Below are 144,179 nucleotides of genomic sequence, written 5' to 3'. Positions count from 1 at the left end.
ATGCTGATTGCAGTACATCAGAGTCATTTATAACCTTAGTTCATAAAGTTGGAGTTCTAGTAAATGAGTTCCTTTTCAAAGGTTAAATATTTATGTCCTTATTTTCTGTCTGAAACAGTCTATCGTTACGAACATGCACTAACTAATGAACTATCACAGCCATCTTCAAGAAGATAAATAGAAGTTTTGAGTTGGTGTAGTGGCTCCCAAAGCTGCTCCTTGCTTAAACTGCTTCCTACTGCTCCTGTGTGGATTTTCAAAACAGATCAATGTCATGGCAAAGACTTTAAACCGTTAGATTTATATAGTCAGGCTTAGCCTCAACTGAGTGTGCAAAACACTAGTAGTAATAACAATGCTATCCTTTATCTGCTCTCCTTCTACTGAGCTCAAAGAGCCAATACAGTTTACCCCAAAGGACAGTGATACAATTAATCCTTTGAGCCTTTTCAGTTCATGGCCCAGGGATGGGTGTGTTGTGCTCCCAGAAAAGGTAGGTGGGAGATCCTGTGTTGTCATTCTTTTATCCACCAATTACCATCAGTTTCAGTCCAGCAGCCTTTGCTTCATTGCTTTCTGAGCTTGCTGTTCTCCTGTTTACCCAACATGGTTGGAACACAGCTCTCTGAGGTTACTGAGAGTGCTTTCTGTTTAAAATACATAACAAGCTAAGTTGCACATTCATTATCTTGAAATGTGTAAAAAAACTAGAGGCCTTTGTGCCAGAGGAGTAAATACCCTGTTAGATAGTGTCCTGTGAGCAGATACAGGGGAAAAATTGAATGGACTTGTCTAATGCTGAGTATGTTGATTTCTGATTCAAAAATGTATAAGGTAATACTTACAAACCTCGACATAAAAAATGTAATAAAGTAGAAAAGCATTAGTATTCAAAAGGCATTCAAGGCATTCTGCAGTTACATGTCACAGACATATTTATGCTCTGGTTTACTTATTCTTTTTTTTTTTTTTGTCTTGTGAATATTTTTAAGCAGTAAGTAGTGGATACTAGCATGGTTAAGATCTCTGTCATATTTATGTCTGAAAGCCAAGTCTTAGTATTAATTACATGTCAAACTTCAAGGGTCTGTCTCTGAAAACAGAAAGTTGAAATCCCCAGCAAAACCAGACTCCCCTAAACCAATCCAGCTGCTTTCCAAGATCACTGATGCTTTCTTCAGGTTAGTCTCCAAGAACAGGGGTTTTTCAGTATCTACAACTTGTATCTACTTTTCCAGCCATTCTGTGATCTCTACATCCTAAATTAAAGGTGGAAAAACATGGTGAAACTTTTGAAGTCATTAAGATTTTTCACTAGTATCCCTTCTTGTATCCCCATAGCTACCCCTGATGTAAATCTATGCAGAGTAAAGACTTTCAGTTAAGACGACACATTTATATATATATAGATAGATATATAGATATATATATATTCTGCTTGGGTAGACGTAAGTCCTGGTATGGATGTAAAAATAGTTTTCTGAGGCATAGATATGAACCAGCCCTTGCAGTCAGAAAGCCCTGATTTGGAGAGAATTTGGTTCTGGAGGTGTTGGACTGTGTTGACGTGTGCTGGTGATGTGTCCAGTTGTCTGCTTCGATGGCAGTTGTGACTACCTTGGGCATTAGTGGAAGTGAGAACCCAAGTGACCTCCTTCCCAGTATTTCTTTCAAGCTGCCTTTCTCTCCCCCAAAGGCCCTATAGCTCTTCACTTGACCACTTCAAGCAGATCGCATTCAGTCTTTTAGGAATAGTTTAGTGTACGGAGATGTGAAGTAAGTGTAACTTCTTTTTGCACCATTTTTCCTGAGGCTCCTTATTACAAGAGTGAGGTGTGCAGTAAAAGATAAATACTGCAACTTTGATTTGTCATTAGAAAAGTGCAGAAGAGATCAGAGATGTTGCCAAAATGTAATTTCCCCATAGGAGCAGGAAATTTGTTAAATTATGTACCCAGGCGATGCCAGAAGGATGGTATGTCCCAGACTCCAGAGAAGGGAGAAAAATCCAATAATACTCATTGTCAATCCTGAAACAATATTCATCCCTAAGCCTGCTGCTGGAGTCTCTGGGTAACAACTTTGCAGTCATACAAGCTTTGAATCCCCTTCCTCCCCCCTGCAGAATTATAGATTGGTGAGCCAGGAGAGATGATTACAATTACCCACCTAGCATGAGGTGGTAATTTCATCAAATTGTGAAATTCACTGTACCCAGGCCGTAATGTCTATATAGGAAGACATCCAATCTCAATGTCAGTTGCATGGGACAGAAATAATTCCTGGGTTTTTGTGTGGGCAGGGGATAAGACTAGCATCAGTCATCCAGCTGGTGTGGGACTGACCCACAGTCTTTGCAACTCCTTCAGAAAAATATAATCAATATTGAAATATATATATGTATTTTTAGGGACTGTTTTACTACTTTTTTTTGAACTTGAGTCTGAAAATTATGGATGAATAATCATCTCCCAATTGCCCTTCCCAATCATGATACAGCCAAAGAAGTTAATAAGCCACCTCTACAGCCCCCCTCCCTTCTCTGTACAGACATTTTTTACCACATGGGTGAACACAAAGAAATAATCAGATAAGAGATTTTTCTTCTAAATTAGGCCTCTTGTTTGTAAACTGAAAGAGTGCTAATGCAGTTCAAACTCAGCTGTGTACCACATACGCACACTCAGCCCAGGAGTATTATAAAGAGTGGGAGAATAGGAGGTTTTGTTCTATTCTTCGGTCTCTTTCTATATGAGAGGGCCATTCATTCAATCCCTATGCTTCTCTCTCTCTCTCTATTTCTCTCCATAATGCCAGCATTAGCTGCAAGCTGCTAGCTGTAAAAGTGCTTTGATGTTGACCTCTCACTGCCATTGACAGACCCTCATTGGTGGGTGAGTAGCAGAGCAATAAGGGCATGTGTGGGAGAAAAGAGGATGAAAGCCTGGACAGCTAGGAAGGGATAATATGAACAGATTCCTGCCTGTTCACTTAGTTTCTTTTTTTTTTTTTTTTAAACTGGGTCTTCTGATTACAGAGGTTACGAACCAGTAAAACTTCAGAAATGACCACTGAAAGCCTGCTGTACATGAAGAATCGGATAATTGTTCCAGCTCTTGCCTTGTAAAATTAAATCAAGCCATGAACTAGGCAAGAACGCATAGGGGAGTTGAAAACATTTTCCTGTTTAAGGCAATGAAATAGTGGGGGTTTGTCTGGTACATACAGTAATACTACAAGGGCAAGTAGCGTGTAAAATGGCATGTAGGGGTGACAAGAGAGTTGCCTACTAATGATGTTGATTATTGTTTCTTATCTTATGCCAAATCCTAAAGCGTAAGTCTTGGATCCTTTAAAAGGATCCAAACAGAAAGGTGCACTAAGAGGTTGAAAGAACTTAGAGAGGTTTCTGCCCCAGGGAGCACGTGTATGTATACACATGCATGTATGCACATAAAAAGCTCCCTATTGCTCCCCACAGTGTTCTTGCATATACTATAAGTGCTTCTGTATTCAGATCGCAGTGGGGCCCCTGGCCCAAAAGCAGCTTTGCACCCTCCAAAGAGAGCTGAGAGATGGAGGGTAGATGAGGACCATGGGCCAGCTGTTTTGTGAAAGCATAGCCAACTAAGCTGGGAAACTGGGAAGCGTTATTGCTGCCTGTGCCCTATTGAGGCAGGATGTCTCCAGCCACTTCACCTCTGCACTCTCCCTTCACCTCTGTGAAAGCTCTCCTTGTCATACTAATAATTAAACCCTAAGGCTCTAACTTGAAATGGCCAAAAGGCTCTGTAAGGCCAATGGAGGGAACAGGAGGGAGGGAAAGTTCACACAAATTTGTATTAGAAACCTTGGTTTTAGTTGCAGTCTGAAGGGCCAACTATTGCAATAAAGCTGCATGCCTGATGGCTCCCATGGCCTGTGCTCTGTAGAGTAGCATCTGATCTTCTGCTTGTGTGGGACATGAAAGAATCTGTTCCACCTCCCTTCAGACCCTGCAATTACTTCCCTGTGGGCAGCATTAGGCCGTCAGAGTTGCTTAAACCATCCTAGGTGAGCTGTAGATCATGGGTTCAAACCTAGCCTATTGCCACTTGCTGTCATGTGGTGTGTAACAAAATGGAACAAAATGGCTGGAACAAAAGGAATCAGTTGTTGGAAAAACAAGGGAATGGGTGAAACAGGTGCCTGTGTTACAAACTGCCTCGCAATAGCATTCATTAGCGAGCATGTCAGCAAGCTCAGCATTCAGATAATACTCGTTACAAGCACTTGAATAAGAAAGAAGCCATCATTGGACTGGATTTCTTCTTTAAAAATTATAAGGAATTCAGCACACACTTTTGGTGCAGAGACTCTTCACACATTAATCCACTAGAAAGAAAGAAATCTTTCACTGAATGATTAAAAACATTCACATTTTGGAGGGGACAAACTTCTCCAGCACTTTTTGCCTTGCCGTCTGCATTTGCTATCAGGGAACTAATTCTCCAGTCAATTTCACAGATGGTTTCCTGTCATTACTATACAATTGTATTTATTTGATAATAATTTTTATAGGACTTTTTCTAGAGGGATTTGGAATTACATGTTCAGCTTGTAGCAGTTTTTGAAAGGTGTGTGAAAACTGCACTCAGTCAAAACTTCCTTGCCGAAACTTTTAAAATAGAAAATGCATTTTCAGTTGAAGCAAGAAATCTTGCTAGAAGTGTCTTGGTTAAAGTTTTTCAATGCATTTTTCTCTGTGCAAAGGGAAGTGTATATAACCCTCTCTGTTCTGTCACTTTACCTTTTGCTCTTTTCAACTGATTTGAAATAAAGACTATTTTCCCCTTTCCAACAAGAAATGAAACAGGACTTCACTAGTTTTTAGAAAAGGTACCGGTTTTTAACTTGAAAGCAGACTGTGGCATATATTTTAAATTTCATATCTCCTTTTACTTTTTTGAAGATAGCCATGATGAACTTAAAGACTGGGTCAGACACTGCAGAAAACTGGGAGTTTTTTGTGCAAGTTGAAATTCCACCCAAAGGAGAGTATATCTATCCTGTTTCCATTCTTCTTCCAGGAAAGATTCCTTCTGACATCAAGTTCTTGATGAATGTTTTCCTTGAAAATGTTTATTAAAACAGTCCAGTCTCTGCCAGTGCACTGTGATGCTCCTAAACTACCTGAGATTACAAGCCCTTGCTAGTTGGTGGGACTCCACTGAGCACAGCATCATTGGAGCAAGCAGGGGTTTCTTGTATGGTCATTAAGGAAGACAGGTCTTCATGGGGCATAAGCTCCATTCCACAACTCCAGAGAGGAGGTTCGCATCTGGATTATCTCCTTGAGGGCTACATTACAGAAGCCTGGGGAGTTGTGAGCAGAAGGTCCCTTCTCCAGCATTTTCAATTAACAAAGCCTTGGGGGATCTGGATAGGCAGTTGGAGTCTCCATTCGAAAGGATTAAACACATATCTCTGCCAGAGGTACGGCAGCTGTTTTGGTAGGTACTTTGTATTCTGCCTGTCTGTGGGCTGCTGGAATCCTTACTGTTCCCTGATGTATCATTTCACTCCATTGAAAATCACAAGCAAGAACTCAGGAGGCAGTAAAATTACAGGGGTCACGGAGTACCCCCAGTATGCTTGAAATCAGGTCACCAACCTCACTCAGCTGGCCCTCTTGCTGATACCTCCCCTTTTCTCTTCTCTCCCCTGTTTTCTTTGTGCCTCAATTATTTTTAAGAAGAGCCAACTCTCCAGGGTCTATAAAAACAAGAGGATGTGGGCAACGGACAGTGCTGGAGTAATGGAGAATATGTGTCTGCTGCTCTTTGGTCTGCTATGGCCATCTATTTGGGACAGCTGGTAGCACCCTGCACTCTCTCATGCTTTACAGTCTTCCAGCACTGCACAGAATGGAGCCCTGCCTGAGAGCAGGTCCTGCTTCAAAAGGAAACTCAATAAATATGTAATTGTCAGCGGGTGTGACTGTTACTGGCTCCCAAATGGTTTGGTGGAGCATGTCCACATTGGTACTTTGCAATTTTATAGTATCAGCCAAGCATGAAAAATTGAGTGAGTGAGGGAGTGAAGAGGAAAGGGATATGGATGCAAAAGGCAGAAAGTTTTGAAGTCCCAGTTTTCTTGTAGTGTTCACAGATGAGCCATGAGTGGTGGAATGAACTGGATCAGTCTTTCAAATTCAGGTTTTCTCCCAAGACCAGCACAGTCAAGAATCAATGAAATTTATAGGAACTCAGAATATTGCAGAGCTATTTCCTTGATAACAGTGTTTGCTCCTTGAATTTTCTCCTACTCTCTATAAGAAAGTAAGGACTCCAAAGTGAAGGTGACTGGGTGAATACCCAAAGCATCCATTGAAGATTTCCAACATACCGGTTACTTCATTGAATTCTTGTTCAGTAAATGCCCCCTTTAGATGGTCTTTCTGATACCCAATCTCTTGTTTGGGCTTATGCAGCTTTAATTTTTGCTGATTTTTATTTTTAATAACAATTCCTTGGAAAATGCTAAGCTGGAATTGTTAGGTTTTGAGAAATTGAAGTACTGGTACAGGTACTAGACACCTACTGTACCAAGTGTTTCTGCTCTGGGGGCTGCCTCTTCCTCTTTAAGAAGTCACTCTCCATTCTTCACTGAGACAAACTTCATGGCTTTGCAAAGGTCCAATTTCACCAGGGGGTTTTGGTGTGGTTTGATTATGTCAAAGCAAGAAAACAGTGATGGCTTTTTTCCCTGAAAACCTCCAAAAAAAAATTTGGAGGTGTGAGCCTTTCTGTTCCTCCTCGCTCCAAACATCCTTGTTCCTGCTAGTTCTTTTCAGGAGCTCAGAGATCACTGCTTTGCTCATAAACCAGAAACAGTCTTCCTGCCTTGCAGTGGAGGGAAGAGCTGTTCTAAATCAGTAAGGCACTGAATGCATTTCAGTTGCCTGCTCGGTAGGATAGGGGCAAGGAACTGAGGAAACCACCTACAGATGAGGCAGTTGTGTGAGTCATGAGAAGACAGAAATGTTCAGTGCTTCTCAGGAGGTTTTTCCCAGTTGTAGAGAGGGAGGTGAGCTCGTAAGTAAAACTCCCAGAAAATATGAAGCTTTGTTCGTGCATGGACAGCCATGAGGAGGCCAAGACCCAGTGTCTCCTTCTGAGGGGTACTCGTCTTACTCGGGGAGCAGGAAAGCTTCCTTGCAATGGATGTTATTGTGCAGAGCTCCTCAGGGCAGGTTTGTTCCCTTGACTTTTAATATTCCAGTATTTCTCTGTTTGTGCCAGAAAATATGACTTGGGTTTCATTTTATAAAAATAATAAAGCCAGAAAAGGTTAAACTCGGATTTGGCCTCTTTGCTTTCTAAAAGACAGCAACAGACATTTTCAAAGGACCAATTCCAAAGCTTTATTATACTACTACAAGGCCCGTAGGAGGGAAGAGCGTTACGCCCAACTCGTAGTGCAGACAGAGAAAGATGGATTTTTAAATTATCTACCTTTGCTTTGCAACGTGAACATTTCAGGGCAATTATCCTGAGATAATGCCTACAAATTGCTGAAGACTTTGGGTTTATAATTGCTCGTGTTCATTTAAGGTTCCCAGCAGACTAGCCCAGGAAAATCACTGCCAGTCAAGCCAAGGTTGATGGTATACGGTAACTGAGTTTTTCTTAGAAGACAGACAGACAAGCAAATCAGTTTTCTTTAAGAGCAATAATTCTAACTAATTGTTTGGTTTCATTGTGTTTCCATAGCAGGAGCTCTAGTGCTTGGCAGGGCAGAACAGTGACACTTCCCATCCAAGGCACATCCGTGTAAATGGGCAAATTGAATTCCACCGCGTGAGGTTATTCTCGTACAGCGGTAAGTAGTCAGCAGCACTCTACAGCATAGCCCTGCATTTCCTTATTTACACACCAGTAGCCATTCCAGCTACCTTAGAAAGTGAATCAAGAATTTACAGGGAGATAATGTTATCGTGTCAATGCAGAAAGAAATAATTGTAGCTGCCTGCCATGTTTGTCATTAAAGAACACTTGTTAATGTAATATTTAGCTGAGGTTTCAAATCGGCAAGAACGTTCATAATAAGGATCACCATTTAAAAGCAGAAATGTGTTCATATATTCAGATAATTCGACTACATTTATATATACCTCTTACCTATTTGTATATTCATATACCTATTTGTATATACATATATATTGTGTATGTAGCCTTACTCCCCACTAATTTTGTTGTGAAGCTCTGGTAGCATTCCTATCACAGACATCCACCACTGGCCCCAGGCATCCATTAGACAACAGAAGATTCATTTCATCATTATGATTTGCTAAGCACAAACAGCATTGGCCGGTTTAGGTGTCTAAACTCCAGCAGTGTAAAATCTCCCCTTCTGTCCCTCCAACTGTTGCTGTTAGAGCAGTTGAATAACTGAATTTTCTCATCCAGTAACTAAGATTAAAGCAAAAAATTATAAATTAGGACTTAGCTGACACTTCTGACATGGGGGGGGGGGGGGGGGGATATTTCATACAAGAATCAACCCTCCCCCTCCAAAGTGCATTGGGTTATCAGAAGTATTTTGCTTGACCTGTATCAAAAACACTTGGGTTTTTTCATGTTATTTTTTTAATGTGCTTCAACAATATTTGGACTGAAAATATTGTGTAGAGAGAAATAGCAAAGTATATGGTTAAAAATGTTGAAAGTGTGTCTAGACTTTTCTGAGTATTCTTGCCTTTTTGGGGGGGCTTCATTAGAATTTACAGATAACAATGGTCAGTTTGAAGTGAGGTTTTTCAGTGAAGAAACTGATTTCCTGAAAAATTCCATCTAGGATTAGGAAGCAGGTAACATGCCCTGCCCCAGTACTGAAAGTATTATTAGTACCCTGCTCATGGACTAAGTGGTAATTGCTAAATTATTCCATTTTTAGTGGCTTATTATTGTTCATTGGGGAAAGTGTTTTATACCTTTACAAAGTTGAGGGCATAATATGCCGTAGTTGGATACAATATGGGAAGCCATCAGGTCAATACTTATCCTTCCAGCTGGGAAAAATCTCTGCTGCTTCTGAGTTGCTCCTTCCCAGCTCTTCATTTCCTGCAGACTGTTGCAAAACTGGTTTTCTGGGTGAGCATTCAGGTGATGCCGCCTTGTTTGTCTCCTCTTGTGATGTCTCCTGGTGGGTTTGGTTTTGTTTAGTTTTCTCTTGTTTTTTATCTGGCCTTTTGCAAATTCTGCTTTTTTTGTTTGGTTTTTTTTTTTTTTTGATGTCTTGTTTTACATTAAATGGGCAGAGCTGGAAAAAACCCTCATGTCAGGAAGACAGAAGTTTTATGTCACCAAATGTTCGTTTTGGTATATAAAGCACAAAGATTTGAGCCCCAGACGCTGCCTGGTTGTTCTACAATTTTATTCATATTTCCTTTCTCATGGAAATAAGTCTGTAAAAACCAGAACTGTTTCCATTGGGCTATAAGAGTACCAATAGCTGATTTATATCATAGACAACCAAATCTTGGACTTCTAGTAGATCGATGTCAAGACATATTTCCAGTGAAAACCAAAAAGCGCATGTTAACCGCTGGCAAGTAAGCTCTTAGAATGAAGAAAAATCAATTCTTTTAGCTGTAGTTCTCAGCTGAAAAAGTAGTATCTTTTCCTAAAACAGATTCAGGATATGACATGCATGTGAACTAAATTTTTCATTATCTTTTTGAGATACTTACTTCACTATCTCTTATCTCCAGAAGATTCTTCTTACGTTGTAAAGGCTCCTGTTTACTGGTGTCATCCTTTTGGATGGCAAAGTCACATCTTGTCCCATCTTCCTGGGTCTTAAAGGAACAATACAAAAGGCTACTTGTAAATCTAACAACACATTTCTGGAATATCAAATCCACTTTGCTGTCCATGGCTATCATGTCATGCTATGTTGTAGCATTCATAATCTGAACACATTCTAAATCTGCATGCACTTTAGTATTTTGGGGTTTTTTTTCCCTCCACTACACTGGAAGGGCATTTCAGGAATGTTTACTCCAATGGTTAGAAACATCTTATAATCCCCACGTTACGTGAACTCAAAGCCAGTTTGTAGCCATTTCTTCCTGGGTTACCCCTACGTGTATATATCATTATACAGCTAGTGTGGACATCCCCTGTTTCTGAATTGTGTCTGTGTCCCTTTAAGCCATCATTTCAGTAGACTGAACAAGCAGACTCTTTTAGTTCCCTCTTAGAAATTCTCCAGTTCCTTGATCATTGTAATAGTCCTCTTTGCACCCTCTGCTCCAATTTGCATGCATCTGTCTTGACCATGGGTAACTAGAATTTACGCTGTATTTCAGATAATGTCTCACCAGTGCTTTGTGTAGTAGCATTAATATTTTCCTCTCTTTATTAGCACTATTACAGGTGATGAATCCAAGGATTGCATCTGCCTTTTCAGTTGCATTATATTATGGCACATATTTATCCTGTAATCAACTAGCAAACCCAGGTCTTTCTCCTCCTTTGTCATTCCCAACAGCTTCTAGCAGAAATTCTCATTATTAGTCCTTTAGTGCATGACCTTGCATTTTGTACTGTTCAATTTCATCCCATTTCTATTACTTCTGTCCTCAAGGTCATCCAATTCTTCCTGTATGATATTGCGGTTTTTCGTTTGTGTTGATGGTGCCTCCCAACTTTGTACAATCTGCAAATTTCATCTGAACGCTCTTACTTTTTGTGCCAAGTTTATTAATGAACCGTTAAATGAGATCACTCCAAAGACTGATCTTTGAGGAACTCCCCTAATATCTTCCCTCCAGCCCCATATTTCCCCCTGAAGCATATTACATCTTCGCTTCTCCTGTCACCAACCCAGACCTTAGAGTTCTGACTAATTCTCTATTTCCCCCAGAGAACTAAGTAGTTCCCAAGTGGCATCTGCTGAAATACTTTAATGAAGACTGGAGACATTTTAAGAATCTTAATTTAAAAAATAACTTTTATCAAAGCCCCTCTCAGGATAGCCTGGCACAGTGTAGCTTCAGGAAGCCCATATGGTAAATGTCTGCCCTTTCCTCCTTTTGATTCTTTCTTCAAATTTGTTCTAAAATCTGGTAAGCTATTAAAGACTGACTGACAGGTCTTCTCTAAATCCCCTTTATCTACTCTAAGAAGAAGAAAATGATACTATAAGGTACAAGAAGTAGGTGCAAAGGGGGGTAGGTACTGCTATTCCCTCCCCTTGTTTCAGTGCACCACTTTGCTGGCTCTATTAGCTACTGACAGTTGCTACTGGGCCTGCAATTTCATGTGTTCATTGTCAGCTAGAGATCATCCTGTCTCCTGGCCAAAATGCACTGACTCTTTAATTTTGTTTCCTGTTTAGATGTAGGTATATTTCTAAATGACAATGCCTTTGTGATTTCCTAATGTTTGATATTGCCACTCTTAAGAGAAAATAAAAGCAAGGTGTTCATTTAGGCTTGTGAAATTTTCTGCCCTCTCAACCCATCCTTTCCCTCGTACCAAGTTTCATTCCTTCTTCCTTTTTTCTTTCCATTCACTGAAATCATGTGATTAATTTTCTTTCGGAAGTCCAACACTGTTTTTCTGAAGTTCCCATTTCTCTCGTGTTTCACAGCATCCTTATGAACTATGAATCCCTGCTTGAATTCCATAGTTTTGTGGCGCAGTCAAATCTGGCTCCTCATGGCCTGTCAAGTGCAGAAGAAAACGCATCAGCTGTGTGCACACACAGGATGCATTAGGAAACACGAGAGATCAGAGCTCCACAAGGCTCACCATGACATTTACCAAATCTTGATGAACATGTTCTCAAGGTTCTCTGACTCTTCTTTTTCCTCATTTTCTGGCTTATAGCTGCTTGGATAATTTTTAAGAGCTTTCTCATCATGTCTGTATCTTTCTATGGAGGAAGGTCATGCCATGGGAGTCAAAACAGTGCCTTTCACCTAGAGAGTTTTCAAGCTGTGTCATACTTCCCTCTCTATTTTACCTGGAGTATTCCCAGTACGTGTGGAAGTAGTATGTGGAGTTCAGCAAGTCATGGTTTAGATGAAGCACCATAGCAAGCAGCATTCATAGCACTTGAGTTCGATAAGCAGAAACTGAGCACCTTGCTGGCCTGGCTGGATAGTTCAGCAGGGTAGGTTGTATTAAAGTTTTATTTCACCTCTAGGAGGATGCATTTGGCTGATGGCAGCCGGCTGTGGGGACCTGTGGTGTTGTGCACCAAACATCCGAGGTGCACCTTGGAAATGAGTTTTTCATCATTCTCATCTCAACCTCCAGAATTACCGTGTCAGCAGAGAAGAGCCCAATGTTGGCTTTTTATGAGCTGGACTCTCCTGCTCAATATAGCGTGTGCTGTTTCATAATTATTCTCTCTTTCTTATGCTGTCTCTTTCCTGCTCTTGTTCAACCTCTCCTGTGTTTTACTTTTCTGATGGCTTGATCTCTTGTACTGCGTCTCCTCAGCCCCAGCATGTTGGGTTTGATGTTCCTTTGCTATGTGGAATTATATATTTGTGATAGGCATCTCCAAACCATGTAAAGAAGGAATATGTTTGATAGTCAGAATGAGGAAAACATCATCATGATTTAGAATCAAGATTTCCTTTATGTTGGCAAGTTTTAAAGCCTTCCACTCAAACTCTTCCCTTTCTGTGGCCCATGTTGCTGCTTTCAATTTCAGAAATGCTTAGCTATCTCCTTTGCTTATGCCACTGCTGCTGGTGTTTGGTGAGCACAGTGTAGAGCAGAGTGACACCACCAGGTGTGGTGACGTGGCAGCCCTGGAACACGTTACTGTGGTTGTTTTCAAACTCCCTATCAGGGTACGTCTGGAAAGGAAGTCTTGGCCAGCAAAGCTCACACACAAAGGTAGTCTGGCTGAAATCACTGGTGCAGTTGTGGGGATGGGGTTTGGAGAGCTCTCTTCCAAAGAGGTTCCAGGTCCCATTTCAAGGTAAAAATCAAATCTGCTTTGCTTTAATAGAGTTGTATTATGCTGCAATGAATTCTGGGCTTCTCCTGTTTAAATTACTAGGACAGCAGAAGGGATAGATGGGGAAAATTAATGAAAAGAAGATAGGGAAATGCCTAAGATACCAGTGAGTGGAGAAAAGAAGGGCTCTGCCATCAAAACCTTCCCCAGTGAAAAGACCCAGCAGGATACAGTGACTAAATGTATTCGCCACAGCACTGATAGTTAAAGAAAAGTTACTTTCATTCACCAGAAGTGGAAAAAGATATCTGAAAAGGCCCTTATCCTTTTTATTCCCTTAGTTCTTGTCAACAAAGTGAAGTTCTGAATGGTGAGGGGGGAAATCATGTCCCTGCATTTCCAGCCTGTGCAGCCTGCCTGCCGTGTTGCTGTACATGGTGGGGAAATGATCACTCCCCCAAAGAGTGATAACAACCCGAGCAATAAAATGGTGACATTGTCAGTGGAAAGCTGTATTTTGATATTGTGTCTCTTGCATTTCATTTCCTGTGTGAAGCCCATGGAGATTTTCTTTCCTTCTGTACGTGAGTGATTCAAAGGCTGAAATATTCATCAAGCTACTTGAAGAAAATGGGAAGGGAGAATTGCCATCAGAAGACTGTGCTTCCTTTCCTTGTGCAGAGTCCAGAGTGACTTCTGGGGCTGAGTCTGTCCCTTCCCATGGCAGCCAGTTAGTATCATCTTGCTATCACTAAAATACTAGGGCAGGTGTCTCTAGCGTGCTCCAACTTATAAACTCTGGAAAGATCTTTATAGTCACATAGCTAAATGGTTATTTGAAGTGATGTAGCAAAATGTCTCCAGGAAAGAATTGTTTAGAGAACTGGAATGGTCCAGCAGCATCCCACCCTCCATACACTGCGAGCAGACCCCTGTAGGTGGTGTTCCAGAGGCTCTTGGATCACAAGCAACTGAGTCTTGGTCCTTGGTCGTGCCTTGGTTTCTGTTTCTTGCATTACCATGGAATATATCCACAGTACTCTGTGTGGATACTCACAAGCTAGAGAGTTTTGCTGTAGTCCCTCAGGTGTTTTATCACCAGATTGCTAGGGTGATTTGTGTTTTAAGCACTCTGTTCCCCGAAACATCTCTTTTCGTATGCTTTGCATTGTAATACCACGTGTGACACGCTGCATTGCACTTATCTGTGTCTTAGACTAGAGAGCTTCTTCTCATCTTCTTTCATGGATGGGAGCAGAGTGGTTTAAATCAAAGCATTTGACTTTGAACCTCTCTTGAGCTGGCCTTCAGGCAAGTTCTTTCTGATCAAAGACAGAAGCATACCAGGGTCCAGGTACTAAGGCTGAATAATTGGCTCAGACTAAAATAAGAACTGTCCCAAGCCTCCACAGAAAAAGTTTTTATGAAGTTTAAAAAAAAGTACAGGTAACTTTTTGGCCCTTGATATACTTTTGCGTTTTCTGAGGGAATTCCACTGTGGAGACTGCTAATGCAGTATCTGACCACGTTCACGTGACAAATACCAGTCAAATTTGTCAGTCGAAGCTTACCAGATTACTTGAGACACAGCTAGAATTAGGGGTCCTGAAGCAGAGTGGCTTTTTGCATGGCAAAAGGTGGGTTACTGTCAGCATAGCGCAATATAATTGATGTGATTATGGAAGATCCTGATTTCTCCTGCAATGTAGGATTTCCCATTTCTCTAGAGAAATGCCTATAGCGTCTGTTTCCACAGCACACAGAGCTGTGGCTTTTCTGGAGGTATCACAGATCCTTCAGACCGGGGGGAGAAAAACAACCCAACAACCAAGCAATCACCAGCGATTTACCAGACGGCCCAGGATGCCTGTAGCATCCCAAGCAGCCTGAGCCTGGCTGCCTCAGTTTGGGATAAATACTGAAACTGCACCTCCGTGAACTCTTCTGCCTTTGCCCATCGGTACTGTGTATATAAAAAGTCTATGCCTGGGGATCAGCTAACGGGATTATTCACAGACACAAAATGAAGCTGGCCCAATCCTGACATCCTTCGCAGCATCCCTGACAGGGGCAAACGCAGGATCGGGCTCCAGGTCCTCATAATTTTGGCAGCTTTTTAGGAATGTGGAGGGGATCTGGAAGAAGCATAGTAGTGGGAACAGGCTCACATATTTTTTGTTGTTGTTTTTTCATTTTTAATAGAGCAGCTTCCAGTCCTAAAGGAAGCCCTGGTGAAGTGGCGAGGCTTTTGTCTCTTGCTATAATGCCACTGGGCTTCGGATTGACCTGTGTGATACAGTGACACTGTGTGGTTTGAATTTTTACATACAGCTGCATAAAGCAATTCTCATGTAAATTTTGGAGGTAAATAAGCCTGCTGTTGGTCTGCTGCATGGACACATATGCTCAAACCATTAGGCTCAAAAGGAGATTAGAATTAACCCACCCGTCTCTCACTGGCTTGCTCTTTCCCTCCCCACCACGCAGCTCTTACAAGAGACTAAACCACCTCACTGTTCTAACGAATGGCAGCAGAGTTAAGGCTGACAGAAGAAAACTGTTGTGTCCCCTCCCTCCCCCTTTCCACACCCACAGAGCCTCTGCTAGAGGCGGTGTGAATTTATACTAGGCCATGAGCTGATCCCCATGGCATAGGCAGGTAGGTTGTAGTTGATGCTCTTCCCTTACTCCTGCAACCTTTAAATTGTGCAAGACTCAGCTGAATCCCTTCAGTTCCCACTGGGGCAGCAAGAAGGTTCAGAGCCTGCCATATCAGGCCTTGTGTGTGTTTTCCTTCACACTGGATAGCTCCATTACTTCCTATGGAGTGGGAAAAGATTTCAGAGCCAAAGAAGCTGGAAAGTCCTTTCTGGGCACCTGATGCTGGGGTCTACCCAGGCCCTTCTGCAGGGCTTGAATGGGCAGGGTCTCACCCAACAGCTGACCGCAGGCAAGGGCCACTGGCTACCATGGTATGACTCGACATCCAAATGGCTTCGCTTTCTAACCGAGGAAGGTTTTTATCATGTGTTCTTTAAAGGCACAAGAGAGACCAAGTGTGTGTGCACACACGTGCGCAAAGACGCAGAGGGGGCGAGTGTACTGAGGGGACCCTGGCCTGGGGTTGTTTGTTTATGCGAACTTTAAATAATTCATTTTTGTCCCTATTGAGCTCATCACAGCGTGACAAAAATAAACGTGTCGTCTTGGCCTATTGTTTGGAGCTGAGGATTGTCAAGCGAGAGGAAAATATTACAGTGACTGAGGGAGATACACGCAAGAGTGTGACCTTTAACTGCAGTACCTATAACCAGTCTCATCAAATTAAAGCACTGTATATTTTCCTTAATAATCTCTGATTAGGCTCGGGGTATGAGCGGACACGAACGCCCGCCATTGCTATGCAGCGGGAGGCCTGCTAAGCACCAGCCAAGCGCTTGGGAATAAGTGAGCAAAATGCTTTAATTTGATAGGGTTAGAATCCTGCAGGCTCCGGGGTGAGAAGTCACCAACAGCTCCGCTCGCACTGAATATGCAGAAATAAAAAAGTAAATTGCTTACATCTGCTGCAGGCAGGAGGGAAAATGATCTGATTGGACAGGCCGAGGGCTCTCCATCTCTTTTGGGTTAGAAAGAGGGGTTTGGAGCATCAAAAGCTCGTAATTGGAGTAATTCTGAATTAATGGACATATACACACACACGCACAAGCGCGCGCACCATTTTGGAGCAGCTGGTCACAGGATGCACATGCTCAGGAATGTTTGGGGATTGCAAAAAGCACTGGTAAAAATGTCCCTTATTCCTGATATTATTGACATTTGGATTTCGTGACCTGTAAGAAGTGCACTATGTACAAAAATCCTTGCCCATCTGCCAGATAAAATTGCCTGCCTCAGCCTACATCTGTTTATTCACAATACAATTATTCTGTCCCTCTCTCTATCTCTGTTGTATATCTGTTCTTTCATGTTTGAGGGTCTTCGCTGTATGCAGAATCCCAGGCTTTAGCCTTGCCATCTGATACTGTATTTAATCTATGTGTTTGATCAATAAGAATCAAAGACAAGGCTCAAGGTCTTTTTGGCACAAGGCATTCAGCTTTGTGCCGGGTGTCAGAGGTTGTCTACAGTGTCACCTTGATGGTGTCACACTAATTTGTAACCCACTTTGCTTGCCTCTGTGATCACGCTCTGCACTGGGGTGTTCTTCCCATCTCTGTCTCTCTTTTTTTTTTTTAATGGTTGTTTTTATTAGTTTGGGAGGAAGGAGGTGGAGGAGCTTAGAGGTGGGAGGCTGAAGACATTAGCTTAGAGATTTAAAGAGCGCCCTTCCTGACCCTCTTCCCCATCTCTCTGTCTTCTCTGCGAGTCGCTTACGCCACAGGATCAGGGTGTTACCTCTACCTGACAGGCACCATATCCCAAGGGGGAAGACGTTACTAAATCCACAATGACCAAGGGAAGAAATCCTGCAGGGCAAACTTTCAACAGTGATTTCTCAGCTTGCTGCTGACAGGAGGCAGGCACATCAAACCCAGGACTGAAAGGCCAGAGTCCAGGTTTCAGTCCACTTCTGGGTAAATCCACAGAGTAGGTGCATCTCTACATTTCAGTGCTATTTTTCTTGGAGCCAGGGTTCTTTGGATCTCGCACTGATGCACAAACTTGAACAATTTGTTCTTTTATGGCTGCCTAAGGCTGTACTGCATCATTTCAATGGCCTTTTGTCTTGTGACAAGTATTGCAATGCCTATAATGTACTAAACATTCTAAAAATCCATGTAATTAATGCCCCAACGTATCTAATATAGAACTATTATCTTGAGGACAGATAAATGTGGCTTATTATCTTTTTTTTTCTTTGCCTACACCTCTTCGTTTTCTGTGCTGTTATTTAACACAGAAAATAGCACAGTAAATGTATTATTTAACTCATTTAGAATTGTGTGTGTGTGAAGGCACTGCACAAAATGAGGCTGTGTTTAGACCCCGATCCTTAGATGTAGACTGCAGGCTCCAGCACAGGTTTCCTGAGGTGCCTTGGGAAGTCAGCCAAAAATGTTCATAAATAGGTGACAGACATTAAGCATCCATTTTTGAATCTTGTGTTCAGAGGCACCAACCACCCACAATGGCTGCAAGAATCAATGGAGACTGGCAAGCTTCAGAACCACCCTCCTCCAGCCGGTGCACTCAATTTTTCTGCTTGTAAAAATTCATGTTGCAGTATTAATGAACTACTGGAAATATTAAGACTTCAGAACAGCAGAAGGTCCACTTGCCCTGGGATCGTATCCCTAATAACAGCTAGGGTGGGTGCTTAAGGACAAAGTGGGAAGAACAAACAATAATAGGTAAAAATCCAGTTGTATTTTAAAAACCCACAGGCTCTGGGAAGAGGGGGGGGTAAGTGCGTAGGTTTACCGTTACGATGAAGCTGTATTTTGAAGTTGTCCAGAAGGGACACCCCGAATGGATCCCACACGATCTTTGGACAATGCTGCTTTTTATGTCCGAGCTGGCTGTCAGCCGCTGGAGGTAGAAAATGGGGTTGATTTTACAGGTTTTACTCTGGAAGCTTCTTTGGGAAGCTGTTTCCTGGGTAAGGTGCTGCGGCTCTTGAATCGCTCTGCTCCAGTCTCTGTCGTAGAGAAGCCTCTTTTGTCTGCTCGGCCATGCCTGCCACAGTCTATTGGAAGGTATTTGTCAACAATTATATGTCTGTTAAGGACAAGTCAATCAGGCCATGTGCAAATAGCCAGACCTCCGGGGTCTGCCTATTGATAGGGACCTGTCAATAGCCAATCCAGTCTTTTTTCAACCAAACAAGAAATTAAGCACTCACCAAAATCATCGCGAGTCTAAGTCCCTGCGGCCCATTTTTATTCTCAGAGTATTGGTGTCTCTTCTCTTTTTTATTTTTTCTGGGCTAATATTTATTTTGAATAAACAAAAGAGACTAGAAGGTGCTTGTTAAAGCACTGGTTTAACTGTAAGAAGAATGGCTCCTCAGTGTAATTAAGAATATTACCAAATGGTTGTGTTTGTAGGTGGCTGTAGTTAATCCCGGTTGTAGTGAAGCAATGAAGGAATTAATAACAGAAACTTTAAATTTGCCCAACTCTAATTAATATCTACAGTATAGAAATAGCTGCTCTTCCACCAACACAAATTGCAGACGTATTTACCTTTATTAGACTGAGGAAGGTAGTAATATTATGCAATATTTTCATGCATATTCAATTTGTAAACTCAACAGTTGATTTTGTAATTTATATTGCAAATTACTTTGCTATTTCACACACGTGAGCAGGAGAGAGAGCGGGAGAGACAAGACAGTGTGCTGGAAGCATGCTTTAAACAAAAGCCTCTAGCAAAAGCCATGACATGAAAAAGATGCTCCATAGGGCCATCTCCTTTGAACTGGCAGAACTCGGGTATCACAGAATACATTGGTGTTACACAACAAACGGCAGCATTAAATAACTTTGCACAGAGACCTGAAATGACCACAAATATTGAAAGCAAATGTAATATTTAAAGCAGGAATGATACCTGATCTGTCCTTTTTAGGTACATCACAGCTGGCTTTGTTAGTAATTACCAAAACAAATATTCTACCCATCAGGCTTTTATTTCTCTTCTCTTCTCCCTTTCAATCAGGATAAATACTGAGAGCTGAGCATTTTTTCCCTAATATTCACGCACCAAATTCATAACCAGTAAACTGATTCCTATTAAAATTCAGCTTTTACCCAATAACATCGTTGAAATGCCTGTTCTTTGAACTAAGAGGATGCATTTCTGCCCTGAAAAATTAGCAGAATGCAAAGATCTGTTCTTTGCAGAATACTCCATAGCCACTGGAGGATTGTTAGGTACAGTGATAGTTCTGATTTGGCTAAAAACTTTTTTACGTTTTGAATTAAACCTTAACCAAGGGAGAGCTTTTAACTTGACTTTTATTGCTGGCTTTTATCTTGGTCTTATTTTAGTTAATTTTTTTTCCTTTAAAAAAAAAATGAGAATTAACTTTTCAGTTTCCCATTTTAAAAGCACAAAATACTTTTTTTGAAGTCCCCCTGATTGAGGTTCCTTTTTTAATTCCCCCCCTTCCTCCAGACACGGACCCTTTAGAAAACAGCTTTGGTTGCTCTTTAATGTGATTTTAGCAGGGGCAGCACGTGGACGAAAGCTTTTCAGCAGATGCTTTGGGGAAATGACCATTAAAGGCAGGCGATTTATTTCACTGTAAATAGGAGCCGGTTTTGCTAAGGAGCCCTAAAAAAATCCAAACCTGTCAGTGCATGGGTTTAACACGCATGCTTCCAGCTCCTGTGAGCATCAGTCAGTTCTCACATGTAAAAGCAGCTCTCCAGAGATCATTTATGTAATAATCTCACTTCATAGGAGATGAATCTGTAACATAAAAAAGCCCCATTTAAAACAATCTTTCAGATATATATGGGCATAGAAGTGTGACACCTCTCAAATAAGTACCAAGCAAAAGGTATTTTTCTAAAAGCTTTTAATTTGACTTTATTTTCACCTCCCTGAACTCAAAGGGACAATGATAACTGGAGCAGTTCCTAAATTCATAAATTTTAAAACCACAAGAGACCGTATAATCTGACATAGCACATAACAGGGACCAAAACTCCCACCCACCATCTCTACCCAGCCCCTACTGAAAGTGTATAGGTTTAGAAATTATACTTTAAAAAATATGCCTGTTCCATCAGCATTGATGTTTATCTGGTTGATGAACTTTAAAATATCCAGGGAATGTTGGGGGGGAGTGGTGGGGGGTGTGTGTGTTCCTTTCAGTCTTTATTCAGGAGAAAAAGGGCAAATTTTATAGTCGGAGGGATTAAAATGCTGTTTAAGGTCTGTCTTTAAATTCCTTAAAGTTTAGGGAATTTAGCAAGAGGGATGATGGCTCTTCTGCTCTGCATTTGTATTTGCACAGTACAACAGCCTGCAAAGAGCATGACTCTCTAAACAGTGTGAAATGGGCTGTAATACCTCACCGTGAAGGGGTGAGCTGAGGACAGAATATTTGCCTTTGAATTTCGGGGGTCTTGTTTTTTGTTGTTGGTCAGCGTTAATGGAGTTACTGGCTTTGAATTATCCTTCCCACTATACCTTCTAGAATCGTTTTGAGTTTGTTTTTTTTTTTCCTTTATTAACAAGTTACCTCCTTAATCAATATTCATGAAGAAAAAATAATGCAAAGGAAAGCTCCCTACCTCGCGAGGCTAGGACTTTATACATGGCTGTGCTGAGGGATACGGGGGTAGCACTGACCCCTCTGTGCTGCTCCGACACAGCTGAACACTTGCAAAATTCAACATTACCTGAGAAAGGAGTCTAAATGTTTGATGAGGAATAGCACATAATGGCTCAACCCTTATGTGTGTGTTTTCTGCCGCTTCTTCCTGAAAAAGGATACGATTTTAACAGGAAGAAGTTACTTGGGGATGGTTTTGTAAAAGGAAATGGCATAGAAAAATAAATTGCGTTGTATGCAAAATATACATAGTAAAGGCACTCCTGCTTTTATGTTTGATAGTTTAATGGTGTTCTTTCTGTGAAGCTGCTGTTTGTATTAGGTGGTTTTTATTTGAAACACCTGCTTAAAACAGAACAGGGCACAAATCAACAAACAAAGAACAACGCTGCTCCAAAGCGCAGAATTTCATCCCCTCCTCGGGGCTGGCGAGGCGGTTAAGAGGGAAAGGGCTGTGCGTGATTCCCTCCTCGCTGCGTGGAGACACAGGCTCCGGCTGGAGAGGTTGCAAAAGGGTAACAAGTTCTTGCTGTGATTTTAAACTCTGTCCGGGCAGTGCCTGTCTCTCTTGGGATGAGTTAGAGATTCTTCTTCATGAAGAGAATTGCTCTCCTCCACCCTGAACTTGCAGCGTGCTCGGGTCCCTGTCTCGCATGACACGGCTTCAGCACGGCGGGGACACGCGCTGCATAGATTACCAGCCATGAAGTTTTCTCTTACTCTAAACCCGAGTTCTGCGAGCACAGGTTTGCTACAGATACAAAATCTTAACATATGTGTGGGAAAGTGGATGTAAAGTCACCACTTAAAATGAAAAAATGCAACCCCAGCATTTTGCAGCAGCTGACATCCTGTTACCATAGTTATAGCTTTCTGAACGGGAAAGGGATAGTGCTGTCGTGTGCCCTGACTGAAAACATGTACAGACAGAAACAGAGACTGCAGTATATTTGCATACTGTGCAGTGGCAGTGCACAGGGAGCGAGCTCCGTGTGCTGCAACAGCAGCTCGGCCACTGCTAAGGAATTTTTCTCCTTTTACAAATTGTTGGGACTCAGGGGTGTGCTAAAAATATTCCTTTGAAGCTGGTCTAGTCCTTCGTGAGCGTTCCAATTTATCCTCCCTTTAATGGTGTGAAACCCGGTTTTCTTAGGGCTGGGTACATGATCTCTTCTGTCCAGTGCTCAAAGGAAGAAGGAAAAAGCCTCTGATGGAGATACGTAAGAAGGGAGGAAAGAAGCAGCTTCTGATGCAGTTATTTTGTGATCAAAATTGCTTGAAATGAACTTTGATCCAGCAGCTATTCTGAAGAAATATAGCTAGCAAGTAAACAAACCCAATGGGGAAAACATCCTTAAAGCTGTTACTCCCTCCTCAGTTTCCTTTGGCATCGGCCACGGCCTGATTCAGAAACAACTTCCCAGACTTTGGGCCAAGCCCCTCGCTTGGACCTTCCTCCAGGAGGGACCGACTTGGTCCATGCGTGGCCAGTGCAGCACAGAGCACACGGAGCTCACAAGTGATCAGTAATAACAGCTGTCCACTAAACACATCAATGCTCTGAGTACCTCGCGTAAGTGGATAACTTGATTTGTAAATAAACTACATTGCAGGAATATTTCATAAACATCCTGTGCTAAGTTGGTGCCTGGGGTAATATAGATTTTCATCCATATTCATCTCTGTGCAGGAATTCCCCGGAGTTACTGGGGGGCTGCAGCGAGCTGCTGCTTTCATGGTAATTTTTTCTTAAATGGTGACACAAACCCCGTGAACAAAAACAAAACCAACCCCGGGCCCGGAGTAACCGCATCCCTGGGTGAGGCGGCGGCCGCTGCCCGGGGCCGGGAGCGGGGACCCGCCGCCGGCTGCTGCAGCCGGGTCCGGCCCCGGGCGGCCCCTCCGCGGCGGGGCGCGGCAGCTCCGCGCAGGGGCGCCGCGGTGCCTCCGCGGTGCGACAGCGCCATCTACCGGCCGCGCCGCGCGGTGCTGAATGGCGGCGGCGCCGAGCACAAAGCGGGGCCGGGGCTGGGGACCGGGGGCTGCGCTCGGGGGGGGGGCCTGGGGAGCGCGCCGACCATCGCCGGTCGCTAGTTAGGTCCAGGCGCCGGGCCCCATCGCCTCCCCGAGCCCACGCTCAGCGGCCCGGGAGCTCCCGCCTCGTGTCGGGGTGGTGGGGTTGTCGTGTCGGGCAGCTCGTTTGTTTTCCCGCTGAAGCAGTGTGTTTTGTTAGCGCCTGGTTTCTTATCACTTATTTATGTACCTGATCTCAATATCTTAACCCGAGGACCCGATGGTTTAAAAATCTCCGTTTGTTTATCCTACAAAGCATGAGGCTCTGGCTCAGGAACCAAGAGAATCTGTAACTCTGCTGTGTGGGTGCTGCAGGGGCACTGCCCAAGGAACACCAGCTCTGACCAGAGGAGATAGAGCTCAAGTACCCCCATGATCTGCTTAGCTTCCACGCGTGAAGTGTAGATCTGAACAAAGGGGTTTGTATTGATTTTATAGCGATGGTGACTTGGAAACATCTTTCACATCAACTGATTTGCTACTGGACCAATCCACCAGTGTAACTCGTCTGATCTCAGTTCCGCAGTGGACTGGGGTGATGAAGCAGCTACAAATTTAAGCCATTTTTCACGTGTTTTTTCTTTTTGGCTAGCAGTGCATTGGGTGTTGGGTTTACTTCAGAGCATCCAGTTGTCCAGGATCAAGAGTTTGGCAGCAATCACTGTGGCATGAGTAGGTGTCCTGTTGTTCCCAGCTGTGCACTCTGGCAACAGCTGGATATCCCCAGGCTATGCCTTAAATGTGGAGGTGTTCTTAAATCAAATTCATTGCAGAGTACCATCACTGAAACCACTGAGAGCCCCCAGCCTGGTGAGCTCATCCACCTTTATGCTCTTGCTTCGTAGCTGCAGTGGGCCAGACCTGAAGTAGCTCTGTCTGGAAACTAGTGGCTAAAGCAGCTGTTGAGGGCCTTGCTTCTGATTTAATATGACGCCAAGGCTGGGAAACAATATTATTCCAGTGTTTTCCTACAGCAGTGAAACCGTGGTTGGCTGTGATTGGTATTTAAAATACCACTCCTGAAAGTGTGGTGTGTCTTATTCAAAGCTGTAGTCTTGCAAGGAGTGATGTTAAGGTATTTTCTCTTGAGTATAATTGATCTGTATCTCTGTTTTTTGGATGTAACACAAACTGCACTGGGTTGCTGGAGCTTTGAATGTTGTGATTTTGCACTTTAGGAGTTCCCACTGGGGAGGAAGTGTTCCGGCTGTTTGGTTATCATTTTGTTCCCGTGCCTTGCTGTACTTCTGCCTTTCTTTCTGTATACATTTTTCCTGTGCGTTCACTGTCTATCGTTAATCTAAAGAGACATTTAAAATAGATTCATTTTTTAAAGGGAATATTTAGTACTAAGTGTTTATAAAACACGAGCAAAGCATCTTCTGGGAATAGAAAATATGACCAATGGACATGTTTTGCTTTTTTAGTGGAAAAGTACCTTTTAATATATTACGGTTTTGGATGGATAGGACAACAGCATGGGCTTTGGGTGAAAGGACTGCAGTCCCTGGGGTATTTAACCAAAGGGGTAAGGAACTGGGGCTTGCAGATTTCCACCAGTTCTGCAATTCCCTGTCTGAAAGCGTGTAATGAAATCTCTGCCCTGTTTCCAATGGCAGATTGGCAGTTCTGGGGCTGGCAGTGCAGCTGCCTTGTGGGCATTGGAGACTGGCAGGAAATGCTTGGAGGAAAATGCAGCTCCCTGTAAGCTTATTGGTCTTCCTTGCATCGAGACCTGCAGACCTTGGACTGTGGCTGTCTCTTCCTCTGGGAGCAGGAATCATCTGGAATTATTCCTGTTGGAGTAACTTGAGCTGACCAGAGGTGAGGCTTTCCTAAGCCCCAGAGTTTCTCCAGAGAGAAGATAAAAGACATCCGTTGCTTGAAAGTGGCCAGTGACTCTCAGAAGGCTTTGGCTGGACTTCACATCTGCCTGATTGTGAACCTGCCTCACCCCACATAGGTTGAATTTTTTTGCTTAACCCTTTGGTTTTGTCTCTATCCTAAAGGTGAGATAAATGTAAAACCTCCTCTCATAGTGACCCCTTCAGTCTTGGCTGAAGGACTCAACTTTGCCCACAGCTCTGCACTCTTCAGTCCTCAGGTGGGATGCACAGAGCCCTGCTGGCTTGAGTCTGCAGGAGAAAGCAAATTGCTGACTGAGGATTGGAGTCCTTCCAGTTCCATCAGAGTTTCCTCTGGCTAAGGACGTAGGCATTTGGCTACAAATGAATTCAGTTTAGTTTTCACCCTGAGAATGCTGCAGACTCCCCAGAAAGATAGATTTATATATTTTTTTCCTCGCTAACACAATCACAAAATAATACAAACTTCTCCCCACAAAGTGTTGATTGTTCTGTAATGAAATCGTAAGTAATTTTGTAGTTGCTTTGGGGAAAAAGCAGAAACTGTTCTTAGCACCTGCTGTATGATATCACAAAGCTACTGCTCATAATGATTCTAATATGTGAAGGCAGTTGCATAATATCATCATATTACAGTTTGTATAAGGGAAAAAAAAAATCAGGGACAGGAGATTGCCAGTAGAAACTCTTCATGAGTGCTATTTTTTTCCTCATTGCTGTTCCTCTGTCTCAAAATATCTTTGCCTTTTCCTTGTCAGAGACTGTAGGTTTCATTGGTGGAAATAACAGCCAGCAAATAATGAAGAGGGAAAAGGAAAAAAAAATCACCATGTTTAAAAAAAAAAGCATTTTTCTATAGAAGCTAATGTTCTATAAAGAGATGCAAAAGGAAGAGAAAAAGATACTAGATAGCACAGCTGCATTGAATTGCAAGACAGCTGGAATTTTTCAATGTAACCAGATTTTAGATGAGTTTTCTTTTCATTTCTCTATAATAAGATCTTTGTAAACCACAGTCCTAAACAAAATCTTCTTGGTGATGATGAAAATAGGGAAGAGCAGTGCTGCTTGTGCTGTGTGTGTGACAGTCAAAATATGAGGCCGGATCCTTAGCAGCTCTAAACCTGTGTCAGCAGAGCTGTGCAATTTCCATTGCCTGCAAAAGCTGCCTTCTTGCAGGCATGGAGGTATAAGGATTGTGGCATGTGAAGAGATATTGTCTAGTGGTCAGGATGCCCCGAGTGCCCTCAGCTGAATGGAGAAGAATGAAAGACATTTCAGGCAGAGCCTCTAGTAAGACTTAAAGCTGAATCAGAATTTGCCCTGGAAAATCCTGGGCAGCACATACCACAGCAGCTGCTCCAGCCTTGGAAGGAATCCAAGATGCCTCTGCCTCACGTCCAGACTCTCAGTCTGACCTCTCAGAGTGATAAATAGTGAGTTCACATTTCACCCTGATCCTTCCTGAACCTGCCCCCTTGCAGAGGGCTTGGCGTAGGAGGGGTCAGGGCCCTCGTGGGCATGCAAAGGTGTGATAAAAGGAGAGAAGTTCTTGTGCACTCTCTCCCTCGCTCCCTTCCTCATTACATTCACACGGGTCAGCGTAGTCTGACTCTTGAGCAGACAGAAGAGCAAGAGGCATTTCCAAGCTATAGTTCCTGTTCTGCCACCTGCCTGCCATGTGGCCTTAGCAAGTTACCTAATCTCTATGTTGGTTTACCAATCTGTAAAACACAGCATAAACACAGCCTTACAGAAGAAAAGTGCAAGTCGTGTTCCTGTTAAATACCTCATTGAGAAGCCAGTGTATTTGAATATTTTGGATACCTTAATACACAGAACTAGCCAAAAATAAAAGCTCATGAATATCCATTTGAGGAAGCTTTTTAATGCACCGTAGCAGGATAGAGAGAACTACTGGCTGTCTTCAGTTGGAAAAAAGGTGCCTTGACATTGTGTGCTATATCCTAACAACGTCTTCCTGTGAGCTAGGAATCAGTGCTGTATTCATTTTTCTGATGTGGTTACTTTAAGTTCTTAAACTGGATCAGAACCAATGCTTTTTCTTGTGGCAGCAGGGGGGTGATTTAGTTAATGCTGGGATCGGGTGCCAAATCATGAATTCCAACTTATTGCTATCAGTGGTCATCCATCACTAAGCTTGGGGGAGTAAGGCAGAAATATAAGCACACTGACAATTTGCCAGAATGATTTAGGACCTGGCATTTAAGAGTTCCTGTTGTAGTTGTTCTTTTGACATGTCTCCTAATTTGCTCCCGTCTCGAAGACACTCACTACTTTAAGACTTAAACAATCTTCATCTGGGAATGGAACTCGGCAGCAGGAACAGGGGGGGCCTTATCCAAGGGTAAGGTTGTACAAGGGCAGACAAGCCTCCTTACTTCTGCGTCATCAGCAAACATAAATGTGCCTGTGGTAATGCTCCGTGCACTGCTCTATTGGCTTTGCCCCTCACATGGGAAGAGAAGCCAAAAAGCAATATGCATTATTGATCAGAACGTGCAGGTGAATGAAGATGGACAAGGGTAGGTCACAACTTTATTAACTCCATGTAGCCAGCACTTGCAGAGATCCAGGGCTCAGTTATCCTGTCTGGATATGCTGGATCACAAAGAATAGCAATCCACAGATCCATTCACTCTTCCGAATCCTCCACCATGGGCTGTGGACGTGGTACCAGGAGACTGTGCATACAAAGACATCAAGACCTCCTTGCTGTCACAGGCACAGAGGCCAGCAGCAGTATCCAAGGCTGCCTGTGTTGTGGGAGCCAGTCTCTCCTTCACCAGCTGTAAAGCAAGAGCCATGACTGAGCTGAAGTGCTGGGACAAGAGATGTACAGTTGTCTCTCATGAACACAGTGATAGATTAGCTGCCAGCTCTCGCATACCCTTCCCACACACACAGAAAAGCAGAAGAACCTGCTGGTAACTCACACTGTCCCATTACCATTTTTGGCTGCTGTCTCTACTCATGTCCTAAACATCCTTTCCGTACGCTGCTGTGACAGTCATTCACCATAGTAACAAGAAAGTCAAGAAACACAAAAGCTGCAGAAAAAGCTGAACACAACCAAGATGGAGCAAGTACTATTTAAGCAGAGTGCACTGTACTATAGTGAAGTCATGTCTCTTCTCTCAACATACAGCTAGATTGGCTGAATAACTGAGCCTGTGAATCCTCTCGCTGTTAGTTAATTGCCTCTGAATAGATTGCAGCTTTCTGAGATTCATTTGCCCTTCACAATGAATCACTGAAATATTTTCATGGTCACAAATGTTCACAGCAAAACTGTTCAGAGGAGTATTTGAGAAATCCAAGCAGTATTTTTTCCTGTCATTCTGACTAGATCCACTGATCACGTGTTTCAGAAGGTTTTCTTTTCTGTTGCAATGTATTTCCCTCTCTCAGCACAGAAATGACAGTAGTCTGTGCTGTTCTTAATGCTTTTATATTAAGACTGGTATCATTAGCAACATCCTTGAAGAGTTGCGAAGAAAACCAAACATGGATACATGTTTGGAGTTATTATTATATTTGGAGTACCTATTGGAGTACAATAGTACTTAAAATAGGTAAGTTTCCAACTTGAACTAAGATTTCAACATATTTACATGTAATGGATGTGTACACATCTGTGTGCACGACCAGACCTGATGTACACAGACACCAGCTTTTCTGGTTTCCAGAGTTGTTCACCATTTCTCCTGCTTTGTATTTTTTCCTTTCATGATTAGGTGCACAAGACAATGGGACTCAAGTTTTTGAGTGAGAATAGATAGGAGATGGTATCTGCTTTACCATGTATACCCTCCTGCATTTGCTTAGAATTGTGTAGAGCTGTTTATTCAAGTGTTCCCACCATTAACAGAGTTAACACTGTTCAATGCAGTAGATGTAGAAAGCAATAAGAAAGGAATGGGAATGCTTTCATGGAAACTGTTATGCTATATCTGCTCAGCTCTTCTCAGCACTCAGGGTTTGAAATTTTCTGCATAATTTTAAGTAAGATTTGACACAGCATTGTTGCTGCCAAATAAACATGGAGCAGGGCATCCCACCATGCAAAGATATCAAACGAAGGACTAGATGCAGAGCCTATGTTTGCTCTTTGCAAATAACACATGTACAACTGTATAGAATATAATGCCCTATTTGGATGTGCGGTAAAGGGGAACGTATAGAGAAGGACCACAGCATGGCCATGCCTGCTGTGGCCCAGCACCCTGTCTCCAAAGAGTGTTGATAATGACTTAGTGAAAAATAGTGACCTCTGCATTGAGGAAGCATTTTCTTCCTAAGCCAGCCAGCAGTAACCTTGTCCTAGAAAACATGAGGACGTGCTACTGTTGTAAAGATCCACTCTTCCTTTTTGATGCATTTTTAAGAGAGGGAAATGCTACTCAAATGCCCTTGAAAATCTTCAAGAACCACTCTGGGAACATTTTCTTCCTTGGGTTTGATTTTTCTGTAGTTCATTCTTTCTTTCATTCTGTATCTATCTATATAATTCTGTCTGTCGGTCCAAAAGGCTCAATATGACAGGAAAAACAGACCAAGTTTCTTTTCTCTTTTAATTTAAGCCATGTTTTCCTAGGGAAGTACCACAAACAAGAAAGCTGTATTCCAAGCTCATTTGAAAGGGTAATAATACTAATAGGGAATTTGTTTGTATTTATTTTTAAAGCTACCCGCTGAATATCACATTTTGTCAGAGCCAAGTGAAACATTGCAAGTGTCAAGTTCATGTCTGTACCCACTCATGATGTCTGAGCAGGCTTCAAGGTCTCAGTCTGCCAAAGGCTGACACATACACTTGACTGTGTGCATTCGAGTCTCTCATTGACTTTAATGCAGACATCCTGGCGGGATCAAGGCCAGTGTTTGTGCAGATAGATTAGCTGTCTCTTGTGCATCTCTGTTAGGCACAGCCCATCCAGCTTCTGTTGTTTAATTGGCTACTAGGGAAACAGAGGAAAACTATTCATAAAGAATATGGTAGAAAATGGGAGAAGGAGGTGAGGGAAGAGCAAAATAAGAGGACACATTCTTGAGGTGGAGACTGAATCCATTTGCCTTATAGTCAGTGACAGGATGGTTCCACAGACACTCTCTTCTCTGAACAAAGTTGATTTGCTTCTGACCATATGCCATCAAATTCTTACTCAGTATCACTTCTTTTCCTTTACTTGTCTTCTGGCTTCTGATTGTCACATGTTATGTCCCATAAAAATACACAGAAACAAACAAGCAAAAAAACAAATCCCAAAGCAAAAGCTATTTCCATGCAACAGGTTTATCCCAGGATGTGTCAGTGACAGCTCCAGAGTAGAAGTTTACAGCCAGTTTGAGGTGCTATCAGCATGCCAGGACTCAAAAGGGACCAAATGAGCCACGGTGTGAGGGAGAAGATGTCAGCCTAGACACGGCACACAATATGACTGGGATAAAGAAACAATGCAAAAACCAGCAGTGGCTAACAGATGAGGTATTAGACCTAGCGGGGAGAAGACAAGGGTTTAAATCAAAAAGACATCCTGATGAGACTGGATGTAAGCTGAGCACACAAGCTGCCGCCGAGGGATATGAGAGGTGGTTAGCCGAAACACGGCAGGAATTCATCCATAGTGAGCAGCGCGGGAGTTGGCGCAACAGGACAGGAGAGGTGGATGCAAAGGGACTTTTCAGCACTGTCAAGGAAATTGGCCAAACACTCCCTCCTGGAGGCAGTGTCATCGGGGCAGCATATGGGAAGAGTGAACGAAAAGGAAGGAAGCTAATGGAAAACTGAGCAAGAATATTTTAAGAATCTAGAAGATAGTCCCAGAGCAAGGCAATCACCACGTACACATACTCAAAAGCTCTAGGTATTAGAGGTGGGGGTTTTAACTGTTCTTTTTTCCACAAGCTTTTTAACACAGATCTTCCTGTAGCAAAGAAGAGATGAAGCAAGGAATGAGCTTAGCTTTGTGCTTCTGTGCCTGGTGACAGCCACAGCCCAGGGCACCACTTCAGCCTTGGCCTGGGGTCAGTTCATATTCATTCATAGAAACGTTTTTATTGTCTTTTATGGCAGTAGGCAGATTAAGTTCTAGTTGGGCTTTGACCCTTCTAATTTTCTCCCTGCATAACCTCATGGCACCCTTGTAGTCCTCCTGGGCTGCCTGCCCCTTCTTCCAAAGGTCATAAAATCTCCTTTTCCCGAGTTCCAGGCAAAGTTCTTTGTTCAGTCAGGCCAGTCTCCTTCTTTGCCAGCTCATGTTTGGCACATGGGAACGCCTGCTCCTGTGCCATTCAGATTTCCTCTTGAAGAATGTCCAGTCTTTCAAGAACAAGCAAATTGCTTATTAACCAAAGTTACTTCCTAAATCCAGGGCTTAGGAACTGTCCTCCTGACTCATTGGGATGCTTTTGGAAGCTTTTGCTACGTTACAGAAGGAGCCTGTGGACAATCTGGGATTTCAAGCCTAATCTTTGGAGCTGGCATAGGCCATAAGCTCATCTCCCACATACATATTTTTGTAATGTCTTCTGATGGTGTAATGTGAAAGGATTTTTATGTTTAAAATATTTTAAATATTTATCCTATTAACATGATGCAAAATAGTCAATAATTTACATATATTTACATCTAATGTTCATTTATAGGCAGGCAAATATAAATTTATCAGTATGTGTGCATATGGCTGTAACATATGATTAATACACTGTCAGCATAATCTAACGGCTCAGAACCATCAGTTGTGCAAATAGTCCTTTCTAGCCATGTTTCCTACTGCTGTTTAACCTTTCTCCTTCCCTTCCTCCCCCTCTTTCACAGTCTGTCTAACCCACACTCGCTTCAGTAGCCTGCCTTAAAATAGCAGGCAAGGTCTGTGCAATGGCAACTATTTTTGTACATATTTCACAATGCCTCAGATATTGGGGGATCTCTTCTCTGGGGCTTTTGGATATGAGAGAAGTTAATAAAAATGTTCCTTTCTCCCAGAGATCTTCACATGCAGCTAATAAAGGGGAGTTCTCCAGAGTAACGCTCTTGATTCACTGTGCAGCCTTAGCTATTAAATACCTTAACGTACCATTTTCTGGCACACCAAGAGTCCTTTTTGATCTAGGACTCTCTCACATCTTCCTCGTGGCCTCTAGAATGACCATGAGCACTTGGCCTCGTCACACAGCATCTGCAGTGGCCCGAGCATATTGCACTGTCACACACTGATCAAGTGGTCAGGCCACATGGGAGCCTGGGCAGAGAGGAACAGCAGCTATCCCAAATAACTTCCCAGATCTCTTAGGAAAGGAGCTGAGCTGTCAAAGTCCAGCCCCAACTCTCCGCTGTAGGAGTTCTTTTTTCAATAATCTTTCCCAAGAACAGAGGATTAGGTTGGTTTGTACAGAGGTGTCTAGCATATACAGGAGTAATGTCTGTATCACTGCAGTGCTCACATTTCATGATACAATATATTTTGCATGCTTTATGGGTGAATCCTGATATTTTTATGTGATTTAAGTGATTCCTCATCCTCGAAATAGTCCTGTTGACTTCATGGGACTCTCCGGACTTCCTGTGAAACTGAAGTTTATGGTCTCACTCATATTTCTCCTTTATGGCCCAAAGGACAGGCTGACCTTCCAGGATGTTCTGTACTCTTGTGAGCAAAGCAGTTGCTTTTTCTCCATTTTTCTATCATGATACTTCCTTCTCTCCCAGCAGCTCACTGAAGTAGACATGGCAACATGTATGGTGTGCACTAAACACTTCCAGACCGCCGTGGTCAGGGACAGACACCTGTCTGATTTCACACGTTCTGCTTCCTGAGACCCCTGCTTGGATTAACACCCCGGGAAATTGCTATATTTATGGAAGCTTCATTTCCCTCCCTTTATGGAGCCCTATTGCTGTGTTTTGTCCAGTGCATGAGAACTGAAATACTACTGTCGTGGGTGCCTGCCAGCCGCTGTGTCCATGTAACAAACCCACCACCAGTGAATGCCCAGACCATGCTTCAGTTCGTTCCTGTTCATGAACTACTTGCATCTCGCCATGCTGAAAGCCAGGTACCTGTTTAGGTCTCCTCCCTCTGTCTGAGGAATTAAAATATTAACCTGAGAATTTGTAGTTAGCTTTCTAAGGGATTCCAGCTTTCCATCGTCTCATTTCACTTCCTATCTCCATTTCTGTTTTCCAATCTCAGGATGACTTTGTCTTTCCAATCCATAGATAGTTTTGTTTCAGCAACACATCAAATAATTAGATTTCTTTCCTCCAAAAAAAACCTGGTCTGTCATTGAGGGGAAAAAAAAAAAGAAAAATGAAGTTTTAAGGTTTTGTTAGAAAAGTATTTGATGAAAATAAGTTTTCTTGAAACACACTTGAAAAATCAGTTTTCCATCCAAAATGTTTTCAGCAGAGTTTCTCTCCCAGCCCTTTATTCCGTGTGCAGTCCTGCTACAGTTCCTGAGGTGCAACATCTGCTGACTTCAGTTAAAGTTGCACGCCAGTAATTGAAAGCAGAATTCAGTCTGTTCTTTGTAAGGTGTGTTGAATGGACGCAATCTTGCATTGACTGAAGTGTTAGTCTTAGCAGTGAAGTGATCCTCTAATTTAATCCTCCACTCTATTCACGTCTCAGATACCAAATGTTTAATAAACTGCAGCTTAATGGTAAGGGTGAGTTACCCATCAGCGTGTTTCTCAGCCAAAATTGTTGAGTAAACTACTCTTAATAGTAGGTTTATGTTACCATTTACATTACTGGGTAAAAACTAAATTGGAGTTTTTATGTATGATGTGTTACTTACATAATGGGCTATGGAAATAGGTTTATTTTCTCAGCTTCCTCAGTTTTCATGCTGGATATTGCTTGATTTTACGTATTAGTGGTAAATTATAAATGCTGTTTTTCTTTTCCTTATATACTTCATGTATCCTTGCAAACCGACTTTGCATCCAGTGTGTAGTTTCCAGTGATATGAAAAAGAATCTCCCCAAACCTGCAGTTCTGTGTAGGCTCTGGTACAGCTTAAGTCCCAGACACTTGACATTTCATCATTCCTGGACTCAACTTGCCTTTCATATGTCCCGTACCCCACGTATCAAGCTCTACTCCTACGTTTTTATGTTATTTCCTCCCCACCAGAGAGGGTTAAGTATATATTTAACATATGATGAGTTTTTAAAACATGAATATATGCATATACTGTTTAATTACACATTTACATTTAAATTACATTTATATTTGTGTGCTAATGACTTTATCTTTTCTTGTGGTTCTTTTAGTCTTAGTTTTGTTCTCGTTTCTGTAATTTGCTGCTCAGTAGTTTCAGCTCCTACTCTGATTTTTTTGCTACTAAGAAACTTCATATTTAAAATGTTTGTCTATATTTAAAAGTTAAGGTTTATGAATGGTTAAATTCAGGTTTATTTCCTCCTAGAAACGTGTAACTCAGAAACAAAACTGATAAGTTGCCTGCACTGTCTTTGCAACCAGCACCCGATACACTGAATGTGTGCGGGTCAGAAAACCCCACTGAAAGACTTTTTGCAGAATAATTCATTACCTTTTGGATACAGTGGAAAAATCCATTTCTGTATCCATTTTTACGAAGTTAAATACTTTTGGTTCCTGGTTTCAGAAACTTTGGCATGAACAGAGAAGTTCTCAAAGACCTGTGAATCTATTGAATGGTTTAAATAACTTCTCTTTAAGTGAAACTATTTGATTTTGAAGTGACAAAGATCTTATGCCCGTTAGAAACGTTTAACTGAAAGCAGAGCTGTGGTCTCACTACCTGCCAAAAATATTTATGTAAAATCTTTAAGCATACAAGTAGACCCAAATTAGCGGTGTTATTCAGGGGAATTGAGTTTTATAAGCATCTGAAACATGAAGCCTTTGTGTTTTGTAGTTCAGTTTTTGCCAACAGCGGTTTTGTACTAGTCCAATGAGAGACCTCACCGTTAATGGCATTTTAAAAGAAGCAAACAAAATATTTATTATCTAATTCATTATAAATTTTAATCGCCAGCTGTAACAGCACAGACTTGCACAGGTGCTTTTAAAAGCCTTGACCTGTTTTAAATCAGTGATGAAAAATATTCATATCATTCTAATGACTTTTGTTTAAGCATTTCCTTCTAGATAACAGGTTGTTTCTAGGAGCAGCTGATTTCCAAAATCTCTGTAATACAGTTCCACTGGACCCCAGTGTGTTCCCCCAGCAATTATTTGGTCTTTTGAAATTGTGCATCAATAGGCAAACACACACATCTAATATGCAGAATTCATGTTGTGCTGTTAAATACCATAGAAAAATAATGTAGGTGGTACCAGAGTATGGAACAATTCACTGAACCATTTAAAGCTGGTTAAATTGTGTTGATCAATCATTCTAACTAACAGAGGAGGACGAAAACTGAATATTGAGCGGAGTGAGGATGGGGCATAATCTTTTTCTGCAAGAAAAGCTTTCCTGGCTTAACATGAAAATATAATGTGTGAACAGAGTCTTAAAATCAATATACCATGAATTAGCAGTCAGCAGAGAACAGCCAGATGACAAGGGGAGTATGATTCATTTCTTAGAATGACTAAGATCTCAGGCAGCTTGTTGAGCGGAATATTTGGAGACTGTGAATAGAGTTAAAAGAAATTCCTTTAATTTCATCTGGAAGTGTGTTTATGACAGATGTAAAGCACTTGAATTCTGCTGAGGATTTCCTCTTGTGCTGCTGTCTTCCTGACTCTGCTCTTTACAGCTGTTCTTTAAACCAGACAAGCCAGTCCTCTTACACCTTAACACATGACAATGAAGTTTCTAGTTCTAGATGAGTAATTAGATAACCCAACATGATGATGTAATGATTATGAAGAGGAAAAGATGCCCAAATAATCAGATCCTCTTTCAGGCATTTAAAAGAAAATGCCTTTTGATGTGTTCAAAAGACACTCGGCTGCCTTATTCTACCTCTTTCTTTCATTTCAGCATAAAAAATTACAGTTTGGTCATCAGAAGAACAACATCCATAGGTGTTCTAGATGCAAATGAATGTGGATTGCCTTAATATGGGAAGTGACAGCCCCTGGCATTTCTCTGAATATTAATGCTGAATCAAATGGAGAAATCATTATGGCTGATGGTTTTTGTTATTAAGTTTCAAATGTCAGAAGCCTGAGTTTAAGTTTTCATGACAGCAACAAATGGTTTTGTTGGGGTTTTTTTTTTAATTCTTAATTTTCAATTTAAATTCAAATTTCAACTTCTTTTCATTCTTATTTTTGAGGCTTTCGGACTGTCCAGGAACTTTTATTTTTGGTAGGTTGGGAGAAATCTTAAACCAACTTTGAATTGGGAGCAAAATCCCCTTGTCTGCAATAGCGGCTAGCACCTTTTCTTTCTGTGCAGTCAGCACACTGTCTCTCATATGGTCATATAGCACAACCTTTTCAGAGGACTCATGGCCAGGTTTTTCAGTGCTCCCACGCCAGATTTTCGGAGCTGCATCCTGCAATTCCCACTGTGTGTTTGCAGGCAGACATTCAACAAAGCCCTCAAGCTGTTGAGTTCTTTTGAAAACCTGGCCATGTATTTCTGTGTCAGATTTGGAGATAAAAGCTGGGCTCTAGTGCTCTGTGGTTGAGCTCTTGTGCCATTCCTGACCTTAAGGAACATGTCTGCAAGTTCTGGTGGTGCACATGTCAGGACTGCAAGCTGTCAGAAGGGTTTGAAGGTCTGGTCTGACATGGAAGTGGGTGTTGGAGGACACTAAAAGACTTTGGCATACGACTGGCCCCAGTCAGTGAAAGGTGTGCTCTTGTGTGCCATGAATTTACGGCCACACAGCCAGGCCAGATGTAGGTGCCAACCTGCTCTGTTAAACTTTAGATCTTAAGTGCCTCTCTTAATTTTCTAAGGCATGCCTTTTCCTTCTCTAGCAAAGTGCCACCCATTAGCAACCTCCTGGTTCTGCAAGTGCAGGGGAGTCCCAGCTATCGTACACCTCTCTGAGCCCTGCGATGAAAAGAAGGTCTGAGAGTCAGATTTAAAGAGAGGGATGAACTTGAGCTCAGAGGGAAACACTTCTGGTGGAACAGATTAGAATTAGCATCTCCTTGTGCAGAGTCTTGAGAGACAACCATGGTTGCCAGCAGAAGGGAGTTCAAGGTGAAGCAATCTATTGAGAACAGGGAGGGAAATTCTGTATGTCCATCAGAGATTAGTAGCTCAGTAACCTCAGCAGGAAGCCTCATAGGTACAACCACAACAGCAGAAATGTCTCCGGCACACACACTTGTGCTTTAGTCTGCCATTCCTCAGCCTTCCCATGCAGAGCCTCCAGCCCTACCGACAGGACCTGAGCTGCTGGTGTGAGACCCAGCCAGGGGAGGTGCCTATGGCTGCTGCAGAGCCACAGACCCTCCCACATCAGCACTTCTTCAACCCCACTGGTTTTGCTGTGAGTGGTAGCAGATCCCAAACTGTAAATCCTTCAAGGCAGGGCCCCTGGGTGGCTGCACACATGCAAAGTGTCAGCTCTGCTTTCGGGATAACGTATTCAGAAGCACATAAGTGACTTAGAAGCCCAAGTCCCCGGCAATTTCGACTTCTGTGCAGTCTCTAAATTGCTTTGACTTCCAGAAAGACTGGAGCTATTCAGATGTTTATTCACTTCTAAAAACATTCCCTCTGGTATTTAACAAATAACAGTATATTCCCTTTTCAGGGGACTACAGTGAGCTAACAGCCCAGTTCTCTGGAGTAACGCAGAGGAGAACTGAGGGCCTGTCCTCTGCTCACTTAATTTATTTTGGTGGAAAATGTGCAGGGTTTTTTCAGGACTCCTGAAGTTCCTTGTTCAGGTGCCTGTTCCCCATTTTAATTCTGTTTTCTCCTCCCCTTTCTACCACCTGACTTTTAATTTGGTTGGGGGGAAGGAAGGGGAATGGCTGTTTCTTTCCCATTTATTGTGGCAGAGAACAAGGGATGGAGACCAGCTTTCTTGGACTCTTATATTCAAAATACCTATAAATAATTAGTTGCAGGGACCTAGCTTCCCCCTCCTTTTAAGGCCTAATTTAAGTTCTTTATCAAAATGATTTAAAATGCCTTTCTCAGTAGGAAACTATATTTCAGAGCTTTTATTTATTAGACTTCTCAAAAAGTGTGTTTTTAATGCACATCCTGACTTGCTGCCAAAACTGTCCACTGTAACATCAGGACTGGGGCAATCCTTTGTATAGGGAGTTATATTTATTAGATTTTTACATATTGATATAGAGCAATTAATTTAAATAAATCATAGACAGAACTGGCACATAAATCTCCCAGTCTTCACTACTCATTGTACTATATTACTACCAACAATTCAGCCAACAAACGACAACCTTCCCTCAAATACAGAAAATCTTTTCTCTTTTTCTAGTCCTCTTAAAGTGTCAATAATTTTCCTGGGCTGCATAGTTTGGTGGTGGTTGTTGTGGGTTTGGGCTGTGGGTTTTGTTGTATTACATAGGAACAGAAGAGCTTTCAGCATTTTGAAGTAGAGCAAACAGCCTCAAACTCTGCAAAATATATGAGGATCATAAAGTACTAAAGCAAAGGCAGATTTCCTGGTAGATGGTTGAATACCTGAACATTTGAGCATTATGAGCCCATTATAGCACTGAGAGGAGATTACTTCCTTCTGGTTTAAAAAGTACAACATTTCTTGTGCTGGATGGTGAGTTTGAGGAGGTCAGTTTGCTTCAGCAGTTTCTGGACTCCCAGACTGTGTGTGTGTGCATGTGTGCATGTAGATCGGGCCCATCCGTTCTGGGATACCCTCTATCCCCTTCCCAAATTGCTTCCTGCTTTCTGAGCAGAAGTAGCATATGGGGCAGTCTGGGCCTAATTACTTTAAGCAAATACAAAACCATAAACCAGGTTGTGCACGGCTATGATTCAGTGTAACCCTCTGGCAATTTACACCAGCGAAAGCTCTGCCTGGCTCTATTTTGAATACTTCTCATTACAAATCCCAGGGATGTGACAGCCTTCTCTAAAAACTAAAGTTCAGTCTTTCCTAGTGATGGTTTTAAGAGCTGTGGCTTTCCAAAGGGATTTTGTAGTTCTGGGGACCATCACTCCAGAGGCTCTGGTGTTTCTGACGAAAGGGCTCTGACATCCAGGCAGTACTCTTGAAAGTTCAGAGTTTGGAAAGTGGGAGCTCTGTAAGAAATCATTACAATAAAAGGTAGAACAGATTCTAGCAAGTGTTCAATCACTCAGCATGGTGCCACTTAGAGGCAGAGGACCTTAAAACAACCAGCAAGATGTCTGCAGAAGAAACCTCTGCTGCCAGCTCTCGGCACTCTGTATCCTGTCATTTGGTGCCTTTCATCTTGGGTAAGTTCTGCACATGGGCTGCAGTACTGGCTGGGTCAGCGATCAGAGCCTGGGCACTGCTGCTGAGGCTCAGTTCAGATGTCACATGGGAAAGGGTTTGCTCGTGCAGTGCACTGAATAAAGCCAGGTCTCAGGAAACACCGGGTGCTAATAGCGTGCATTGAACCCCACTGCATAACCAACCACTCCTCACGTGGCTTTGGCTGCAAGGTAGGAGCAGTGGCTGATGCAGACGGGCTCATTCAGCTTTTCTGGCCCCCTTCAAGGGATCAGGTTTTGGAACTGAGGATCTGTGGGCATGATTTCCACCCGCATTGCTCAGGGACACACTGGTCACAACCATGGGGGCACGGGGGTCCCACCTCGTGCAGGACAGCAACCATGGAAGGTGAGTGGGCCAGTCAGGAGAGCAGGGATGGAATGACCAGCAGGATGTCTCTTTATAGTGTCCCCTGTTGTCTGTGAATCTCAGAATGCCCCCAAGCTGAACATTTTATTCCTGTAGTTAAACTATTTGAATTGGCAGTGCCAACAGCCCTGTGTTTAGAGGATCAGCTCAGAGGTCTCACAGGGCAACATCTCCTACCCAGATACTTTCTCTCATGTATGAAATGGGTTGATCATTTCTTTGATCTATGTCAGGGCCACAACCATCCTTTTATTCAGGGGAAGAAAATAGAAGATATCAAATTATATGCTAAGATAATTTTCCTGATTGAGAACCAATATTTTATATGAGGATGCTTAATTTAGAAAGGGGAAACTGAGGCACAAAGGAGAAATGACCTGTAGGAGGCCATCAGTGACACGGCTGTCAGCATTCAGCTCTGCCTGGTGTCCAGCTCTTGCCATCTCCAAGACCTGTCATTGGGAGAATGTTCAGGGAAAAAAAAACCAAACCAGGAGACCCTCCTCTTGTAACAAACCCTTTGTACAAACTGTACCTATGGGAGAAAGGGATACTCCAGCCCTGCTCACTACCAGTGTGTCTCATGTCGCATCAGCAGTTCATGGGTTTATGGGTAAATCTGTCTGTGAAGGGGTGACAGGATTAATTTGAAAACTCAGCTCTAAGTGCACTTGAACAAGGAGAATTTAACTCTGTTACTCTTTGTGTTCAGTAGTTTTATTCATAACGGGAATAAACACATGCAGCTAAAGAGCAGTATGTACCACAGGTAATTTTAATGAATGACTGACATTTCTGCAATTAAACATTCAAATATATTGTTTACATTCTACCTTAAAATTAATTCATAAAATGGCAGAATCCTTTTAAAATCCACATAAACTTCCCTCAGGAGAACAAATTTGTTTGGGTGCTCAACAAAAATTCTGGGTTTTTTTTTCCCTTGAAGTAGATGTGAATGGCATAAAATATTTCTGTGTACTTTCAAGAATAATTGAAGCATATGTACCCAAAGTGTAATACTTTTCAAAATGGTTTCAGACTAAATTATCCATTATATGAGACTAACACATAAAAGCCTTCCTCTACATCAAGTGATAGATCAAAGGGAGGAACGATGGCTTGTCCACATGCATAAACCCCACCTCTCAAATTCTGAGAACAAGGATATGCAGTCTGCATTTTAACTACATCTCCATGACATGAAACGCTATTCCTGCGTCTCCTACTGCGGGAGAGTCAGGTAGTCCTGGCTACAAAGATTCCCTTTTACATTTCTCCCTTCTTTTTCTTGTTCCATCACACAGATGACATTTCAGTCACTAGTCCCGGGTGAGTCTCATTTGAAAACTAAACTTGGCTCAGTTCCTCCCGGGGCGGTGGCGGAGCCTGTCGGGGAGCAGCGCGATCCGCGGTCCTTTCATGGTACATCTGTGAACCCAAACCCCCGCCCTGCAGCCTGGGGAGGGGATGTGCACCACGAGCGCTGCCGTCTGCCTGTCCCATGGGTACCCATCTTGTAGTGGCTGGAGCACAGGGCTGTGCGTCAGAACATCTCCTCTCTACTGTCTGGTTTGTTGAACTCAGATGAATTTAAAACTTTCTGTGCTTCATTTTCCTATTTGCAAAACTAATCTGGTAATATTTCCACCCTTGTAGGGATTCTTAAATGACTTTGTCTACCTAAACCCCTTTCCTTTGGGTGGATGCTGTGAGGGGGACGAATGCTGAGCATTATTACTGGTAAACACTAATGGATCACTCTATGATACGGACCCAAGAGTCTCAGCTTTTGGAGTGTTTTGTTGTGAGTCTTTCTCACTACCTCTCTCTTTGTAATGTTATAAACTTAGCTATAAACTTCCTGCTTTAGTGGCATAATTAAAGATGTCTGTGCTTGAAATCTGACTGCAGTAGGAGATTGAAGATGTATAGTTTCATTTAAGTGCATGTCTAGATCTAGTCTCCCAGCCAGTGGACTGGATGTTAGCCCAATTATTCCCATTAGCGTCTGGTTTCCGAGCATTGATGGACTACCATGATCTGAGAATAAATTCCTTAAAACAACCTCCCCTGGCTGAAATGTAAACGTACCTTTTATTATTGTCATGGCTGCTAAAAACGTGAAGTGCACTGGGGAAGTGCTGAGCTGAGGCACCAGAAGAAGAGGCTGTGATCATGGAGAGGCTGAAACTTCTCCTCTGATCATTCCTGACAGCTCCGAGTGGTTCTTCCACAATTGGAACCACTTGTGCTGCTTATTAATATAATGAAACTTATCCTCCAGCAAAAACAGAACCAAAGGTTGACACAAGAGTGGAGCGAGAGGCTGAAACCTGATCTGGTTAGGGATCTCTTAAAGATGATGGAAGACTAATAAAATCCAGTCTGTTTCCTACCTCCATTACAACTCCCACTCCCAGTCTGTCTTCATGAGCTGAAGTGGAATAATGGCTCCTTCCACAGCCAAGGCAACCCCCTGTTCTGCTTGAGAACGGCACCTAATGGCCTTTGGCACCAGGACCTCTTTTGGTACCTTCCCTCATCTGTGAAATTCTTCATTTTGGTTCCAGCAGGTGCTGGATGTGGCCTCTAAAATGCCTCTTATTTCTTCAGGGATGGAGTTTTGTTTGGTGGGGGTTTTTTAATTGTTTGGGGGGTTAAAAGCAGTTCAGAAAAGCTCAGTGTTTGGTAAATCATCATGGAGATAAACATTAGTTAAGAGCAGAAAAACATCCATTTTTCCATTGGCAGTAGGTTACAGAAATAGTCAAAACTCTGCCTTTAATAGCACTGCTCAACACCATGAGATGTGGAGTGAAAAGAATACCCTCACAGTTAAAAAAATAACCCCAAATGTGAGGGCTTGAGACTTTTCAAGAAGTAGGTAGGAAAGCAGCTGAGCAGAAGTGGGAGGGTGAGCAGGGCAAAATGTCAGAGTTGATTTAACTCATTACATTTAAGTGGAAAATAAGGGATGAAAGTTTAGTTTAAGAAAAATTAAGGAAATACCCAAGAATGAGTTTACAAAGTGCAATATTTTCTCTCAAAGCCATGGGGTTAGCAGGTTGGTATCCAGCATCTGTGACTGATTAGGGGCATTTGAGATGGCAGGTGGCTTTAGGAAATGGAAACCTTACAGGGCTTTGCAAACACTTTGTGTAGTTAGGCAAAGTTGTTATTTGATTTATTCTCACTGGTTTTCATTCTATAGCCTGGTTTAAAATCTATCAACTTGTCTTAATCCATGTTAATATTTTCATACAGACACAGTGTTGTGAAAATTCTCCAAACACATTCTTCAGAGTTGCCCTGGAGAATAATAGAGTTACTGGGTTTACACTTCCAAGGGCCGTGTTAAGGTGATGAACATAAATCATGGCATTTAAAAATGCCAGCCAAATCTTTTAGACAGTAATGAGATCAAGAACCAGATCTGATCATATTTGCTCCTGACGGTTTTAAAAAGACCTATAATTCTATGTACTTCCACGATGTGTGGTCATGCTGAAATTGCTTGTCTATGTTAAGAAGCCAAACCCCAAAAGAACCACTCGCCAGGGCTTAAAGGGTGCAGCCGGGTTGATCCACACCACTGCACATGGCAGCGTCACACAGCTGAGAATGAGCAGGGAAAGGCAAACTTGCATCTGTTCTTGGCTCTGGTCAGGAGGCCACAAGCTCCTCTGAGGCTGTGCAAGACGCAGGGCCACAGAAGAGCTTACAGTTCTCCTCTTTTCATTTGGATGGGAACCAAAACTTATCTCTGGGAAGAAATATTTGGAAGAGAGACTCAAGACGGGAACGTAAACCCCATGGGAAATGGCTGGAGCTGCTTCACAAATCAAGCCCATACACAACTGGCTTCTTAAAACATGGTAACAGTAGGTAAAATAGAGTTTGCAGCTGCGAGTAGTACAACTGTAAGATGATTCAGGGCAGGTGGAGTTAAAAATCTCAATTAGCCTTCCCAAATAGCATTCCTGAGGAATAACTCAAGGAGCAAATATTGCAGAAGCCCCAGGTTTGTTATTACTAGAGAAGAAAAATCAGCTTTTGGCCAAACCTTTCCATTATCTGACACTGTAAAACCAGTCCTGCAGTGCTGTCTTGAGATGTTCTAACCTCGGCACTTGTCCAGGTCCATTTCCAATTCGGGATTGTGTGTGTGTCTGTGTGTGTTCTGCTGCAGATTTATTTTAAATCACCCTTCCTGAAGCTGTGCAGCATTCTGATTTATAGGATTTTGCTAAGCTTCACGTAGCCTTTTCTTTTCTTTACTAAGTGTATGTTTTACTTCTTTGTATTTTTTTCCCAAAGAAATAGATTTTATTGGACAGGGGTTCACATAGCTGCATAATGTTTGTCTTATGGATTTTGTATTAAACCATTTTAACACTTTTGTAGACCTGAGGAACTTGGCAAATACTGTGAGTGAAACGCCCTGAGCTTCATCTTGCATGCTTTGAACTGAGCATGCTGAACTTTGCCTAGTTACCGAGCTGACACGTGAGCAATCCATTTGCAATTCAGAGAGAGTGAGAGAGAGGGGGCCTGATCCTGCTTTTACCAAAGCCAAAGGAAATCCTGCTGCTAACTGCAGCAAGACCAGCAGCAAAACCATAATGACTATTTAAGACGATATTTCACAAGTACAGTAATGTGACAATCATGATGAAGTGGTGGTTTTTCCAGAGGCAGTGTCTGAATTAATAGGGTCTTTCCAACCAGCTCTCCTTGAAATGGGTTGCAAGAGGTAAAATAAATAAATAAATAGTCTCTAGGGTACTTTCCCCTTGTCAGGATTTTTATTCACTTAATAAATAGCTGTTATATTTTGAAGTTTGGGTTTGTTTTTTCATTGTTGTCATCTTCTCCTTCTTTATTGTAGCATGAGTAATTTAATTTTTCTGCATAGCATGTTGCAGTTTGATAGACAGGTCTCTGAGGGAAGCCTTATGTGTCAGCATCAGTGAAAATGACTTCTGAGGTTGGCTCACACCCCCACGCGAGTGTGGAATCCAAATCACCCCAGAGTGAGGCATCCACTGCCCCACGCCTCGCTGCTGGGTAATGTATTCATTTGCCTCTGGCAAAAGAAGAGTGAGATCCTCCATCGCATACTGATGCCATGTGGAAGAAGCCATAATTGGGACCGGTCACATGTTAAAGTAACTGCAAGCTGCTTTTTGCCGTCTGTGTAGATGAAGTTCATGTCTCTTGATCTGCACATACAGACATCATGTACTGTGAGTACACGCACGGTTTGGAAACCCAGCGATTCCAACATAGGAGCAACCGAAAAACAGGAAATGCAGACAGGCTGGAGCTGCCAGGTCTGTCTCTTTTGCAGAATCTGATCCTAGTGGCAGGAGGTTTTATTTGGCTCCATCACTACTTTGGTTTATCAGTAATTATTAATGACCAGTGCAATTGCATTCCCCGCTTCAATTAAGGACAGAGATTTCAAATCTAGCAAGAAAGCATTCACAAATCACCTGCCCTGCCTGTTTTCTTTTCACAGGCAGAAGCAGCCAGGGAAAGAGGGAGTTTTTGCTTCAGGTGCATATAAAGCTTTACAGCTTGACTTCCAAGAGGATTTTTTGCGACTGAGCTTCCCAAGTTTCATGCCTTGTTCCCTCCTCCCAGCAATACAACTTAAGTAATTTGGCTGCTGAGTATTTCAGATCCTCATATGAAGCCCACTGAGTGGACAGGAAGATTTCTAGGGATTCATCTGCTTCCAGTTAGCCCCTAAGAGCACTCCTGCCCTCTTCCCTTTTATAATAGCTGGAAAAGTTACTAGGTCTGATGGGTCTAGTCGGGGGCTCTGGATGGTCTGCCACTGATTTCTGTGGACTTGAATCATGGCTCTTTGCCTCGGTTTCCCTGTCTATAAACAAGACCTTTAATAAGGGCATGGTCTCTCCGGGGTATGGAAGGGATGCTGAGCACCTGAGATGAATGCTGCTACCTGATAATACTGTGACTGGGGGCAATGACAGTAGAGCCAAATCTGCAGATATTAAATAAGGCTGTAATTTCTGATTTCACTGTTGTCCCACTTCCAGGTAGGGAAATGGAGCTGGTTTTGGAACAAAGCCACCACATTCAGTCTTCTTAACCTTCAGTCTGGATAGCTGCAAAGAAGAACAGAAGAATTTTATGCTTAACATTTTAACTTGGCTTGATGTGCTTCACAGTAGCAGGTAAATAAACTACCTTATTTGGAGCACTTTATTCCTGACATATAACCCATTTCTCATTTAGCAGATGTAATTTTGCAGGCTGTGTGCATTGTTTACATGACAAGATGTGAGGAGAAACACAGGTCTGTCTTTACCACAGCAAGCCACCAACAGCAGAGACCCTTTTTTAAGAGGGTCCATCGTTGCTGCTCTTCTAGAGTAGGAGACAATTCCAGCATGGGGTTAGCCATGTATGACATTAGGCATAGCTTCACTAGCAAACTTTGTAACTCTTAATTGCTGCTGTATTTCCTGGCAACTCTCAACTAGTAATGTCAGTAGATATCAAACCTTAAGTACGTAAGACTCAATTATTATCTTGCAGAACACATAGGCTGCTCAAATCCAGTCCAGACTGTGAGCTCACAATCTGCTGTTTACTTAAAGTATATAGAAAGCACTTGACCTCTTCTCAGTGGCATCCATGTGGAAACACTCGACAATAGAGGCCTTCCTTGGTTTTCTTAGGAATCATGTTTCAACATTTCTATCTCCTCTAATTAAGGTCAATGGTCATACACTCCCACTTCTCTCCTCACCCCACTCTCCCAAAATTGCAGGCACTTATCTGGCTCCAGTTACCCTGTATGAAACATACTGGGCCCAATTTGTGCATATGTAATTCCTGGGGGGAGTGAACAGAGTCACGGAGATTTGGGGCTTTGCTGAACCAAACACTCTGTCTGTGCTTTTCTGTTCACGTGCTCCTCTACCACGATGAGCAGCAGAGTCTAATAGTGAGAAGAAAACAGGAGGCGGGGGGTGGGATTGCTGCAAATGTAATTCCACTACGAGAATATTTCCTAACCCACAGCACATGTTCCCACCCAGTGGGGAAGGTGTGAGCGAGTTCTGAAGGAGGACGGTGCAGAGCGAATCTCATCTCCCTTTGCAACACTGTAAGTGCTAATTGCAGGCGGGAGGGAAGGGTGTAACTGGTAGACGTCTAGGAGAAAGCCTGGGGAATACAGCACAAGGACTCATTTTGTCATTGAAACCCAGGAGGGCTTCACATCCCAGAATCCCTGGAAAGATGCACTTGGACTCTGCTGTGCTCTGACTCAAGCCCCAGCTGCATCTTGGTGAAAACCCTTGTCTCATTCGTGGGCCACTTCTGAGGAATGCTAATGCATTGTGGCGGGATGGTAGAGGCCAGCTTCTAGCCCACCATCAAGGCTGAAAGAACAAATCCCACTGGATAAGGGGCCTGTGGGGACTGCCCCGGTAGCTTTTCGGAGCGCTGTACCTCCTGCTTAGAAATTTTCTCTACTAAAAAGACTGTTTCTTCTTATCATTATTATTGAGTATGTAGTAACTATAAATGGTTAACAATGAAAGGGAGAGGTTTGCAAAATAAAACTCTGTGTTGATAGAAGTCACCTTACATATGTAAAACCAAAATTGGGCCAGGCAGCTGCAGACCTCAGTATGTATTTAGGCTTGTAGCTGATGCCTTGCACTCTTCCCCTTTAGACTGACTTGTTCTCATTTCTCACACATTACAGAATATCATTTCCAGAAAGGAGCCAATGCTGTCCTTTTGTTGTTGTTGTTAAAAAACCAGAATAAAACTAGCAGAGTTGTGCCCTATGGGAGATTGTCTTGACCCTTGCAAAGGCAGGTCTGCAAGCAGATCCTCCATGCCTCTATCAGCACACGCTTCCAGCCTAACCCCTTTACGCATGCTGTACTCAGCCATGGGTACAGGAACAGGGCACCTGTTTTCTGTAGAGAATAGCAGCCCCAAAACATGATTTCCCCATCCCTTGTGCTGGTCTGTAAATAGGCAGAAATACCTGTTTGCTTCCAGTGGTGGAGCGGGGCAGCCTGTGCTGTTGTGGAACCAGTGCAGTGCTGTGGGTTCCTCACCCCAGTGGCACAGGGATGGCGTCAGTAGTTTCCTGGTGACAGAGAGATGTGTTGGAGCAATGTGACAACCTGGAGAGAGGGGTTTGCTATGTGAAAGTAGAGACTTACTAGCTCCCAAAATGTTCTCTTGTTGCCGACAGCGCAGCTAGCGCCGCCACTGTGAATCACGGAGTCATGGAAAGGTTAGGGTTGGGAAGGCAGGTGATGGGCCAGCGTGGCCCTGCAGAAGGTTTTGTGTTGGGCCCTGTTGGAGAATAGTGTAATAAAAATCATGGATGTTCAGCCTGAAAGAGCTCAGTCACTCGTGCCACAAGGAGGATTATGGTTAATTAAATACTGAACCCCTTTATGTATTTGTACCAGGCTCTGAACTGCACTCTCTTTCCTTATAACCACGAGACATTCCCACATCTTCAGAGATTTTACATATAAGGTTAGTTCAGAGTTTTGTTTCCCCTGGAACTGACATTAAGCTACTTTGGAGCTGGAAACCAGCAACTCTTGAAAATCACTCTGCCAGCAGAGCAGGTCAGGAGGAGAAAAACTATAGTATCCCAGAAGTGAGCTACAGGGTGACTTTTTAGTAGCAGACAAACTGTATTACTACTTAGTACCTGGTTTGTTACGCAGGAGGGCTGGGTTACACGTCTTCTATGTAGTTCTGTAACTGACCCTTGCACTTCAGTTACTTCATTTCTGCAGCACTTTCTTGACTCCTTTTAGGAAAACCTTCATATTCCTGCCAAAATACAGTCACTGGGGACTGCTTAGACATCTTCATATCCCCCTTGGATTTAAACTCCATCTTTTTTGCAAGTATGCTGTGAGTTTTCTTCATTGCTGGGATATGTGTTATCTTGTTCAGTTGCATTTAATTTTGCATCAATTTGCATATTCTCGTCCTGGGCTGAATCCGTTGAGATTTTCCCATGACACATTTTGCCTCTGCAGTTCCCAGAACACATGTCCCTTCTGCTGTGGCAAGAGCTACTCTGCGGATTCATCTTTCTCTTTGGGAAAGCGAGGCTCAGGTTCTCGCCGTTAGGATTTTCTGTGCCTTCACAAACTCGTATCGATGTCAGTTCAGACACGATCTTTTTCAGTTCAGTAGGGACGAAACTCGAAGTCCTTTCTCACTTGAGTCTGTTGGCTTGAGCGAAAGGCTGTGGTTTGTGCTGTGCCATTGGTTTGCTGTTGGGTGTTTTGTGCTTTCTTTAAGCCTGTTTCTACATTCACATGGCTGAATTTTAGATACCATCCAAAGACTGGTTGTGTGCATACAGCACCGGACCCCTTTTCAGAGAACACCTTTGGGTGAGTCACTTGACCTCTCTGCGCCTCAGTTCCCACCTATAACAGGAGGAAATAATAATAATGCCAGCCTAACATCCTTCAGGTACTGCGAGGATCAGTGCACGAGCAGAGGTGATGTTCTTGGGTACTACAGTAATGGGGGTCACAGGAGCTAGACAGAAAAATAAACCAGAAACTAGTTCAGACTTTCTCAGTTGCCAAGGATTAGTGCTCATTTTCAAATCTCTACCTCTTGACAAACTGGGAGAGTTACTAACATGTAGTTTAAAAACACCCACCAAACCCAGCCTCCCAGCTGAAAGGAGGGTGTTTGTTAGCAGGTCTAACAGCACAGCACAGGGAACCTTATCTCTGTCATGGTGAAAAATCAAAGGCACGTTTCCAGCTGTGCCTGTGAGCACTATTTGGTCATTGAACAAAGCAACTGGCACCTCGTATCCAACCTACCGAATGATCACAGCCTGGTTCAGGTGCACAAACAAGTGCAGAAATGAGCTCCATGCACAAAACTCGTTGTTATTCAATCACGCCTTTAATTGTAAATGTTTTAAGCAAGGAATTGCCCTGTTTTATGAAAGTGTGCTCAGCATTACTCCGCTGCAGACATCTGTCATTCAGCAGGCGCCACCCAATAAAAGTGCTTAAAATGTTCTGTTCCTCAATTAAAATATAAACCAGAACTGTTTAAGGGCTTTTACGAGGTGATTTCTATTTACCTGACAGATTTCCACACTGGAGGAGCGTGAAGCGGGATTTCAGGTTCTGAGCAGAAGCGACGGCTCCACAACAGAGTAAAGCTTCAATTGGTTTAATTCATTCTTTTTTTTTTTTTTTTTTTTTTTTAACTTCAGGAATAGTAAATATCCATAAGAAGAAAGAAATTCACACGTCAGAGCAAAGCTCAGAACTAGAGAAGATTGATGCTGATCATGGACACTGTACTCCCCAGAAGGAGTCAGGCTGCTTCAGCCCTGGGCTTCTGTGCTGAAGGAGCCTGTGTCACACCTGCCAGCCTCTTCTTCCACATTTCATCTGGCAAAACCCAGGTAAAAGTGCTTTGCTCTTGTCTGAAACAGCCTCTTATGAAGAGGAATGAGACTATAGCTAGACAAGATCTCCCATTTTCCCCTGATGAAATACTGCATGAACGTTCTCATGGTCATTCCATTGCACATGGAGATCCCATCTCCTGTCCTGCCTTACTATGGCTCTGAACAAAGACCTTTCTTTTTTCCTCCTGCTACTCAAGCAGGAGTGGTCCTTACACTGAACAGAAGCACTTTCACAAAAAGGAAAACCAAACCTCTACTTCTCCTTGTTCCAGAGCCTCAGAAACTCACCTTCACTGGCATGAGAGATGCCATCTGTCAGCAGCAGTCTGGCTGCTCCAAGCACATCTACTCAGGGTGGTAGAAACAAGAGTGACCTCACTAGAGGTGTCACCTTTCGCAGCAGCAGTGCTGCTGCAGCAGTAATGATAAAAGGACTTCCCTGTTCCTCACCTGCAACTTAACTGTGTGTTGTCCCTCTCTGGTACATCTCCTTGCTGAAGTACATTTGGGAAGTGGCTGCCAGCTCATGTTGGCGGCTGGCAAGCAGGAGAACACTGGCCTTTCTTCAGCCTGAAAGCTGCAGAAAGGTTTTGCTTTGTGTTATGCTTTGTACAGTGGGCTGATCCATGGACTCCTGTGCTCCGTCCTCTGGCAGGCCATCACTTCATGGTCCACAGTCAGCCTCAGGATGGAGGAGGATGGCAGTGTCAGGACAAGAGGACTGTTGCAAGACAAAGCCTTCAATGCTGAACCTTAAACCCAAGCCTTCTGCTCTTGCCAGGTAACAATTTTTGGACTGATTCACTCTGTCTTACTTTGCATTAAGCCATTGTGTTACCCTTCATCACACCAGGGTCGCAGCTGGTCTCCAGCAGTGCAGGCAAGCGAAGGACAGAGCCTGTGGTCCTCCCTGTACCCTCCTTTTGGGTACCTGTAGCTCCACAGAGCTGCCTCATCACGTAATGATGCTCACAGCAACACGAACTGGGATCCTGCAGGTACGGGGTAGAGGCTTTCTCCCTTGAACAACACTGCTCAGAAAATGCTAGGAAATTCTGTATTAGTCCTTAACTTGGTCTGTTGTGTGGGTTTTTTTCCTCTCCAGCAGCAGCATGAATTAAGGATGAAGCATTAGCCCCAGCTGCAATACCCCCCCCCCCGTCAGTTCTTCATGTTATTTATATGTACCCTTTTGTAAGCATATCGATTACACAAGTGAGTTCTCAAGTGCTTGGGCACTCAATACAGCCACACAATGGAGGAAAGAGTCCAGGTTAACATGGAATTACACATGTGCTGAACATACCAGGGGACAGGAATATATAGTGACATGTACAATTCAAAGCCACGTCTTAAGAACTTTGTTTTGTTGCAAGGCAAGCACTTCAAGCTTTTAAAAATAAACCCTGCATTTTAATTTCCAAGGTGTAGCAACCGAAGTTTCTCTCAGTTATTCTTAGCCATGGCAGAATTGCCATCTTCAGGCCACTTCTGAACACACCAGATTATTCCACGCTAATCCAAAATCCAGTGCAGGCTCCTCCCTCCCCTCTGTTCGTTTTACCCTTTGCATTATGAATGCTGTGGGTAAGGGCTGCCTGTTTCACAGGGGGCTTGGTATCACAGCAAGCTGGTTGTTGATCTCTGGATGCCTGCAGGCCAGCAATCTGTGCTACAAGTTACCCCTCTTAAAAAAAACTCACAAAAAAGACAAGTGGATAAAACTGATGGAAGCATCTGTAACAGGCTAATTGGGCCCTTGTGGGCAACATAGCAGATACAAAATTAAAACAAACAAAACATCTCATTGTACAACTGTACTTTCAGGACTGTTATCACAGAGGAATCCGCCTGGATTTTTATTTTAGGTTTGTTTTGGTTAAAAGGACCTAATTATGGCCTGAGCTGGAGTATCACAAGTCTGTTTTCATCTATAAAGAAAGGATATTTTGCCTCTGAACCTGAGAAATTGTTAGAAGTTGGTAATTAGTATGACTTGTTAATAGAGTTTGGCTGTGATTAAGCTGTGATTGAGTGTGAGTTTGGTTCTTGTCAATGCGAATGCCTGTAAGGTTGAGAGATGTTTAATGAGACACCTGTTGTCAGCAGCACCCGCTGGTGCTGCGCCTGACTGGAATCTGTACCGCCGAGCGGGACCGAGTGTAGGGCAGGGTCAGACCCACTGGGTATGTGCACCCAGCTGCAGAGGGCTGCCCCTTGGTGGTCAGAGCCTGGCACCCTTCAGCACGGCCACAGCCTGTGCTCAGATGCACCAGGGCTGGGCCGTGGTGTGGTGTTTGGTGTGATACAGCAATTACATCTGACCTGGGGAGCGCAACAGGCAAACAGTGCTGACATCTTAATTTAGTCACTGCGATGTTGGCCTCTGCCACCATGTGCTGGTAGGTCTTTGGGAGGAGGCAAGAGAGGGGTTGCACCAGGCAGGTTTAAACACACACACACCCTCAAAATGTCCACCCTTGGGTAGCTGGCAATACCGGGGCTCTTTAAATGTGACACTGATGGAGAAAGGTTCTGCACAGCCCACCCCTTGTTTGTCCTTTCCTTTGGGTGTTATCCTCAAGGGAAAACGTCCCACTGAGTGACGTTAGTATCTCCTGGGCTTTGGAGAGAATATTTCATTCACAGACTGTATTTTCTGTCAAAGAACAGCATTATTTTCCACGTGACTCCATGTAACACCTCCCCTCTCCAAAATCCAGGCCTGATGATAGATAGATGTGTGTATCTGGACTGCATACATAAAATATTTCCCTAAAAACATTTGTAAGTGGCTGCTACTTAAAACATACCTGGGTTTTACATGCAAAAACCCAAAGCTGGAAGCAATCAAGCTGGCCACTGTCACGGTCTTTTAATAGATGAGAAATGCCTTAGCTGGGAACAAGAGCTGAAGCATTTCGGCTCATGTAACGTCCTTCGGGAAGGAGCCATTGGCTTTGTGATGAATCTGAGCAACCACTGGATGGCATTGCTCTACACGAATGTACCTGTGAGTGCAGGCGGTGGAGCCAGAGCAGGCTGCTGTGCCAGGGAGATCAATTCCCACCCGGGAGGCTCAGGCCACCGCGACCTTACCCATCCTTTAAATAATACTCAGACCTCTCTTAGCTGTCTGGCTGCCAGATCCAGGCACAGTTTGGTCAGAGCAAACAAAGCCGACATCCTAAAGCACACTTACTGAGTCATTTTGTGTTAGACCAACTATTCAGCCAGTTTTTGATGCTTTTCCTTCTCAGGAGATGGGAGCAAGAATTGTTTGTGGTTTATGACCGTATCAGACTATAGCAGGGCAAGTGCAGCCAGTGAGCCATGAGTTGACCGAAGCCCTAATGCTGCAGACATGCTGGCCAGGCAGCTCAGCTCCCCAGGGCTCACATGGAGGGAGGCAGCTCACACTGTCTGGCTGAGCAGTGTGTGGTGTGAAAAGCAAAACTAAAGGAAAAAGAAAAAAAATGGGGTGTCCAACATGTTCTGCTTTGATGTGCGCTTGGGGATGCTGAGACCAGGTTATTATCCCAAGTGCGGTGCCTCTCCATGTGACAGCAGCCTCTCAGCACGTGTTAATACAACTCTGCCTCCTGCTACATCACTCATTGATAAGGAATCGGCTGGTGGCCAAATAACCTGATGTTCATATTGTCCCCAGCGGGTCTGTGTCTCTTTCATTAACAACTCTGTGTTGGCCTGGTTCTTTTAACAACTGCATCTGGCCAAGCCTGTCTGAAAATGTCATTGGCCTAGTTCATACCCAAAAGACATCTGCTGATGGCTGTGGAGATGCAGCAGGATTTGGAACTGCAGCCCCACAGAAAGTGTATTTGAAAGAGAATACAGTATTTGTGAGGGTCAAGTTTGAATTCAATTGACAGTCATAGGCAGCACATGTATCTTCAAACTAGAATACAACTTATCATCAAGTGAGTACTTGCACATTGGTCGTTAGGTGAAGCCATTCTGGGCACATACTGCCTGTTAGTATTGCCCTGGTTTGACGAGTTTAATACATTTAATAGTCATAGTCAATCAGAAAACTCCAGTTACACTGGCAGTAAAATTAGATCAGTTCAAGTCCTGCAAAAGCCCCTACACTCCCAGTTCTCAGTTCTGTACTCGTGCCCCTATGTCACACTTTTTAAGTACTGGAGAGGTAGGATGAGTAAATCTCTATAAAACAAACTTGATGTATATAATTATTTCTTTTATGAACCCATTTGTCTCCTTTTTCTGCACCTACCTCCTAATCCAAAACTCAAGAGAACTATATCCATCTTGACCTCCTGTCTACTGGTAGATGCTTTCTACTGTCAGAAATGCTTTGGCTCGGTGGGCAACTGAGGTTCTATCAGGGGTGGGCTGTTCAGGTCCCACTTCTGGTGGCCACCACTCTGCTACAGTGACTCCAAGAGGAGGCCAGCATAACTCGTGTTGATTAACTGCTTGATGTTTACTATTAGGAACTGCTGCTCGAGGTTTCTTGCATCACCCATAGGGAGACCTCTATGACATGACACCAGCCTTAAGTGGGCTCAGGAAAAGGCAATTTGTTGCCAACTTCAGCACCTCAGGGCTGCGTTTGAACACAGGTGGGATAAATGTGAGTATCTGCATTTATTTAACAATCAAGGAGCATAAAGGCTAAAATGAAGGGTCTTCCTGTTCCTCTTCTATGCAGAATAGGCTGTCTCTGGAAAAGATTCCCCTTGGACCCAGCATTCATGATGGATGGCAGGAATCCTGACTGGGTGCCCACTGGCTGTTTTAAGGCAGATCTGTACAGGCAATCCAATCTTTCTAGAGTCAGGGCAACTCTCCAGGCCTCCCAAAAGTCAAGGGGACCTTGGGCACTGCAGGGCAGTCCAGAACACTGGCAGGCAACGGGAATTGTGAAAAATGCAATTCCAGACTAATTCCAACCCGTGACAAAACTCTCAGGAAAAATGAGCTGTACCTGCTGGAGCGGCTCGTTGTGTTCGGTGGCACAGTGTAACGGGGGATCTGTCACTGTCAGCGCTGCTCCTGTCTCACTGGAAGCCACGGTGCCTTTCACAACCACTCCATAAAAACTCAGGGCAGCTGTCCCACCCGCTGGAGCAGCTTCTATTCTGGGCTCTGGTGTCTGTAGGTATTGTGCTTATTGATTACCTGTGGCTTATTGTCCCCTGACATTGTTAGGGAATATTCTCCTGCTTATAATCACTAAAATTGATACAGACTATTTGAGACCTGGCTGCAGCAGCCTGGCTGCCTCTCCCGGTCAGAGAACAGTGGGATTGGTATGAAATGAAAAGGAAGCTAAAAAAGGAATGTTTAGAGAAGTCACCCAAGTCAGAAAAGACTGGGGGCCTCCCTGACTCTAGCTGTCAATAAGGTGTTAGATAGGGGAAGATTAACACCCTTTAGCAATGACACAGCTGTTCCATTGAAGGTGATAACATGCAATCAGAGGAGGGAAGAGTCTAGCACAGAATAATGAACAGAACAAGCAAATATTAGCAAAAGGGAAGGTTTTAGCCCAAGAAGCTCAAAAAGCTTCTTCAAGCTGATTATTTGAGTGGATATAAATACGTATAAAAACCCACAGAGCCTCGCTTTAGGTCTGCAAAACAAGCTCAAATATTTACCCCTCTTTTTAAAGTCAGACCGGCTCCTAGGAAGAAGAAAAACAGTGATAATGTAGAGAATAAAATCTCTTATCTGCTTTGGCAGTGAGCCTGCAGATAAACACAAAACTCCTACCCCCAAGATGGCACGTAGCACTGGATCTGCTCCTCTGAAAGCACAGTAAGTTGTGATAAGAGAAAGTTTGGGAAGACAATAGATCTAATAGTGGAAAGAACCTCGTATTTTGTCCACTTGTCTTCTGTGCAAAGGAATCAGAACAATTAATTTCTCTGTCTACTGCTAATGGCTAAAGGTAGAAAATAGTGGGTTTATACCTTCAGCTTTTCTGCTCACCTGTCTGAGCTTGTCCACTGCATCAGGAACCCCCAGGTCAGTAAAACAGCAGTGATTTCTGCTGAGGGCTGTAAGACATCAGGGTGCTTAATACAGAGTTAAATATGGGGATGAGATGATGCCGGAAGGGTGCAGTTTCAGTCAGCCAGTTGCCACCTTCACAGAGGCCAGGCTGCCACCATTGTTACCTCTCTGTTCACTCTGTACAAACAGCATTTCTGCAGCCATGTGGCCTGTTCCATGATTAGATTTTGGCTGGATGTGAGCATGATGGAGGGGTCCAACTGAGAGATGGAGGAGAAAATGGGATTACCCCTTTAAAATGGGGTGTAGACTTAAGTAAATCATGAATTGTACTGTGAAGAAAACACAGTCTTCATAGGCAGTACATGGGGGTCTCACCTAACACTCACGTCTGCCTGTGTGCAGAGAGAATCCAAACCCCACGGTGCTCAGAGAGAAGGAACATTTCAGTCGATCTCTACCAAACCCTTCAGAGCCCTGGACTCCTGCTGGGCAGGAACTGAGAACTGCCTGTCTATCCCCTACAGGAGGTAGGGACCCACCAGTCCTTTGCCACCTCACTGCCTGCTCCCCATCTCATCAATTACACACAACCCATCAGGAAAAGAGATTACTCTGAGCCCCCGCAGCCCCAAAGACAGCAGGTCCTGTTCCCCCTGGCCAGGGATGGGCTGCAGTCACGCGTCTCCGCTCCAACCTGCCCCATGGGAGCATCCCTGCACCCTCCATGTCCCTTTTCACTCTACACTGCTTCCCAGGCATCCCGCAGGAGCCGCTTCTAGGAACAGAGTGAGACAGGCCATGCCACCAGCTCACAGAGAGGCGACAACAGCTACATCTGTTCCCTCTCCTCGGCGCTCAGGAGCTGTGACATTGCTATCCGTACAGCCTGAAACAGAACAGGCAGGAGCTCCAGGGAAGAGGAGGGGGTCTGGATGGAAACAATAACAACCACCGGGACATCACCAGCACCAGCAGGAGCAAAAATGTTGCTTTACCACTTTGGAGTGCAGCTGAGCATATGGACAGTCTGGGACTGTTGTCAGCAGCCCAGAATGGGGTAGCTCTGTTCTGGCAAACTCGATTTTTTGTCTTTATGACCAAGGAATAGTTGCATGTTGGAAGCTCTGTAGTTGCTAGGGGAAAAGCCATTAATATGTTGGTGACTGAGAAGTCAGCCAAAGCAAGTGCTGAGATGAAATTACTTTTTCCCACTTCTGCTTCACCCTGAGTGTGTCATCCAGAGTGTTTTCTCTGCTCAGGGTACCTCATGCACACTGTGCTCTGCTAATTTCTTTGTCCTTTTTTGATTTCATTTTTCACCTTTCCCAACCGCGACTCCAAAGAATAACATTAATCTGACAGCCCAGAAACACTTCTTATGTGATAAACCTCTGCTTACTGGCAAAGTAAGAAAGACTGCAGACTATTTTTCTCCTGTAAAAAAAACTTGTCCTAATAGCCTGAAAAGTAAGAATAGCAAATAATAAAATAATAGTGAGATTGTGCTGCTGAATCAAAGCATGAAAATGGCAATACAGCCACAGCAGAGACATCCTATGGAATAATTTATAATTTGGGGATGGGGCCCAAGGGTGCTACCTGGTTTCCAGCACACAAGAGGCTTCTCCCTGCCCAACTCTTGGGGTAAGTCAGCATAATCTCATTCCAGAATAGCAATGTTATTGTCCCTCACTGTAGTTCTACTACCTTGGGCAAGCAGTGGCTGCCCGGGTGAGGCTCTCCCCCCATTTACACGTGCAGCCTGTTTCTCTGTAGCCATCAGCGCAGCCCTCAAATCTTGCCCACACAGATGACAAGTCCAGTACTGGAGAGGTTTACTCCGAACCAAAGTATTCTTATTCTAAAATAAATACATCTGTATATCTGCTGATTTGAGAAGAGAGTTCACAAAACAGTGGACAGAATACAAAGTTAGCATCTCCTAAGCACCCCTCCCTCCAGCTTAGTCCCATAAGTAACAGTGCTGTTATACACAGAAGATGAGATTGGGTTTTGGGGTTTTGTTTTTCAAAAGCCCCCAGTTTCAAAGCAACTGTTCCCAATTCCTGCAAGAAAGTCCCTGAACAGAAATTCCCCTGCGACACAGGAGTATGGCTCCAAACCATTCTTGAATGAAGTCAGTTCTGCTTTGCCTGGTTGTTTGCTCTAACCCACACGACTTACAGCTATTTCCAAAACTGGGAAACAATACAAACCACATTTTGTATGACCAGGCAATATCCTGCACACACAAGTATTCATTAAAGAACAGTCTTGGCACTGCGAGTGCCAGGTTCTGACTCCATTGTGATACAGGCACATTTTTATGCTCCAGAGGAGGTTTTTTCATCATGAGGCACTGAACAAAAGTCAGGAGCAGTTCCTCTGATCAAAAGAAATCTGTGCCAGAGTCTGTAGCTTGTTCACCCCAGCCCTTCGTAACAGCCACTGTTCATTGAGCGGCCGCTCTGCTCTGCAGTTGCCTCTTGAGAAAGGCAGAGAATTCTGCACTGTGAGAGATTAATAACAAATGTGCTGTTTGTATTGGTGGAGAAGGAATTTAACTATTCCTGGGACACAGAAATAGTTGTACAGCAGTTAGCAGTGCTGGGATCTGTCAGTACTTTGCTCATTCCATCAGGATGGGTTAACCTGGCCCTGTTCTGGTGCTGATCAATGTTGTAGCTAGAAATGGTATTAATTTTAATAATGCTTTGCTTTTATTTAACAGATCAATTAAAATAAAAAAATAACCAATACGTCATGAGCAGTTTGAAAGCCTTCTCAAGCTCTTCTCTACAGATCTTGTAGAGACTGTTCACTTACTTAAACACAGGGTGAGGGTAGGATTTCAGCTGCAGCGCTGCATCACCTGTATCTGCTCCCTGACAGTCCTGACATCTCCAAACACACCAAGTGACTTCAGCCTGCTCCCTGTGCAGACACTGTGCAATAAATAAATAGCCATTTTATTATAGTTAAAGTATTAGTCTATTCTGAAAGCTACAAGTGTAGGAGGTGAGTTCTGTGAAGACAGGAACAGCATTTGCTGAATGTACTCTGGATAACTTCAGTCAAACCACGAGTGAGTGTGCTTTGGGTTGAGAGATTGACAGAAAAATGCATCTCTCTTTTCCATGGGACTTGGCTATTTTCCCCCACTGGCTTCCACACTAATTTGGAGCAAGACCACAAACATTTTGACCTTTTCATTAAAGAAAGCAGGCGTGTGTCTCCAAGGCAGTGGGAACCATGAAATACAAAGTTGTGGCTTTTTAGAGAACTGAAGAGCAGCAACTGAAGAGCTGCTGGTAACCTCAGAGCCCCAGAAAAGCCAGGAATCCTGGAGCGCCATCCTTACAACTTGCTGACTTCCAGTGTCTTGGATGTGTGAAGGAAAAAGCCCTGCTGTGGCAGCCCCTGATGAGCATGTAAGTCTCGTGTTCTAAGCTCCTGGCTGACCATCTACAGCTGCTGAACAGAAGCCATAAGTCTTGTAAAACCAAACACTCACTTGAATCTTTCCACTACAGGAAAAAAAAGGCAGCTTGGGATCCAATGTTGCCAAAGCTTCCCAATTCCTGGCTTCTCCCTGGCTTGGCAGATGTATTGCAAAGGAAGGAGGAGCCAATAAGGCCGGTGGCTCCCAGCACCTCCCCAAGCAGCTGTGATAAAGTTGACTAATTGGATTCTGTTGTAACTTACATGTTAGAACTTGAGTTGTAACTCAGCATCTGACCCATCAATTTTCTTTGATGGAAAACTGCTCCTTGAGGGAATTGATCTGCTCCTGTCACTAGTGTCATGATAACCACATGTAACAAATAACCACACATAACAAGTAACCATCAGCTTTATATCATGTTTGGGCATAAAACTCCATGTCCTTCATTAGAGAAGAAATAAATGATTATCCACATTTCACACATGGTGAAACTGAGGCATGAAGAGGAGAGGGTCCCTAAGCAGTGGTGGTCACAAACTCACTGCTCCAGCTGGCTCTGGCTGCCAGCTCTCCTGACTTCTGCTCTTTCAGCACAGGCTGTTTCCATGTCACCACTGCACACAGGCAGCCAGTGGCAAAAGACCATGGACTTGTCTTTCCCACCTCTTGAATATTCAGTAGCAATGCTCTACTATGGCTTCAAATGTTCTGAACTTTTAATTGAAATGAAGGAATTCTCCTCAAGGTGAGGGCAGAGTCAGACCCTTTGTCTGGAAAAAAACCTGGAATCGTTTAAAGAAAATAGCCCTCTTCTTTGATTCAAATGGAATAACTGAAATGCTGTTAATAGCTGTTAGTTTGGTGATGAGAAGCCCTATTTATGAGTCTAAAGAATTAAAGAGAAAGCCATTTAAATTCCTCAAGACCCCCTCCAAAACCTCCTCCTCAACCCCACTGCTGCCCAGCTGACTTTAAACTGCCAACAATGACAAAAAGGGGATGTTGCATCTCTTACAAACAGCCTTTTGTTTGCTGCTCTGACACCTGCGAAAAGCAAAATTGTTATTTTCTTGCTGCTTGTTGCTAGTTTGATGCCCGCTCTGGGGCCCTACATCAGAGACACTGTTCAAAACAGGTTGCAGGGGTCCGTTTCCGTGCTGTCTGCCGATGGTGCTGCCTGAAGGAAAACCATGGAAACGGAGTTTGACAGGCTCGCGGGGACCCACGGCTGCCAGAGCTGCTGCCTTTGAGCGCCTGATGAAGACATCACAGAGCAAACACAACATTAAAACACTGCCGGCTGCTTTGCATCACTTAGAATGCAAATCTCTTTGTTCTGCTCGGCCCTCGCATTTGGTAGCCAAGGAATCTGTGCCGTCATCTAACATGGATTTGACGACCTTTTTTCCTCCCTGTACCACCTTGCTCTCTTCTCTCCCCCCCCCCCCCCCCCCCCCCCAAACCACCATTCCTTGCAGGAGGGAATCTTGCGTGGGGCTGAACATGTGAAATGGCTTTTTGCTGTTTCTGGGATTTCTCCTCCGCACAAATTCAATGCCCATATTGCAGAGTGGAGCAGGCTGCATTGCTTTGTTGCTCCCTGTGTGTTATTTGACTTGGATTCATTTACATGGCAACTCACAGGGGTAAATTTTATGTCATCTTTATGTCCCAGATTAAAAGGCAGAAGTAATCCTTTATTTGAGCAGCATGTCCCTTCCAACCTTCCGGCCATACAGGTGAAAACAGAGGGGAAAAAACCCAGACCCTCCCACCCCCATAATTCCAGTTTCATCATTTTCTATGCTAAATTTGAACTGTGTAGTTATTAATTCCACCCTCCCCTTGTAAGCAGCCTGTAGTTTAGTGTTAGTTTCTGATTGCCTTGGTTAGGGTCACAGCTTCGAAGTGACCCATGCCCTGCTGCTCAGATGTGCCGCTGCGGTAGCTCCTGACAAGAAGAGGGCAGCTGGGAAGGGTTTTGTGCTGGTTGGAGAAACCCTGATCCTAAAAGTACAGCTAGAGACCTTACTGAAGTAGCTTCTTGGGAAGCTTTGGGAAGCTTGTGCTCAAGGGCCCCAGAAGGTAGCCTGTGACCGGTCCTTGCCCAGACTGGAGGACTTGGCAGGAGGTGAGCCATCTTCATGGAAAAATGAAGCTGCTGCCTCCTGCCCAGATCTCTTCCTTATGAAGCTGGTGGCCATTGGGAATAATCCACAGAAAGGCCACAGTTTCGCCACCTTCATTTTCTGTGGGAATCAGTTCTACAACTAGGAACACGGGACAGACCCAAGGTTAAAGACATTGCTAAGTCATGGCTAAGTCCTTTTCCTTTCCTTGCCCCTGCCACAGTGGATGCTGGTCTGTGTCATCTGCGACTCCAGCAAAATTAGGCATTTTCATACAAAACCGGAGAAGAACAGTCTGCCTGGACAAGGTTTTCCAGTGAGCAGCTCTTTTCTGCTTCCAGTACTGGCCCCAAGCTATTCTGGGACTCTTTTCCAGCTACAGCCTGGGTAAAGACATGCTTTACAGCATGGGTTAACTGTCTCTACAGGAACTATTACTGGAAAATACAACTATAAATCTCCATGCAAGTGTTGAGGCCATGTCACACAGTATTTTGGCAGTCACCAAGGAGATCCAGATGCTCTCACTTCTCTCTGCTCCCTAAGCTCTTTTGGGTTATGCAAGTCTTTCTTTCTCCTTTTACACTCTTTGCCATCCTTTTTCTTTCTTCAGGCTGGCTCCTGGAAAGACCTTCCATTTTCTTACGGACTCACTGGCTCTGCTTTCCCGACTCAAATCCCTCTGCAAGACCTTGCAGAAATGACATTTTGTAAAAATCCCCATTTTGAGGCCACATTTTTTCCCTGCCCATTGATGTCCCCTCCGCTTGAATTGCAGGGTTTAGTTTTGACTGTGAGGCAAAGATGGCAGTTTCCCAACTAACCCCAAGTCAGGTCAGAAAAGAAGAATGAAAACCAAAAAGGGGACCCGGAATGTCAAAGCAGAAGACAATCAAATTTCCGTGTCAAAAAGAGGGCAAAACTAAAGATGTGGGACATGCCTGAAAAAATCTTGTAGACAGTACTTTTCCTCTTCCTTTCTCTCACAGTGGGACAAATTCCACTTTTATTTCAGTTCATCTGTAAAACATGAGGAGCCAGCTGAGCATCGCATTGGTTCAGAATGAGGGCAGCTGACAAGGGAAAGGTAAAAGGAACTTGTAACTGCTGCAGTTCTCTCTAAGAAATTATTTCAATGCGACAAAAAAATCAAACTAACTTCCAAAGGATGGAGGGAGGCACTAAGACATCATCTAACATTCCCTGACATAGCAGACTTCAAGGTATAAGTAATGCATTAGTCATTTAAATATAGGCCACCAACTCCTGTTGTCTCATGTCTTCTAGAGGTACTTGATCCCGTTGTCCTCTGGTGCTTGGTTACAAGGACTGCAAACAAGGAGAAGGCAGCTCTGAGAGTCTGGGGGCAGAGTTAATGGTCAGAACTTGGGTGCAGCTGGAAAAGCAGGACATGAAAGAGCAGCTTGGATAGAAAAAGGCTCAGAGCTACTGCTTTAGTTCACACGTAAGATGATGGGGGTGTTTTGGGGGGTGAATTCTAGCTCCCATGCTCCTTTATAAGTGTTGCAGACCACTGTGTGTTACTTCCATTCAGGGACCATGATACCCAAAGAGTAAAGCTGGCACTTCATACACAAGGTACTTTTGAAATGTTCCTTCATTCTCAGAGGCTTAGGAAATTAATCTTCAAGGCAAACTGTAAAAGACTAGATCATGAGCAGCATGTGGAGCTTCCCATGGAGCACCCTGCTCCTCTCTGGCTGCACTTCTTCCTTCAACCCTAGCTCTGTTTCTCCATCTCCTTAACACAGAGAGGTACAATGGCACAAGGCATTTCCCAGGGAACTGTCCCCACTAATTGTGACAATAGTGCTGAAGTGGAGCCTGAATCCCGTCAGCGGGAAAGCCCCCTCACATCCAGACAGCAGCACTGATCAGAGAGTTTGGGACTCCCAGGATGTTAGAATGTGCTATTAGACAGAGAGGGATATTCAGAAACAGTCTAATTAGTTGCATTTTCTTTTCTAACCTCAGTCAAAAACCAGTCAGATTGTGCTTTAGATTTTGACATCCTATTAAACGCAGAACACAGGCCAATAGCTTTCATTTTCCCCTGTGATGCTACAGACTCTTGTTTTTATAGTTTGACAGAGAGACATAATTAGGCCTCAAAAAGGACAAGTCTAGACTATTAGTTCCCCATAGAGGCTCCCTGGAAAGTCAGAACCCACAATTATTCTCCACTTTCCCACTGAGGCAAATTTGTGGATATCTGCTCTCCTGCCTCTGATAGCCTGTTCATAACCTTTAAGCCTTTGACTTTACTTAAAGGGCACAACAACAGACAGGTGTTGGGCTTTCCAAAGGGACCAGAGCAAGGTAAGGACAATATATGGCATCACTAATGCTATAGGTGTGAGTGCTTTTCAGTGCTGCACCCAGAGCAGCAAAGAAATTTATTGCCATATTTCTGCCCCCTTCACTGCTGCCCAACAGAGCTGGGCTTTAGCACAGTAGCTGTCACCAGAGCAAGGCATTTACTGACACTTGTTTCCTGGGGTCCTTGCCCATTCTCCTCCTCTGCTTCTGAGTTACCTGCAGCTTCACTTTTTGTTCCTCAACAACCAGGAAGCAGATTCAGTCTCTGGCTACTACAGATCTCTCCCGCCTTAGTCTTTCTTTGCCAAGTTGTACATACCATTCCCTCTCGCTCTTAGCTTCCAAGTGCTTGGATGGTTCCTGTACCTCTCCTGTTGAGCTGCAACCTTGGGCACACCTGATTAAAATGAGTTCTCAGCCTCAATATGAGCATGGAGCACTGGGCCTTTATTTTTGCAATAGCACCATATTTCAGATGCATCTTCAGTTCATAATCCCCAGTAATCCTCAGATCCTGGTGTGCCTAGCCAGCAGTCCCTAATTCTGTGTAAACCACTTTACAGCTGTCTTTATTATATCCCATGTTACTGTTTTCAAGCCATTTTCCCAATCTGTCCGCATTGTATTGAGTTTTAATCCTATCTTCCAAAGTGTTCCTCAATACATTGCCTGGGAATTCGACTCAAAAGGAGCATCAGCTCCTGCTCCCCCTTGCCACCTGCTTCCCATCACTAACCTGGGTGCACAGTCTGTTCCTGTGCCAGGGATGTGCAGTGCAGGATGTGCTGATGGTGCCTTTTTTTCCCTTGCAGTGTTTTCCTTGCCTGTGTGAGATGTCGAACCTACTCAAGACTATTTTGCTGCATGGAAAACCCTGGACACTTGATACCACAGAAATGAGGAAAAATTCTGGGCAGAGCTTCTTTGCTTCTCAACAAGTGCAACAAAATGTTTCCCATTTCTAATAAACAAGGGTTATTCTTCACTTTGGGTTACCACATCCCTACTAGGCTGCCAACAAAACCAAAACACTCCATCACCCAGCAGTGTGCAGTTGCTAAATATCCCCATCACTGACACTGGCACCTTTTCCAGGCCAAAAGGGCATCAGCCGTGGAGAGCTGTGCAGATGCTGACTGCAGCACAGCGCCCTGTAAGCACTCAATTAGCCCGGCCGCTTGTGCTCAACCTCTCAAGCACTCGGTGGAAGTAAAATGCTTACACGATCCCTCTGCCTACAAGGCCTTGAAATCTTTAGGGGGCCTGGCTTTGCTGCCTGGTTTTCCATTGACAGGCTGATAGAGACATCACAAATCTCTCCAAAGGCCAGTCACTAGGCTTCTTTCAACATCAAAGGTGTCAATGTTCACTCTGCCTCGGAGCCTGGGGCAGTATAAATCACACATGAATATGTGAACTGAGTGTTTGAGGTTAAACTCGCTCTGTATATACAAATATTTCTCCTTGAGTAACTGGTATTATTGTACTGTTTCCTCATCAATGTCAAATATTTTCTATAAATCATAATATTCCAATGGAAAACAAAGCTTTTTATAGGTGAAAAGGGGGAAAAAAACGATGAACCAGGGTGTTGTGGGAAAAGAATAACTGATTTTAAATATACATTGCCATTTTCTTGGAAGAAAAAGCAGTGAACTGAGGAGTTTTTTGTTGCGCTCTGTCAACATCCATCATTAGGTTAATGTTCTCTTGGACTGAATTGAGTCTCCAGCCACAGGGATGTGAATCACATCTTTGGTGTGTCTCTTCCCAAAAGCTCACAGCTGCCCCCCCCACCGCTCCTCCCTGCCCAGCTCCGGCAGCGGTCCGTGGTGCGACAGATGCCATTTCCTGGCCCAGGTCATGGGCTGGAGCAGGCAGCGCCTGGGTGGTGGCTGTGGGGAGAGCCCGATTCACCCTGCCTGGCACAGCTGTGGCACCTCTGGGGGGGGTCTCCACCACCTCCAAACAGGAGACGGGACAGCTGGGGCTGTCAGTAAATTACACTGCACAAAGACAGCTCTCGTGCCTGCCCGGCCTTCTGCAGGCTGGGCCCTGGCAGGAGCTCCCGTGTCAGTGCTACATCAGCACATTTGCACAACGCCTGCACCACTGCCAACTGGCCCTGCCTGCTCCGAGCAGCAGCTGAAAGCACCTGATGCTGCTGCGGAGAGAATTTGGTCCAGCATCTTGCAGGGTATTCAACAGATATCCTGCGGGAGAGAGCGCCAAGACCTCAGGGGTTTTGCTGTTCCCGGGAAAGAAATGGCTATTAAATTCAGGCTGTTGGCCACTCAATAGGCTTGCTCAGCTCCAAGCCTCCCTGCACTCACAGCAGCCAGTTCCATCCCCCTGGTTCAGCAGGGCAGGGAGCGCAGCAGACGGCAGCGTGGCAGCCTCTGCATCCTCCAAGAGCACACAGCTCGTCCGCCCCACCACGGCTGCTGTTGTGCACACCAGAGAGGGATTTTTGCCTTGGGCAGCCACCCAGCCAGCCTCCAAGGCTTTGCACCGAGCAGGAGCAGGAGCTGGGAAACTACCTGGTCTTAAATGGTGTGGGTTTAATGAGATTTTTCTTTATGACCTCTGCAGTAAATTGCCTGTGCTCAGCATTGTGCTGGAGTAAGTAACAGCCGGCAGAAATTGTCGCGAGGCGGTAATTGCGGAGTAGCTGTCGAAGATCTCTGTGCTATCAGGCAGGGATTTTCATTTCATACATTAGTCACAATTTGCATATAATCATAGTCATAGTTGCATATAATCAGTACATCCCTTTGAATGTGAAGAAGGAAAAAGGGGAGAGAGCTGCCCAGCACTGGGGAAATGCGTGTAGTTGCTGTGCGTTGTGTGGATCTCCCCATCACCATTCCAGCCACCCGGGGCTGCACAGCTACCCAAGTCACACACCCCTAACACAAACTCGGGGATTAAGGCAGGAAAAACATGCTTGCCTGACCATTTCTGGAAGGTTTTAGTGAGCATCCGGTGGATTATACACCAGGTTTTCCATTATTACCATTGCCCAAGCTGCAGCGACAACAGATTCCTGACCATCCTAACACAAAGGATTTTTTTGTCCTCCAGAAAACTGTTCATTACAAATATGGGCTCCCCAAAGGGATGGGGGGCAGTGTCTCTGCTTTGCTCAGTGATGCCTAAACACGTGCACCTACAGCATTACAGACACCTCAGTAACAGACATTTTTGATTCACACTGCACTGGCCCCCTTCCTTCTCACTCCCAAATGTCCCTCAGGACCATGCTGGCATTCTGATTGCTGTCAAACGCACCAAGAAGTTTCCTTACCTTCAGATGTCTGAGCTTTTGGATGCTGTATAATGAGTTGGCTTTGGTTCCTGATTCCACTCCTCATTGTTGCAGCCGTCACAGCGTGAGTGAGGATGTGAGCCTGTGCTGTGTGATCTTCACCCTGGCAGGAGAGACAAACACATCAGGGACAGCCACACAACCTGAAAGGTCAGTCACTTCTGTTGGTGTTGCTCTGGCAGGCTGGGGACAGGCTGGTGTCATTGGACAGAAAGGAGCTTGAAAAGTCAGAACTGATGGTCAGAAAAATGCAGAAAAATACTTGGTCCAGGAGATATTCATCACCTTAATCTTTCAGAGCCTGCAACCACAGCCAGAGAAGGACTACGCTCTGGCACACATGTTCTTAATCCTTCCGTGGCACAACAGTGGTAGAGTCAACATTTCAGGCTGTAACTACTGTGGGAATAGTACCTGACCAACACTTTTCTGGTCTGTGCTCTTAGATGTTCCTAGTGAGCCCATCACTCTGGTACCTCCACACCTTAGTCCCATCTCCAGCTTTTCACATAGCAAAAGAGAATGGCTTTCCCTGAGATTTTAAACAAACAGCCTTAAAAGGACCATAATCGGATTTTTCACTCATTCACATCCACTGTTGTGAAATCATGATGTGAAAATCTTTATGTTTCAAATAGTGTTTGACTCCTCCTGGGTTTTTAGACAGGCAGGGAATGATTACCTTGCACCAGTTGTACCTTGTCCATTGACTTGCTGGGCCCACCTCATGTCTAGCTTAAAATCTGCATAATGAAAAGAAAGCCATTTCTTTGCAATCCCTTCTCCTGTTCAAAGCTTCTCATGTGCCAGGTTGTTGGTTTTTAATCACACAAAATGGTATATATTAATGAGCTCTGAAGTTACATAAAGATAGATCTAAAGCATAAAACCACTAATATGCCCTGTAGCATTCAGTGCTTTGAACACGGAAGGCATCTGTGTGAGAGTGTGATTGCACGCAGCTATGGAAACCAGTGCCAAAAAATGAGGAAATGCTGAACAAGTGGTGCAAGATTGGAAAAACCCTGGGAACAAAGATATTCAATTTGCATTAAAGGCCTGGTTTGCCAGCAGCCCGAAGTGTGCGACTTTCTGCTTTCGAATGATTATTTTCTGGATCTGCTGGCAACGTGTAGATGATTGTCTTTATCCTGAAAGAAAACTTCTCTCTCCCTTCAGCCCCCAACAGCAATAAAGGGTGAGCCGGTTCCCAGGTCAGTTGTGGCTATTCCAAACAGGAAAACTTTTGCAACCATGGAAAAGTGCAAGGCCTTTCCTCATCTCTGCCTTCATCCTGAGCAATTCCCTTCTCATTTCCAGATGGTGCCAATTAAAAGGAAGAACCCCTGCCCTAATGGTTGTTAACAAAACAAGCACTATCTGAGACTTTAATGAGTAAAACCAGAGTCACATAATACGCCCAAGAGAAGCCCAAATGAAAAGAACAACTGCAATTGGCAAACACTTGGGTTGCTGCGTCTTCAGATTGTTAAATGCCAGGGTTGGAGATGTGATTTGTGATATGAGGGTTGCCTTCTACTGCCGAGTTCAGTGGGATGCTTTTGAGGCTTAAAGATAAGCGCTTGGAGAAACCATTGCAATCAGTGGCTGGGGCAGTAAAGCAGGGTAGGATGTAATTTATATGAGAAGGTATGTTTCTAATATAGTATTAATTTTATTAATCAGTAGTTGGTAACTAGGATAGCATCCATTCTTTGAAAATACATCAGGTAGTGCTGGTTGGAAGAGCTCACCATCGAGACGTAACTAAAACCACCAGCTAGTTAGAAATGCACTTGGGTTACAAACCAGATTCACATGGTTTATGTCATGGAGAGGCAATGAACTATTTTCACAGATTACCTGAGGATGTAATGGATGAATCTGTCACTTGCAAACCTCACCTCAAGGGCGAGCACCTGCCTAAAGAACATTCTCGACTGCAGCTGTGTGCAGCTTCTGACAGTTCTGAGATTTCTGAAAGCACTGCTATGGGTGTTTCAGCTCTTGGGTAGCAAACCTTAAACTTGCCCTGTTTGTGTAAGCTACTCTTTCCAGACTGGGCACAAGTTAAGTCATGAACTTACATGTGAACTTACAGCTGGGATTTGTGGACCATGGTTTGAAAAACCACCGTTTTCTTGAACCCCAAATTCTGAAGTTGATGGAAGACATGCCAAAAAAATCCCCCCATGCTGTGAGGGGGTCCTTCTGACCATGCAGTCTATAAATCCCAAAAGATGTGTTGGAAGTGCACTTGAGAGGAGTTAAACCATGCAAATGTTGAATCATCTTTTAATAATTTTTTTTTTTGGGGGGGGGGAAATACTGTGGTATTTTTATATTTGAAAATGCTTCCGTTTTTTGGTATGATCATATTTGAAGCCTGAGCACACACCAGCTGGTAGGATTCTACATCAAAACCCATACCATACCCATCATAGCATAAGCCTGTTGAGAAACAAAGGAAGAGATACAAGTATTTCAGACTATTCTTCTATGCTAATTTACAGTATTTGCTCCTTCCATGAAACACCAGCATGGAGCAGAGCAGCTTTAACATGTTCAAGTCACATGAGATACTCCAGTCTTGCTATGAAACCTTACAGTGGGCTGGCCAAGAGGTGGCACTAAAGAAACACTGTGCTGTAATAATTAAGAGAGGGGTGGGCTTCCCCCCACACCCCCATCTTCAGCTCTGATCTGCACAAATGCTGCTGCTCTGAGTACATGACAATAAACAAACCCCAGTTCAAGTTTCTCGGCACACTCTGTACTGTTTGGGCATATGCTGCAACACGCTTGGTCTTCAGGAAAGAACTGGCGGTTCCCCTGCACGAGGAGCTGTAACCCTGACGTGCAAACCTCTGAGGTTGCCTCCCAGCGCTCAGAAACACTCTCGTATCTCTGTTTCTCTGGTACTGCTGATTAAGAAGCCTGTCAACGTCTAGGTACAATGCTCACTTGGGAATGGGATCACTGGGCACTTCTGGCCAGTGCAAATGAGAAACGGTCACAACGATCACTTATACCATGAGCTGATAAATTCCCTCGTTTTAATTTTGCATCAAGATTTAAGAGGACCGAAGCAGTTTGTAATTCAGCATCCAGTGTAACAGTGTCCCTCCCAGCCCAGTAGAAGATCGATGCATGCAGTCAGGAGTGCAAAGCTTCCACAAGCAGCTACCTCATCTGCCTGCTTCATGTAGTACATGTATAGGTACAACTTCACAGTGGGACAGGGACAGAGAGGGGGGGTTGCCCTGTCACAGCAATGGAAACAACACAGTGGATCATAAGAGGATCATAATGAAAGACATTGGAGATAAGAGAAGTGATATGCACGGACCAAAGGTCCATCTAGCCCAGTGACTTCAGATGTCCCAACAGCAAGTACAGGGAGAGAGCAGGTATCATAGGATATGAGTATTTTATGGCACACTCTTCCAGAGGGTTCCTGAACAGGGATGCAAGCAGATCATTAAGTGTAACACCCACCAATTTCCAGCTGAAGTCTCCTCCTTAAACCTCCTCTTCTCCCCACCCTGAAACCACCAAGCTTACAACGTGGCTTGGGAAGCAAAGCAGACGTGCTCCCAGACTGCCTTTCAGAGAACAAGCCTCTACCGTGGCCTGAGAAGACCCAGGGTAAACTGAGAACTCCCTCTGAGGGACATGTAGCTCCTCGTACAGTCCTCATTGCCAAGGAGTCTTCTGTGAAGTTCATAAAGGTTACACCAGTTCTGACAGCGAGGTGACTCCCCCAAGCTCAGAGTCAACTTCTGCTTCCCACACTCCAGGAACTGGGTATTTCTCAGGCTCCCCTAGAGTGTATGCAGCCTTCCAGGTTCTTTGCTGCTGTTGTATTTGCTTTATTATTTATCACCGAGGTGAGACAAGGAACATGAGAGAGATTTAGCAGATCACAAAGGAGAAAACAGAAAGGAGAAGCCGTTCATGGCTGGCTGAACACAAGGATGGGATTTCCTACAGAAAGTCTAGGAAGGTAGACGGGAAAGATCCTTTGGTTTGGAGGAAACCCTGGTGTTTTGTCCAGACACAAGGAGTCAGTTTAGAAAGCAGATTAATACCATACACAAGGATTTCTGAGCCAGCAAAAGAGCTGTGCTTCATGCTGCTATCAGAAAAATTAGAGGCAGCAAAAGGTTACATCATCCAGGTCTTAATCCAGAGATACATGTACTAAAAACCTGTGGCACATGGTTAAATGCTTTGCTGGGTCAGAGACCTAACATGCTCCCTGTCACTGGGACTGTTCTCTATCATGGACGTTGTCTGGGCTAATTAGAGTCTGCTCCTGGCCACTGCAAGAGCAGAACCCAGAGCGTGAATCCTCTGGCACTTCTAAGTGCTGTCAGTGCTTTGCAGATAACACAAATAATAATCATAACAACCTTTGTGTTTGAGGTCTGTGCTCGGGGTGGCTTCAGGGGTGATCAGATGTGGCAGGGAGATTTCCAAGCCAACCAGGACAGCTCCAGCCAGGGCGAAAGATGCCCCAGATACAAATCTGGATGCAGAGTTATTTTTGTGCACTTTTTTACCTCCCCTCCGCCTCCAATTTCTAAGTGTTCTTGTGGATCATCCCTCTCCTGTTCTTGCACTTTAGATGCTAAACTGTGTCTTTGCTGGGTCTGATTTTAGGCTTGCAAAGTACATTTGCTATTTTATGACTGATTTGCATGCACAGTTAACTTGCATGCACCTACACGGTGGCTGATGGCCATTAAGGTGCTCTCCTGCTCCTGGATTCACCTACTCATTGCAGCTGACTTGCCAACTGACAAGGAAGGGACCATCTTGCACTGCTCCATGTGCGGTGCTCGATCCCACTTCCCTCAGGAGCATGCAGAAGCACCACTGCCACACCAATGACATTAATAACGCCACAGTGCTCACTGCACATGCAAATCTGACACATCGTTGGGCATATATTTTGTACATGAAATTCCACAATTGATTTCCCAACAATGCGCTCCACTTTGTTTTCTGAGATCCAGGTTGATTTTTGAAGCCAGTTGAAACATCTATTCCATCACAAAGAAGCTTCAGTTACCTAAGTTGCTACAGTCATGTATCAGTAACATCTGGTTATTAACAATTAAAGTTTATTTGCTTGTCTGCCTTCCCTTTAGTGGTTTTAAGCTCTTTCAAGCCTGCCAGGACGGTGGCTTGCTGGCAGGCGATGGCTCTGAACACTAGATGGCACTTTGCAGCAAGAAAGGTTAAGAGCTTATGCAACTAAATGAAGACCTCATTTACTGCCCTCATTCAGAGGGCAAGACTTCTTGCTCACCGTGTCCTCGCCACCTCGCTGGTGCTAATTTAGTGTTTAGTCCACAGAGAAAATTCTGATCGGCTCCCAGACAAATTCTCGTCTTTACCAAGTGATAAATCTCTGCTGATGTGATTATTTCATGATGAGCTCTAGCTTATATTAATATCAAACTACTTTGTGTTTTGCCTCAAGTTGGAGCATATACATGGAGCACCTGTATGATAACGACTAAGCCAACTACTCCATAAGCTGTAACTCTTCCTCCTGATTAAAAGATAAAAACGGACCCTGCAGTGACTTTGTTGCCATTTACCAAACTGCAGCACCAGAAAACAAGGGTGCTGCTTCGAGTTTATAGATTCCTCCCGCCCCTCATACCAGGCTGTGTCTGGCACTTATTGGATCAGTTCAAAGGGCCAGATGTTGTCCTCGGTTCGTGCCTGGAATTCCCTGGCCCAAGGGGAGCTGAGTGATGCTGTGTTAACCACAGCCACACCACGACGGAGCAAAGAAAACAAGGTCCAGCCCAGCAGAATGGACTCCTCCTGAAACGGTAACAGGGAGACATGCAGGGCTCCCATAGGAAAGGCTGAGGACAAGGAGCTGCCCTTTTCCCTCCTGACACCTGAAGCTTGCAAGAGGGCCAGCATTCACGCGAACGTGGCTCCTTTTATTTATCCCTGAGGGTACACTGGAATAGTAACCCACAGCCAGCCTCAGCCTGCCTTGCAGAGCAGGTACGTGAACATGGTCTGGAGCATCCTCCTCCTCCTCTCCTGGAAGCTGAGGTTTCACCCCACCCTCTTCCAAGGCTGGCCTCCAGGCAGCACCCAGCCCTGCAAGTGCCCTGCAAGCAGGGCAGGAAAGCAGGCTGAGGCCACAGTAAACAACTTGCTGCTATCTATTTAGGTCCAAGGGTAAATGGCCATCGATTACATGGTAAACATGATGTGTAGAAGGCTTAAGGCTGCCCTCAACACACATGAGGAGCTGCAAGCGAGCACCCTCCCAGCATGTGGGCCCCTGTGCAGAGAGTTCGGTCCCCACAGCATGTCCCAGGGTGCCACACTGATGCCAGGGCATCACTTACAGGGCAGTAAAGGCAGAGCTGGCAAGCGCCGGCTCTACACCCAGAAGAGCAGAAAGGTTGTGTCCTGCTGTGCAGTGTACAAACAGCCATGCCACGGCCTTTCCTGAGCCAATGTCCTTCTTCACCTCTTCCTCCAGCCATCTCCCAGATAACATCCAGGGTAAATCTTCCACTAGTGCTACTTCACCTCTTCTGGAAACCTTTTCATTCCTTTTATAGCTGTTATTCCTTTTGATAAAGCACCCACCTTGGCTGTCAACTGTTGCTACTCCCTCAGAGCAGCAGCGCTCCTGCCCAGCCTGATCTTTCCCAAGGTCTTTCTTTTCTACTTTCAACACAGATAATGCACTTCCCACCTTTCAAAGTTTTAGCTTTTTCTTTTAAATTAAAGATTTCTGCATTTTTAAAGTCATTACCTGGATTATATATTTGTCCTCTCATCCTTTCCTATCTCCTTTCCTAGGGCAGTGTTTCATTGCCTGGAAGTATTTCTTCTCCCTTCTTCCGTCAGATCCCACTACCAGGTTCTCTTCTTTTCCCCAGCCACCGGTCAGAAAAGCAACTTGCTTTCCCCCAGGTTCTCTGCTATGCGCTTTCCAAATTAGCCAAGCTGTTAGAAGAGCACATCTGCACAGGTTCCCCTTATTCCAGAAAGAGCTGGATGATTCTCAAAACCAATTACATTTTCTGATCTACCACAAATATTGTCCTCCTCTAATTCAGTAGTTTTAGTTCACATTGCTCTCTCTTTGTTCTGCTTTAATATAGTTTCCCAGCTCCTCGGACAAATTCCAGGCAAATTTGAGAGGACTTTTGTCTAAGGACTGAATAGACATCTTAAATTGTACCCCAGCCCCACAGCCATGGCTGAACAGCACCAGTAACTACTGGGACGCTGCTGCTGGCCTCCACTGTTGGTGTTGGCTTCATCCGAGATGGCTGAGACAGAGCAGGCTGATAACAGAAAGGCGCTGGCCTGGAGCCTGGATGGGGCCACACGTCATCGGCACCAGTCCAACATGGGACCAGCCTGGCTAACCAGCTGGGAGCGGGATGCAGGAGATGGAGGCTGGCTTGGCAAAGGGCTCATTGCTGACACCTAATGCTCACCACCTTCCATAAAACACCCAAAAAGGGCCTCGTCCCACACAGTCTCTGCTTAAAGAACCCTTCCAAAGCAACCAACAGATCGTAGCATATTCTTCCACGCTTCTTCCTCACAGACTATAGCTTTATTAACCTAATAAAGACACTTCAATCTCCTTTCAGTTCAGGAGAATTCTCCCCATTGTTTCCACAGAAATCTCTTGGGATATGCTGCCAAGAGCATGTTTGCTGTCGCATTCCAAGTTGCTTGAAATAACAAAGAATTATCCTTACAATTAAGATCAGGCTGTACAATTTAGATATGTGCCTTAAAAGAGTTATTATTCTCTGCCAGAGATGTATTGTTCTTCCCCATTTAATTTTATTTACTTTTTTAGTGGATGCAACAGTTATGCTGTCATTTATCGGAGAAGAAGGAAACAGCAGCTGCAGAGCTGCATATATAAACTAAACACGATGTGGATGAAGCTATCAGAAGCTCAGATTTCAAGGAGGAGAAGGGGGAAGATTGCTTTTAATAAGATCTCATGTCAGTAAAGTTGTGAGATGGAACGGCAGGGTCTTACCCTATTAAAAATCAGAGTGGGAACAAATTCTTTTCTTTAATGGAAGCGCAGCGTTAGCCGCATGCCCACAGACAGAGGCCTTAATTTAAAAAGTAAAAAGCAATTTGGTCATTGATGTTCAGACGTCGGGTGCTCCGCAGAGCATGCCGAACACACTCAGTTCTTTTTAACCCTTTGGCTGTGAGACCCATACTCTCAGCACAGGAGAGGCAAAGCCAGGCTGTATTTATCCTGTTGAACAGGACTCTTTTCCTCTGTCTGATCCCGGGAAGGCAGGTGGGAGGCCAGCGTCTCGCTCCCAGCTCTGACGCTGCTTTGTTGTGTTCGCTCGGGTGAAGCGTTTCACTCGCCATCAGTACAAACACAGATGCTGATGCTATCAACGGCTGCTACTTGTTTGTTTATTCATCTGTACGAAGCCGGTGAGTAGGAACCCCCCCAAATACAAGAGCACCAGAGCAGAGGGCTGTGCGAGAGCCAGCTGCAGCGGTGTTCTCCAACAGGACGCCACTGCCATGACACAAATGTGCCCCATCCCTCACATGCGCCTGGCAGGATGCCTGGAGTGCTCTGAGGATGTACAGGCAGTGAAAGGTCTGTCCTATGCAGACTGGGGCTTGGTGGCCTGATCCCCACAGCCTGGTGTAAGGGGGGACAGTGGCTGTGGGGTGTCTGCACCTCCCACCTGCATGCACCTCACACCGTGCATCACGACCGAGGGGCACAGGGAGCCAGGGCAGCCAAGCACAAAATCAGGTTGGATGAACAACCTTATCGCAGGTGGTTTATAATAAAGCCAAAACCATTTTGTAATGGAGCTAGATTCACCCACAGGTGATAACAGTAATAACACACATGCTCCTGCGGTATATCACCGTCTGCTCAAGCAGCACCTCACTCAGGATGGAGCTGCACAAGCCCGGGATGGCTCCGAAACAACCAGGCACCATGAACACACACAGAGGCAGTTCTATTGCAGGCATTATTTCAGTAACAGCATAATTGTGCAAAATATGTATTTTCTATAATTGTATAATCATCATGTAATTATATAGAGTAGAAAATATAAACATATATTAACCAGGTGAGTGCATTTATTATTCAAACATAAACTTCACTGGTAACTGCAGTAGCACCAGTCTGTACGTGTGTGTGTAACTAATAGAGGATTAGAAAGAAATCTGTTGCATTTGGATAAATACCTGACACAGCTCAAGCCACCTTTGCACTAGGACTGAGAGATGACAGTGACAACACTATAAAGGCAGCAGAAGACTTCAGAATTACATCTGCATTAGAGGTCTGCCACCAGTTTGAGGGATCTCATTCACTCTGCTGAAAAACGCACAGCAGAAACGAAAGGAAATAGTTGGAGCTTCTGCTGCAGAGCTGCAGCTGCACCATGAGCCCTCCTCGTGCAAGGAGCCCAGTGACCACAACATCTGACACTAGAGACTATGAAATCACCATCTAGACCTTTGTAGACCCAACAACCTGACCTGATAAAAAGTAGTATAGAAATTCTGAAGGAAAAATGTTGGATCTTTGACCTTTCACTCCTGCTCCTCCTCACGTCAGCTGTAGTTGGCTACTGGAGGCAAAATTAGGCCTTTAAGGGTTTATGTCTCATCTAGAAGAGCCATATTCCAGCAAAACAAACCCATTAGCCCAAGCATCTTCCAAAAGAAATACTTTATCATATGGAACAGCTCAGGGATTCAGCCTTCAACGAGGACTGGGCTTTGTCACAGATGGGATCTTGGGAACTGCACTAAATCACAGATGGTATATTTCTTCCTATCATCCACAAAATGGGCTATTTCCACTGCTTGCTGGGTTTTCTTCCCTTCTCTGGTTTTTATATTTTGCACATGGCAATTGCAAACATGGATACAATTTTTTAAAAGGGCCCTTGAAAACATTTTCTTTTAATGATGCATGTAATCTTTCTCTCTTCAGGAAATCTAACACCAAAATGTCATTCTTTCCAGAAATTAAAGCATACTTAATTTTAATAGGATTGCATTTATGGTTTATATGCTTTGCTTATTTATTTCCTCTGTCATTTCTGTTTCCTTGGATAAGCTCGACATTCCCTTGTTATCTCTTGAAATATTGCATCAGCCATGAGCTACTGCCTAGACTGAGACATGGCAGCTTCTGCTGCTGCCCACTCATGGGCCATGGGCAACTGGTGGATCACACATTCACCCTCCTTACAGTCTGTGTAATCCTAATTCTGAATCACAACCAGCTGAAGATAGCAGCAAAGCCCAAATTCACACCATCGACTCCAGTCCTTGACTGGGGAGATGCATTTAGGCACCTATAAAATCCCAGTGCAGTCAAAGGAAGAGTATGGAAGGAGGGAAGGGGGAGAAGGAGAGAAAGGAGCATCCTCTGGCGCATCACATTCTTTAGAGCAGCTTCTCTGTCTGTTGCCTATGTAGGGAGCCTAAGGCAGGCAGGTACTTCACTGAAGTTAGGGAAGGGAAAAGAATTTGGACATCCTCCAAACAACTCAGTCTTAAAAGAACAGATGGAAACAGAGAGATATGGGGGTCCACAGTCAGTCAATGAGATTGTGATAGGAGTTTGCATAATACGCGCCCGGCTCTGCACATCAGTGCATCTCCTCTTTCTAGCTGCTAAGTGACAGCAAAAAAAAAAAGCCAAAATTACATCTAATACTTTCCTGAAATTGCTTCATTGCTTTTCCATGTAAACTGCTGCTATAGCTGGCACAGAGTTTTATTTGTTTGCTGGTAGGAGAGGAGGACAGCCTATACAATCTGAATAGAAGAAAAGGCAGCTACAAGCAAATCTCTCTGTTCAGCCACGATCCAAAAAGATTCAGAGCTCCACATGTTGCTATCAGTATAGTAACAATTGGGCTTCTACCAGCATCACACTGTGATCCAACCTCTGGGGATCCTCTTCTATATCCATTTAGCTTTTCCACCTCATTTGCTATCACAAGATGCTCAAACGCTGTTGTCATTTTGCTTCTGTTTTGTATTTACTGATGTTATCAAATATTACACTTCACTGGAGGGTAATGTAGATAGCATTCCATGCCCTATTCAGTGCAGAACTGCTCAAACACTCATGTCAGCCCCAGAGCTGAACAGCAAATCAAACCAAAACTCCATGCAAGGCAGTGGTAATTGTTCCACTTGGCTTTGAATCAGCCTTTTGAAGAGTATTTCTAATTCAAACTGAATCAGGATTTAATAATCCTTTGGCACTGAGAAGAGGTCGATATTGTGACGACACTAAATCATGCTCAGGCTAAGTAGGTGTTTGTCGCCTACCAATAGCTGGGCTTCCAGTGTCTTCTGCCCATCTTCCTGACCCTCAGGAAATGCCCACAGCAATCCCTTGGGATCACAAACCAGGATTCTGATCCACCCAAGAGCAGCTCCAAGCCCCACCATCAATGCTGGTGCCTCAGATGTGATCACACTTATTAGCACGTTCTAATTTCACAACCTCACCTCAAATCCTCGCCAACATATGTCTCTCACAGACCTTTTTTAGGGGAAAATGCATGCCCAACACAAGGTCTCAGAGGGAGAGCAGCCACGTTTGCCACCTCAGATCTCACAGCACTCACCCAATACAAACTCACAGCATGACAAAAAGCCTGACAACATGGTCCCCCCCCATACTGCATCACAGCAAAGGCCCAGTGTCGTGTCTATGCTGGGCCCAGTGCTCACTAGATGGTCTCCTGCTTTCTGTCAATCAGAAATTAGGGTCTTCGTGGATTAGGGGTTGCTTCTGGAGCACCATGTTCCTGGGCCAGGAAAGCATCTTTCCTCATTTTGCTCCTCATTTAACATATTTCTGGTGTTGGTCTCTGAGTTTTCCCCATGACTTGCTCCGCTATTTAAACATGCACCATGTAAAATAGTATTTCTTTGTGAGAGGGGGTTTTTTGGACTCTTGTTGTATGCTGCTAACTCTGCCTTGAGTAGAAGAGGTGCTGTACTATCGATCTGGTTGCCTTTTTGGCCAACAAGGTGAGAAAAGCCAGGGAAGTGGCCAGGCATCTCTGTGTTTCACAGATCCAGGATGCTAAGAAGTCAGCAAAAAGGGGTGTGTGAAGGGTAGTCTTCTGACTGCATCTCTAAAAACTCCCCATGAGGCAGCTCCACAGCTGGAATGGATGCTGCTCTTGGATTTTAACACTCATGCACCCTCTCCCATACGGCCCAACTATTCAGCCTTTATGAAGGTGAAGTGGATATGAGCCTAAACGGTTCAGATGTAGAGAGTGTGTAGTCACACCACACATGATTTAGTGAGTAACTGATGCAAGGCAAAATGATGGCAGAGCTCTGTGATCTAACAGCTGTGCAAACAGGCTACAGAATTTCAAATTCAGGAAGCTGTATCTCCAGGAAAGCATTTAAAAAAAGAAAAGATCCCTAGTGCCACATCTGGTGGCATCAAATTGTCATTATGACATGGTATTTAAGATGATTTAATGGGTTTATTGCCGAGTAAGAACCTTGGAGTTTGCTTAAAGTACTGTGCATTAAAAGGATGTAACACTTTAAATGATCTTCTGACAAAGTACTGCCTAAACAGTTCATTATCTTTGAGGAACACACACGTATGTACATCAGCATGTGTGTATATGGAAACTAATACATCAAGAGAAAGCTGAATAGAACTGCACATCTACATACACATGTATCTAACGATACACTACAGGAGACTCACATGTTGTGAGAGCTATCTTTTGGTGAAATTCATTCACCCCTTTGGTGCCTCTCTCTTCTACACCTCATACAGCCATCCAGCAAGCAAGATTTCTGTCCACCTTAATTACTTCTCACTTAGGGCACTGAATCAATGGGTGGTTTTGAAACAAAGGATTCAGTGACTAAAAACAGCCTGGGAAAGCGCCTGGGAAAGGTTACTGATTACAGACGACTTCTAAGAAAAGGTGTCCCGAAAAAGAAAAGGTGTTTCTTTTCTAGTGGAATATTTTTAATGTGACTTAGTGTTTCTCTCACCTTTAGTTCCCGGAACAGTTCTCATTTCCTCTGAATGTTCTGACTTCTTATCTCAGGCCCTTTCAGTGTGTTGATTTTAAATTCAATCTGGTTAATTCAAATTCAAGGCACGTGGCTCCTGAAGTCTTTCACCATCTTCTGATTCCAACAGAATGGGGCTGTTAAGGGTGTGGGGTTTTGTCAGCGAGGAATGGTGCAAACTTCTTCTTACACTTATTCCTTTCATACTAGATTGACACGACACACTGAAAGCCAGTCAGACAATCTTGCTTTGGGTGTCTAACTCAGGTGGTTCTCTCTCCACTGACTGCATACAGAAGGGAAGTTTCTGACCAAAAGTGCTCTGATGTGCATCTGGGATAGATGCCTGAAGTGAACAATACAGATCACCACCTGTGAAATCGTATGCTGGAGCAGATTTGCCCAACTGGTCAAATTCCCAAACAATTCCCTCAAGTCACTGTGAGCTTTTCCATCATCTAGGGCAATTTTCCACCATCAATAGGTTTATCTTTTAGCATGTGAATCAACTGTCAAAGCATAGTCTGTCTCTGAGAGGCAACTGTGTGCACGTAGCACAGAAGTAAAAAAGGCAGTTTTCCTCTGTTCCAGCCTGACTTAGCTGTTCAGATGCCAGAAGTGACCTACACAGAGCAGCAGGGAGCTGTGCACATCCCAAGTAAGCCCTCAGACCTCCGCGGTGCTGTGCCTGCCCTGTCCATGCAGAGCTGTGTACGCCTGCCCTTGGGCCTCTGCTGACAGCCTCTCCGCAAGGTACCACCGAAGAGCTCAGGGCTGGCTCTTCCTGGCAGTCTGCCCCGTAACATTTACATCTTGGACTTTAATTTCTACGTATCTGTAACAAATCATATTTAATTTACGTTTGGTTTTTCCCTTTCAAAATCCACCTCTTACAAAGCAGAAAGGAAGCTGAAGCTTGTTTCTTCTGAAAGCAAGTCAGCTTCATTTCAAAATGGGAAGGGGTTTTCAACAGCCAAAGGGTTGTTTTTTCCTCTCTCTCTTTTTCCCCCCAGTAAGGGTTTGATAGTGACTAATTGGAAGAGGGAAAAAAATCACCTCAGGTTGTATATTGCCACTTCCTCTTGCATTGCAGTTAATGCAAACCTTTGATTAGCCTGCTGAAGAGACCACACATTCAATAATTTGAAGCAAAAGGTTAATGGTGTTATTACAACTATTATCCCTTTTAAAATCATTATCCTCTTGTTTTTTATGTCTATATTACCTTCACCTTTCCATGAACCCACTTTACCAGCTGTTTCCCTCTGTCATAAAGTTTGCTGAACATCATCCTAGGAATAGGATAAATGCCATGTTTTATCAATCAAGCCTAAGGGAATTCTCAGCTTCTCATAACCCAAACTGTAAAGGGAGATTATTACAAAGTTTCTATTTTGATTTTTAAATTGGCCATGAGTGAAATATACACTTAATGTCAAGGTGCAAAATGTTGCAATTATGACACCATTTTCCTTGGCAAGTTTTACAGAGCAGCAAAGTGTGAAAACTGAAGGCTTAGAAAAGACTGATCAATTGTAATTAACTTTCAAACGGTTATTTGTTAGGAGGACAAATAGTCCCAAGCAAAAATGCAGCATGACCAAACCAAAGTGCTAAATCGAGGTGATAACCAGCCCCGTTTCTAAAGCATCTTGCCAACTTAGGAAGCTGAATCCTACTGACTTTCAGGAAGCCTTACGCTCCTATCCCTCATATTGGAAAATATGGATTAACTCCCTAAATTTTCAGAGTGCCATTGACCTCTAAATCCATGGCAGTGTCTGAGATGTATCTGAAAATGCTCCTTTCTCTCCAGAGACACTAGGAGGATCCAGACTGCCTAACTTCCATCACCTTGAGTTAGTTGCTCCATGAACATTTGAGCTAAATCTTTGCTCTTTATAACTTCCTGGCGCAGTTGTTTTACAGTTGGCATCTCCTGTAATCCACTTCTATGTTCCTCAGATCCTGTGGACACTGATAGTCAGTCTCTATCAGTTACACATCAAGCCCAAGATCTAACACTGGGCCTAGAAGAACTTGTCTACACAAAAGAAATTTCCAGTGAATTTAATTAAGTAAAACAATAAAGTGTGGAGGAAATTAAAGACCTTAAACCATTCAAGTTTTAGAAGTGCTCAGACTTCATTATGCCCCATAAAAATATCACACTTTTCCTGGAATTTGGAAAGAATCTGTTCCTGATAATGCCTTGACATGAAAATACATTCTGTGCAGAATGGCAACAGTGCAGCATTTTCCGAGCTCTTAGTAAAATAAATGAAGTGCTCTGTGATTGCTTCCTTTGAACACGGAAAATGCAGGTAGCGCATACTAATGTTTTCCAACAATAGCCTTTATCAGGGAAAAGCTGTGATCTGGACAGATATTTAAGCAGAACAAAATGCAGGCTCTGCTTATGCCATTTTTATAATCATGGATGCACAGAAGTTAATGCCTGTACAACTTAGAGCAGTGGTGGCAGCAGAACTGAGACATTTTCTTTTTCTCTTTTTTAAATTCTGACCATTTTGTTACCAACTTCTGAGTGGTAATTCAACAAGAAAAAAAAAGGGAAATTTGCCACGTGAAAGATGTAATAAGAAGCAAATTCCCACTACAAAAGTCCCATGATTGACATGGTCTTGTCATTATCATTGAGAATAATCTTCCGGTGTGTTAGAATGACAAGAGGATGTGTAATGTTATTCTGATACAAGAAAAGACTGTGTACATTCATTGATCCAAAGAATTCTAATTCACCCCATGCAGGAAGATAAGAATCACCACAGCAGGCAGTTAAGAGTCCATCTAGCCCCATATCCTGGCTCTGACAATGCCTAATACTTCGTATTTCAGAAGAAAGTGTCAAAACAGCAGCTTCATTGTGAGCGCTTCTAAAACTGAACAGTATTAATAGTAAATGTGTTCTTATCTCTCGTGCTTTTCACGGCTTGCTGATTATTATTGGCTTCCACAACAACAGTTACAATAGCAAGTGAGTTTGATGTGTGTTCTCTTTCCTTTTTATACATATATATTTATGCATACATGTGTACAGGCATGTCTGTAACAGATAATACGTACACATGCAATAACTGAAATGAGAGGAAACCCTAACCTTCTTTTAAAAAGAAATACAGGCTTAAGCAGCTCTTTCCAGCCCAGCTTTTTCATTTGTTTTAATCACAGCTTGAACAGGTTACTGACAAATTTCCCCAAGAAATGTTTAATTATTTTTAATTATGGTGAATCCATTAATGGTTTTTAAAAGCCACCAGTTTAAACAGAGTCCCAGGTCTGGGGAAATGGGCCCCATGATATGAGGCATAAAAGATTCAACTTCTTACACTTACCAAAGGAAAGGTTTGGGAGGGTGATAACTCTTGGTAGATGGCTAGAGAAGATCAGCAATGGGAATGATTCAACCTCATGCAAATCAGCAAAATGACCCAGTGTTTAGAACCTAGTCATTCCTACCTCAAATTAAGACACCATTTCTCTGAAGAAAGATGAACAAAAACCAGAGGTGAATAGAAAGAGCAACGGTGTTGCCATGTCCTGGAACATGGCAAGATTATGTTATGGCAAGATTATGTTATGGCAAGATTCAGTATCTTTCTAGGATACATGCTCTGATCCAGTGTTTGTGAGTCTTTGCTTGTACACACGTGAAGGGGAGGAAGATGTGATTCAAAACATCCTGGTCTCCTCTGGGCCTACAGGGTAATTTGAGAGAGATTCCGATTCACTTCCATAATGGAACATGCTCATAAAAGGTGCAGCTCTATCCTAAGACAGTAATTATAATCAGATTTCATGCCTTGCAGCATCAGCTGGTTACTCATAAATGTAAGAGGATTTTTTTTTCCCCTAGATTTGTCAGTCAGCTTCCACTGCTGGGGGTGTTCCACCTCCCTCCACAGCACTGGAGGCAGGAGCTCCATGCGCTCTCTTGGATACCAAGAACATCCTTGGATGACCTGATGACATGCCTTGCTTACAGGTCCAAGGTTACTCTGGTCACCAGATTTTAGGGCAAGGTTGTTAAGGAGCTGGCTTGGTTTGGGGTGTATTTGCTTTTTTGCCACCTTCTGCCATCCAGAGTTGATTTTTTATGGGAGCGTGTGAGGAGACCTCACCTCCCCACACCTTATCAGTGACGGTGCCCTGCTTTCGCTTGTTCCTCTCTGTGCTGGGCACTGCAGGTACGTGATGCCTGAAATACTGCTTTGGCCTTTAAGCTTGAGCAAAAGCATGCAAGGAAAACTTAGGAAAGCTTGTGATACTGGGTTAGCTTGAGTAGATGGACTTAACTCTAGGCAGGGACTATGAAACTCCAGTGTTATGAGGGAAGAGGTTCCACGTCACGGAGCGTTTGGCTACTCCATAGGAGGCTGACTATCTGAATGGATTTGCACAACTTCCCTAACATTATCCTTTCTCTTACAACACCCAACAAACTGACATCAAGTGTAAGCACCTCATGACACACACATATTTTTAAGGACAGAATCCTACTGTGTCTGTATTGCAAATCATACTGAAAGAGCAGTAAAAGCCAAACATCACTGTTCTAAATTAAAGCACACATTCCCACCCGCAGAGTTTGATTGCAATCCCAGCTGCTTCAGGTCCTGCCAGTCACTCATGTTAGCTCAGGCTGCTGACTCCCCTTCCCATCCATCATAACTCTTACTCTGTATTCCCTTTTGGCAGAAAGCATTCCATTACCTCCACTTTAAGTTGAAGGAATACCTTTCCTAAGCCTGGGCAACGGCAGCCATCAGAAATGGTCGTGTGAAAAAACAAAGCTCCATGTGGAGCACTTCTCCATCTGCTAATGGCATTGTTGGGCCATGCCAAGAGCCAAACAGCCACGAGGGTGACTGCTGCAACCAGATGCTGTCCAGCAAACAGTGCACCTGGAACTACCTTTACAAGGATTTTGGATATGCCATCTGTGTTTTTCCAGAGATATTACCCCACGTCATTGTTTGGTGTGAAACCGTTAAGGCCACAAGGCACACATTCCTGTTTACAGGAATGCTCTACCAAAAGATGAGTTCAGATCCAGGCATGCACTTCCCTTCAGTGTGAGGTTTTCTGGTATGAGATTCGGGTTCATCCCAAGTTCAAAATTTTTGAGTTTAAATTAAGAAAAAGGCACTTTACAAAGCCCTCAAAACCCTCAAAACCCTCAAATTACAGCCCGTAGCAAGAACCAGCTAAAGCAGCACATAACTAAGAAACCAAATGAATTTGCTAATTCCCCTTTCCCTTTCTGACTATTCATTCCCTTGAGCTGGAACACCAAACCACGATCCACACATGAATAATGCAGCCTCTGTTTCAGAGTTGATTCAACAACAGAAATCTTTATCCTCCCTCTGTGTCAGATATTTATAGGAGTATTTCTGACCACCTTGCTTTGAAGTCACTCACTGAAATGCAGAGGGGTACACGTTACAACTGTAGGAAGCTCTTCCTCCAGAGCAGCACTTCCAGAAGGCCACTCGAGTCGTGCAGGCAGCACTAACCCCGATAAATCTTTCTGTCCTCAGGGGACACCAGGATGAAGCAATGTTCTAACCACATCCATTTTTCTCTACTCATGCTCCTTGCAGAGCTGTAGGAGCTGTAAACATCGAAAGCCACCCTGAAGCAGTCCTCTGATGCCCAACTGAGCACTGATTTAGACCATTTTTACGTGAGCCGAAAGAGATCCTGCAATCTCATTCACTACGTAAATATTTAAGCAAACAACAGGTCTCTCGTGTTTTCTTTACTACCACATGAAATAACATGATGGTCCATCACATACTAGGATGCAATCCTGGTGTGCTGGGCTAGGAACTGGTGGGGGGACCCTTGTCCTGTGGGCAGGCTTGCTGCCACCACCTCACAAGAGTGTCCATCTGGAGATGAGGGAAGGTCCTGGCACTGTGTTGCCCCTGAAAGCAGACAGAATCCCTTGCAGTTTGTACCACAGCCTTTTCCTCTACCCCAGCCTCTCGACCCAGGGATGAGACACACTTTTCCCAGCCCTCGGAAGGTAAGGATAGGGTATGAGGCAGCTGTATAAACCAAGCACTTGGCACATGAGCCTTGACAGTTTGGCTCTCAGTCATCAACCTAATGTAACCTACTCTGTCCCTCCTCTGCCTCAGATTTCCTACATCAGCTATCCTACTGTCATTGTGATTTTCCATTTCCAGACATAACCTTGCAACAAGATTGGTCTTTCGGCCTTCAAGACAACGGTGCTTTGTCTGGTGGGCTGTGTGAACAAACACCTGCCAAGATAAAACCTGTGTCTTTAGACTTCTGGGCTGGTATCTCAGTATTTGTGTTTCTCAATGTATCACGTACAGCATAAGTCTTAAAAATATGCTTACTGGTGTTTTACACATGGGGAGTAGTCACTAGCTGGGCACTGCGTTTGCAGCAGCATTTGGAAAAGCATCTCTGGCTCCCTGAGAGCTCCTATCTGTAAATGTCACTTAATTGTCTAAGAAAAATTTGGCTGACCTTTCAATTACTGGTAATAGAATAAAAGCAATAAAAGAGTGTACGTGACAGCAAGTGTCACCAACAGCCATTTGCTGCCTTCTTGTGATGACTGGGAGCGCTATGGAGAATTCACAGCCTGCTCCAGGGCTGCTTTTTCAGCACAGTGCCAGTAAAAGGCCAGGAAATAGGGGAAGAAAGGAATCATCTCACATCCCTCCCTGCCCTGATTCCACAAACAACCCCAGAAAGAGGATTTCTGAGTATCTGGGAAAAAAAGGTCCTATATTCTGAGGAAACTTAAGAGTCCCTCAGTGTTTTCAGGGTAAACATTGCTCTCACCCAACCGCTTTGTAACATGAAGTAGTTGAAACTATTTGCAGCTAAAGTATGAGGTACCTGGGCAAACCCTCCCTACTGTGCAGAAGGAAGGTCAAGATGAAGTTTACACACTGTTCGCTGCCTTTGTGAGACCTTCATTCAAGCAGAGCCAGCAGAGCCTACTTCATGGCTCCACCACTGAACTCAACTGCAGCTCAGTCACTGCTTTTTTTGCCTGTTGTGTTTGGTACTGGATAAGACACTTCAACGATGTTATGGTACAGCAATCTCAAATATGAAATCCAGTTTGTAAATTAGCTGTTAGCAGCTCTCATAAACACTTCTCAAAGTCCTCCTCCAGTAGCAGAAATAGCTGTTCACTCTAAACTGTCAGTCTATTGATTTAAGATCAGAAAGGCTTAGTAGGCAAACTCCTCGTGCTGGTGCCTGATTCATGATTAAGAGCTCTCTCCTAGTTCCCTTCAAGCAGGAAGAGGACAGCAAATGCTGATCAAGTTTTTCACTTCCTTCCCAGTCACAGCTTGGATTCCTGAAAAACAGACACTGTTTTGGCAGAGGTCACTGCTGCTAAGACCACTTCATATCTTGTATGTTCCTCAAAAATGGTTATTTATGTATCACGGGTCCTTCCTGTTGTGGAAACTTGGAACCTAAATGGTAACTTTTAAAAACTCTTCTGGTAGGTTCAAGCCCCGGTAGCCTATTTTCAATGTGTGCATTGAAATGAGTTAAAAAATATTACTACATGTAGAAGCTTACACTGCCAGATCCATCTGAATTCAGTGATCTCACCCCAGCAGCCATTCCCAAATTAGCCAGCAGAGCCAGGACATTACCAGCTGCTGTGGGGAGATGTTCTCCTGGTTCCTTCACCTTCAGGATAAGGCTGTGATTATGGCTAGAGCTGTTCACAGTTTGTGGAGGCTCTCAAGTGAGACCTTTCTTTGTGTATTCTTTACTCTTACGGGCTAACTTGTGTATTAATTAACTTGTTCAGGCAGCTCTTCCTTACACAATCCTGAACTAAGGAGCAAGTAAGTAAAATGAAAATACAACCAAGCCTGTCAGTGTATCTATTCCCCTTCCACACATACACCTATACACAACTACCCCATCATACACACACACACAGCAGCTGAGTGTTCATCTCCTGTTCCTTCCTTCTGGCTTGTCACAGACTAAAATAGCGATGTGGCGGTTTCCATCATTCCTCCTACAACTTCACTGCCTTGGCCAGTTAAAATGCCTCATGCACAAGAAACTATTCTCAGGATGGTGGATGAAGAAACCAACAGCTCCAGGACAACTACAACAAGTTCTGGTCTTCGAATCCTCCTGAAAACAAGTATTTTAAGAGCAAACAATCACCTGGAACAAGTATCACCTGATTGCGACAGAATGTTCCTATTAACTATGTCGTCTACAGGCTAATTGTTCAAGTTGTTCAAGCCTCCCAACTCTTACTAATTTTCTATCATGTTTTGTTTCACAGGTAATTGTCCATGTTTATTCATTTCCCTATCTACCTCATTTGCACTTGCAAAGAATAAACAGGAGGCAACATCTGAATGGTCACATAAAACCGAGAGAGAACCAATTACTTTTACACAGGATCTAATTCATAGAGGAAAAAAAGGGAGGGTTGGGATTTTGGTGTTTGGTTTGGTGTTGGGGTTTTTTTTCCCTCCATATTATACTTTCAAAATCAGCTGCAAGAAACTGCACACACACGTTGTACCTAAGCAAATCTAGCAAATAAGCAAATATCCAGTAAGCACCTCCAAGCGTGTTCCGCTGGCTACAAAACTAATCTGATACTTCTAATGTATAAAACTGGATATGAGGAAAAGATTTATGCAAAACTAGGCAGTCAAACTGTATTAGTATAATTGAACTATAAATAAGATAGCACGATCTTAAGGTCCTTTCCAACCCTAACCGTTCTATGATTCTGTGATTTTATATACCACAATTCCCAACTGTAATGCAACATTTGCAGTGTCTATAAAAACTATTTCAAAAAGCACAAAAGAACATGAATATCCAAAAATTCTTTAAATCCTCAAACGACTGCTTTCTTTAGTTACGCAATTCTTCATTATCATGGAGATCCCGTGACCAAAGGTCTAAGCAAAGCCTGCGAATTCACCCCATCTGTAATGACACCGCTTTTCCCCACGTTATTACTGATTAACACAGAGCTGTGCGTTAACTCGTAGCCAACAAAAGGTGTTCAAAGGGCCTACCTGGCTCTCGGCAAGGACAAGTTCTTCACAGAAGTAACTGAGCCCGTGTTTCACAGGCCAGTGTACGACAAAGGCACGCAGGGAGCCGGAGGAAGCCTGGCATTCTCTTGTCAGTTATTTAAAAGCCAAGGCTCTGAGTCTGGAAGACGTTTTTGCTAATCTTACTAATTGCCTGAGTCAGCCGGGGAACAGCAGGCTGGTGCTTTCCAGAGCTCTGGAGAGATGGAGGAATACAGGAAGATGCAGCTGGCAGGTGACTCGGACCGGGAAATGACTCCTTCATTACGGAAGATCATTCGCCACACACACCTTCAGGACGACGCACTACAGCCAGCTCAGGCTCAGCAAAACTGATTTTAGTATCTGTACAGTATATACAAAGCTTTTGACGTCGTAGCATGGGCTGGGTTGGCTTTTGGCTGGACCTGGGGCTGCTGGAGCTGGCTGTAGCTGCCTAGTGACACGGGTGCAGTCCTCACTCATCCTACAGATGCTGGGGGGTTTCCTAAGCTTGTACTTGTGGAAATAACAGCAAACCTATGAATTCCAGTGGATAAATCCTCCAAGTATTACCCATGGAGGATATGTATGGGCAGGTTTACACCATGCTGCTCGGGCCTAACAGTGCTCAGCGCTGCATGTCCATTAGCTATCTGATCATAAGGTGACGGTTGTAAAAACAAGCTCCTGACCAGGCTGGGTTACAAAGCGCATAAAAACTCAGTACCGGTGTGACAGCGGGGTCCGGGCGATCCGGGACAGGCTGCACCCCCACCGCCTGCTCACCGCTGGGGCGCTCCTGAAGTGACACCGGGCAAACCGGGGGAAGCAGGGCGGCACCGCGCCGCTTTGCCCTGGTTAATGCCCTCAGCCGGCGAGGAGAGACTGAGACCGAGCCCGCCGCGGGCCGCGCCGCTCCGACCCCCCCCCAGCCGCCATGACAGGGGCCGAGGCGCAGGGCGAGCGCACCTCCCCTCAGCCGCCGCCCCGCCCCGCGGCCCCGCCCCTTCCCCGCCTGTTTATCCACAGGCTGTGCACGTGGTGGCCGTGCCACGCCATTGGCCTTCTCCCCAGGTACCTGCGGCCGCCCTGCCAATCGAGGCGCTGTCCACGCGCGGCCGCCCGCATCCGATTGGCTCCGCCGCGGTGATCACGCAGAGTGACGCACTCTAACCGTGAGCCCGCCGAGGAACCAATGAGAAGGGGGGCAAGGGGCAGCCGGCGGCGAATTGTCGGGCGAGGAGCTGGGGAGCGGCCAATGAGGAACAAGCCGGGGCGGGATTTTCCGCTGCGGGCGCTGGCGGAGACGGGCGGGTTTTAAAGCAATCGTCGAGGGGGGCCGCAGGCTTCCCCCGAGCCGGGGAGCGATGGCGGCGGCCGGGCCGGGCCAGGGCCCCGGGGCCGGCGGGGCGGTGAGGACGCTGGCCCTGGTGCTGGAGGACGAGGCCCGGCGAGGCAGCGGCGGCGGCGGCTACTGCAGCGGGGACACGGTGTCCGGGCAGGTGCTGCTGGAGCTGGCGGGCCCGCTGCCGCTCCGCGGGCTGCGCCTGGAGGCCGCGGGCCGGGCTCGCGTCGCTTGGAGCGAGAGCTCGGGCGCTGTCCCCGGGGCAGGAACCTGGGGGGTGGCGGTGAGGGCGCCGGGCCAGGGGCCGCGGCCGGAGGCGGAGGTGCGATACCTGGACATCCGGCAGAGTCTCCTGCGGGACCCGCCCGAAGGTGAGGGGGGCGCGGGCCGGGCCCTGCGGGGATGCTCCCGCCCGGCCGCCGCAGCGGGGGTGGGACAGGCGGGCGGGCAGGCGCCCCCCTCAAGAGGGAAGCCGCCGGGACCGGGTAGCGGGGGGGCCGGCTGCTTTACCGGAGCGGGGGCGCGCCCGGGGGTTGAAACGCGCTGCGGGAAGAACCTGGCACCCGGCCTGGTGCTGAGGAACGGCGGGAGGCCCGGGCAGTGCCCGGCCACCGGGACTGTTCCCGCACCGCAACGCTCCAGCAGCCTTCACGTGTACACCCAGGGCTCCCCCCTCCCTTTACGCAAACGGCTGGGAAACGCGGAACAGGGCAGGAATGAGGGCTGCAGCTCGGGGTTTCCTCGCTCTGCTGGTTTCCTGCCGAGGTTTACCCTTTTATAAATGACATCGGGCACCTTCGTGCTCGCTGTGCTCTGTCAGCACCGTCAGGGAAGGTACCTGTGGAAGCCCCTCGAAGGCTTCGGCAGCCCTTTGCACTGGCTCAGGAAAGCAGAGGCTCTCTGTTCATGAGTCTCCAGCGGGCAGAGCTGTCGCTTGGACACTGCAGCACTACGGCAGCAATGAAGAATCATGGGGAAATGGTGTTTCATTCCATAAGGGTGAAACGCAGCTCAAGTTTATCTGTGGGAAAAGTAAATGCAGTCCTTTAAAAATAGCATAGCAGTAGAATATATTAAGGCTACGTATATTAATAGTATTTCACAATACTGACCTCAAATTGCAGCTTTTTAGCACAAAAATTAGTTCAACTGTTAAAAGTAGATTAATGGCCCTCCTGCTGAAAAGGAAAAGAAACTTACTTTATGCTTTCCAGAAGCCATTTTGGATTAGAAATTGGCAGAAGTCCTGAACTGAAACTCAAGGTCTCCATGTTTCCTTGATTTTTCCATTGAAATTGCATCCCAGCATAAATAAAGCATGGGCTCCAATCCAGAACCCACTGGGATCAATTAAAACTTCTCCTAGTCCCTCGCATCTGGGTGTTTTTATACATAAATAATTTATAAAAGGGTCTGCTTTGTTCTGCTATTTATGGAATAACTAAAACATACCACTCATTTTTATCTTACAGGTGAGGAAAGCTTAGTTCTTCTCGATGGAAGACATGAATTTCCGTTCAGCTTTCAACTCCCCCAAGAGTAAGTTAAACAATCCAACCTGAAGGGGTTGTGCTGGACACTGTTTGTTGTGGAACACTAACTGAATGTCACTTGACTTGGGGCTTTTTTAATATCAAACTGATAGATCAGCTTTATGTGTTTGTCTTAATCAGCCACCAAACAGACAGTCATGTTTGCTTCAGTCTCCCTGTGGCCCTGAAAGCACAAGCTGTAAATTGGTAAACATTTCTGTACACAGGAAGTGTTGGTGTTTGGATCTGAATTACAAACTGACCCTGCTGCTTTTGTGACTGCTCCTTTCAGACCTCTGGTGACCTCTTTTACTGGGAAGTACGGCAGTATCCAGTACTATGTGAAAGCAGTTCTGGAGAGGCCTGCAGCACCTGACCAGAGCGTGCAGGCAGAGCTTCAGGTCATCAGCCATATCGACGTCAGCTCACCAGCTTTATTGGTAAGAGGGTTCCCACCACTCCTCCTCCCCCCTCCAAAGCCAGCTGCAAAAAAATCCCTTCCAAGAAGCATTCACATCCAGCCATAACCATTCCCATGTTATTCTGGAGTGTCATTTTCTGACTTCTGAAAGCATATAAGCTCCCTAAGCTTTTCTCTATAAATAGATGATCTTAGGTTGTGTGAATAGCAAACAGAGTGGCTTTTTTTAATACCATTGATTACATCCCTGCTGGCAGAGATGCTCTTGCCAAAAAGTTATGCAGGCTTCAGATGCATAAATAAGTCTTAATAATAATAATGCACAAACATAAAGTAGTTACTCTTACCAGAGCAACTACATTCACAGGGCTGCAGTGTCCTAAACTCTACAATAATAGTAGGTTGAGGAACAGTAATTACAGAAGAGTATTAATCATGCCCAGCCTGTCATTTATGCTCTGGCCATTATGTTACGTATCCTTCCATTTTGCATGTCGTTTTCTAACATTAAGTGTGTGCATGCAGCTGCTTCAGAGATCTTTTCAGTTATTTCCTTATGACAGATTTGGCCACATTATAGCTTTGAGTTTCTAATAATCGCTAGAAATACTGTAGAGTAATAAGAAAGATCAGGCATTAAGTAATGAGAAAATAGGCAAGATGGAAGCTAATGAGCTGGATTCTTTTATCTCAACCCGTATTATGAAAATAATATAAAATTATACCTTGCACTTTCATGATAGCAACTGGATCTAAATGGTTATTCATTTAAATATGAATGAGTAATTTCTATTTTATTTAAAATGCTAGGATAATTTTAACATTTCATCATGATGTGAGTGTAGCTAAGAGATGTTTTGAGCAGGGTCTTTTTTTCCTCTTTATATGCTTACATTTTAATCTTTCACTCTAGAGAGAACTTGGAGAACTATTTTGGCTGTGACATCTGCAAGCAGAATACAGTCTTTATATTCAACACTGTATGTTAGCAGTGTGAAGACAGCACATCCAGATACAGTGAGGATAGAGTAGACTACTGGTTACTGCACAGGAGAGGGCTGTGGGGCACGTAAAGTAGGCAGTGTCTGTCTTAATGAAGGCTACCACCAAAAGTGCAAAGCATCACACATTCTTTCTTGACTTCATAATTCTATTGACTGGGCACCAGTGCCAGTAAATCATTTTAAGTAGCTTGACTCCTACTTTGGACCCTTGACACGTGTATTTATAAGTTTATTCTAATTAATATGCAGTGTAAATGTCATCTAATGTGACAGTCCTCCAGGGATAATTATGCTGGTTTTTGTCATGAGCCTAAATTTCTGGGGGGTTGTGTGGCTTGCAAGTTATGAAGATGCATCACCTTAACCTGGTGTGTCTGCATTTATCCTTTCTTCTGAAGGATACAAAGGTAAAAACAATTCACCTGCTTAACTATTAGTTGCTCGCAGCTGAAGTTAATTCTGCATTCTTCTACACTGAGGAACAAGGGCATAAATACTGCAGTACTCCATTAGCCCTTTAAAAAGTCACACCTGTAGAACTGGCTAAATCAAGCTTTCTGAAGCCAGATTACATTCCATTGCTCTCTCTGTTACGTAGTTGATGTGGCCTAAATGCAGACTGGGATTTTAAAACAGCCCTATGTTCAAATAGCCAAACCCTGGTTCCACTTTGTGGTGGCAAAACTCCAGTGCATTGAGTAGTACAGTGAATCAAATCAGTGGATTTTAGGGCTAGCCTGCAATGACTGATATGCATAACTGCAAGTGACTGGTAGCTTCATGCCCTAAAATGAAAAATACTCTATATTTTATAGACACCGGTTCTAAGAAGTCAGGAGAAGATGGTTGGCTGTTGGTTTTTCACTTCTGGGCCAGTGTCTCTCAGTGCCAAAATTGAGAGGAAGGGATACTGTAATGGTAAGAGTAGTTATTATATCTCATAGGGGTTTTTTCATCTCTGAAAGCCAACACTTTATAGCTGAAAGAACAGTTCTGTTTAGTAGGTAGTAAATTGAGATCTTTCACTTTGCTGAGATCTTTCAACTTGCTTTAACAAAAATCATCTTGCCTTTCCCCCTACTGCCCCTTTGAGAATATAATTTGAAAGGAAGTCCTGTTAGTAATGTTATGGAAAAGCCATGTACATTTGAGTGTAAAGACCAACAAATTGAGTGTAAAGACCAACAAAATGCTTTAATTTGGGATAAAATACTTAATTGGGGACATAATCAGGTGTTTATGTCCTGTTTGAATAGATTTACACTTCTGTAAGAATGAGCTTTAGCAGCTTCTTTGTGATCTTGGTAACATGAGATACATTGAGGAAATAAAGCATTCTGAAATTCAGTTAGTACTGTGTAAAAGGAAGACTGGCATGTAATTTGCAATAAAGCTTTTATAGCTGCTTCATATTATGCTTAATGTTTCAAAATTAATCATTGTTTATATATAAAATGTAGTAGGTGGCTGTAATTCTGCCTGGATACCACTCTGCAGCAAAAAAAAATAAGCCTAGCTTGAGGAAACTAACAAGTATTGTTCTCATAACATTGCAGATGATGTACGTGCTGCATAACATGCTTTGATACTCCCAGAGGAAAGTTGGTAAATACAAATTATTCACTGAACTTTCTCTGTCTTGAAGGGGAAGCCATTCCAATCTATGCAGAAATTGAGAACTGTTCCTCTCGTTTGATTGTTCCAAAAGCTGCCATTTTCCAAACACAAACTTACCTGGCCAGTGGGAAGACAAAAACCTTCCGTCAGATGGTTGCCAATGTCCGAGGAAACCACATTGCCTCTGGGAGTACAGATACCTGGAATGGGAAAACTCTGAAAATCCCACCTGTATCCCCCTCTATACTTGACTGCTGTATTATTAGAGTAGAATATTCCTTAGCTGTAAGTATGGCTTTTTATTACAAATGTTCATACTCTTGACTATTACATTGAGTTGGGGACAGAAAAATTTACTGAGCAACTGTTAAGAGTTTGAATTTAGGAACAACAATAAATAGAAATAAATATCATATATAAGTGAGGGAATGAAGATCATGAAGAGATTCTGAAATGGAAAGGTAGGAATAATGGGGAAAGTGCAAAAATGTTTCTGAGGAAGAAGCAGCTTAGTTTTAGACCTGCAGAGGTTATTAGAGGAAAGTAGTTCAAGCTGAGTGGGTTCCTCTAGTGATTTGATTCAGAAGTGGGAGGATAGAACTGAAAGTCAAGTGCATAATTATTTTTGTCAACCTTTCTTGTGGGTTTTTTTTTTAATGCTACCTAGAGACAAGGTACAGAAAGAAGGAAATTGCTGGAAAAGAAGGAAAGCTGCCAGAGTGTTAGCTAAACATATCTGACATGAGAAAACTCCTGATTTCTAAGCAATCTGCAGCATAGGGAGTAGGGCAGCTTCGAGGAACAGCAATTCAATGGGGTCTCATGATGGTTTTTTTCTTTCATTTGGGGGTTGTCACACAGGTGTATATCCATATTCCTGGTGCTAAGAAATTGATGATTGAAATGCCTCTGGTGATTGGCACTATTCCATGTATTGGATTTTCAAGCAGAAACTCCAGCATTACCAGCCAGTTTAGTATGGATATGAGCTGGCTGGCATTGACCATGCCAGAACACCCTGAAGGTAACACCTATTGAAATCTTTGTATTACAGCATAGCACTGTCTATGGGGAAGGGTAGTAGTGCAGTTTAAGGGTACTACTAGGGATGTAGGCCATTAAACTGTGACTCAGGAGAAGTGAGGCACATTTAAGTCAAGATCCAGAAGGATGGGTGAGGATCTAAGTCCAGCCTTTTTTAAGTCTCTCTTTACCCCTATCTGACTATCAGCTGAATCTTGAAGTAACTAACTTCTGGTAGTGGGAATTCTGTGTTGGACATAGACGCCTTAAAGTTAATCATTGCTGAATATATCATGATAGAACACAGGTTTTGTTGCTGGAGTAGTCCTAAGAGCATCTGTAGTATTCCTGCTGAATCACCTAAGCTTACTAAAAACATAATTCTAGTTAGAGTATTTAAGAGTATAGTGCACTTCATACAATTTGATAATAGCATAATATTTAATACATTTTTCATGGGCTAGTATGCTGTAATCTGTTGTCTTGCTGGGAGTGAATAGTTTGAAATCTGAGAGTAGCATCTCTTGTGTTTCAGCACCACCAAATTATGCTGATGTAGTGTCTGAGGAAGAGTTCTCCAGACATGTTCCTGCTTATCCACTACCAATAGACTGTGAGGAACAATTGTGTTGTCCTGTCTTTGCTTACATACAAGAGTTCCGGTTTCAGCCTCCACCTCTTTATTCTGAGGTAAAAAAATAAACAGCAGGTGCTGTTTTATTGTCCGATGGCAAAAAAACCCCAACCCTGCATATAGAAATGCAAGTGTTACAGGCAGTAATTGTGGCCTTTCTTCTCTCTGTAGATTGATCCACATCCAACTGATGTAGAGGAAATTCAGCCTGTTTCATTCATGCTCTGAAGAGGATTTGTAATGAGCATCATTGTGATGAATGTCTTAATCTTTTTGCTGCTTAAGCTGATAGTGCAGCTAAAAAGGAAACAGTTTTCTTTTCCAAAACTTAAGTTTGTCTGCAAGAAAGGCAAAGGACAGTGAAGAGGGGAGGTATGAGCATGTCTGGTGATGGAAGAGAATCAGCGGGATTAGTCTGCACAGAGGATACTGTGGGAGCAGCTCTGCTTGGGATACTCGAGGAGTACCTGACAATACTGAAAGCTTTCTGAAAAGTGGATATACTACATAAAGTATGAGGAGGAGATGCAAGGATCTTCTGAAGAGAGGAGAATTTATATTATATTTGGAAGAATTTACATCATTATGTTGTGAACTTCCTTTAGGAGAACTTGTGTTGTAGGACAGAATGTGGGTGAGAAAACATTTCCAAAAGAATCCAGTGTTCAAGGAGCTTCAGTTGTTGCACTGTCTGCATCCAAGAAAGGAACACTACTAAATCATGGAGTGAAGTCTTCGCTCTAGCTTAACTTTGTATCTCATGAGAACCTGCCCTTCTAACAACTGCCAAGTGGTACTATTTCATCATTCATAATGATCCTAAAGACATCATGGATGACAGAATAGCTATTACGCAATATTATGAAGGCAGCCGTGTACTGAATGAAAGACACAAGTATGTAAAAGAAAATGGAACTTGGATAAGAGCTTATGCACTATGCTTTCTTTCAAGGGATTTCTTAAGGGAATTATTCTGTCCTCTTCTACTGTGAGTTCTTTTTCTGCATCTTAAGCCTATGGATAGCATGATGAGGGGAAGCATGGCAAGGGAGAAGCCTTTCACCAAGAGCAGGTATATTTAGCAAAATGGACAATACTTATTTATTCAGAAGCCTTTATAAGCCTACCTCTGTTTTGGATATTTACTTATGGTCAGATTTGAGACCAAAAAAAGTCTTGTTACAGCTCCAGTATACTTCAAGGTTCTCTACAGGACCCTAAATGGTTTCTGTGGTTAGTGACTGAGATAGGAGGCGTAGGGAGAGGTGTAAATATACCCGGAATAGACATAGCTTGTAACTGAAGTGAAAGCAGACATCAGGGGAACAAAATCCTCTGGGAATGGCACAAAGCTTTTCATTCCTCCTGCATTTTTGTCTAGAGATCCATTGTCAGGGGCTGCACTGGTCCTTTGCTATCCATACTGGGTTTTGTTAGCGTGTTTCCTTGTTTGTTTTTGCTGTTTCATTTTGTTTTGGTGCAATATTTTAATGTTTTCTTCCTCAGGTCATTTAGAACAGTGAGAGTTTGTTGCTGCTAAGGGTGAAGGCACAGCATTTTACTAAACCCTTCTGCTGCCTTCATTAAAAGTAGAATGTTTGCTTCCTGCCAAGCATCAACTGGGATAAGTTAAGGCACCATCAAGAGATCACTTAAAGTAGAAACACAGCATTCTCGATCCGCAAGTTTACAGTCAAGTGGGGAAACTACAGGGGATTTTGAAGTACTCGAGCTATTCCATGTGTCTTACAGAAGGGTTTGGGGTCAAAACTCGGTGCTTCATGTGGTGAAACACTGTACTTTCTGGTAACTACACGAATAGTAACTGAGTTTCCTTCATTTCACCAATAACTGCAGTTTAAACAAGTTGAAATGTTTCTTCTATTAACTCTAGCTTCATTTCAGAAGCAGAGATTTTTCTACAGGCACACACAGATGCATATGTTTAGTCTTTTAGTATGACTTCATACACTGTCCGATTTCTAGCACTTCACCTCAAGTCACTTTTGCACCAGTGTAGAAGACACACCGAGATGCACGTTTCCAAACTGCAGTTACTGTTTTCATGTGCAACTTTCAGTATTGTCTTCTACAGCAGATGCAGCTTTAACCAAAATGGGAGTGCATGTGTTAGAAAGGTCACTCTAAAGATCAGTATTTACCTTAAGTCTCGAGATCAGCTCTCATGCCTTTGAGTTCATGATGGCGTGCCCATACACTCAGTGCAGGATTTCCATTCACATCACCTGGAAAGGGAACAAGTGTATTCTTCTTAAACAGATACCATTATAGTTTCTTGGGAAGTAATGTGGCTGTGTATTAACTTGCATGTTAATAATTCCAAATATTAGCTTAAAGAACGTTAGGTGCTTTTTCGGACTGTAATACCCGATAGGTGATGTGTGCTACCTGGGATAAACATGGTCAAGCAAACAAGAGCATGAAGGGTAAAGATGTGCTTTCCGCCTTTTCCCCTTAAAATCTTTGAGTTGTTTTGTATTATTTGCAGATAAACTGTGGCCTTAGATTGTTTGCTGCAAAAAAAAAAGACAACTAGAATGTGTTTCTTAGGAAGCACATGTCGCCCTTCAAAGGAGGGGTGAAAACAAGATTAAGTTCTGCTCTCTGACACTTGGCTTAGTGCAGAAATTGATCCTTAAAATAATTACTGTTTGCACAATAAGTTCAATATGCAGGGGCTTTGTTTTGATAACTGTGAAACAGTTTAAAAGAGACAAAATGAAAAACAAAAAAAAAAAGAAAAAAAAAAGCTGTTTAACCTACAGGAACATGATTGTATTTTGTACTAATGACTGAGCCCTATGGGTTCTTTGTTAATAAAAGTGTCAAACCTGCCTTGTGCTCTTCATCTCTGGTCCCGTGGCTCTAGGACAAATGGCTGCAGCGTCAAGAAATACCTGTGTTCTACCAACTGAACTCATTCCTTCCTGGTCTGGGAGCTTTGCATTCCTCTGTCACTACTTTAGGTCCCTGAAGTATCCATAACCAAGAACTGAAAGAGATTTATCAAACCTGCCCTTCCGCTTCCAGTTCCTGTGTACCACAAAGGACGTACCTGTGCGGATCATGCCCATGATGATTGAAGTGGCAGGATGTGCTCTAATTGGATTTCTCATCTCGTGTATTAATCTTACAGGATATTTTATTGGGTTTCCTTTAGACAAGATTATCTTCACAGTGTAGTTCATTGATTTAAGTACATCAGAACAACCTTACAACCATAGCATAGAATAACTAAGGCAGTGTACCTCCCACCATGGGGCAACAGACAAACTGTACCTACCACACAGCTCACTGAAGCCATAAATGAGATGATGAAATCTCTGTCAGGGTCCTGCCTCCCAAAGATTTTCCCTTCTTCCTGATTCCACTTTCAAGGAAAGACAGGAAACCTCTCCGTAGAAAATCCAGGTGCAGAATGGGTCATGACTCCTAGAAAGGAAAATGCTAAACATCAAATTCTGGTCTTGGATTGCTAAAAGGTCTCTTACTAAATGATCCTAAAATACCCTATCACTAAGTTCACGGTTGCAATTCCACTTCATTCACTGTTAAGTTTCATAGAGGAGTATCTCTGTTGACAAACTAATTGTCCTTTAAAATACATTTAGTCTTTACACAAGTAGTAAATGCTGTGCTCTGACATACAGGGACAGAGCAGGTACTGCAGGCTTGTATTTGCAGCTCCAGTACTTCTGATGTTTGCATGGGAACACACAACTTGCAGAGTAAGAGCTCTCAGTTAATCAACTCCCAGGGCATGTTCCACTGCTTCACCACCTGATTTGGACAGTGAAAGAGAACATTGAACTCATTTTGTAAAATCTCTGCTATATATAAATAAAGAAGTGTTTGCAGCTAAAGTTGATATGAAGATGGTCAATTGCTCTACAACACCCCCCAAAAAAAATCTGCTGCAGGAATGCCTGTTTTCCAGTAAAATCCCTCTGATTGTCAGTGCTCTCCTTAGGGGAGTGAATGAGCACAGGGACATAGAAACCAACCCCTGCATTTTCTAAAGCTGATTATATGGTATGTTGACATCAATATGGATAGTAGAGGCTACTACACAAAGAACTAGGTCTGTGATGAACCCAGTCATTCACTTTTAATATTTAAACCTTCTGTGTGGCATAAACAAGGTGACAGATTTGTTCCAAACTGTAGTGGTCATAATTCCTAACATATTAAATGATAGTACACAAAAGCTGTACTAGAACATCACCATGTTACTGGCATTTCAGGACACCAGTAAGTCAAAAACCCATAAAGCACAGTTCTATGTGGAATGCAAAATGGCAGCTCAAGCAGGACTACATTCGAGTAGCTACTTGTGCCAACAACGTGCTGTGGGCCGCCTTAGTTACACAGGACAGACTCTATCTGATTAAGTACAACTGTAAACCTCTGAGCCCCCATCCCTTCCAAAGAAAAGACGAAATCCTTCTTAGTTTTGGCTTACAGTCAACCATCTGGCTGCCTGTGGGGAGAGGAGAACGTGAAATGCAAGGTGAGAGTACAAGCAAGTGCTCGACAGACACCTACAAAGAGATTGCCTCAAATAACCTGCAGAATGCGGAACAGCCCAAAAACAGTTTTACACAAGTGCACAAGAGAGCTGCTGTGTCAGTTGATGGCAGAGCTTATTATTTGTGGTCTCAAATAACAAGTGACCGTGATCAGATTAAGGTTACCTTAAGTAAGTATCACATCACATGTATTGTTACTTAGCACTCAGTGGCTGTGACAGCCTATCAAAAACCACCACCCAAACATCAGACCAGCCCTTCTGCTTTGCTTCTAGCTCTACTGAGTGTCCCAGACCCTGATGAACACCCTGCTCTCCCCTCTCCATCAAAACTGCTCCTCAATAAGCATAAGACATGGATGGAAGTCTCTGTAGGCTCACACAGATGGGGAGAGCGGCACAAAGATATTTCTCATTAAACAGAAGGAGAACAGAGGTAAAAATGAGAGGCAGTCATTGGTATGGGGGATGTGGGATGGAAGCTGGAGGAGCAGGGAAATGGGGCGGGTGTGGGAAGAAGCAGCAGTTGGTGTCAGGACACAAGCACAGCAGTGAGCACTCCTTTGGGAGGGGATTGAACCTGAGCACCAAAACCAACCTGACACCCCCAAGTCCTTTTACTGGCAGGACTCGGTACCCCCGTGGTGACACACCGTGCACAGACAGGATGTGGATCTGCAGGCTAAACCCAGCCAAGTGGTTTTGGCTATGAAAACCTCTCATTATTCTACAGCGTCTTGGAACAGCATCAGTCTGCCCATAAATCATGTGTTGGGCACAGAGAGGTGGTTTCCCACGGCTGTCGCAGACAACAACAGGAGGCAACTGTACCTGTGTTTCAGTACCTAGTTCTGTGATATTTATACACACACACGAAGGCTGTTCCAAAAATGAGGAACATATCTTGTCTAACAGCAACAACTTACAAATTCACTTCAGCAGATCAGACTGTGATTGTCACCTAACCTGTTGTACACATCTTGCAGTGCCTATGTGCTGTGACCAGCGGTACCTCAGGGAAAATGGAAGAGTAGGTGTAAGAGCTGATGGTGGGAACTGAAGCGTAGGCAACAGGGTAGTATTTGACTGCAAGGTCTTAAACAGGATTGTTGCACACCCAGAAAGATCCCGGGTTTCTGTACAGGCAAGTCCTATTCGATGTCACGTCTAGAATCAGGTTGTGCCACAAGCTATATGACCACAGCATGGGGAGAAAGTGTTTCTTATTGCTGAACTAATTAGATCAATGCACAAAAGAGAGCACAAGTGATAAAAAGTTACATTTACATTTCAGTAATTTAAGCCCTGAGGTGCTTTTCTCCTACGTCTTAATGCGATGTGACCAATGCTTTAGCTTTAACAGATCCAAAAGATACTAAAATGGAAAATATTCTGCTGTCCTCAGCGTAAAATGACAGCGTTAACTGATCTGATAGATTCTCATACTACAGTGTGCTGGAGGAGCAGGTTTAGTGTCTGTACAGACCCAGCAAGTTTTGTACACTATGTGCAGGGCTGGTACCACTTCCCCCAACAGCACATCTCCCCCTCCCTCTGAGATCCTGGAGCATATTGGCCTGATCCAGTATTTGCAATGAAGCAACCAGGAGCAAGATCAGAGAGAAAAGCCATAACAAGAAGGGGCCCTCCCAGGCTGCAGCCAGTCCCTCTCCCGTCTCCTGTCAGCTGCAAGGATGGAGGTTACACACAGGTAGCACAACCCCCTGCTCCGACCCTGCACAGGAGTCTCACACATCGGGGGCAAAGAACCCGAGAGGTCTGTTTGCAGAAGGTGTTAAATAGGAAGGTCCCTGGGAAGGGCAGCTTTGCAGGCTTCTTCCCATGTGATCCCACCTGCCATCGCTGCGAGAGGACTTTACACTCGTCCAAACAAATTAACAATTCATTTCCATCGCTGACATGAAGATTAACCCTGCCAATTAATTCCTTAATCTCTTGCTGCCGACAAGGCTCACAGTTGCCATGTGGATGCTTGTCTATTGGGGCCTGAAGCAGGGCCAGTCTGTTTAATTAATGCTGCGTCCAGGATGTGGTGTAGCTGATATTCAAACATATTCCAGCTACGCAAACCAGAGCTGTGGCTGCAGCTCACACCTCACTGATGCGCCAGACAGCACTTGATGGGTACCTAGAAAAGGGCTTATGGCAGCTTTTGCTGTGTAAAGGAGAAACATGAACCAATACAGAGTCATTCAGCCAACATATAGTTGTAGAAAATGCTTCCTGGTCATTTCCACAATAGATGTGAATGCATTACAAGTTCAACAAGATTTAAAGGGGTTTTTAGGATGACTGTAGGAAATAGTTGAACTTTATGATGAGACAGTGCTGTGGAACTGCAGCCTCCAGCTGAAACACAGGCACATGCTGCTGCACTGGGAAAGGTGCTCACCCAGACTTAGAATCATAGAATCATAGAATAGTTAGGGTTGGAAAGTACCTTAAGATCTGGCAGAGGAGAGTTTCTCTCTTACTGTGCAGGCCTGTGTGGTGAGACAGAGACACAAAGAAACAAGGGACAAGACGGCAGCGAGAGTAAGCAGCAGGTCTGCAGCCTCGAGAGCAAAGCACTGCCTGAAAAGCGTTTGGAGCCACGAATGCAAAGTCAAACCCCAGCATTCTGCATGTTTCCAGTAAGCAGCAGGAAAAGAAAACTCCACCAGACCATGTCAGTGGTCTTCCCCCTGCCTAAAATAACTGACAAGATGTTGGGCTTTGGCTCAGTGCTGGAGGGAGAAGGGGCAACCACGCTGCATGCAGAGGCTGCTTCAGGAAAGGGAGGTTAGATGTGATCTGAATTGACAGGAGCTGGGAAATGTGTGAAGTGCAATAAAAGGGGAAAGTGATGCTCAGTCACCTCAAGGGCTCTTTGTAAACCAGCTGTAACAAATTGGGTCAATTTTCCTTTGTTTCTATAGGTTTTGCCACATATAATTAAAAAGACACAGCCCATTAAGGTGCTTTACAAAGTTAACTAATACGCAATAAAATCTATGAATAATATTAAATTAAAGACTACTACTCTCTGGACATATAAACCAGGAAATTGCAGGTGTATAAAGTAAACAAGCAACAAAACCCCCATCATTTAGTGCCTGCTACAACTCATCCAGCGGGTGGAACAACTGAAGGAATCACAGAACTGGAAGGAGCGTATGGATTGGATAAACACAGAAAATAAATGGTGCTTGCAGAGGAAGACCGGGAAGGAGGCAGTATGTCCACCAGACAGGACACTCTGTTCCACACACAAGTTAGGAAATGCCTGGTTTGGGGGTTTGGCTGGGGTTCTGTTGTTGTTATTGTTGTTCTTAACATATTTGGGCTCAGTGCTCAATTATACACCCTTAAGCCCAGGCAGGGCCAAGGTCACCCTGTTGCAATAGCCAAGCAGAGTGAAAAATAAAGTGTGGGTTTCCCTGAGGACCTCAGCTCAGCAGCTCGTGACGAGGTGAGAGAAACATCTACTGCCTGTGAGGGGGAACAACAGTCGATGCTAAAATTGCATGTACCTGATTGGAACAACCACTGTACTGGTACCCACTTCAGAGGTCACACCAGAGAGGTTTTATCTTCTTGAGTAGATCCTTCTTTTTTAAGACGTGCAGCAAAATCAGGAGAGGTTTGAGGACTGGAAGAGTCTGAAGCACAGGTCGCTGTTTACATAGCAGAGGTGTCTTCAAAGGCACTGTGTGTGTCCATGGAGAACGGAGCCTTCATGTCCTCGGGGTTTGTTTCCACAGGGTTTGTCAGAAGGACAAAAAGCTCATGTGATCTCTCACATGGGCTGTTGCTGGTGATGTGGCATTTCGGGCAGGACTCTCAGGCTGCCCTTGTTGACTCTTGGTGTTTGCTTCATTAAGCCACTTGGTACAGATTCTCACTGGGATTTGGGGCTATTGGTGTGTGTGGCGGGGGGTTAATTTGCTGCTCTCTACAAGATTATTTAGCAATTCCTTGCTTTCTGAGGTTTCACACTTTCTTCTAGGAACTCCTGCTATAAATAGGTCTTGGGTGGGTGCCAGGTATGTACTTTTTTCCAGGCAGAAGCCCAAGGCAAGCAGTGAAACACTACTATCAACACGGTACACCACAGAGCATACTGGTACATCAACACACGTACTGGTATGTGGACACAGGGAGAGGGTGGTCATCTGTCAGCTATGCACTGTGGGAGTTGGTAGCAAAGCCCAAGCAGTGCTAAGAGCACCATCCTTCCCTCTTGCACTCAGTTTATGCTTAAAATAACTATTTATCAGATGCAACTTTTTCAAAGCCACAGCAAAGGCTGGCAGAGCTCAGAGTCCTGCTCAGGCCACGTGCCCCCACCTCGCACCAGCCTTTTGGTGAGCAGAGCAGCCCTATTAGAACTCAGCCTCCCACTTCTGCTCAGATCATCTCCAACCAGCAACCATAGCAATCATTCACATCTCCTGTCATTAAGCCTTCTGTTTGATCACAGCCAAGCAGCCCTTATGGGGATCTGGCACACACTTACCATCCAAGCATGTTGGGAAGATGACTTCAAGGCTATTTAGAGAGGATTCCCATGCCTACGACAGTTCACAGTTCAAGGGGATCTCCCATCTCTGCCTGCACCACACAGAGTTAAACATAAGCTGCCAGAAAATTGTGCTTTGGGAAGGGAAAAGCAGAAGAGAGAACAGCCTGACAAGAAGCTCAGCAACATCACCCTTGGCCTGGGATGTTTTAGTTTAATGCAGGATGCCAGTCCAGGATGGACTATCCTCTCTTACTCTCCATCTCTTTAGAGTTGTGCACTTTTCACAAGCAGAAGCTGGAGCAGGCAGCAAGCCCTCCTACTCCTTCAACTTAACTACTCCGTTCTTTCCAGACAACTGCAGCCAATCACTGTTATCTTGGCTACACCGAAACTACAATCCCTGAGCAAAGACCAGCTCTTCTATTGCCAGCCCCAACTGTTCAATCCTTCCCTTCCCCCTCAAACCTAAATTGTATTGATCTGAAAACCCCTGCACAGAGCAGGGTGAGGCAAAGGAGCAGGAGCAAGGCAGAGAACGCGGCTTCCTGTGCTCGTAACACAAGCATTTGCTGTCACAGCTCTCCTTGCCAGCTCAACTCATTTGAGCCAAGTGGGATGAAACCAATCAGGCTGTGTCCCAGGCTCGGCTGCGCTGAGTGAGAAGCAACCCTGCCATTGCTGGCTCATGTTCCCGGCTCCCTGGCAGGAGGCACTGCGGGATGTCAGGAGATGCCCCTTCTTGGGTTACCCACTGCTCCATCAGCAGCAGGGCAGCCCTTCTGCCTGGGGTCTGGCACCAGGGCACGCAGCTCGCACACCACAACCACTGCTCCTGTGCCAACACTTGTTTGGATAATGGTAGTTTCAAGCTGACGCCTGCAGAGATGTTTGCATATTGCTCCCATGCACCTCAGGAGTGTTTTCTTTGAATGGAGCTCACGGCCTGGGATTTTCCTGGTTTTTAATGGTTTCATGGCCTTGCTTCCAGGAAGACTTTTGTTCCCTTAAGCAGACCTCAGTGCAGAGCAATGTATTGCTTGTTCTCTTGAAGATCTCAGACTCTCTGGGCTCCAGAAATCCAGATGCTGGTTTTCCTGCTCTCATCTCTTGGCATCCTCTTCCTGCTCTCATCTCTTGGCAATGAAATTGAACCAATTTGCAAGAAAATCTACTGCACACATTGTTGTCTTAAGCTGAGTGGAAACTCCCAGTTCCTTTTGCTGTTGCTGGCTTAGGAACATTTGTGGTTTCTGGCATGTCCCTAACAGGTATGAAACTCGTACAACTGCTGAATCATGAGCTGTGCAGGGACTGACGCAACACAGCACGCAGTCAGCTTCCAGAGGTGGCCCTTGGCTGCAGATTCACTGGGAGGAGGCAGAGGTGAACACCAAAGCCAACATGGGGATGTGGAGGTGGAGGTGTGGGCCACCGGGAAGAGGTGGCTCCAACCAGGATGGGGTGTGTGGCTCATGTGGCTTGGCCAGTGCAGGGCTGGGCAGAGCCCCTGGGGAGGAAAGCTCATTGTAACATGGCTCCTTCCTCATGTGGTGGATGCAAAGGGTAAATGGTGTCACGCCTGTGTGACAGCCCACAGCAAAGACAATGTCACTGCTACTCACCCAAACACACACGTGTAACGTCCCAGTCTATCACCCCACACATCCCTGGTCACTTAGAGCAAATTATCAAGGAATATAATTAGAAACCCTCTCTACGAAGGAAAAAGACAGGGTAAGCAACATTTGGTCTTGAGCAAAGACACATTTGGAGGGAATCTGATTTTCTGCGTCAAATCTCTAATAGCCAAAAGGACCTGCTCCGCAGATAGCACCTCAAACCAGCAGCTGGAAACCTGAGCTGCTTCTCTATGTCTCCTAAAGCAGAAAGGAAGACATTGCTCCAGACAGACCCTACCATTGCTAGGGAGTAAGGAAGCTTACTTCCCACCACACTTGGGAGCTGTGGTGGTTTTGGCTGCGATAGAGTTACTTTTCTTCATAGTAGGTGGTATGGGGCTGTGTTTTGGATTTGTGCTGGAAACAGTGTTGATCACACGGGGATGTTTCAGTCACTGCTGAGCAGTGCTTACACAGAGCCAGGGCCTTTTCTGCTCCTCTCCCCACCTCACCAACAAGGAGGCTGGGGGTGCACACAGAGCTGGGGATGCACCCAGCCAGGACAGCTGACCCCAACTCACCCCAGGGGTAATCCACACCATGTGGCATCATGCTCAGCATGTCAAGCTGGGGGAAGGAGGAGGAAGCAGGGACATTCCGAGTGATGGCACTTGCCTTTCCAAGTCACCATGATTGAGCCCTGCTGTCCTGGAGATGGCTGAGCACCTGCCTGACCATGGAAAGTGGTGAAGAGATTCCTTGTTTTGCTTTGCTTGCATGCTCAGCTCTTGCTTTACCTATTAAAGTGCCTGTATCTCAACCCACAAGGTTGCTCACTTTTACCCTTCTGATTCTCTCCCCCATCCCACTGGGAGGGGAGTGAGCAAGCGGCTGCGTGGGGCTGAGTTACCAGCTGGGGTTAAACCAGGACAGCAGCTCCTATTGGGAGGCACATGCAGAGATACTCTACTGGATGAGCAAGGCTGCTGTCTTTTGAAAGGCTGGAGGTGTCATACAAAATGATCAGCACCATAAGAACTTCCTGGCCGCGGTGATCTGCTGGTAATGGACCGCAACTATGCGGTGGAGTTTGCATTAGTATAAACAGGCAGCCTAGTAAATTTATGCTGTGTTAGTCATGACAACAGCAGTCACAGCCTATTGTAACACAACCAGCGTTCATTAGGTGCTTCCCTGTCATCCGTATGAGTAATAATAACAACAACAATTAACACTTCAAACATGAACAAGTTCGTCCTGCTCTTTTAAAAGCAAAAATACTGCTGCTCTTATTTTAAGGATGGGAACCCAAGATAAGCAAAGACGTGACCTAATCGCTGTTGTTCTCTGGAGGACATGATCACTTATGGTGTTTTGGCGCCTGGTTCATTTAGGTAATTATTTTTGTGATCCACCCATAAGTAGAACAACAGAGACAAAGATTTGGAAATGGAGAACAGACGTAAGACCATGCTGCTTTGTGGGATACTGGATACTCTGAAGGCAACAGATACAGGAGGTTTTGGGCAGAAAGGCAGAATACCATATGTGAATGCATCCTGCTCAGATCTTGGCTCCAGACCTAGGGAGCACCACAAGGTTCACGCACATTTTCACACTACCTAAAGCTCTTGGTGTCAGGGACAGACACAAAAAGGGGGCAAAGATTTTAACATCAGTCTGGAATATAGTCTCTTGGGTCCAGAACCAGACCTGGAGTCACTGGGGCTGGATTCCACATGATCTGGAAAGGACAGAAGGCCACCCAGCTTGGTTCCCACAACCAGCATGTGAAAACATGCCCCACCAGGCAGAGTTGAGGCAGTAGTTACCAGCCATTCCATACTTCTATAGTAAGCCTGTCCTGGAAAACTCTCCAAATACTGCTTACCAATCAGTCTTTACCTCATCCTGCTTTTTGTGCTGAATTCACCAAGCACACAGTTCTGCTACCACTTTTACCTACCTCACAGTTATTTCAGGTAGTAGAAACTTCTGCTTTTAGCTTCAGACACCCAAGCTCAATCCCCTTACAAGAATCAAAGTTTAAGCCTTTATACCCAAATCTCCAAACACTCAAAAAACACTACAGTAATAATCATCATTATACATATCCAGCAGTCCTAGAGTCAGTCTACAATCAGCGTATATCAGAGTAATCTTCCTGGGGATGCAGAAGTCAGGAGACTCCTAAATCCCTGTCTTGCCCTCTAGCACCAGTGCAGGACAGGGCACAGGTCAGGAGCTGCCCAAGCTTCTGTGTAGTGAAGGAACCGTTTCACCCTGTGCTTACACCAGTCACATTTCAGTGACACTGGAGGCTGCCAAGCTAGAGAAAACCACAGCGAAGGAGGTAGCAGAAAGCCCTTGATTTAAACCAACTTACTCCTGACTCTGCTGGAAAGGCCACTGCCTCTCACCACACCCAGAACTAAGCCAAGATCCCGCCAGGGTGACAGGATGCAGTTCACAGGGATGTTTCTCACACAGGTAGTTCCACCCTCGTGCTATGCTCAGTCATCCCCAGAGGTCACAACAGGACCTTTGATGCAGGCGTATGACAGAGACAGACACGCAGCAGCTCATGGGAAGATCCAGCTTCTCCTTGTCTGCACCTTTTCCCATTCACACCTATGCCCTTACTTCAGCCTCGGGCTTGGCAGGCAGGCAGATAGCTGCCTGGCTATCCAAACAAGTGGCCCAGGCAGCAGAATTGACTTACCTTGGCACACGCTGCTCCAAGGTTTGTGCAATCGTATCCAGGAGGTTTCAAAGCTCTTGGATTTTGCAAAAGAGTTTGTAAAGCTGCAAGAGGCCTTTGGGACCACAGCCCTCGAAAACTCAGCTCAACCATGCCCCTGTTTGCTGACCAAAAACATAAAACATCACTACTGTCAGCTATGTACATGTGGAACTGTGGAAGAAACAGGCTGTTTTGTTGACCTTCCTGCCCTGTTTTCCAAACTGACAGATGTTGAGGAGGATCATGTGCTGTCTTGCAGGTTGGGGCTGGTGGACAGAGCGAGGAAGGATGAAGGAATTTCAGATTCAGTTTGGACATGCAGTCTAGTAATGCCAAGTAAAGAAATCTCATTGGGTCTGTGCAATGAATACATCTGACAAGGAGCCATGAGAAAAGGAAACCCCAAAGGGAACTGGGAACACATCCAAACTCCATCACATTCAAGCACATCTTTCCCAGAATCCAGCAAGTCAAGTCACTGATTCCAAAGTTATTCCTACCCTGACCCCAACATTGTCAGTATTGTGATTTGTCCCTTAGTGATTTTCCTGAGCCAGCTGCTCTGCAGTAAAGGTGGATGGTGATGACTGTGTCTCACTGCAACATCCCTCCAAGCCTGGGAGCCCATAAGCCTGGCATATCCCCAGAGCATTAGCAACCTGTTCTCATTCCCAGTATCTTCTGGTGGAATGGCAGATGCAGCTTCTTTCCACCACACTCAGGTGCCTTTATTCAGGAAAAGACCACTGTACGTCCCTCCTTTCTGTTTTTTCTCTTTCCAGCCTACAATCCATGAGTAAGAGTATGGACAGCAGGGAGAAGTATAGCACTTCATAAAGGAGAGTTTAATGATCTTCCATCCCAAAATCCATACCAATCCCCACCTTGACACTGTTCACCTTGTTCAGCTATGTGTGATGACTGACTTAACTGTAACTTCCATCAGACACATTAAAACCAATGCTTTTGGGGGATTTCTATTTCAATATGCACTCAGAAACAGTCCATTATTTGCAGAACTGGTGATACAGGGGTCAAGTGAATTCTGCCAGCATCCAGACAACAAAGTATTCATTTAATGCATAAACAGGTATTGTTGCATTGCATCACACACCCTGTTCACAGCCAGCAGAAGCCCCTCTTCTCCCCAGCAGCTCTGGCCAGCAGCAGACCTCTTTGCTCAGCTCCTGCCTTGGGTTTGGTACAGCAAGAGGCTTAATGGTCTCTGCTCCACACACACACGACCTGGCTGGCCTTGCTTTGGAGAGCGGCTGAATCAAGCTGTGGTTTTGCCATGTAAGTGATATAAAAGAGCAGCCCCGTGCAGCAGAGGACTCTGATGGATCACGCTGAAATAGCAAACTAATGCTGGTCTATCCAGGCCACTAAGAATTAGAAATCAGATTAGGAAGAAGTCACTTACTGTACTGTCCTCCAAGCAGGCATTACTCATGGGATATAATAGAAGTGGAAGGACTATTAGAAGTGAAATGACAAAACGATGCTAAAATACAGGGTGAAGTCTCCACTAAGGCACATTGTGCAAAGGGTACGCTGCTGGGTGAGGACTGAGAGCAGCAGCCTCCAAACACGACACTTCTGTTCCTCACTTCAACTGCTGGAGCAGGCAAGGCTGCAATATTGTGCTACATAAAGGTTCAGAAGATATTTATTTTAAATAGTCCAGAACACAGATTCCAAATCCTTGCAATTCTGCACACCAAGATCACACTCCTGCAGCCCACAGCTAATGTGGCTCTGCTCCCAGTCCCAGACTCCTCTCCATGGCTCAGAGGTGTGAGGATCACCCATGGCTCCCCATTCAGAACAGAAACTGACTCCCTGTGGAAGGGCCTTTGCTGTGCCCTTGTATCAAACAATAAGAAAATCCATGTTTCGCTGGTTATGTGTTGATCTGCCCCAGCTGATCAACATGCAGGGAGCTGGGGTGTTAGAGGGCTGGCCCTGTGGGCAGCAGTCTCAGACTGAAAAGCATCAGGAGGAACAGACCAAGTCCCAGTCAAAGACAATGGTGTTCACTGTATATAAATGGCTGAACTCCAAACAAGCCCCCAAAACAAACAATCCATCAAAGCTCTCCTCCCTTTACTCTCATCTATACTTTGTCTTAGGGTATAGGAGACCACAAAGCTAATGACTGGAGGGAATAAAACAAAGTTCTTGATCAAAATCCAATCCTATTATTTTCCAGCTTGTGGAACAGAGACAAAACAGCATTTAAGTGTCTGTCAGTTACCACTGACCTTTGAACAGAAATGTTCTGACAGCTCTTGTTTATGTTTCCATCGGCAATGGGCTGTTGCACAGACTCTGTGCTGCAAATGTGGTGAAGCAGATGTGAGCCCACAGAGGTTCCGGTTTTGCAGTCATCTGAATCCTAAAGTAGTTTAAATATCATTTCAATCTCTTCAGTGTTAATGCTTTGAGAGTCACAGGGGCCAGCTGAGAAGACATAAATATGTCACAGGCTGAAATGGTCACTGCTTGCAGTCCAGTCCCTTTTGGATCCTACAGAGCTTACAGCATGAACCCAGCAGGATTAACCTCCCCAGTGAAAGATTAGAGAGTCAATGGTGCTTTCTGCAAGTGCCAAAACCACCTCTGAAAACAAGAAATGTACCCCAAGTAATTGAGTATTATAACTATTAATTGCACTCAGCTGAAATCACAAGGACCTGACAGAGCAGTGTAACGAATAGCAACGCTTCCAGATGTGACAGGCTCCAACACCAAGCAGTTAACAACTGGCTGGAAACACTGAGATAAATATTTTCAAAGATGTGAAATTTAGAAATACACTGCTTGGTGAGAAAGTTGTTTGGAATTTAGATACTATTCAACAGAATAATCTTTCGTAGAATTCTTTTTTAATAGTATAAGATTTATCAAATACAATCCTCAAGAAGTCCTTCATTATGTCTTAAATCCTAGTTAGGAGTTGTTATAAAACCCCCACACCACCTTCTGTGTTAAATAAGGTGTTAACATAAGAATGAACCTCTGATTTTGAGCAATTTTATTAAATTCTCCTGGGAAAAGAATTCCAACCTCTGGTCCCATGTCACTTTGTCCTGGTCTCACATAGCTTTTCATAATGATCTCATTTGAGAGTCTGCAGCAAGTGGAGACTTTGTGAAAAGAGAGCTCGTATGAAAAGGAAGAACCCCACCAAAAACCACAGTGAGACTCAGGGATGAGAAACCCACAAGCGTCAGCCTCACGTGTCAAGATGTGCTGTGTGTGTGGCTGCACCGCAGCCTTGCTCCCAGCCCCGGCCATGGTGCTGGTGCTCACTGCTGGGTTGGCCTCAGACACACCAGCCGCCAGCCCCAAGGTCACACAGCTCCTGAGAGCGCAGGAACTTCATGATTTCACACACATACAGTGCCTACAGCAGAGACCTAAAGTCGCTGTAAGTTAACTTGAGTTCACTATATGTGTGTGAAATAATGTGTGGGCACTCAAGTGAAAGGGGAACTGGAGATGGGGTTTTGAAAAACGTATTTCCTTCTCGCAAGGCACATCTATGAGGTTTAGGTTACCTCATGGAGAAGATTTTGTGGGTGGTATCTCAGCAGCCCCGCAAGACAACTATCTATAAATAAAAGCCTGACTTCTGGGAAATTAAAAGTTCTCGCTCCTGGAAAGAGCTAGGACACATTAAGATGCATCCACAGCAGCACGGTGTGAATCCCCTCCTTTCCAAGCCTCCTGGCCATTTGGACATGCAGTCATCTGAGCTTGGCATCCCAGAAACACTAACACTAGTAAGAACTGTCTCTTTCTTTTCTAAAATAAAGCAGACCAAAGACACAGAAGGGACTTTCCTGGGGAAACCCACAAGTTCAATCCCACCAACTGCCCCAGCCATGCTCAGCTCTTTCCAGGAATAGCAACTGCAAAGCTCCTTCACAAGGCGCATGTCTCACCCTTCCGATACAGCCTTTGAAACCACATCCCTTCTCCATTCTCTTCACCCCATCTGTGTAAGAGATGTACAGAGATTCAAGCTTCCCTCGGAAGCACAGTGGAAATGAGATGCCTGCTTCAAATGCAGGGTTTCTACTATGCTAAGGTGATTGCCAGCATTATTGCAACTCTAAAGTCACAAAGCATAGCCATGAAAAACTGTCCCTGGACTACTTATTTGAAGCTGGATGCCTCTCACCAACCCTGTGGTTGTTACACAGGGTATGTTCTAGGTTTATTTATCTTCATTCCCTCTCCCCCCACTTCTGAAGTATGTTCTTCAAAATCCCAAGACACTTGGCCAGTGTGTCAAAGAATGAATTCTGTTCCTGGTGGACTGGGGGTCATTTTTCATCATATCCAGTGTGGCAATGCGGGGCAGATGCTTAGTGATTTGAGTTACACTTGAGACACACTAATCAGCCTGATCCGTGAAGAAACTCCTGGTCTTTCAAAACATTCACATGGTTTCTACCAGCAGATGCTGTTGCAACAGGGGGATGTGTTTTTGTATTTCTTCATACTCTGACAATGCTGGAAAAAAACGTTTCATGACCTCAGGGTAAAAGGGGGAGGGAATTAAAAACCCCTGCATTAAACCAATGACACACACCCCACATGCTTTAGGATTCTCCTTCCCCTGCTCCCTTTTTCACTTTCAGTATTTGCACTTGGATGTGCTCACATCTCTGGTGAGCTCAGAGGTCGAAGCACCAGCCAAGCTGCTTGGTAAAGCCTCATTTGCAGCCTGAATATCACCCAGCTCTCAGTGGACTTGAAGACTATTGCCCATGATGACCACTGACCCTGCTAACAGGCTGCTTTACATATGCTGAAGAGAAATAGAGACCAGCTCTACTACTGCAAGGCATCTACAAAGTCAGCAGCAATCTTCCTCTTCCTGCTTACTCACACCAAACATGACAGAGGTATATTAAACGTGGCTTTTTTAAGAGAGGAGACACTGTCTAGCAGAAGCTTCTCAGCAAAACAGCTCTCAAGGGCTCTCATCCAGGCTGTGTCACTTTGACCGCATTTTGCCAACACTGCTGGAAGCCCCGACCCAGTGATGAAAGGTTACAGCACATTCTGAAAGGTTACAGCACATTTTATGCCTTGCATGAATTCTGAACAGCAGCGTGCAAGTCCAGATAGCTCCAGCTTTTATTCAAGAGAGCTGGCTCACCAGCCACAGCCCCAAAAAGCCTGCAAAGTGATAAACCTCCACACCTATTCCTGGGAGTCCCACAGCTATGGGTTTATCACATGGAAGCAGAATAGCGTTCTGGTTTGTTTATGGCTTCACAGGTAAAGACCAGACCCAGAGAGAGGGCAGACATGAGGAGTAAAAAGGGATCATAAGAGAATTTCATGTCCTAACCTGGAGTAATTGACTCCCAGACATGCACAGCACGGTGGCAAGGCAGTGTCACTTCGCAATTTTTAGATGACATTTAAGCAATCTTTCCCTTCAGGATAAATGGGATTTTGTGTTCCAAAAATATGGTACTGAAACATTCCTGGCAGTTCATCTCCTGTTCTGGGTGTAGGAAGATGTCGTAAGCTCATTTCCTGACAACGCACGCTAGAACAGACCAGGAAACCAGCAGATTATGATTATAAACGCAGGATATAGCTTTTGGTTATATCTTTTGGTTGTATCTGCAGGAAATGGATTTCTTTGTTGCCATCACTGTGTTTTCCAGTGCCACTCTTTTAGAAAGCCAGGTACCTCACTCCTGTAGGCACTGTTGGTGGGTGAGCACCAGCAGAGGACTGAGATACTTCAGAAATCTTGTGCATTTGGACTCACTAAGTTCCTGAGTCACCTTTGGGGGGAGTTTACTCACGATTAGTGGATATACTGGAAGCACATCCTGACCTGGACACTGGGACTAAACTGAACTGTCAGAGAGAGAAGGAAAGGGAACCACTGCAGAGAGCACACAGTGCATCAGAGATGGGAATGTGACCCAGCAGCGAGATGTGATGGGTGCAGGAAAAAGCAGAGAGGGATGAGGAGAGAAAGCACAGCACTGCACACTCTTATTCCCAAATATACTCCTTACTTGCCTGAGAAATCAATTCAATCTTGCAAACCATATCAGATTTAGAAGTAGGTTTCCAAGCCTTCCTTTACATAGAGATATTAACATGTAGCATTATTCTGCACATTGTACTGGGACTATTATGCATTTTCCCAAAGCATCCAGGACTATCAATAAACTCTGGATTCAAAAGCATGGAAACAATCCACTTTGGTTTAGCTTTCCATAGATGCCCAGTGCTCTGATCCTAGCAAATGACCTAGATTCTCTGGAGAAGAAATCTAATCACTCACAGGGAGCCCGTGTTGAACAGATCCCAACATTTGCTCTCTGATCCAGTCACAAAGACGTCACCAAGCTTACAGCATGCCCACTTCTCATGACTAATCTGCACAGAAATATCATCCAGGAAGCTCTTTAGAGAGAACAGGAAAGCGCAAACACTCTGCTCAGGTTCTCAGCTAAATGGGCATGTGACGCTGTGCTTTAATTTCATGTTCAATGTCCCAGCCAGAAATCTCATGTGGCAGCTGGTCCCGAGAATTCTGTAATATGATAATTAAATGTCTGCCTATAAACAAAAGTGTTTGTATTACAAGTGCTTTCCCATGGCATTTGACTATGCAGCATGAATCAGGCAAGGCACAGAAGCAGTTTTTCTTGGGTTTGAGCAAGTCTCCTATTCTTTCCCAAGAGAAATAGAATGGCAGTATGTGATCTGTCCCCAAGAGTGTGGCTTAGCATGGTCCTAGCAATAAAAATAATTAAATCTCTTACATACAGTGTATGTATCTTTTATTCCAAAGAATTCTCAAAGCTATTTATGAACCACATATCTATCTCAGCTGCTATACCATGGGTCAATTGCAACAGCAAAGTCTCATGTGGACTTTGCAGAGCCTCTGGCTCTTCCTTTGGAAAGGAATGCAAAGACTGGTACCAAAACCTCTGGCAGGAGGAAAATGTTCCCATGCCATTGAATCCAGCCACTTCTGAACAACAGCTGTGTACAGACACACAGGAGTCCAGGCCAGATCATGAGAAAAAGTGCCACATACAGCTGGAAGCACATGGTGAACTCAGGTGGCTGGGATATTACCTCCAAGGACACGTCCACACTAGAGACCCAATCCAAGAAGTGCTCCCCACTCTCCTAATACCCACCAGGCAAAGGCTTGCCAGGAATCTACCAGCAATTTTCATTATACAGGTATTGAAAGGTGGGGGTAGACCTGACAGCAAAAAGCAGTAACACAGGGACTCTGGCTGCCAGCTCCGACAGTGTCTTTCCTCTGTTACCTCCACAGCCTTTCTCACGTGGGAGCAGCACAAAGCCACCGTGGGCTGGACACTGCTCCCAGGCTAATAAACCCTCTCCAAAGAGGCGACCCGAATGGCTCCTTGCAATTCCCTCTCCTCACTGGCTGATCTGGTGCTGAGCCTGAGCTGACCCAGACGAGCAATGCACTTGTGCTCAGGTAACCTCGTATGTGAGCTAACAAACTCTGACAGATAGTAGTGTACCAGCTGCATGTAACTCAAATAACCAGAGGCCTGACTCTGATCTATCAACACCAACCTTACCACAGCGTAATGCCACTGATTTCTGTTGAAATACTGCCAAGGTGAGACTGGTTCAGTAGAGTCCAGATGTAATTTTGCCTATTGGAGGCAGGACTGCATTTTAAGTCAGAGCAGATTTAATTAGTGCTATTTTAACATGATGAGTTGAAGAATTAGGAAAGGGAGGAAATAAAGACAGACTGCAACAACTATAAATTTTAATCTCTCCACTGTGAGCTTAAAAAATGCGTGAGGGTTGAGGAAGGGAAGAGAAATTACCAAAGGGAAATAATGTCTCTCCTAACAAGATAATGCAGGGTTTGGGAAATAAAACCAAATAGAAAAAGCCTGGAGTTAAGAACCCTGCTGCTTAAAAGCAGCACTGAATTCCCATCACTGCAGGTTATAATGGAGTGGTTCTGCTTTGCTTTGTATTTAACATTCTACATTTCACTCCTGTTCACAGACCTCTGTGGAAAGCCAAGTTTTGATGTGGGATTACGGTGCAATGGCTGATGACCACATTAGCCATCTGGTCTCCTGCAGGTCCGAGCACAAGTTCCAGCTCTTTCTCAGCCAAGAGTTGTTGGCTAAACGAAGTGACACTTGTGATTTGTGTGTCAAACTGTTTCCACCACTGCAGGCACGTGAGCGTGGCTGTGGTTTGCTGTTCAGCACGGTTGAACCACGTTCAAGATCTGCAGGAAGAAGACTTCCAGCCGAGCCCAGCCGCTAATGGCTCACCGGCTAGAGCTGCTGCCCATGGCCTTGGCAGCACTTGCCAACTTCAGACATGGCTTGTGATGAATGAAGAACACATGCAACAAGTCTAGCCACAGCTAAACAGACTCAAACATGTGGCTGGGAGCCAGCAGATGCAGCACCACACATTTTACAGCACAGAGGGAGAGGGAGCGTGATTGTATATCTGCAGCAACTGACTAGGCTCAGCATCTTTGCCCTCTTATTTATGGGAAACCTGGTCTAGCCCAGGTTCGTGCTCCAAAGAACTAAATATCCACTGACATAAACTCCAAATTATACCTGAAATTAGACTGAAACACGTTCTTCTAATTGGCAAAAGGCAAGAACTTTTATCTGCTTTAAATCAGAGTAGAATGGAACGAAGCAGTTCCAGGCGGATCTGCTATGTAGTGGAAAAGCCTTAAATGCCCAGAGGAGCACAGTATAAAAATAGAAACAGACAGACATAAAGCCCCTGACGTCAGAGGGGCTGTTTTCTCCAGCCTCAGCCAACTCTAATAAAAATCCACTGAGAAGGTCCAGAAGAAGCATCTACTTTGGAGTCCAAAAGACTTACTCAGTGTCTGCTATCACAGTAATTTTGAGCACTGCTTTGCTGGAGCTGGTGGCAGCCCTGATGCATTTCTACTGCCTCCTGTCACTGCAGCAGACCTACAGCCGATGGGTGGGTGCCTGGCTGGTTACCAGCCATCAGCTGGGTGCTTGCTCTTAGCCCCCTGCTTGTGGGTAAAAAGCAGTAAAAGTTAATCAAGTGCATTTCCTGGAGGCTGAAAGCGCTTGTTTCTTTCTCTCACAACTGCCATAGGTAAATCCCACTTACAAGGCCTACTTCTGTCATATCACATCACATTGCCAACCTTCACAGTCATAGAATCACATAGAGTCATAGAATCGACAACGTTGGAAAAGACCTTTAAGGTCATCAAGTCCAATCATTACTCCAGGACTGCCAAGACCTCCACTAAACCATGTCACTGAGAGCCTGTCCCCAATGCATTTCTTTGTGCACCCCCAGGCAGATTCAGTGACATGAGGGCTGTTACATCTCTCGGCTCTTCCTGACCGTTAGTCACAATCCTGGATATTTTCCTCATATTCACATCCCCAGTCCTTCTCCATAAGACTCTGTTTGCTTACATCTGACCCAGGTCTGGACATTTTCCTTCCCACCTGAGGGAAGGACACCCACTGGGGGACAGATGAGCTATTTAATGGCCTCCTGACATTTCCGTAAGGTATTTGGGAGGTGAAAAAGTAAATAAACCCATCCTGCATGGGGGAACTGCCTGATTCTCTCTGTGGTGGTTTCCAGCTTCTCTTTAGGAAAGGAGGCAGGCTCTGGACCAGGCAAGGAGTTCCCTGCAGAGCACACGTGTACACACACCCAGCCCGCACCGTGCCCACAGTCCTCAACAAGAAATCAGGCCGACTTCCAGAGTATTTATAGACCTTGAAAAGGAGCCAGAACCTTCTCTCCAAGAGGATGCACAATTTAACATTGCACAAAGTCATTAAGCCTCACAACACTGACTGTACAGCCCTGATCTGGTAACGGGGCATGTGAGCAGCCCATCAGACCTCATTAGGTTAGTTCACACACTTGTAGGCACACTAAAATAGCCCTGCAATACTGCTGTGATCAGAAATACAAACCAAAACAACTGCTGGCAATGGTACAGACATAAATGTACTCTTAAAGTTTATCACAGGCCTTTGCTGATGGCGAAGAAGTCTGATGGTGGAGACATGAATTTGCATTTTGCATTGCATCAACAGTTCTTCTCTGCTTCTCCCTTAATTTATCAAAAAGATGTATTTTAGAGTTTCTCATTTTTATTTTATATTTTCAGTCCATTTTGCAGGAAGCCCAGGTTTAGTGCTCTTGACACATGCTATCCCACATGCAGAAGCCTTCTGCAATCAGCCCTAGCTGTTAATGTGGATGAGGTTCACGGCCTGAATTAAAATAGTTCTCTTGTACCCTTGGACTTTCTTCAGCCTGTCTGTTGGAGGAGATTAAGGCAATGCAAGAGGAAGTAAAAGTTCACAAAGGGATGATTTGTCAAGGGATTTCCACAGGTTAGCTTTTATTTAAAGCTTTCTCAATCATCTTATCTTACTGGGCTTTAAAACTGGAACAGTCACCTTGGCACCTCCATCTATTCCCTCAAGTGTAGTTATAAAAATGGCTGGGGAGGCCACTTGAGTTCCCAGGACACCGACAGCCGTCTGCTGCACTACCCAAGGCAGATAATCAGCAGGCAGCCATCGCAGTCAGGCTGAAATAAGGTCTATACACTACAGCCCTTCTTCCAAGAGTCACAGGCACTGGAATCCAGCAGATCCCAAAGTTTCGGCTACTCAAAAGTGGTTTTATCAATGTCTAGATTGTAAGATAACCTTGAAACATGAATTAAGTGTAACAGGCAATATCTACTTGGCTCTGTCAAGTAGACGAGCTACAAGCTCCAAATCCTGACTTCCATTAAGCCCTTTCTCAGCCTCCTGTGCAGCAAAGGATGTCAGTGCCCAGTTATTTGCACTGTTTCCCCATTCCATTCCCACACACACGTTTCTGTAAGGTCTGAAATTCCTGGATGAAGAATATTATTTCATTTCCAAGGAGTATTACTGCTGGTTAGGTTAGTTAGGGCAATGCTCTGGGAGAGTTTCACTGAAATCATTGGAGCTCTACCAGAGAAGAGAACCTGACCTGAAATCTTCATTCAGCCAGACCATGGGTATCTAGCTGCAAGCCCTCTATTGCATCCTAAAGCCTAGGAGGACCTTTGTGACCAGCTGACAAAAATCAATGCCAAAACATGCCAGCACAAGCTGCATGGGAGCAGCTTCTGTGCAGACCATGTTAGCACTATAACAAATGTTATTTGTTCTTTTCCCTTAACATCTCTATCGCAGTCTGAGCAAACTGCATTTCATCCCTGCCCACCACTTCTTTAACAAAAACAAGTTCTTTTAATTAAAAAGTGGATATAAAGCCTGAAACCCCAAGTGATGTATAGACAGATAGACACATTGACTGAAGGCTCCTCGGCTGTTTCGGTGCAATGCCAGTTTCTGACTCGGTAGCAAAGATTTGTCTCCTGAGTGGCAAGTAGTGAAATGTATTTGATGTCTGCAGTTATCTGCTGCTCAGATTCAAGTCATTCCAAATCATTTCTGGTACCATACTATGGAGATCTTTTTCTGCCACAAGGGGCTATATACATCCCACCTCCATGCATTTACAGTTTGTAACTGTAGCTGTCTTGTAATGCTCTACATACGGGCTTGAAAGAACATTATTGACAGCATATTGCTTAAACTGAGTGAGAAACTACTTCTCAACCTGTTTTTCAACCTCATAATTCAGCAGTGTCCAAATTAATGTTATGATAATCTCATGCATCAATAAATTCAACTCACAGGTGGCTGCCAGAACCCAAGATTTGGAAAATTATGTGCATTCCCCTTCAGGGAACAGACACAGGCAGAAGCAAAGGCTTGATTGCAGCCTGTGTATTTTTAGACACGTTAATTAAATCTGCCACATCATTTTAGATAGATGGCCCTGCAACTTTAATCCCAAGGTGCTGCCTTTCAGAGGGATTCCTTCGGGAGTCAATTATATTGTGTTTGCATAGTGTTAACAGGTGGTACCTGCAACTCTAAACTCGGGGCATGGAAATGAAAATCCAAAGAGCAAATTCTGTTCAGTTCGCTAAAACAAATGTAATTGCAAGCAAATACCCAAAAGCCCCCCTGGGATAAATTACCTTTCTTGAACTCCTCAAAAATATAGTTTGCCCATCTATCCAAAGCCAACTGCTGCTCAAGCCTGGCTCCTTGCTCAAAGAAAACTGGGATTGGATCCCCTTTTTCTCCCCAAAACTCACTGCTCCTGGTTTCTTCCCCAGCGCTTGTCTGCCAACACCCAAATCTCCCCTCTCAGGCATGGGCAGCTGATGGATTATCTCTTACAGCAAAACCTCAGTAAGGCTGAGGAGAAATTAAAATAGAGGGGGACATTTCAGGCAGGACATTTCATGCACAACTGAAGCTCTGAACCCACTAAGCTAGAATACATGCATGGCAACCAAGACAGCAACTGAAATAAGTATTTGTGCATTGGTTGGGATTTTTGAAGCACCCAGAAGAGTCAGATCACACCCCCTAATCACGCAGTTAAAAATCCCTTCATTTCAAAGGCCCTGTGACAGTGATGAAGTTTCATTGCTACCCAATACAACAGATTATTATTAGGTGTGTACACGATAACCACAAGAGTCATTAGGACTGATTTGGATTGTCATGGTAATGGTGGGTTGGGTTCAAGCCATTTCAAAATAACTTGACATGATTTCTGCTGCTGGTTGACAGATTTTAGGCTGACTTGATTTGACAATGACCATCCACAGTGTTCTCCTTTGATTTTGAGGGGAATTCCTTTCATGCCTAAATTTCCCACAGATTTCCTATGTTAAACATGGCCAAGCCCACGGCCCATTTGGCTGAAGAAAGTCCTGTTTACTCAGTGGACACACAGCAGCAGGTACCTAGTACAAGAATGAGCCCGTATTTGGGTTGTTTCTAAATTGTGATGGAAAGATTCCTCCCTTGTTTTCCTGTAGTTTGCAGTTTCTACACTGAATGAACACATCGCTTATTCTGACACTTGCTTTGTTGGTTACTGCACTTGTGGTTTCTTCTCTGATCAGCCCATGAGGGCTTTGTCATAATAAACATTATTATGAGCCTTGATTTATACAGGGTGCATCTTCCAAGATCAAAGGTCTTCTTCAGTATTGCTAATCTCTGTTAAAAGCAATGAGTTTTAATCCTAAATTCACTGCCAAACAAGTTTGTTTGGCTGTAGAAGTCTGACTTTAGCCAGAGAACTTTTCCCATGTAGATGGTAGAAAGGTTTGACATAAAACCAGGTATGAGTTAATAACACAGCCATATCTCTCCAAATCTTACTGACCTGGAAGACCTCACAGGCAGGATGGGGCTGTTCTCTGATAAAGGAATTGTCGAAACAGGTCAGACCCTACCATGGAAATGAGCAGGAAAAAGACCAATGAGGTTACAGAATCTGTCCCTTGGAGGAAGGGCAATATTCCCATTCACCACTGTACAGTTTTCAGTGCACAGAAGTTCAGTCTAGCATTACTATAAGTGACTCAGACAGTGAGACACTGACCACATCCTTTGGGACGACATTCCCGTATCTCGTGAGAGGTTCAGTCTAAGTTCAGCTTTCTCTTAATTACATCCTTTTATCTTTGTTATATGCTCTTTAGGTCACCGTAAGAAAAGTTGCTCTCCTTTGCTGAAACAAGATATACAATGAACCTTTTGTGTTTTCTTCTCAATCCTAAAATAAATCTCCTCAAAAGATTATTTAATTCATTCTTTGCAGTCTAACATACTTCATCAAAAGGATGGCCTTGTGATATTTTCAGCATAGCTAAATATGAGGAGGACCACTGCCTTTATAGAGCCTCAGCTTTCAAACAACAAATCAGAGACTCGACCACGTTGTCTGGCAACTTTGATAAAAAACAGCCCACATGAAATCAGGGGGAGTTTCATCACTGATTTCAATGGCAGCAGCATTTTTCAAATGGGCATTCTGTTAAATGGACTTTCTGTGATTCTCCAGCCTTTGTAGTGACCTGGATTTGGAGCACGTGGACAGAGTTGAGTTGATCCCCGTGAAAAACAAAAGCATAAACACAATCTGCAATTTAAAGAGAATTATAGGGGGTTGATTCATTAGAGACAGATGACTTGGGGTGATCGGGCTTAGACTTCAATGACTGAACCACTTCTCTATTCTGTACCTTAATAAACACAAGAATATACTCTGAAAGATGCTCCCTTTGACTTGCTTTCTCTGACTCCAGTGGAAGGGCACACACACTATTAACAGATGGAGCTTATTTAATTTAATAAAGGCTGATTTTAATCAGACTTAGAGTCCATAGCAATTAACAATTATGTCCTCAGTTTCTGCAGAGGTCATCAGTCGCTTCTGTCCCAGACAGCTGGGAGAGATGTGATGGGGTGCAGGGAGATGACAGCCAACCCACACTGGCCTATATGCTGGGATCAGGGAACAGCAACACACTCCCTGCATGCTGTCTGAGGAGAGCAAGCTCCAGTAATCATCACCCCAGTGAAAAGTACTGCCCTCACCCAAAACCACTCTGCATCAGGATGCGGCTTTTTCCTGAGCATGTTAAAAAGCTGCACACACACCTGACAACCCGCACAGGAAACTAATGCAGAGAGGTTCTGCTGTGAAAATGCAATTTTCCAAGTATTTATAAGCTTTAGATGTTTACACATTTATGCATGGCATCCTGCACGCAGGCTGATGCTTGCAAACCTGCTAGATGTGCCCGCTTCACCAATGTGCCACCGACAGACAGCCCAGCTCAAGGCAGAATCTGACATGGTCACCGAGCAAAGGAAGCAGAAGAGCTGCAATTCTGCAACTGAAAAAACACAGCCTGCTTTGTGGAACTGCTGAAAAAAAGAAACCCAAGCTACAGTTGTTTTCAGAAGCTGAGCAACTCAAAGCCTCAGGTCATCTCTGAGATGACTTAGCAGGAGCACCTAGCATGCAAAGTGACCTGCCTAAATCATACCAGCACTTATTATCCTGCCTATTCCCCTGGCACTCACTCTTCTCGGCTCTGGATAACTTTCCTTCCCAATAATTCCACTGTTACAGTCAGTGAAAAAACTCACCAACATTCAAGACCAAGAAGGCAGCTTTTGAAATAACAAATGAGAGAAACTACTGTCCCAAAGAGAATATAAAAAAAAACAACAGCGAGAACTTAAATACTATAAATTTGCTCCCTGTTTTCCCGCTACATTAATAATGTTAGGATTAATGTCCACAAATCTGTGTATTTCAAATGCCTGAGAACAAGGAGGATTGTGAAGCTGACCAGTTCCCTTGCCAAAGTCTTTCATGTCTGCATTATGCTTCCAACAGCTTATGAAAAATGTAATATAAAGCTCTAGATGGTAAACTGAATTCTATTTTTTTCCAGCATTCAACACAACTTAAAGCATGAAAACAAAGCACAAGTTGGCATTTCCCCCTTTTGTAAACGTAAACTTATTTTCCTCTAAAACAACAGCAAAAGAAACCCTTTTATTTCTGCTGCCTTACTCCCCTTCTGGGAAGAAAAGGAGAGGTGCTGTTGTCCCATTAAACAGCATGTCCACCCGCTCAGATAAGGCAGGCTTGCCTCTTGAATTTGCATGTGAAAATTACCCTGCTTCAGCTCTGGAAATTATGCTTGTAGGTGTAAAGAGAGTAGCTTTTCTGCTTTGAAGTTCGCAAGGCAGCAACGATGAAGGCAGGAATTAACTCAATACCGATTACCAGCTCTTGGTCTCCTCCACATCAGACTTTTGAACACAGAACAGAAACGCACCGAACAGCCAGGTTACGTTTCTTTTCGCAATCCAAAGCCCTCAAAGAGAGGAGACGAAAGCTGTATTTGTTCCTGGAGCCCAGCCTTTCCTCTGAGCTGTCTGTTACTGACTCAGGCTTGTGTTGGAAAAATACATCTTCAGAGAAGTGCCAAGATCAAACACACTAGAGATTTTACAGGTACACGCATTGAGGCCTCTCTGTGAAGTGCTATTTCCCAATGAAAGCATGACCAGGGGAACGCACTGGAATATTTTAATACTAAGAGGGGTACTCACATTCTTCTCTAGGCTGCTATCGAAAATGGGTTAACCTTTTCCTTTTCTTTTTTCTGTTTGCTAATGGCTCTTTAATTATCCTCACAAAGTTCTAACTTGGATCTCCACCAGGAAATCACTTAAGCATGCACTTAACTCCATCTTCATTTAAGCAAGCAAGCAAACAAACAAAGCTCCTGGCTTCACATACTGCAGGAATTTCCCATACTGAAATCACTAGTCATGCACTTCCTCAGAAAGGAGATGCAGTGTCAAAACCAATCCTGAAATCCACCATCTCTGGAGCAAAGATGTTAACTGATGCAGTTAACAAATGCACAACAGCTCTGGCCAGCAGAGAGGAGAGGGAAGCACATCCCAAAGCTACTGGTTAGACACACTCCCACGGTGTGTCCCATGGACAACTATAAGGTGGAGATTGAGAAGTTTATGCAGACCTTGCCTGTCTCCCAGCCTAACCCACACTCTTCTGCAGGGGTAAGAAACTTAATATAGAGAGCCCTGGCCAGGATGTGTCTTGCTCTCTGTAGATGCTGTCCTAATTTCTGTCTGCATTGCTCTGTAATGGATATCAGTCTTCCTGGTGCTCTTTGGACTTGATAAATGCCACTCAAATGAAGACCGCCTAGAAAATAGCTGAGAAAAGCTTGGGTCCACTCTGACATTTCCCCCCCCCAGCCCCTGAATGCTCAGGGCACTCTTCAGCTATGACTTACACACAGTTATGTCTCAGTTAGAAGAAAAAATAAATCCATGCAGAATGAAAATTAAATTATTCCTTGATATTTTAATAATGATCCCTGAAAGACAACTTACTGGATCAGTGCTTCCGTATCCATCTCAGTTTATGAAATTAAAACCTTTGCAAGATTTAATAACTAGAGAAAGAAGAGGTTTTCGGGAAAAGATATGCCTCCAGCCTGTAATTTTGCTCTTTTCCTTTTGATAATTTCCTCAAGCTAAAGAGGAAGAATATAAAGGAGATAATTCTGCAGCTTGAAGAGTATGCTCGGGAGTTCAGCCCCGTCAATGAGCAGTGAATTTCCTGACGGTATAGATCATGTAAGTTTTGAAAACATAGTGATTAGAGTCAGATAAACCATTCAAATGCGAAATGTGCTGAAACACTGCCCAAAATCTGGAATAAACTGCCATGAACTGACTGCTTGCTGCCTTCTACCTTTCTCAGTGTTAGCTTTCACCCATCCCAATGTTCTCTCTAAAGGCTGTCACTGAATATTGTCCCTTGAAGATTAGGCAGCCTCTCGCTGGCAGCCCACCTTTCTTCTTGGCCATAATTTGCCTATTTGTTCTTGTGTTTATCTTTGATGTACTCCTGACAGCAACTGGAGTTAGGCCCAAATGTTGATGGGCTGAGTGATATGAGCTCTTTTGATCTTCCCATGCAGCCTTAGCAATTCCTGCCAGATAAGGACGCTGAAGGTCTCACCAGGATGGATGTAAAGTACCTCACCCTGTGCCTCAGCCAGATGTGTGGCTCTGTGACAATCCACAGCTACACAGGCAGGATATTCATGGTTTTGTGGAGACTTACAACCACAGCAGTAAAAGACCCCTCTTAGTCCTCGCTCTGTTATCTAAGTTAGTGACCATCTATCACCAGCAATCTTTGATCAGAGTGTGGAAATAGGAGGTTAAATTGAACCAAGGGCTGATAACTGAGGACTGTAGTAAATTCACAAAGAACCTAAATACTCAGGCTGAGCATCCAGCTTAAAATCCACACTGACACCTACTGAAATTCTCACAGCAGGCAGCCTTTTCCCTTTGCACTGCAGAATGGCATGTGTTCAGAGAGCTCTCAAGGCCAAAATTCACTTCTTCAGATTGGCTAATTTGAGTTGGCCCATTAAGTATTCCTGAAACAGTCTTAGGTAGTCAATTTTAATCTAGAAATGGTCTGTAGATAGGGCTCCAGCAGGAATCCTTGAAATAAACTGCAGTAAAAAGAGAAAATGATAGGCCATAATAGAATCACTCCATTCAACATAATAGAAAATAAAGCATAATCAGTGATTTGAAGAGCAACACACTGTACTAAGCACTACGCATTACTCATTCTCTTCAAATGATCAAAATTGCCAGGTTTTTCTCATGTCTAGAGACCAAACAACCCCATAAAGAAACTGCTGAATATCAAGAGGAAGATTTTTCTCTACCAAGAAAAACCCTTTGGCAGCATTAAAGTCTTGCAGTCTGCATCTTAAAGGCTGCAGACAGTATTCAAAGGAACAATTTTAGATTTGACGATAGCCATGAGTGAGTCCCATTACACCTCTCAGCCAGCCTCTGGACCTCACCAAAGGCTCATTTCCAGAATATAAGAGCATGAGGAACATTAGGCTCAAAGTGAGAGTAAATCTACCTGATGTATTGTTAAACTTGTCAGGCCTTTGTGATAAATTAGCAGTATCTAACCTAGAGCGCGAGTCGCATTGTCAGAGAACAGCATTTGTTGCACAGTGTGGTCTCGCTGCTTCGAGCACAGCGCACACATAAATCTTGTTAGTGAACTAAGCATAACTAATGCTTTCTGTAAGCAGGTGTGTGTATGATTTGAGTATTTAGGAACTCAACCTTCTGAAACAAACTGGCTTTCACACATACCGATGGTGGCTAGTTAGTCAAGCCAGGAGTCGCTGAGCAGTCTTGTGATGTCAGTTTTTAAGCAGATTTCCCCTGATGTCATGATGTGATCTCATGTAACGAAATACAAAAAGAGGTCTCATTATTCCTAAATGCTTCATGCTCCAAGCTCTGGAGGTTTACAATTATTGTGCAGAACAGTGAGACCCTAATGTGTTCACCTGGGAAAAAGCATAGAGAGGTCTGGTGTTGCCAAGAAGCTATTCACAACTGGGTGTGAAAGAGGCAGCAATGCCATCTTCCCCCTGACAAATTCCCCCCTCCTCCTGTGAGCAAATCAAACACCTAATGGAGAGAGCACCCTGGAGCAACTGGCTCCCTTCAGTACTGAACAAGAGTCTATTCTAGCATCCAAGCCACCATGTATGAGCCAGCCTTTGGCATTCCTGTACCATGAGGAACTGGAAGCAGTAAGCAACAGGGGATACAAGAATGTCTACAGGACCTCTGCTATTAGCCATGAAAATCTGCGGGATGTACTGTCAGAGCTAACTTCGTGCCTGGTTTTCCCACTCCATGGATACCTTCAGGAGGTTAAGCCATCAGTGTAGCTCCACGGTTTTTTCCTAGTACCATAAATATTTCTGCAGCACGTGTGAAAACTTGCACTGGAGACACTTTGCTGTGTTATTAAAGAAAAGCTTGAAGGGTTTAAAAGGCAGTTTTTCCTGCCAAAACTGAGGAGAACAGACAGACTTGCAAGCCAAATACATATTTCGAGCAGAGCTTTGGTAGAAGTGGCAGCAAAGACAAAGGGTTATTGATGTGTTAGAAACTACAGAAGCACCTGAGAAGGGTCACGTAGGAATTCAGGCTTCTCCCCCCGGAAAGGTGGCAGGATGAACAGCCCAGCTAAAGTGCAGCTGCAAGGGCTGTCAAGCACTGGAACAGGCTGCCCAGGGAAGTGGTGGAGTCACCATCCCTGGAGGTATTTAAAAGACGTGTAGATGTGGCACATAGAGACACAGTTTAGTGGTGGACTTGGCAGTGCTGGGTTAACATTTGGAGTCAATGATCTTAAAGGCCATTTCCAACCTGAATAATTCTGTTCTATTTGATGTTTGTTACCAACCACTAAATGTCTGTCTGTCTTTTAATTGACATGCCTGGCTCACCTAATACACTGCAAAGCAGTTTGTCTTTGTCTAAGTCACCTACATGAATAACCCACAAAATCTGAGCATCTCACAATTGTTAATGCATGAATCATCACGACACTCCTGTAAGGTATGAAAATTATGTTTTGCTAACAAGAAAGGAGGCCCAGAGATGATCTGTGCCAGACTTCCATCAAAATCATAGTTTACCTATGAAGATCTGCCAAAGATCAGGGAGAAGATCCATAAGGTGAAATTCTATCAATTCCCTTAGCTAGTTCCCGAGCAAGGGACTGTTCTTGCTCCCACCCGGAAAATAAGATGAATTATTTTATTCTGTCTATGCAAAGTTGCATTTATTTGTTGCGAGGTCAGAAGCTGAGAACAAAACAAAGATGAAAAAACCTAAAGCTGTTCCTCTGCTGCTCTTCTGTCCCCCTTGGTACCATGTAGTCCCCTGCTCTGCCTGTGCTGTGACACCTGACAGGCCCAGAACCCCCCTTTGCAATTCAGCTCGAGAAGGGGATGTTCATGTTTTACATCAGATTGTCGAAATTAATCCCCGCTTTCTCATCCTTGTAATGCACTACACGGCTCTTCAATCGATATGCTCCTCCCTGGGAGGGAGCAGGTACATGCTCCGAGTTCCGCTTCACTGTGTGCCATTGTGCGGTGGAACCGGAGTCTGTCACCCTCTTGTCATGTTAAGAGAATAATATAATTTAATCTTTCCAGGCAGTTTAAATGAAGCTGCTCTACCCTGAAATAGATACATGGGTGTACAACATGCAAAAGACGGATCCTTCAATAAAAATGTTACCCATGTCTCTATCACACCCGGGGATGTTAAAGATGTCCAGGGTCGTGTTCCCCCCAGCACAGAAAGCTGTCACCGCCTATGAAGGGCACCACAGAAAGCTGTCACCCCAAACGAAGGGGACCAATCTACTATTTCTTCGTGCCACTCCTGGAGGTTAAACAGACTGACCTGCAGGTTTCCCTTTCAAATGCTTTTACTTTAGCAGAGGGCTAGCTGCACTTCATGAGACCTCCCTCACATACAGGGGTGCCCATGGCACCAAACACAACTCTCCTCTCACTTCATCACACAGGAGTTTATTCCCCTTCTCCCTGTGTTCTTATACAAGACATTTTCCACCCTTACACTTCTTGCACATTACAACAGCCATTCCAAACTCTTCCCATTAGACTATTTCCACTGATTTAAACAGATGAGATATTTTCTGCTCTCATCACACAGCAACTCCTCATCCTAGTCCTGTATGATCATACATTTCCTGCTTCTCCCTCACTGCTTTGCTGTGGTGGGAACAGGGAGCACAGCTTCACCATTGGGGCATGGATACTCACAGTGCGCAGTCGATTGTACTAGAGAAATAAAAGGCATAAAATATGAGTTAACAGAAATTTGGAGCACAGATTCATACCCTTCACATGCACTGATTTCTGTTGTTAGAAGCACCACCTATCCCAGAAAAAACAGCTGGTGTGTAGTTGGACTTCCCAGTGGGGAACATCCACAGTGACATATTTGCTGCCTGAGGGCTTTCTAAAGATATCCTTCAAATATCATCAAAAACCTTTACTCCAATTTCCTCCCACTTCACTATACAGCCAGACAACACACTTGTCCCCTCCAGAGAAAGAAAGAGAGTTGCAATCAGTTTGAAAAACCTTACACATTTCTGAGTTGGAGAGTGTAATCCCTCTTTAAACAAATACTTACTTTCTACTGCTCTAACATACTCCTGGCGACAGCACTTAGATTTGGAAACAAATTCTCCCTGCCACCTGAGAGACATAGTTTGTGTGTTTGGTTACAGAAGGCCAACAAATGGTGGGCTTTCAATGCCAGAGAGACCCTTGGAGCAATCAGTGGCTTGTAAAAGAGTGTTTCTGCCTGGTGCTCAGTGGTTTGAGGGCTTTTATATATTTGTAAGTGATTTTGCATTTGTGGTCATGTGGGACAAATAACATTGCTGGAACCAAGCAGCATGACTAAGTACAACACAAACTTCCTCACAAGCCTCTTCTGGCACAGCTGAAAATTCACCTCCAACAAGGCAGCTGTGACAGCCAGCACTGGGGCAGCTCTGAAATGAAGGCCAGGCACAGGCTCAGCTGTAAGAGCTGAAGTATGAGACTAAATAATCTCTCCAGGGATTAAAACAGATTGCCAACTGCAGAAAGCCTCCCCAGGCAGTTCTAGGGACAAACAACCAGGGCGATTGCCCAGAGCTGTGTCTGCGAAACAGCATGGCTAAGCCACACCAAGTGCTAGTCACTCAGGAGTGGTACCTGCCTTTAACCACAGCTCAGCATCATTTCAAGCCTACAGGCAACTCAACCTAACCAAGACCCATTCCTTGTTTTCTTCTAATGGAGGTTTCCTGATCACGGGCAGGACAAATCCCCCTTCCTTGGTAAACTGTGACCCTTGCTAGAGGAATAACACTTGCACTGCTTCTTCCTTTGTGAAGTTTAGCACTTTAAGCCCACAGCAGACCATTACAGCATTTACTCTGACATCCTGTATATCACAACCTCCTAAAAATGACCCATAATCTTGTATGGAGGCCAGAGTTTGCATGTGGGAAAGCTCCTCAGCAAGAGCAGCCCCACGTGTTATAACTCCCATTCACATGCTGACATTTGGCAGGCTTGGAAGTGATTCATGAAGTTGGTTGCTGAGAGAAGGGTCTGGTGAAGTGGTTTTGGATCTCACTGCTTTCAAAAATGAGAAGTGACATTAACACTGAATAAACAGCTTAACAAGTGTCTTACGTTCTGCCCTGTGAAGCCCAAGACCTGCAGGTGCAGAGCATGTTGAGCCCTGGGACCTGCATTTCCAAATGGATGGCTGCTGTCTGACGGGTGCAGAAATCTGTACTCATGTCTCTGCCCCGTGCAGAGAGCCACAACTGAGAGAGGAAGGAAAAGCCAGGAATGAAATAGTAAGTGCTGCTCTGGAGCTGCCAGTCCTTCGGGGGTTGCAAAAGGCTGGAGCAAACGTTTGAGGTGCAAACAGTGCATGACAATACACAACCTCAGCGGCTGGAGCACGGCCCCATGGGGTAGTGTTACACGTCTGTGTAATACTCATGGCCATGTTCAAACACGCTTTCTCTGCTCAACCATCAGTGTCTTTACAAGCAATAGAGCGGGTACATTGCAAGAACACAGCTTATTGCACAGTGGAAGGGGACTGTAAGCCAGCCTAGTGCTCAAGAGATGGTTGTGCAGTCAAGAGCAAATGAGTAGCAGCAGTTCTGTGCTTCACCATCCATCAGCAGAGCTGCTACAACTCCTCAGCTGCGGCTCCTAGCCTGCCCTGGTCACACAGGGAACTGTTGGCTAAACCTCAATAGAAGAGAGTCTCAGAAAATACAGCAAAGGCTGGTCCAGCTCCCAAGCACTAAGAGGACAGTCGGCTCCCAGCACAGAAGATGCTCCCTGACTTTCTGCTATTCATTGAATTGTTCTCCACATCCCATAGGAATCACTGCAGAACTGATCAGAAATTTTCAGGCAACGCACCATTTCAGTGGAGGATGCTCTTTTCTGAATCCAAGACATTCTGTCAGAAATGCCCTTTAAATTTACAACACATCACAGTGAGCACATGGACATGGATTCCAAGAGAGCTCCTGGATGGGAATCCTGTTTTCTTCAGGCTTTGCTAGCAAAGCTGGGCTTCCAGGCTCTGTGTTGGGAAGCTGAGCATCTGGAAAAGCAGGCAGTGCAGTGCCACAGCAGCACACAGGAGCTGAGAGAGCTCCAGATGTGACTGCGGTGAGGGAACACAGATGCGGACCGTGTGGCACGCAGGCTGCCACAACCCAGGCATCCCTGCTGCCTTTATCCTTAGACACATCGTGTGCCAGGAGGTCTGGGTGGGTTTTTAACTCAGTCCCAAAATTTCTGGGTTTGAGGCATTTGTAAACTTTCGGCTTCATTTTTTGACAAAATCAATTTTCAGAAAAACAGAAATATTTCAGAGAACTTGATGTTTTTGACAACAGGGCATGTGCAAGATTTGCCTTGGACTTTGAAGCGAGCACTGGTGGTGGACTTCCCAAAGGAGAGGGAATCCTGTACTTCAGACCCCAAAAGACTTCGTAGAAACTAAAGAAGCAAGGAAAGTTAATGATGGCTAAAAGCCACTGAAATATTGATTCTCAGAAAGAAAAGTATTCCCATTTTTCTAGCCTCATCCTGCTGACACACACGAAGCTGTATTAATTCTCAATAAAATTAAGAAAAGAATGAGGTGCCTTTTATACGAAAAAGCCTGTAACTACGATAGATACTGACCATGAATATAAATGGGAACATATACAAAATTAGGCCAGGCAAATTAGCCGGTGCTAAAAGCCCAGATATAGCCCACACATGCCAAATGTTACTCTGGAGAAATCTTGTAATTGCTCTAAGGGTAGGCTTAAGATACTGTAAGTAAAAGCCATTCAATAAGCAAGCAGAGTATGTAACAGGCAGCTAGCAGGAATATCATCGTGTGGAAAATGCTTCTTTCCATCTCCATCTAGTGGGTCAAAGGAGTTATTGCTTTATCCCGTGATGCTTTCATGGCGTTACGTATGGAGATTTACCCGCATTACGCAACAAGCCTTGTGGTCCCCTAATTCTTTCCCCATGGCTTTCTGCTATTCCCCTAGCTGCATCTCTCCCTGTCTCTCTTTTCAAAACAAAAGAGTGATTCTTTAAGCTTCTCCAATTTGCTTAACGGCATTCATGGCACATTAGGGCCATTTTACAATGAGATTTACAGCAGTGTCACGAATAGGGAAACTTGTTGTAAAATAACCACGGACAATGTTATAAAATAGCAATAAAATCAGCAGTAATGCACAGCTGTGTATTTATGTCTGCCACCTGTTCACTTCACTTTGGGTTTTTTTTAAGCCACCTTTAATCAGATCAACCAGTTCAGCAAAGGAATGATCTGATAATGTTCCACATGAAAGCAAAGGTCCAAATTTCATGCAGCTTTCCCAGCCTTTATATAGAGACACAAAGAGAGAGCATTCACTGTACACATGCGTACATGTGCACCAAAACAGAGAAGATGCATCTCCCATATTGCTCATGTTTGACAGTTATCAAATAGCCATGTCTATACATGCACAAAAACATACCTCCACACAGAGACACACACTATAAATATATATCTGATCACGTTATAGGCGCAATTATCATCTGCTTTGCCATTCACAGTCTTAATGCCCTGTTCCCAGACTGCAATCCGTAGGTCCCATGCAGTACAAGTATTTTGTGGCTGTGGCCTGCAGAGAGCTGGCTGGTCATTGGGATAACTCATCTACGTTAGAAGGAAAAAGATGATGGCAACTCGATATCCAAGCCCTGAACCATCAGTCAGTGACAGTGGGTTCAGCATATCCCCACCACTGGATGATAACCAGTGGCCAAAGGGGGTTCAGCCCAGCAGCCCTTGGGTTGGGTGTCAATGTGTAAAAACAGTGAGGCTGAAAGAGATTAGCTTTGTCCTTTAGACCAGCTCCCAACCTAAACCATCTATGATGGGCTACACTTAATACTTCAGCTCCAAATACATCTCCTACCTAGCGCTGGGATAGTTTGCCAAGACCATCCCTCTCCTTGAGCAAGTCAGTGGGCTGAGACCAGGCACTACTTGCAGAGAGCGGATTTCATACCATTTGCAACTTGCTTTCCACCTCTGGCAAACATTTCTACATCCAACACTCCAAAATAATTGCTGTGGGATCTGTGAACAGCCTGGTGCATTTAGATATCTCAATTTGCTTTATGGATCATTTTGTGACGAACAAAGGCAGAACAGCCGCCTTGGGTAACATCCAACCAACAGTGATAAAAAGCAGCCCTGCGTGCTGTACCACCTAGGAAGAATGTGTGAAAGGGTCTGTCAAAAAACATTTGGATAAGCTATCAATAACCCTTCTTGTGCAAACCCCAAAACTCCGTGGAATGGAAAGTGTGCGGGCTGAATTTTCAATCTCCTATCCTGACACAGCCAGTGCTGTGGCAAACCATCAATGCCTACACTTAAAGCAGTTTTGTTTGGATGCTGCTGCTCTGTTTGTAAATGATGCTGCCTGGTTACCACACATTTTTAATGGTCACCTCTGAATCAGGAGGCGTTTCTCATTGCACAGAGACCCAGTGGGAAAACATTAGAGGAAACTGCAAATGAAAGCAAATGGAGAATTGGTGAGAAGCTTCAAGTGAAATGCAGTTTTCTGATCCCATCTTCCATGATCCGTCAAAACCAGGTACCCAGAGAGTGAATGCAGTGTGTTACAGCAAAGCAGGGAAAGGAATGGGAGATACAGCGCCTGAATTACAGCTCTTCTGAATGTCAGTCTTAATCACTTCAATACCCCAACATCTTGGTTTTCCTTCTAAATATTTGGTATATTCTCATTTTTAGCAGAAAACTCCAAATTGTCCAAGTTTAGTAAAACTCAACCTCTTCCAGCCAAGAGGCACAGAACAACTCTTAGATAAACAAACAATAACGATGTTACCACAGAGCAAACCACCGTACAACAGAACTGCTTGAAGCCATATTAGCCCTGATTTTAGTCATCACTGAGTCACACAGGGAGCAAGTGAGGCACGAGTTAGGCTCCAGGACCATTAGCAAATGCTTTCATTTCTCTGCTCCTCAATTCACCCACCCCTGCCCTGGGCATAATGAAGTTTTCTTTAACTTCAGCTTTGAGGCTGAATACATTAATAATTGTAAAACACTTCCCTCAGTAGCTAGATGAAAAGGATATAGAAATTAAAACAATGTATACTGGATTATTATAATAGGGACGATATGAAAGCCCTTGGGGAAGTGGTTGAATGCCACAGGATAAAGTCTTTCAGTGATGACCCTAAAGCTATAATGAGCTTCTCGTCTCGTACAGCTTCTCCAACTAATATAATGTGATGGTGGAAGAAAAGGAATATCAGGCTTTTGTGGACCAAAGCCTGAAGGCAAATCTTTCCTTATCTGAAGTTCTGCAGGTCAAAATGGGATCAAGATTCTTCGTCACCTGCAAGCAAATAATTACCCCAAAGGTGAAAGACAAGTAACTGAGGACCCATCCAAATTACACAGAGCTAGCACAGCACAAAGCGAAAGATTTCTAATGTGGTGATCTTTCTCATGGTTATTTGTCACAAGTATTCCTTTATCTGATGGTTTCTGAGGAAAAGACAAGGATCAATTCTGGCAAAGAAATCTCTACCCTGCAGTTGAATTTTCAAAGCTACGATAGATCATATGGACATTGTATAGAAATGAAAAGAAGGTCAGGAAACACATGCAGCCTAGCAGTTAGTGTTGCATTTGAGATGCATGAAGGATCAAGCAATGATAAGCTGGATACGGTGTTGAAGTTAATAGGAAAGTACACAAAGCAATAATGAAGCACATACTTCAAAAGCACGACCCCACTCCTATCCACAAAGGCACACAAATTAAAAGTGAAGTTTGCAGTGAAGCTTGTGAGGAGTGTATGTGTGCAAGAAGGGGGGATGAAGAAATTAAAACACACCATTTTCTACTATTTAAATGTCACTATTCACAAATCTGTAGGAGAAAAGAATCAATCCACCTCACTGCTTCTGACAGGAGCTTTCTTAATGCAAAAACCTTTGACTTTTGATTTTGTTTTCACATTTAAAATTCTTCTGGCCTCTTAAGTTTCTGACATCTCTTTTCTGCACTAAATGAGCTCACCAAGGCTGGGGGTGCTTCAAGGTACATTAAAAAAAACCAAAACAATGAAATTCATTTTGCCATAGCCCCATGTCTTTAAATACTATTCCTTAGGCAGACAGCAAGCGACCTGACCAATTTCAGCCACTCATATACATGACTCCTGCTCTTTGGTGGTGCTACCTCTTGTGCACATCAGATCACAGATGCATAGCACTGTGGTGGTATAAACAGGGCATCAGAAGATGGCTTAAGTGCCCACCAAGCACATGATAATAAGGAAACTGAATGCTGAGTTACGTAGCCTGCTAGCGCCAGTGATAAAGTACAGCTTGTGACAACACGCTGCTCCGAGTTAGCAAATCAGGGTTTTCTTGCTATTTTATTTGGCTGCTGCAGAGGGAGGCTTTTAAAAGCTTAGGTCAATGTCAACCATTTTTAGAAGCAACAGACATCCGCAGTGAAGAGGAGCTTCAGCTGCAGACTCAGCTCTTCAGAGTCAGGCCATGAATGTGCTGCTCTGGACAGACACTCAAAAGCGGAGGCACTTGGAGCCAAGGGCTACAGCTGGAACACTGGGCCCAGGTGTTTGTTTCTCCCTGAGTCTCCCAAATTATTTACTGACACTAGAAGATGGACTGGCCAAGAGGAGATGGGTAAATACATGTTGTCATTCCAAGCATTTTCCCAATGAGCATGACATCATTCCTTATCATGGCAGGTGAGACCCTGAAGGAAAGAACAAACTAACAACTTCCACACATGCCAAGGATCTGATTCATCCTTGCTTTACACCAGCTTCTGTGCCACTACGATCCAGTCAGAAACTGTGTGAATTAGACCTGTGGTTTTTATCAGGGATCTGGCTGGCTGGTTACTTCTAAAACAAAATAAAGCATGGATTTAGAGTTATGATCCTGCCACCATGGAAGAAAACTCAAAAGAATTGTCTTCAGACCAGGTTTGAAAGGGACAGATTTCTCCCTGGTGCAATGTCACCACGTTGCTGAAGGCAATGGAGTCTGGACCTGCCTAAAGGACTGCAGAGACGACTTAACTTGGTCCACCTTTACCCCACTGCTTAGTTCCTTCTCCACTACATTTCTTCCTCCTTGTCAACAGTTACAGATTTTGTGTAGCAAGCAGAAGCCGAGAATCACAGCTCCTCTCATGGGTTCAGCTACTGCAAAAAAGTGGCTTTTTCCCTGTGGTAACATCTCATCACACATTGGGTTGTCTCCAAGGTCCCGCTCTGTCCTGCAGGGCTGACTATCATTTACATCCATGTCAGAAACACAAGAAATACCTGCAACCATTCTAAGGCAACAAGGAGCAAACCTGACAGATCCTAACCTGATATGTGAACCTGATACGTCCCCATCACCAGGGTTGCAACAGGGACACAGAATCCCAACACCAGTAAAACTCAAGGTAACTCGGAGTAACCCACCTGTAAGAAGCAAAGAAATAAAGGAAAAGGAATGGAGAGGACCACCCAGAAAAGATGGGGAAACATATTTATCTGAGAACTGCTATGAACCACCACCACACACCCTACAATCTACCACATGCACTAGTAGCGTAGGCTTGCTGTTGTTTTCCTCCTGGATGTAACTGCAGCTCTGACTCTCAAAAGTCTCTCTCCTCCTTTTCCCCTTAATCAGGAACCTTAACCACATGGAGTAAACAATGATCTTGGCCTAATTTGCAATGCTTAGCAAAGATTTGTCTGTCTGTAAGTGCTATGTCAGTGTATTTGCTGTAGGTATTAAGACAGTCATCTCTGCTGCTGAGCCTGCAGCAATATTTCTACAACTTCAAAGGCCCTTACAGAGAATAATATCTTTTGGCTAATTAAATCAGGATATAATGTAACAAAGGTTTTTTTTTCCCTTCTCTTCCTTGAGTTTCTGCTTTCATAACCTAATCAGGCATTTTACTGGGTGAAACATCTCTATTAAGTCTCATTTCTCAGCCACACGATACAAAAACAGGATGATAATTGAGGCTGCATAATTGATGCGCGCAGTGACAGAATATAGAAAAGGGCTCCATTAGCCAGGTCACATCATTAGCATACATTACGTTCAACAAGATTGCTCTCTTCACCTCCTATTTATTAATGGGTTAATCCAGTCCCATCAGCCTGAATACATCATTGTTTAGGTCCTTTCCTGTAAGATACAGTAGCTCAGTTTTACATTAGGAAAGAATTGCTGCCAAGGGCAATAAAATCCAGTAAGTGTCAGCGATGCAGTGGTGCTGCTTGCAGAAGCTCTCAGTTCCCCTAAAAGCCAAGCATGCAATGAAGTCTGCAGCACCAACATGTCCTTGGCAGCATAGGCCTAAACAGAGGGAACTCCTGCAAAGACACATGTGAGTTGTCAGATCAGCCCACTCATGGACTCCTCGAATGATCCCAGCATCTAGTCTGTCTTCAATTTCCTGTCTTGGTTGCCACGTTTCTCAGCAAGAACAAGGAGTTTATTTCCTCTCCCACTGTCACTTGACACAGAGAGATATTAGCTTTGTGTAAAAAGAAATTCAAAGCTAAAATGATGTTTCAGTCTTATATGTGCTCTGCACCCCCACAGTGGTGAGTATACCTGGTTACTGCATTGAGTACCTCTTTAGGTGAATTTGCTACAGGGTTGAATGCAGTAGCCCGTAACCCCAAAAGCTCTGGAGGAGTTCACATCTGCTAGCACTGATGCAAAGGTAAAAGCCTGCTCTCCCACAGTACTCTGGTAGCTGCTGGAGGGAAAAGCTAAAGACAAACCAGAAAAACCTTTAGGTGCTGTGGGAGAGCTTTCTACTTTGGTTGTATTGTGATGCTGGAGAAACTGGCCTTATAAATTTAGTATTTATTTAGGTGACTTCAGTTTACCTGTATGAATGCCCATGATTAATTCACTGAGCATGGGTGTCCAAAGGATAGATGGCATTAGTGGAATAATCATCACAAACAAAAAATGAAATGGGATCCCTAATCCTGCCTGCCACTTTCCTCCTTGTCTGATGCCCAGTGCCTGGTTACAAAGTCCCTTGACAATTCAGAGTCAAATCTTTGCCAACTGAAGTGTTCATTCCTGGGTTATCACCTGCAATAACGTGTGCATGATGTCCCAAATTGCTATTATTACTGCACTTTGTCAGTTTATTAACACATGGAGAGATCAGCTGAGCTCACAGCTCCCTTGTGCCAGACACGATATGGGTAGCCAGATAAAGGACAGAAGAAAGCAAGCACTATTATTCCCATTTTACATCTAGGTTCAGAAAAACCCCTACGTGCCTTGTTTGGTCACACAGAAAATCTATGAAAGAAAAGAAGTAAAGAGAGGTATTTTTGATTGTAGGCATGCTCTTTACCTGTGTTAATTAACCTGCCTCAAGGCAATCATTATCCACTTCCTTTCCCAGCCTATCATGCTCCCCTCCACCAGGAACAGAACAGAACCAGTGAGGCCAATCTCTCAGCTTGGCCACGATTCACTTCTTGTTCCTTCAGGAACAAAACAGTCTTTATAAATTGACTTTTTCTTATTCTGGGAACCTCCAGAACAAGCGATTGCATTGCTTGTCTGAGTGACATCTCTACAATACAGACACTACCAAGACCACACAGTTAATCATCGCTGCCAAGTGCACTTCTGCCTAACAGTGCAGCCTTCTCGACTTAGCTACTTGAGTAGAGTAGACACACAAACCATTCTCATTTTCATATCTCATTCAGAAAATGTCAGAGAAAGACTTCTGGGCTTGAAGCTGGTGATGCATTGATATATTTACTAGCCTATCATCATCAGTACTGTGGCTGAGACATGAACATAATCAATCTGCTGTGTTGGATGTCTCAGACACGTTAGAATTATGTTAATAAGACAGCAGGTTGTCAGCTTCTCTAGTGAAGTACCAGAGTATTTTTTTTCACACCTAATAGTAGCAACTCAGAGTTCAGAAGCTCTGGAATAAAATAAATGCTTGTATCTCTTAACTAGCCTTTCAGTCATCCTCCTATTCTCTTCTCAGAGTTGGTATGGGATACGGCACAAAATAATTACTCCGAAGATAAAAAATAGTTCACATCCAAAGCCAAATAAGTCCTCACTGAAAGTATTTTCCCTGTGAGAACCCAGTGATGATCAGACCTGAAACTGCAATCAGCCTGAAAAGGCACTGCAGGATTTCACCCTTCCTGTCTTAACTCAGATCCCTGGCTAGGCCAGCTGTTGGCAAGGGAATTGCCCCAGGGCTACTCAGCACCATCCACCTCCGAATCTCTCCAGCACTGCACTGACTGAGCACTCCCAACACTCAAACTACAGCCCCTGCTCCTGTTTAAGACAAGATTACACAGCAAATTGTGGCTTTTTTTCATTGCAGGTGGCCCAGGGACTGACTGACTGAAAAAATGCAGAATCTGGAGATTTGGCTTGTCCTAGAAAGGGTAGATTGGGGTGCTAACTGCAGTCCTGACTAATATCCACATCACTGACAGAGCTGTTTGCAGCAGAATATACGGGAGGCTGGATGCACAGCTCCATCTACCTTCTCCCCTCCTCTGAAAGGAGTAAGCAACCAAGCCTCGTCATTTTCCCATGTGTACTCACATCCTGGAGATCGCTATAAGGAGGTGGGATTTCTTACTCTCACAATGAGTCAGGTTTTAGTCCTGAGGAGAGAGGTTTTAATCTCTAGTAAGGTCAGCAGAGTTTACCCAGACAAAAGAGAGAGAAAGGAAAGGCTCTTTTAATTGCACTAATTATGATACATTCTCTTTTGTTTCCGATGACTGTTGCATTTTAGGATCCAGGAATGGTATCACTGAATTTTAATCAGAGATCTGAACAAGCTACTGAAATATGATTAGTTTTTCTATCTGACACTGTGATTATTGCTTAGGAGACATCTGCTGTTGCATAAAATCAAATCTTCCTTTTCTGTCTTCCATAGTGTCAACACGGGAGCTTTTCTCTTTTTTTTTAAAGTAGGTGGAGACAATCTCAAGAAACACCCAGCAAGGAAGCATGGCTCAGCCTTTAGCTCTGCGTGTCCTCCAAGAACACTTGGATGGACTCCTCCGGTGGTTTTTGCCCTTTGCTGACAGCCCTCTAGGCTGACAGACTGCCTGCTTTTGCAGTGGGGAAGAAAGCTTTATAGAATCACAGAATGGTTTGGGTTGGAAGGGACCTTAAAACTCATACAGTTCCAACCCCTGCCACGGGCAGGGACACCTTCCACTAGAGCAGGTTGCTCCAAGCCCCTGTGTCCAACCTGGCCTTGAACACTGCCAGGGATGGGGCAGCCACAGCTTCTCTGGGCACCCTGTGCCAGCGCCTCAGCACCCTCACAGGGAAGAGTTTTTTCCTACTATCTGTATAAACGGTAATAAATATTTATATAAAGAAATTCCTTTATCACTGTGTGTGCATTTGCATGCACAGGATGTGGCCCTTCTCTCTATTGCAGCGGGGCTGCCAATTCTTCCCATCTCATGGCTCAACTCTTCTCATTGTCCTTGTGACACCTGGTCACAGGAATCGCTTGAACAGCTACAGCTGGGTCTCCGTTCCTGCTAGCATGTGCTGCTGAACCG

General features: G+C 44.2%; 2 protein-coding genes and 1 long non-coding RNA gene across 3 annotated transcripts; 2 read left to right on the top strand and 1 right to left on the bottom strand.

The window, feature by feature from the left end:
- Positions 1–46,828: 46,828 nt before the first annotated feature.
- On the bottom strand, positions 46,829–91,076 carry LOC115613037. Its single transcript, XM_030498053.1, has 5 exons — positions 91,005–91,076; positions 90,676–90,963; positions 67,720–67,843; positions 48,054–48,195; positions 46,829–46,988 (listed from the first exon to the last, which is right to left on the bottom strand). The coding sequence occupies exons 1-5, from the start codon at positions 91,074–91,076 to the stop codon at positions 46,967–46,969; spliced, it is 648 nt and encodes a 215-aa protein (XP_030353913.1). The 3' UTR covers positions 46,829–46,966.
- LOC115612518 lies at positions 61,466–66,060 on the top strand. Its single transcript, XR_003993047.1, has 3 exons — positions 61,466–63,159; positions 63,360–63,537; positions 65,225–66,060. It is a non-coding gene; the product is annotated as an uncharacterized LOC115612518 (long non-coding RNA).
- A 194-nt stretch (positions 91,077–91,270) lies between the features above and the next one.
- ARRDC4 (arrestin domain containing 4) lies at positions 91,271–100,380 on the top strand. The gene is made up of 8 exons (XM_030496818.1): positions 91,271–91,664; positions 92,766–92,832; positions 93,118–93,265; positions 95,066–95,168; positions 95,896–96,152; positions 96,729–96,891; positions 97,426–97,580; positions 97,696–100,380. Exons 1-8 carry the CDS (start codon positions 91,316–91,318, stop codon positions 97,750–97,752), a joined length of 1,299 nt encoding a protein of 432 aa, XP_030352678.1. The 5' UTR covers positions 91,271–91,315; the 3' UTR covers positions 97,753–100,380.
- The last annotated feature ends 43,799 nt before the right edge of the window (positions 100,381–144,179 follow it).

The sequence above is a fragment of the Strigops habroptila genome, chromosome 9 (assembly GCF_004027225.2).
Source record: "Strigops habroptila isolate Jane chromosome 9, bStrHab1.2.pri, whole genome shotgun sequence".
Taxonomy (NCBI): domain Eukaryota; kingdom Metazoa; phylum Chordata; class Aves; order Psittaciformes; family Psittacidae; genus Strigops; species Strigops habroptila.
This window is presented reverse-complemented; position numbering and strand designations above follow the sequence as displayed.

Coding starts and splice junctions, on each gene's coding strand:
- LOC115613037 (XM_030498053.1), bottom strand. CDS start 91,076: ATGCGGGCGGCCGCGCGTGGACAGCGCCTCGATTGGCAGGGCGGCCGC. Junction 90,964..91,004: donor ACCTGGGGAGAAGGCCAATG/GCGTGGCACGGC, acceptor GTGGATAAACAG/GCGGGGAAGGGGCGGGGCCG. Junction 46,989..48,053: donor CCACCACTGGAAGCAAACAG/GTATTTCTGCCT, acceptor TCTCACTATTAG/ACTCTGCTGCTCATCGTGGT.
- ARRDC4 (XM_030496818.1), top strand. CDS start 91,316: ATGGCGGCGGCCGGGCCGGGCCAGGGCCCCGGGGCCGGCGGGGCGGTG. Junction 91,665..92,765: donor CCTGCGGGACCCGCCCGAAG/GTGAGGGGGGCG, acceptor TTTATCTTACAG/GTGAGGAAAGCTTAGTTCTT. Junction 93,266..95,065: donor TCAGCTCACCAGCTTTATTG/GTAAGAGGGTTC, acceptor TATATTTTATAG/ACACCGGTTCTAAGAAGTCA.